Here is a 133621-nt window from a genome sequence, read left to right as displayed (position 1 = left end):
ACTATCCAGCACTGGCACTCAAGTAACTTGTGTCTGTAGTCTACCCTTTCTTTATGGCTCATACAGCCATCCCAACCTGCATAAACGAATTTCACGGAGGTGGTAGACTCATTCCAGGGAGGTTGCACTCCGCACCACCGCCGCTGCCCCCCTCACGCCGCCACCGCAACCCCCCCCCCCCCGCACACAGCCACGCCTTTCCCGTGCCGCTGCTCCCCCTCCTTCCACCCGTACTAATTTAACACAACTAGAAGATGATGAAATTAAATAGAATCAGTATACAGAGGTTTACTTCTTCTGAGAGGTATTAAAGGAACACTCTAACCACCATGACCACTTCAGTGATTTGAAGTGGTGATGGTGGTAGGAGTCAGAAACACTGCACATGGTGGGATATTTACAGTTATGTGCTGGGGGCTAGATGCACCCCTAGCACATATGACTTAGGCAGCCAGAAAATGTCATGTCTTTATTCATACATGTATGAACAAGGACATGACAGATTATGACAAAACACAACTAGTTATTAAAAAACATTGCAACAATTTACACAGGCTAATGCACATACCTTTTCTACTTATTTTGCAGACTGCTTGTGCGGTTACTCCTGGTGCAGTTACTGCTGGTGTGGTTACTGCTGGCAGTTACTCCTGGCTGGTACTGCTGGTGGGAAATGCTGGCGGTTACTGCTGGCAAGTAGTGTTGGTGGGTACTGCTGGCGGGTACTGCTGACTGGTAATGCTGACTGGTAATGCTGGCAGTTACTGCTGGCAAGTAGTGTTGGCGGGTACTGCTGACTGGTAATGCTGGCGGTTACTGCTTGCTGGTAATGCTGGCGGGTACTCTTACCATTTTCAATGTCATTATTTTCCTGCTCTCACAATATTTAATTTTTTTTTTTTTTTGCATTGGCAAGGATCCAAACACATCTAAGTTTTTTCTTGGGATGTAAAGAAATCCAGCGTTCGGTGCTAGAAAAGTCAGCGAGTTGTGTCTATTCTTTAGCTTGCAGATTCCTCTTGAAATGAAAATGTTACCACACATTGCTGAAGGAAGCAGCGGCTGCAGTAGAGAGCAGAGCTGCTGCTTCCTGTATGGCTCCTGTCACAGGCAGAGTGCATTTCATATAACTCCGCCTGTGACAGAGCCGGAACTATACAGGAAGCAGCGGCTCTGTCACTGACATCCTAAGTCTCTTACGGCAGCCGGGAGATCGCACAGCACTTGCGGGTGTCCGTGAGCCGCCGGCCAAAGGCGGGAGACTCCTGCAAGTCGCAGGAGACTTGGGATGTCTGCTCAAAGCCTAAGTTTATAAAGTAAACTCAGACATTATCATCATAGCTTAGAAGAATATGCAATTAAAATCAAGGAGTGAGCCCCAGAGCATTTTGGCATCATGAACACCCTTTAGAATGCATTAAGCTGGTGTGGACACCTGTTTTACATGTAGAAAGAATGATGGTCTAATTGCATAAATGTTTCTTTTTTTTTTCTTTTTTTTCTTTATAGAAGATTGTTAAGTGTGATAAACTGTCTATCCCTTTGCAAGGCAATCGTAGTTCTCAGACCATTATTCTTACAAAATAATTTGACTACACATACTTTCATGTATTTTCCTGTAGGCTATTGAGGTATTACTTTTCAACAAGACGCTAACGGCTCGTGAAGCTTGTAACCTTGGACTGGTCACTGAAGTTTTTCCTGACAGTACCTTTCAGCAGGAAGTTTGGGCAAGGCTGAAAGCTTATGCCACCTTTCCTAAAGATGTAAGTTTTTATATTAGTGGTTGTAAACCTCGGAAATGAAAAATTAACAGAGCAAATCCTTCTATAGTGTGTACTAGCCTCACTCCAAAGCACCTAATGTGATTTCTGTCTCCTCTGTCTTCACTCTATCTGCATTAGGCACTATCCTGACACTACAGAATCTTGGGAATGCTTTAAATAAATATATATATATATATATATATATATATATATGAAATATTTATTTTGATCAATTTACAAAAAGCAAAATGACTGATCAGAAGAAAAATCTAAATCAAGTCAATATTTGGTACCACTACCCTTTGGCTTTAAACCAACATCAATTTGTACATAAAGGCAGGAAATTTTAAGGATTAGAGTCAGGTGTATAATTAACCAACTATACCAAGTTGGTGCTTATGATCGTCAATTTCATATTTAGGTTGAAACAGAAACAGCTGTGTAGGAGGCTTAAAACCGGGTGAGGAACAGCTAAACTCTGCTACTAAGGTGAGGTTGTAGAAGACAGTTTCAAATCACAGGTCATACACCATGGCAAGACTGAGCACAGCAACAAGACACAAGGTAGTTACATTGCATCAGCAAAATCTATCCCAGGCAAAGATTTCAGCTGGGGTTTCAAGATGTGCTGTTCAAGCTCCTTTGAAAAAGCACAAAGAAATGCGCAATGTTGGGTACTGTAGACGCAGTGGTCAGCCAAGGAAACCTCATTCAGCAGATGAAAGACACGTCATGCTTACTTACCTTTGACATTCGAGGATGTTCAGCAGTACCATCAGCACAGAAATGGCAGAAATCAGTGGAACTCCCAACTACCGTTTTCCGAAGTCTGCCCAGAAGTGGTCTTCATGGAAGAATTGTGGCCAAAAAGACATACCTCTGATGTGCAAACAAGGCTAAGCAACTCAACTATGCACTAAAACATAGGAACTATGAGAAAAATGACAGCAGGGGCTTTGGACTGATGAGTCAAAACTTGAGTTTGATGAGTTTAAAATGTAAAAAGTATAGAAAGTAAATGCGCTTGTCCAAAAATTAATTTATTATCATTTAAAAAGTTTGTTTTTCACAAACAAAGTGAAACAAATAAACCAAAAGTGAGTCTATGGCTAAATAAATGGATGAAAAAAGTCCCATGCACAGATAGTGTGATCAGGTATAGATTCCCAACAACCATTCAGAGGTGATTCTTCCTGAATATATTTGTGAACCTATTTAAATACACCGTGCTCCACTGCACACAAAAGAGGATGTGCCTCTTACCAGATGTATCGCCCTTTGCAGGTCTAACACAGCCTTTTTGCAGCTTTTTTAATGTAAATAAAGATCGCCTCATCTATTGGATGACACTTTCTTAGCAAATCCAGGCTCTCAGTATGGATGGATAAACCACATCTCCATAACATCAAGCTGTGCTAGTAATCCACACTCCACTTCATTGTGTCAAACATGAAAAAGGAGTAACAAGTCATTGCACAGATATCCATAAAAAGCAATTTATTGGTATAGACATGTACTTACAAGAAAGAAGAATATTATAGGCAAATTGGTTACACACAGCATCTGGCGTCCTAACACACGATAAACGTCACTGCTACCACTACCGCCTGACGTACGTTTCATTCTAATGAACGTCTTCATTGGGGCAACATGAATTAGAAATATTTTGGCTGTAGCAGGAGGCAGTATGTTCACCGAAGGGCTGGAGAGCAGTACAATAATGGGCATCTGCAGGCAACAGTAAAGCATGGTGGTGTGTGATTGGCCTCAAATATATTCTGCAATAGGACAACGACCTCGGACATACAGCCAATGTCTTTAAGAACTATCTTCAGTGTAAAGAAGAACAAGAAGTCCTGGAAATTATGGTTTGGCCCCCACAGAGTCCTGATCTCCACGTTAAGTCTGTCTGGGATAACATGAAGAGACAATCTGCTTTCAGAGAAGATCTGTGATTAGTTCTCCAGGATGTTTGGAACAACCTACCTACCGAGTTCCATCAAGAACTGGGTACAAGTGTACCTAGAAGAATGATGCTGTTTTAAAGACAAAGGATGGTCTGATTTAAATTTCTCTTCAGTTCATTTACTTGCCATTTTCTTAATTAATAAAAATAAATGAATAAGACTCTTATTTCTGAAAGCATTCCTAATTTACAGCATTTTTTTTACACCTACCTAAAAATTTAGCACAGTAGTGTAGATGTGTACAGTTATCTGTAACAGGTTAAAAAAGTACAGGATATCCGTACTGCTTTACTATTTTTTACGCAGCTTTAAGACACCCCCAAAGCATGGCATTTAACTGTTTTGTGTATTTTTAATAAAACACCCTCTTTTTTGCATTGGTGCCCATGGAAATTCCCAGTTACCCATGCCCTTTAACAAAAGCTTGAAAATTAGCCTTGAAAAAGGCCACAGAAAAATACCAGGATTCAGCTCCTATAGACTTCAATAAGGTTTAACACTATGTGCGGTATTCTTGAACTTCTTGGTGGGTTCAATGAAGCAAATAAATTTTCATATTTTATGATAATTTGTAAGCATATCCTTCTTCATAAGCAACTGTTATGGGAAAATCAGTTAAAGGATAAGCTAAGAGAATATGTATAGAATCTCAGTCTATATATTTGTATTAAGATATAAGCATATAAGAAGCAAATTATAGTTCTCTGCTCTGCTAAAGCTGGCCATACACTGATCGAAGTTTGACTGGTTCAGCAGGGACCCGCCAAATTTTAATCAGTGTGTGGCTGCTCCCACTCAACAGAGGTTGATCGTTTAATTGACATGTTGGACAATTTTTATCGATCAGCAGCTGCAGCCGATCAGCTGCACTGACTGATGTCAGAATACAATGTCTTGGCATGGGGGAACCACCATCCACCTCATTTGTTATTAATTATTGATATCACAAATATTATACAGAAAAATGTGAACTAGAATAATATTGTGGATGGATGTAACAAATTAACTGCTGTTTTTTTTTTTTTTTTTTTTATTAGTGTCTGGCTCTTTCCAAACAGTTGGTTCGCAGTGTAGATAAAGAGAAACTTCACGCTGTATGTAAACAAGAGACGGAACTTCTCAATAAAAGAGCAAGCTCTGAGGATGTGCTTAATGCTATACAGCAATTCTTCTCAAGAAAATCAAAGATCTAATTTTTTTTTTTTCCAAATAAAATGTTAGTCCAGTAAAAATACACACAAAATAATAATGTAAAATATTAATTTCAGCTCTGAGTAAGTATAGTGTTACTAGTTCTCATTTCCAAATACCGTTTTATTTTTTTTTCACATTTTTTATTTTTGGCACATTACAGACATTAAATACAGTTGTCAGCAGATGAAAATATAAAATCATACATTCCAATACAGTTTTATTTTTGATCAGTCCTTTGGACTTTGAATGCTGCTGTTAGGGGTGAGAGTTTTTGCTTTACTAAAATTTCGATATTTTGAGTAAGTATAATGTTACTAGCTCTCACTTCCAAATACCGTTTTATTTTTTTTTCTTATTTTTTATTTTGTCACATTGCAGAAATAAAATACAGTTGTCAGCAATATGATAATACATAATCATACATTCTAACATAGTTTTATTTTTGATCAGACCTTTGGACTTAGAAGGCTGCTGTTAGGGTGAGAGTTTTTGCATCACCAAAGTTTCAATATAAATCAAGACATTTTGGTGAAATTTGTCCAATTTCTTTAAATTGCATTGAAATTAGAAGTAAAGAAAAAATGTAAAGAGCAACTCTACTTTATTGGGGGAAAAATAGCAAATAAAAAAATAAAGCATATACAATTCCTACACAAGCCATGTTATGAAAAAATGATTTTCCTTTTTAACCACTTCCATACCGGGCTTATTCTGGCACTCCTCTCCTACATGTAAAAATCATAATTTTTTTTGCTAGAAAATTACTCAGAACCCCCAAACATTATATATGTTTTTTTTAGCAGAGACCCTAGGTAATACAATGACGGTGGTTGCAACTTTTTATGTCACATGGTATTTGTGCAGCATTTTTTCAAATTTGTTTTTAAAAAAAAAAAAAGGTTTCATGAATTAAAAAAAAAAGCAAAACAATAAAGTTAGCCTAATTTTTTTGTAAAATGTGAATAATGTTACACCAAGTAAATAGATACCTAACTTGCGCACGCTCGTGGTATGGCGCCAAAATTCGGTACTTAAAAATGTCCATAGGCGACACTTTAAAAAATGTTTACAGGTTACCAGTTTAGAGTTACAGAGGTCTTGGGCTAAAATTGTTGCTCTTGCTCTAACATTTGCGGTAATACTTCACAACGTGTGGTTTGAACGCTGTTTACATGGGCACAATGTACGTATGCGTTCGTTTCTGTATGCCGTGACAGGGGCGCTTTGAAACATTTTTTTTTTCATTTTAATTGTTTCTTTTTTTTATATATATTTTTAGACTTTCGCTTTAATTTTTTTTTTTTTTTTTAATCACTTTTATTCCCATTACAAGGAATGTAAACATCCCTTGTAATAAGAATAGAGCATGACAGGTCCTCTTTATTGAGAGATATGGGGTCTATTTAAAGTGGTTTCATTTTAAATAAGCACAAACAGGATTGAATACAAAAGATAAGCCAACAATGGCACTCTAATATAGTCATTTAACTTATTTGTTTTACAATCAGTTGTACACGTAGGGATGATCGAACGGTTCGGGTCGACCATCGGTTCGACCCGAACATTGGCTGTTCGAGTTTCGGCCGAATTCCGAACTTTTTGCTGAAAAAGTTCTGAATTCGGCAACCAGAACCGACCAAAATGCAATGGGACAGGAAATGGGCTTTAAAAGCCCATGATTGGACCAGAACCATTAGTGAAAGCCAATTGAGGGGGCAGGAGAATGCTAGGAATGTGATTGGAGTGACTAGGGGATCCATAGGCCAATCATTAGTGAATACGCCCCCCAGTATATAAGATAGCCCCCGCCAAATTCCTAGCATTGTAATACAGGGACATGGAAGAGGGTGGAAGCAGTTCTGTAACTTTTGCTTCAAAAGTGTCATTTAGCATTTATTAGTGTGAGGAAAGGGATATCTAGTGTAGTTAGGGTGCTAGTTTCTACTTTAGTTAGATGCAAAAATTTAGTTTCTGTAGGGAAAGTGTTAAGTGCCAGGGCACTTTTTTGGGGTCTTTGGAGGCATGCAAAACATCTGAACTTCTGTATAGGGGTATATATACACACACACACTTATATGTATTTTACACTTACACATATATAGGTGTGATAGGAGCAGGGACATATTTACGTTTAGCGTAAATCATAGGAAAAGGATGCACGAGGGTAGCACAAGAACACTAAATTTCAGATGAGCAAACTTTTCTGAACTGCGCTCAATACTACAAGACTTAAATTGGGACCAAATCATAAACATTTTGAACACAGAAGAAAAATGGGAATGCTTTAAGAACTTATTAAACAAAGGTATCACACACAGTACATTGTGCGGTCGTGCGACGCTGTACCCAAACTAAATTGATGTCCTTTTTTTCCCACAAACAGAGCTTTATTTTGGTGGTATTTGATCACCTGTGCGATTTTTATTTTTTGCGCTATAAACAAAAAAAGAGGGACAATTTTGAAAAAATAACAATATTCTTCACATTTTTTTATATGAAATTCTCAAAAAAAATGCAAAAATCTAAATTTTTTAACATTCTATGCCAATTTGTTTTCTGCTACATATTTTTGGTAAAAAAAAAATTGCAATAGGCGTATTTTGATTGGTTTGCGCAAAAGTTATTGCGTTTACTAACTACGGCAAAGATTTATGTCATTTTTATTGTTTTTTTTTTTTTTTAATAGTAATCGCGGTGATCTGCTATGTGATCCTGCTATATAGGATCGCATGTCTCTGTGATGACTTCACAAACCACGCCCCCTGACAGTTAGAATCACGCCCCTAGGGACACATTTAACCCCCTTGATCACCAGTACAGTTAACCCCTTCCTTGCCAGTGTCATTTTTACAGTAAAAGTGCACATTTTTAGCACTGATTACTGTAGTAATGTCACTGGTACCCCCAAAACTGGTTACAGGGCCATGTCCAAAGGGTGGTGATAAATACGTGTACTCAGACTGGTCTGGAGTGGTAAATGGGGTACCCCAGGGCTCTGTCTTGGGATTAATTCTGTTTAATTCATTCATAAATGATATAGGGGATGGGATAAATAGCTCAATCTCTGTTTTTGCGGACAACACAAAGATAAGTAGGACAATTATTTTACATCAAGATACAGAAATGTTACAGAAGGACTTGTGCTAAATAACGGGGTGGGCAACTATATGGCAAAAGAGGTTTAATGTTAAGACATGTAAGGTCATGCACTTGGAGCTAAAAACATAAACGCAACTACTCACTAGGGGGAGAACATCTGGGGGACTCAGAGATGGAAACATTTCTGGGGGTCCTAGTAGATAACAGACTGAACAATAGCATGTAATGTTAAGCTGCAGCTACCAAAGCAGGCAGAAATTTGGCATGCATAAAAAAGGGATATACTCCAGAGATAAAACTACAATCCTGCCACTTTATAAAACTCTGGTTAGGCCACATCTGGAGTATTCTATCCAGTTCTGGCCAGCAGTCCTAAGATGGGATGTACTGGAGCTGGAGAGAGTCCAGGGAAAGGACAACAAAATTAAGGGGACTGGAGAACCCCAAATACAAGGAACGACTCCAGGCACTAAATTTGTTCCCGCTGGATAAACAACGCTTGAGAGGGGACATCATAGTGATTTACAAATACCTCAATGGTGATTTCAACGTAGGAAAAAATTATTCAGTCTCAGGTAAGTTAAGAGGACACGGGGCCACACAATGAGATTGGAGGGGAAGCAGTTTAACCTTAAATTGCACAGGGGTTTTTTCACTGTCAGGACGATAAGGATGTAGAACTCTCTTCCACAATTGGTGGTGGCAGCGTGGAGTATTAATATTTTTAAAAGACTATTGCACATGCATCTTAAAAAACGCAACATTCAGGGATATGGGAAATAATTACTGACACTAACATACGTACACCTACACAGGTTGAACTGGATGGACTATTGTCTTTATTCAACCTTACCTACTACGTAACTATATGTAACTCTTCTGGAAGGCTATCCACAAGATTTAGGAGTGAGTCTTTTGGGAATGTTTGACCTTTCTTCCAGAAAAGCATTTGTGGGGTCAGGCACTGACGTGGAAGAGAAGGCCTGGCTCGCAGTCTCCGCTCTAACTCATTCCAAAGATGTTCTATCGGATTGAGGTCAGGACTCTGTGCAGGCCAGTCAAGTTCTTCCAATCCAAACTCGCTCATCCATGTCTTTATGGACCTTGCTTTGTGCACTGGTCCAAATCATTTGGTGGAGGGGGATTATAGTGTCGGGTGGTTTTTCAGGGGTTGGGATTGGCCCCTTAGTTCCAGTGAAAGGAACTCTTAAGGCATCAGCATACCAAGACATTTTGAACAATTTTTATGCTCCCAACTTTGTGGGAACAGTTTGGGGATGACCCCTTCCTTTTCCAACATGACTGCACACCAGTGCACAAAGCAAGGTCCATAAAGACATGGATGAACAAGTTTGGGATGGAGGAACTTGACTGGCCTACACAGAGTCCTGACCTCAACCCGATAGAACACTTTTGGTATGAAATAGAGCGGATGGTATAAGCCAAGCCTTCCCGTCCAACATCAGTGTCTGACCTCGCAAATGCACTTCTGAAATAATGGTCAAACATTCCCATAGACACACTCCTGAACCTTGTGGACAACCTTCTTAGAAGAGTTCAAGATGTTATAGTTGCAAGGGTTGGGCCAACTCAATATTGACTCCTACGGACTAAGACTGGAATGCCATTACAGTTCCTGTGCGTGTAAAGGCAGATGTCCCAATACGTTTCACAATATAGTGTATATGACACGCAACTTGCAGAGAATGATGGATATTCTAATGAAGTCCAAAAGTGCTTGCATGCTTTTTGGCAACCTCTGCAAACGCACTTATTCACATGTTCCTATTTCCACTAGGAGAAAGGGGAAGTTGTGTCAGTGAGCTAAAATTTTAGCACAGCGGTTTTAAGAGAAAGCCTTCAAAAACCATGAAGTTGCACAGATTGCGCCTGCTGGTAGAAAGTTGTAAATATGAATAATTAATAAGCAATATTTCAAATTTACTGATGCCATACAGCATATATTTTCTAGTACTGCACATTATAAGGGATATTTTAAAAGCTATGAATAAACTTAGTGCTAAAAAACGCAAACACTCAGTAAATATCAATAAATAATTGTTTTGTAGCAGCATCGTAAATATTTAATAAGCTGTGGGATTTCCTGACTAGTAATGATAAATCAACACTTTTGCAGGAGAAACACAGGGAATAGTCAACAATTCCAAATTCACAATTTACACTATGAATTTCAACAATTCCCACAAATGTCCAAGGCTACCAATCATTCTGTCCTTTAACAAATTAAACTTTTGAAGTGCATATAAAAAAGTATATGTTTGAAAATGTGTTTTGGTATGAATATTTTCAAAATCACTACCTCTTCAACTGTTTATAGAATGGGTATTGATAAAAATGCACATTCACATAGGACCAAATTAAAGTTTTAACCCTTAGTACCCTGAAATGTTAAATGAGAGGACGTTGCATATATAATTTAAATCCGAACTGTAGCATCAAGAAATTAAATGCTCAACTCCTGTATTGCAAGGGCAACTGAGCAAAATTCAGTCAGACAATGCAATGGCCATGGCCTACAACAATCATCAAGGAGGCACCAGAATTCACTGCGCTCTAAGAAAAGGGGTCTTGATCCTGTTTCGAGCAGAACTTCACATTCTGGTTTTGTCCATCATTCACATTCCATGCCTGGAAAATTGACAGTCTGAATTTCTCTTTCATCAACACCTGGGTCCAGGGAATTTGACTATACAGTGAGGAAAATAATTATTTGCTCCCCTGCAGATTTTGTAAGTTTGGAGGAAGCACAAACACCATACTAATTGCAGCATATATGGAATTTATTAAAAATGACAAGAATGTTACTCACAAGGATAAAATCATCAAGGGCATGTAGCATATAGCACTGCAGATCATCCCTGTCAGTGGAGCAGTGGGTCAGATTGGCCTTCTGCAGCTGTGACACGGGGGGCGCTGCCAGTGGATGCCGACACTTCCTGGAGCCGTGGAACGCACGGGTGGCTAATCATGACGTCGCTTCCTGGAAATGATGGGATGTTGTAGGCGAAGCGTTTGCGAAGCATGCGCTCCTTCTTCAAGCCTATGCAGCGCCATCTTAAATAAGGGCTTATATTTGCAGAAAAGAGGCAGCTCCGGTGGCAGGTCCGGTGGCTGCTCCAGGTGATTCATAGTTCGTAATACAACCAAAGGTTCAATAGAAATAAATGTAATGAAATAAAATAAAATGAGATAGATAAAAATTAAGTAGATAATAAAGGAAGTGCATTATCGATTGGAATGGCAAATACTGTTACAAATAGTATTATTATTATTATTATAATACAGGATTTATATAGTGCCAACAGTTTGCGCAGCGCTTTACAGTGTGGGGGAAGACAATACAGTTACAGTACAATTCAAAACAGGAAGAATCGGAGGGCCCTGTTCGTTAGAGCTTACAATCTAGAAGGGAGGGTCAAGTGAAACAAAAGGCAGTAACCGAGGAGGAGGGACAGATGGATAAAATGGAGGTAGAGTTGTTAGGTGTGGGTAGGATAGGCTTCTCTGAACAGGAGGGTTTTCAGAGATCGCCTAAAAGCTAATAGAGTAGGAGATAATCGGACATATAAGGGTAAGGAGTTCCACAGGATTGGAGAGGCTCTGGTAAAGTCCTGGAGGTGAGCATGGGAGTGACAAGGTGACAAGGGAGCTAGAGAGCAGGAGGTTTTGAGAGGAACGAAGAGAGCGATTGGGTTGGTATTTTGAGACTAGGCTAGTGATGTAGTTGGGGGGCTAAGATGTGGATGGCTTTGTAAGATGTTGTTAGTATTTTGAATTTGATTCGTTGGGTGAGCGGAAGCCAGTGGGGGGTTTGACGGAAAGGAGTGGCGGACACTGAGTGATTGGTAAGATGGATACGAGTCTGGCGGCAGCATTCATGATGGACTGAAGGGGGGATAGCCTGTGTAGAGGTAAGCCAATAAGAAGGGAATTGCAGTAGTTGAGGCGCCAGATGACCAGGGAGTGAACTAGGAGCTTTGTTGTGTCTTTGGTTAGAAAGGGGCGTATTTTGGAGATGTTGCGAAGGTTAAGGCGGCAAGATTTGGACAGCGATTGGATGTGGGCCTTGAAGGAGAGTTCAGAGTCCAGGTCAACACCTAGGACCTTGGCATGCGGGGATGGGCTGATAGTAATTCCATCAATATTGACAGAGAGATCAGGGGAAGGGGCACGTGGTGGAGGAAAAATTATTAGCTCAGTTTTGGAGGGATTGAGTTTGAGGAAGTGGTGTGACATCCAGACCGATATATCAGATAGTAAATTAGTGATACATGCGGAGACTGAGGGAGAGAGCTGAGGAGTGGATAAATAGATTTGTGTATCGTCAGTGTAGAGATGGTATTGGAAGCCATGGGAGGCTATCAGCTGACCCAGAGAGGAGGTGTAGATTGAAAATAGGAGGGGTCCAAGAACAGAGCCTTGGGGGACCCCAACAGAGAAGGGAAGAGGAGAAGAGGAAGTGGAATTGTAAGTAATGCTAAAGGTGCGGTTGGATAAGTAGGAAGATAACCAGTGAAGAGTACAGCCACAGAGACCAAAGGCATGGAGTTTTTCGAGGAGGAGGGGATGGTCAACTGTATCAAAGGCAGCAGAAAGGTCCAGGAGGAGGAGTACAGAATAGTGTCCATTGGTTTTGGCTGTTAGTAGATCGCTTGTCACTTTTAGGAGAGCAGTTTGAGTGGAGTGTTGAGGCCGAAATCCAGACTGAAGGGGATCAAGGAGGCTATTCTCGGCAAGGTGGTCGCACAGTTGTTTGTAGACCAGACGTTCAAGGAGTTTGGATAAAAAGAAAGGGGAGCAAGGAAAAAGGACGTAGGTTGTTAAGATCGGTTGGGTCCAGTGAGGGCTTTTTAAGTATGGGGCTGACTAGTGCATGTTTTAGAGAGTTGGGGAAGATGCCAGAAGAGAGGGAGAGATTGAAGATGTGGGTTAGAGAGCGTAGAATAGGAACAGAGGGTGAACGTAGCATTTGCGAGAGAACAGAATCGAGAGGGCAGGTGGTTACGTGGACATTAGCAAGTAGTTTAGCAACCTCGTCTATAGTGGTGAGGTTGAATGAGGTAAGTAGGGATCACACCTGTGGGCATGAAGCGCAAAGCATGGAAGGTATCTGAACAGCAATGATCTCCTTACGGATTGTATCAATCTTTTGTTTGAAGTGGTTGGCAATCTCTTGGGCAGTGAGTGAATCAGTGGGTGGAGGCAATGGAGGACGAAGAGTTGCCGGGGGCGAGATGACAAGTTGTTAATGAGAGTGATAAAATAGGTCTGCTTGGCAGTGTGGAGACTGGAATTGTATTTTTGGAGGGCGGATTTATATTGGTTGAAATCTTTCTGAGACTTAGTCTTACACCATAGGACAGGGGTAATGAATTAAAATTCAAGGAGGTCCGGTCGCTAAAATTTTCTTTGGGCCGAGGTCCGGATCTGAAGTCTGTGCTATGACTCAGAAAGATGGGCAAAACAAAACGTGTTCATCAGCGTTGTTCTTAACATAAAATATGCCCATTTGAGTGCCCCTTAACATAAAATGTGTCCGAGAGCGTGACCCTTAGCATAAAATTTGCCCATCAGCGTGACCCTTAACATAAAATAAGGGGCACGCTGATGGGCACATTTTATGTTAGGGGGCACTCTGATGGGCACATTTTATGTTAGGGGGCACGCTGATGGGCACATTTTATGTTAGGGGGCACTCTGATGGGCACATTTTGTTAGGGGGCACGCTGATGGGCAAAACAAAACGTGTAAATCAGCGTTGCTCTTAACATAAAATATGCCTATTAGAGTGCCCCTTAACATAAAAAATGCCCATCAGTGTGCCCCATAGCATAAATATGTCCATCAGAGTGTACCACAGCATAAATATGCACATCAGCATGCCCCTTAACATAAAATATGCCCATCAGTGTGTACTACAGCATAAATATGCACATCAGCATGCCCCTTAACATAAAATATGCCCATCAGCATGACCCTTAACATAAAATAAGGGGCAAGCTGATGGGCACATTTTATGTTAGGGGCACTCTGATGGGCAGAACAAAATGTGCCCACCAGCGTGACCCTTAACATAAAATATGCCCATCAGCGTGCCCCTTAGCATAACATTTGCCCATCAGCGTGACCCTTAACATAAAATAAGGGGCACGCTGATGGGCATATTTTATGTTAAGGGTCACGCTGATGGGCACATTTTATGTTAGGGGCACTCTGATGGGCAGAACAAAATGTGCCCACCAGCGTGACCCTTAACATAAAATATGCCCATCAGCGTGCCCCTTAGCATAACATTTGCCCATCAGCGTGACCCTTAACATAAAATAAGGGGCACGCTGATGGGCATATTTTATGTTAAGGGTCATGCTGATGGGCACATTTTATGTTAGGGGGCACCCTGATGGGCATATTTTATGATGGTGGGATCGCTGATGGGCAAAAGAAAACGTGTAAATCAGCGTTGCTCTTAACATAAAATATGCCCATTAGAGTTCCCCATAGCATAAATATGTCCATCAGAGTGCCCCTTAACATAAAATATGCCCATCAGTGTGTACCACAGCATAAATATGCACATCAGAGTGCCCCTTAACATAAAATATTCCCATCAGCGTGACCATTAACATAAAATAAGGTACACTCTGATGGGCACATTTTATGTTAGGGGGCATTCTGATGGGCAAAACAAAACGTGTAAATCAGCGTTGCGCTCAACATAAAATATGCCCATTAGCGTGCCCCTTAACATAAAATATGCCCATTAACGTGCCCCTTAACATAAAATATGCCCATCAGCTTGTCCCTTAGCATAAAATATGGGGCACATTTTATGTCAAGGGAGTACTCTGATGGGCATATTTTGTTTCTTTTATGGGGCACTCTAATGAGCACAACAAAATATGCCACTTGTCTGCACACTTGTTAAAGCTTGAGAGGTTTTTTTTTTAAATGCAGATATTCCCCTCTAAAAATGTGCTCCACATACCTGGAGCCAGGAGCTGTCCAAAAGCCGCGAACAGGGGGGCGGGGCGTGCACATAGTGTCACACCCTAGCTCGCTGCCCTGCTTAGAGGAAGCCGCAGTCAGGAGCAGGGGGCGGGACGCGCGAGTGACGTCACGCCCCTACTCGCGGCCCGACAGGACACCGCAATGTCTATCAGTCAGGAGGAGGGGGCAGGGCGCGCGCGTGACGTCACGCCCCTACTCGCGGCTCGCGGCCTGACAGGACACCGGCTGCAAGTGAGCCGGGAGCCGCAGTGAGGAGGGGGCAGAATACAGGTGGCGGTCCGGGCGGAAGCATCGCGCGGGCCGCCAATGGACCGCGGGCCGCCATTTAGCGACCGCTGCCATAGGAGCTCAAGCGCGCGGCTATGCTTTTTCAGTATGTGAAGTATACGTTCAAAAAAAATGTATATAAACATGCAATGATGTATCATACAAAACAGTTGACAGTACTGATAAGGGATATCAATAAAAAATCAAATATAAGGATTTTTATCAAATAAAGACCCACACACACGAGTCTTTGCTAATATATATACTAGATTAGGCTCCTATATTTTGTGAAGAGGGGGGAACAGACAATCCTACCTACTAGTGATGCGAAAGCAGTAAGGAATGATATTGTTTAATGAAAGGTCCCAAGTCTAAAATACCTTTTGCTGGAGAAACAACTGCAATTCAAAGGGATAGGTATTGAGAGAAGGGGGGGGGGGGGAGAGAGATGAAATCCAAAAAAAATCAAAATTTATGTAGGTTAACCTAAACATGAATACCTGTAATATGAAGGACAATGGGGGAAAGGGAGGTTCAGATCAAGGTATTGACCTCTATCTCCTCTTTGAGGCCACTAGGCACAAGGGTATCTAAAGTGTAGATCTAAAAAGTTTCCCTCTGACAGAGACACTTAAAACGTTCTGCCATTGGGAAGGTGCCCGGAATAGATTCAATAGCCCACACTCTAAGCCCTGTGGAGGATTTTCCATGGTGTTCCAAGAAGTATCGGGGAACACTGTGCCTATCATCACCACCCTCTACAAGGTGACGGTGCTCCCCGAATTTCTTTCTCAAGATACGAATGGTTCTCCCTACATAATATAGACCACAGGTACAAGTGAGGCAATAAACCACAAATTCTGTGGAACAATTATAAAAATTCCTAATGGAATACGTTTTGCCTTTGACAGTGAACTCTTTTTGGCCGTGGGTGACATGTTTACACTTTAAACATAATGAACAAACAAATTCTCCAGTGCTCAAAAGAGATGTGGCGGCGGTGAGGCTCTATGGCACCGGGTATATGCACAAATTTTGCTGCCCTCCTGGGGTCAGGGGAAAACCAATGGAAACACTGTAAAAAGAACAACCACACCAACCTTGCGCATTACCCAAGTGGTGTTTTATTGATAAACAAAGAAAGGAAATACACTCACCAACATAAATATCTTAAAAGCGTATCAAGTCTACAATGGACACAAAGCACCCAGGACAATGTCTAGCATGCCAGAGGACCCTCAAATTTCTGATGCGTTTCAAGGAAAGATTCCTTCCTCCTCAGAGCCAGTCTATCATGTTGCATTGACACATTTAATATATAATATAGGTCTTGTCACATGGTCATGGGACCCCACCCAGAAGTGGGTGGAAATAGGAGTGGTATAAAAGTGGACCACGCTGTTGTTCATGAGACTAATCATGCTGACAATGTCAAACTCTAAATAAACTAACAACTACTGTAGATAGTCAGCACCTCTCAAATCTAAAAAAAAAAAAAAAAAAATGAAAGGAAGGGTGAAGGGGGGAAAAGAAGGCTTGCCAATTGCATCAAAATACAATAGCACATACAAAAGGGATGGCTTACCCATGGTTGCTGACTGTCACCAATCATACTGGCTGTGGAGGAGCCTACATCCGGGGCATGCCGGCCATAAACTCTAGAGAGCCAGGATATACAGCTCACGTGGAGCCAATGGATGGGGGTGGAACAGCCATGTGAGCGCACGCCGTCCGTGCGGGAAGAACAACTAACCCCAGTGGCCCCGGAAGTGCAATACCGCACATGCATAAAGGGAGACACAGCTACAAACGGGAAAAACATCTGGCTGCGCTACCTCACAGCATCTCACCAAGGACCCCCACAACATTAAAGGGCAGCCCCTAAAGGTGCTCCACAGAAGGGGAGAAAATGTAAAATATAAAAATGTGTATAGATAACGGAAAATTTATATCAATACTTACCGTAATTTTCCTTTCCTGATGGACTCCATGGCAGCACACGTATGGGTAGGCTCCGCCTCCTCTCCTACCCTATAGGACCCCCACTCCCATAAATCTTTGCTCCATACCAGGAGCCGTGTTCCATAACTAGAACTACTCCAGCAGATGGGAGGGGACTCCTGCTGCCATGGAGTCCATCAGGAAAGGAAAACTACGGTAAGTATTGATATAAATTTTCAGTTTTCCTGACAGACTCCATGGCAGCACACGTATGGGAAATAACTAGCCATACACACCCGGGCGGGTAACTGCTGGTTTAACAGAAAAAGGTTTAATTTGCACCGTCAACAGACAAGACTTTTAAACCAAAGTTGACCGAAGATAAAGAAGCCGGTTCAACACAGTAATGCGACATAAAGGTATGAATTGATGACCAAGAAGCCGCTCTGCAAATCACGTCAGGAGCTACATGAAGAGAAGCTGCCCACGACGTAGAGATCCCTCTAGTGGAATGAGCTGTCACCACCTCTGGAGGAGCCAGTCCCTTGGCTTTGTATGCCCACTGGATGGTCTGAACTATCCAACTCGCTATAGATCTTGAGGAAGCTTGTTTGCCCCTGTTTTTTCCACAGATGAGGACAAAAAGATGGTCTGACTGGCGAAAAGGAGCCGTGGTCTCCAAGTATAGCCGTAGAGTTTCCCCCACATCCAAAGGATGGATAGAATTTTCATCTTGAGATTTCAACGTGGGCAGGACAATTTCCTGGTTGACATGGAATACCGACATTACTTTCGGATTGGAGCCAAGCATCGGAACCAATACTACCCGATCAGGGAAAAACATAAGGAATGGTTCCTTGTAGCCCAAGGCACCGAGTTCAGAGACCCGTTTGGCCGAAGTAATAGCCACCAAAAAGGCTGGGTCATGGAGATATTTTTTTGGAAGAATGGATCCTTCTGATTCAAGGTGACTGAGGAAAGAAACTCCAGGACCGTAGGAAGGTCCCACTTAGGAAACCTGGGCTTTCTAGGAGGTCTTAACCTAGTAGCGCCTCTGAAGAACTGGCGAACCAGGGAGTGTTTTGCCCATGCAGTCCCAGTGAAGGCCGAAATTTGGACTCGAAGGGAGCTTACTGCCAATGGCAGGTCCAGTCCGGACTGGAGGAAGCCCAAAATATCCTGGATTCCTGGGTCAGAGACAGAGCCAGATCTGCTATCCACATAATCCTTGAACTTGGACCAGATTTTGTAGACCTTGTTCGTGCCGGGTCTTCTGGCACTCATCATTGTAGCGATTGCCTCATTTGGACACCCGAGCGCTTTCAATCTTTCCCTCTCAACAGCCATGCCATGAGATGAAGCTGTGCTGGGCAGGGATGAAGAATAGGCCCTTGGGACAGAAGGTCCGGCCTAACTGGCAGAGGTACCGGGTCCCGACAGCTCAGCTGGAGCAACAGAGGAAACCACGGTCTCTTTGGCCAGAAGGGAAGAACCGCTATGATCTGCACTCTCTCTGTCCTGAGTCTGTGAAGAAACTTGAATATGACTGGCACTGGAGGAAACACATAAGCTGTTTGAAAATTCCAATGATCCGTCAGGGCATCTACCCCGTAGGCCTGGGGATAACGCCACCTCGTGTAGAATCTCTCCAGTTTGGCATTGCTTGGAGATGAGAATAGATCTACCTCTGGACGGTAACCTAGAGACATGACCCATTTGAAGGTCTCTGGATGGAGTGACCACTTGTTGTCCAGAACAGACCTCAAAAGGAAGTCTGCCTGGACGTTCTGGGCACCTGGAAGGTAGGCGGCTGACAAGTTGGACAGATGTCTTTGAGCCCAATCCATAATTGGTTTCACTTCTTTCAGAAGAGAAGAACTGCGGGTGCCCCCTTGTCTCTTGATGTAGGCGACGGCTGTCGTATTGTCCAGTCTTAGGAGGACCGAGGCATCGGTCGCCAGATGCTGAAAGGCCTGGAGAGCACAGAACGCTGCCCGAAGCTCCAGCACATTCGAGACCACCCCGCATGTAGGGAAATCCCAACTGCCCTGGGCCACCTCCGACAGGCAGTGCGCTCCCCATCCTGTCCTGCTGGCGTCCGAGGTCACGACCAACCAGGACGCTGGAATGATTGAATGGCAGTTTAATAGATTTTTTCGCTGAAGCCACCAGGTTAAGCTTTCCCTCATGGACGTTGTTATCCGAATGAGGACTTCTGGATTCTCGAAACTCCGCTGTTGGAGGAATCCCATCTGAAAGGGCCTCATCCTCCACAGTGCCCACTTCACCATGGGAGCCGTGGAAACCATGGTCCCAATTATCTTCATTCACTGGGACGCCCGGAGATGAGAGGCTGATAATGCCGGATGAATCCTGTTGCGAATTGTCGGAATCTTCTCTAATGGAAGGGAGATAGTGCCTTTGGAAGTGTTGAAGAGGGCCCCTAGGAAGACCAACGACTTCGTGGGTTCCAGATGGCTTTTTTCCAAATTCAGGAGCCACCCGAACTCTTGAAGGGTGGAAATTACTTGAGATCTGTGGAGCAGAATTTGATCCTGGTGTTTTGACAGAAGGAGCAAGTCGTCCAAGTAATGGTAAAGACAAATCCCTTTCGCTCTGATCAAGGCTACTACAGCCAGTAAGATCTTGGAAAAGATTTGAGGTGATGTGGTAAGCCCGAAAGGGAGACAGGTAAATTGAAGATGCACCTGACCCACTGCGAATCGAAGAAATTTCTGCATTTCTGCTGCGACTGGGACGTGAAAGTAGGCATCTTTCAAGTCTATGGATATCATCCAATCCTCTGGCTGTACCACTTGTCGAATCGTAAAAAGGGTTTCCATCCTGAACCTCTCTTTCTTGATGAAGGTGTTTAGATGTGTTAGGTCTATAACCGGCCTCCAAGAGCCGCTTTTCTTCAAGACCATGAAGAGCGGAGAGTAGATGCCTTGGAACCTTTCCTCAGTTGGGACAGGCACTGCCGCACCCTGGGCAACCAGGGATTCTACAAATGAAAGAAGAATTGACTTCTTTTCTTCTGAATGGGGTAAGGCCGTAGGAATGAAGCGAAGAATGGGACTTCTGTCGAAAATCCACACATGCCCGTGTGATACAGTTCTGACAGCCCAATGATCTTCGACCGAGGCTGCCCAGACGTGCGCAAATTGAAGCAAGCGTGCGCCGTCTGGACAGGCTCGATATCAAAAAGACTTTGTCGCCTCTCGGCTTGCTGAAGATTTTCCTTTGGAGAACTTCTGCCCTGTAGACTGAGGGCGCTTCCAGTTCTTCCTGAACTCACGACCGGGCCTGTAAAACGGGCCTCTCTGGCACGATCAGGATTTTGCCTGTTTTGAGGTCTTCTCTGGTCTATCAACCGGCGATCCTGGGGAAGGAACCCTGATTTACCACCAGTGGCACGGGTAATAGCATTGTCCAGTTTATTACCAAAGAGGGAGGAACCCTCAAAGGGAATTTTGCACCAGGCCTGTTTAGAGGCAGGGTCGGCCAACCAGGGACGCAACCACAAGGCGCGTTTGGCCGTGACAGAGGACAGCATGACCTGCGCCGCCAAGCGGATGATATCAATGGATGCCTCACCCAAGAAAACCGTTGCCAGCCTCAACTCTTGAATGGCTGAACTCCTGGCCACCTCTTCGGAGACACTCTGAAGTGTAGCCTCCACGCTGTATACCCAGGCTTCCATTGCCTTGGATGTGGCTGCCAAAGCCAGAATCGCCTTACACGCCATACCTGTGGAGAGATAAATCTTCTTGAGAGCTGTGTCAATCCGCCTGTCAAGAGCGTCTTTGAATGAGACTGAGTCTTCCAAAGGCAAGGTCACGTGTTTTACCAACCTCATCAAGGCCGCATCCACCGTGGGAGCGGAATCTAGATGTTTTACCTTATCATCCTTAAAGGTATACATTCTGGAGACCTTAGATGACAGAGAGCTTCTCTTTTCAACTCCCTGCCACTCGTCTGTAATAATTTCTCCCAATTCCCCTAGGAGGGGAAAATGGGAACGCTCTTTTTTAAGATGTTTGAAGTATTTCTTCTGTTTGGCTGGGGACTCGGCTGGATCTTCCCATTTTAATGCCTCCTTAACCGCCTTAACTAGCGGTGGGACCATAGCAAGTTCAAAACCTACATTCTGGTCTGCCAAATCATCCTCGCTGTCTGTAGAATCTTCAGACAGACGACTTAGTTGTGAAGTACCTGGCTCCAAATCATCCCTTGGGAGAAGTCTAGGAGCCTCTGAAGAGTGACCCGACAGCCTGCTGGGATCCCAATCTCTGAGGGATTCCTGTACAATCCGCCTGACCAAAGACTCCACTGGTTGTACAGTGTCTTGCTTCTCCCTTAAAACCCTGGAATAACAGGTATCACATAGGGATCTATCCTCAGGGATACGGGCTCGACAGCCCCAGCATGACTTCCCTGAACTGCGGTCAGAATGGCGGGATTGTCGTGGTGCGACTGAACTGGAAGTGTGCTCATGTTGTTTAGATCTGGAGCTAGACCTATGACCAGACTTTGACGAAGAATGCCGATGGGCTGAAGGAGAACGATCCTTTGATCCAGAAATGGGGCGTTGGTCAGACCTAAAAGGGCTGAATAGGGAAAGAAAGACACACTTATGCCCCATACACACATGCAGATTGTCTGCAGACTTACCTTTTCTATGTAGTGCAAGGGCCTGCCGGATTGCATACAAATTGAAAGTGTTTAGGTTTGACCTCATATTATATGGTTTTGGTAAGTCTGCAGACAAAAGTCTGCAGATAATCTGCACGTGTGTATGGGGCATTAGGCTCCATTCCACCAGCCAACGCAAGCAGGTAAGGGTTAAGAAAACTAGCCTACCTGTTGCGCAGGGACTGGCCACCGGGGGGTGGTGAAGCATCCATTTGCAGATAGAAGCAAAAGCCTGCACAGGAAGAAAGTAAGCATACATGTACTAACTTTCGTCTCCACACCATCCCTTTTACCCCAAAAGGCACCTGGTTCAAAGTATGACTCACCACTGAAGAACAGAGAAACAGCACGGGGAAGCCACCACAATGCCTGCAGACATCCCATTGAAAACTGGATTGACAGCTGCTTAAATCTCCCGGGCGCCGCAAAGCCACGCCCCAAACGACGCAATAGCGTCATAGGAGATCGGGAGCGATGCGCGCGCATGCGCAGATGAAACCAGAGCCAAGCCTCATCCTGAACGACCAATCTAAGGTTTGGTGAAGCAGGGGGAGGAGCCTAAGCGACGATCTGGAACGCAGGAGCGCTCCACCGCACAAACAGGAAATGCAATGAAACCAAAGAAAGTTTTATACTTTACCACCATGATGATAACCGAACAGTCTCAGGCCTGGATGAATTCATGCGTGTGTGACAGGGCATCAGGGCCTATCCGCTCAATAGCAAGGACGTATTGGCCATCAATGCAGCCCACCTCTCATTCAGGATTTACGGCATCTTCAGCATTTAAAATAATATTGCCCGGGTCCACCCGATAAATATCGAGATTGCTGGACATAAAATAGGAGGCATCCGACATCAAGAGAGTCCACACGCCACCAGATCGCCTGAAACCGATAGACGTCCTATAAGGTAAGACTTCCTTCTTGCAGGAGGAGGACAAAAAGGAACACGGCTCCTGGTATGGAGCAAAGATTTATGGGAGTGGGGTCCTATAGGGTAGGAGAGGAGGCGGAGCCTACCCATACGTGTGCTGCCATGGAGTCTGTCAGGAAATATATATATATATATATATATATATATATATATACACAGCTGCAAGAAAAAGTATGTGAACCCTTTGGAAGGATATGGATTTCTGAACAAATTGGTCATAAAATGTGATCTGATCATCATCTAAGTCACAACAATAGACAATCACAGTCTGCTTAAACTAATAACCAGAGATGTATAGTAACTAAGTAGAACTACTTCACTACTGTACTTAAGTACCGAAAGGCGGTATCTGTACTTTCCTAGAGTAGAATTTTTTTCTCCTACTTCCACTTTTACTTCACTACATTTTTTCAATGATTTCAATACTTCTACTCCGATATTTTTTTTTGTGTTGCATAGTTACTCGTTACAATTATAAAAATTACCACTGCCAGAACAGTAGATGGCTGGTTTCATGAAGCTCAAAACATGTGTATTATCAGCGCATACGAAAATAAAAGCTACTGTATGTATAAATAAAATCTGCATTTGAAATAATAAAAAACAATATGATGTTTTTATGACTTTTGACTTCTTTCTTTAATAACTACATAACACAGTACTTGTACTTTTACTTTCAGTACTTGAGTAGCAATTTTTTTTTCAAAACTACTGGTACTTTTACTTTCAGTACTTGAGTAGCAAAATTTTTAAAAAAACTACTTGCAATACTTAAGTACAAAAAATGTTGAATACTTTAGTACTTCTACACAAGTCACTTTTTGATCGAGCACTTCCACTTCTACTCAAGTCACTTTTTGATCGAGCACTTGTACTTTTACTCAAGTATGGGTTTCGAGTACTTTATACCAGTGGTCCTCAACTCCGGTCCTCAGGGCCCACTAACAGGCCAGATTTTTAGTATTACCTTGGGGAGATGCAGACTAGAGTACTGCAATCACTGAGCAGCAAATTATATCACCTGGGATGTATTTCAGTTATCTTGCAAACCTGGCCTGTTAGTGGGCCCTGAGGACCAGGGTTGAGGACCACTGCTTTATACAACTCTGCTAATAACACACAAAGAATGAAATGTTGCCATGTTTTTATTGAACACACCATGTAAGCATTCACAGTGCAGGTGGAAAAAGTATGTGAACCCTTGGATTTAATAACTGGTTGAACCTCCTTTGGCAGCAATAACTTCAACCAAACGTTTCCTGTAGTTGCAGATCAGACGTGCACAACGGTCAGGAGACATTCTTGACCATTCCTCTTTACAGAACTGTTTCAGTTCAGCAATATTCTTGGGATGTCTGGTGTGAATCGCTTTCTTGAGGTCATGCCACAGCATCTCAATCGGGTTGAGGTCAGGACTCTGACTGGGCCACTTCAGAAGGCGTATTTTCTTCTGTTTAAACCATTCTGTTGTTGATTTACTTTTATGCTTTGGGTCATTGTCCTGTTGCAACACCCATCTTCTGTTGAGCTTCAGCTGGTAGACAGATGGCCTTAAGTTCTCCTGCAAAATGTCTTGATAAACTTGGGAATTCATTTTTCCTTTGATGATAGCAATCAGTCCAGGCCCTGAGGCAGCAAAGCAGCCCCAAACCATGATGCCCCCACCATCATACTTCACAGTTGGGATGAGGTTTTGATGTTGGTGTGTTGTGCCTCTTTTTCGCCACACATAGTGTTGTGTGTTTCTTCCAAACAACTCAACTTTGGTTTCATCTGTCCACAGAATATTTTGCCAGTACTGCTATGGAACATCCAGGTGCTCTTGTGCAAACTGTAAACGTGCAGCAATGTTTTGTTTGGACAGCAGTGGCTCCCTCTGTGGTATCCTCCCATGAAATCCATTCTTGTTTAGTGTTTTACCTATTGTAGATTCACTAACAGGGATGTTAGCATTTGCCACTGACTTTTGTAAGTCTTTAGCTGACACTCTAGGATTCTTCTTCACCTCATTGAGAAGTCTGTGGTGTGCTCTTTCAGTCATCTTTACAGGACGGCCACTCCTAGGGAGAGTAGCAGCAGTGCTGAACTTCCTCCATTTATAGACAATTTGTGTCTTACCGTGGACTGAACAGCAAGGCTTTTGGAGATACTTTTATAACCCTTTCCAACTTATATAACACTTTCCAGCTTTATGCAAGTCAACAATTCTTAATCGTAGGTCTTCTGAGAGCTCTTTTGTGCGAGGCATCCTTCGCATCAGGCAATGCTTCTTGTGAAAAGCAAACCCAGAACTGGTGTGTGTTTTATAGGCGGGGCAGCTGTCACCAACACCTCCAATCTCATCTCATTGATTGGACTCCAGTTGGCTGACATCTCACTCCAATTAGCTCTTGGAGATTTCATTAGTCTAGGGTTCACATACTTTTTCCACCTGCACTGTGAATGTTTACATGGTGTGTTCAATAAAAACATGGCAACATTTCATTCTTTGTGTGTTATTAGTTTAAGCAGTCAGTGATTGTCTATTGTTGTGACTTAGATGATGATGATCAGATCACATTTTATGACCAATTTGTGCAGAAATCCATATCATTCCAAAGGGTTCACTTTTTCTTGCAGCTGTATATATATATATATATATATATATATATATACACATATATACACACACACAGTATCTCACAAAAGTGAGTATACCCCTCACATTTTTGTAAATATTTTATTATATCTTTTCATGTGACAACACTGAAGAAATGACACTTTGCTACAATGTAAAGTAGTGAGTGTACAGCTTGTATAACAGTGTAAATTTGCTGTCCCCTCAAAATAACTCCACACGCAGCCATTAATGGCTAAACCACTGGCAACAAAAGTGAGTACACCCCTAAGTGGAAATGTCCAAATTGGGCCCAAAGTGTCAATAATTTGTGTGGCCACCATTATTTTCCAGCACTGCCTTAACCCTCTTGGGCATGGAGTTCACCAGGTTGCCACTGGAGTACTCTTCCACTCCTCCATGATGACATCACGGAGCTGGTGGATGTTAGAGATCTTGCACTCCTCCACCTTCCGTTTAAGGATGCCCCACAGATGCTCAATAGGGCTTAGGTCTGGAGACATGGTTGGCCAGTCCATCACCTTTACCCTCAGCTTCTTTGGCAAGGCAGTGGTCGTCTTGGAGGTGTGCTTGGGGACCTTATGTTGGAACACTGCCCTGTGGCCTAGTCTCTGAAGGGAAGGGATTATGCTCTGCTTCAGTATGTCAAAGTGCATGCTGGCATTCATGGTTCCCTCAATGAACTGTAGCTCCTCAGTGCCGGCAGCACTCATGCAGCCCCAGACCATGACACTCCCATCACCACGCTTGACTGTAGCAAGACACAATTGTCTTTGTACTCCTCACCTGGTTGCCACCACACACGCTTGACACCATCTGAACCAAATAAGTTTATCTTGGTCTAATCAGACCACAGGACAAGGCTCCAGTCATCCATGTCCTTAGTCTGATTGTCTTCAGCAAACTGTTTGTGGGCTTTCTTGTGCATCATCTTTAGAAGAGGCTTCCTTCTGGGACGACAGCCATGCAGACCAATTTGATGCAGTGTGCAGCATATGGTCTGAGTACTGACAGGCTGACCACCCCCCCCCCCCACCCCTTCAACCTCTGTAGCACTGCTGGCAGCACTCATACGTCTATTTTCCAAAGGCAACCTCTGGATATGATGCTGAGCAAGTGCAGTCAACTTCTTTGGACGACCATGGTGAGGCCTGTTCTGATTGGAACCTGTCCTGTTAAACTGCTGTATGGTCTTGGCCACCGTGCTGCAGATCAGTTTCAGGGTCTTGGAAATCTTCTTATAGCCTAGGCCAGGGATTCCCAAACTACGGTCCTGCAGCTGTTGCAGAACTACACATCCCATGAGGCTTTGTAAATCTCTGACATTCACACACATGACTAGGCATGATGGAAATTGTAGTTCCTGAACAACTGGAGGGCCGTAGTTTGGGAATCCCTGGCCTAGGCCATCATTATGCAGAGCAACAATTCTTTTTTTCAGATCCTTAGAGAGTTCTTTGCCATGAGGTGCCATGTTGAACTTCCAGTGACCAGTATGAGAGAGTGAGAGCGTTAACACCAAATTTAACACACCTGCTCCCCATTCACACATGAGACCTTGTAACACTAATGAGTCACATGACACGGGGAGAAAAAATGGCTAATTGGCCCCAATTTGGACATGTTCACTTAGGGGTGTACTCACTTTTGTTGCCAGCGGTTTAGATTAATAGCTGTGTGTTGAGTTATTTTAAAGGGACAGAAAATTTACACTGTTATACAAGCTGTACACTCACTACTTTACATTGTAGCCAAGTGTAATTTCTTCAGTGTTGTCACATAAATAGATATAATAAAATATTTACAAAAATGTGAGGGGTGTACTAACTTTTGTGAGATACTGTACATATATATACTGTATATGTGTATATATATATATATATATATATATACATACACATACATACATACAGTTGTGCTCATAAGTTTACATACCCTGGCAGAATTTATGATTTCTTGGCCATTTTTCCAAGAATATGAATGATAACACAAACTCATTTCTTTCACTGATGGTTAGTGTTTGCCTGAAGCCATTTATTATCAATCAACTGTGTTTTTTAAATTTTTGATTTGTATATTGCTGGAGAGTGAGTTTATCAAGAGCACCACATCCCTAAATTGTAGTCAAGAAAGAGCAAGGTTTGGTATTGGGACTTTTAAGGTGCTGATAATTATTAAATAATGGAGAAAAAAATCATTTTTTGTAAAAACAATTTGACACATTTTATTAGGAACAATTACACAAACATAAATTATTTTAAAACATATAAAAGAAAGGAGAAAGAACTTGATTATGTCTGCTCAACATGTTTCACCATCTTGTAATGGCTTCTTCAGGAGCCTGACGAACATCTTTCACAAGTAAACATTCTATATTTAATGAGAAATATTGTGAGAAATATAGAAAACGTACATATGTATTGAGCGACAACTGTCTGCAATTACAGTGGTCACAATATTCAAAATCCATAGAATTACTATAAGAGCTATGAAAAAACATACCTCAAATGACTGAACTTTGCCCATACATGGAGAAAATTGTAAATGGAAACTGTCCTTAGACAGGGAAGGATAGAACCATACATTTTTTAAATCATAATGACAACAGAAACTACCCAAATGACCCGGATCAAAAGTTTACATACCCTGGTGATTTTGGCCTGATAACATGCACACAAGTTGACACAAAGGGGTTTGAATGGCTATTAACCGGTTGCCGACTGCCGCACGACTATATACTGCGGTGGTCAGCCCCGGCCAGGCAGAGTGACGTATGGGTACGTCACTCGCCTGTCACTGACTTGCGAGCCAATTGCGGGCGGGCGGGCGCGCGCCCGCCGCGGCTCGTTCACAGACAAGTCAGTGCGTGTGACCGGCGGACTCGATGTCCGCCGGTCACACTACGATCGCTCCTGTGAAGGGAGAAAGGCGGAGCGGCTTATGTAAACAAGCCGCCCGTCATTCTCCCTGGTGTAAAAATGAAGATCAGACGGTTCTACTATGTAGGACCGTTGATCTTTGTTTTTACACCAATAGCAATGTCCCTGCACAGTTAGAAACACGCCCCTAGGACACACTTAACCCCTCCCTGTCCAATAAAGTTAACCCCTTCCCTGCCAGTGTCATTTTTACAGTAACAGTGCATATATATATAGCACTGATTACTGCAGTAATGTCACTGGTACCCCCAAAAGTGTCAAAAATGTCAGTCAAGGGTCCGATCTGTCCGCCGCAATGTCGCAGTACCGCAAAAAAAATCGCAGATCGCCGACATTACTCGTTAAAAAAAAAACACCAAAAATGACAAAAATCTTTCCCTTTGTTAGTAAACGCGATAACTTTTGCGGAAACCAATCAAAATACGCTTTTTGCGATTTTTTTTACCAAACATATGTAGCGTAAAACAATTTGGCCGAAAATGTTAAAAAATTTAGATTTTTACATTTATTTGGGGGGGAATTTCATATAAAAAAAAAGTGAAAAATATTATTTTTGCACAAATTACGCTCTTTTTTTGTTTATAGCGCATGATCAAAAAATTGCACAGGTGATCATATACCACCAAAAGAAAGCTCTGTTTGTGGGGACAAAAAGGACATGAAATTCGTTTAGGTACAGCATTGCACGACCGCGCAATTGTCCGTCAAAGTCACGCAGTAAAAAATCGCAAAAAAACCCCTGGTCTTTTAGCAGCCAAATCCTCCGGGGCTTAAGTGGTTAAAGGTAACCATCCTCACCTGTGATCTGTTTGCTTGTAATTATTGTGTGTGTATAAAAAGGTCAATGAGTTTCTGGACTCCTGACAGACCCTTGCATCTTTCATCCAGTGCTGCATTGACGTTTCTGGATTCTGAGGCATGGGGAAAGCAAAAGAATTGTCAAATTATCTGCGGGAAAAAGGTAGTTGAACTGTATAAAACAGGAAAGGGATATAAAAAGATATCCAAGGGATTGAGAATGCCAATCAGCAGTGTTCAAACTCTAATCAAGAAATAGAAAATGAGGGGTTCTGTTGAAACCAAACCATGGTCAGGTAGACCAACTAAAATTTCAGCCACAACTGCAAGGAAAATTGTTCGGGATGCAAAGAAAAAACCCACAAATAACTTCAGGTGAAATACAGGACTCTCTGAAAACATGTGGTGTGGTTGTTTCAAGAAAGATGCACAATAAGGAGGCACTTGAAAAAAGATGGGCTGCATGGACAAGTTGCCAGAAGAAAGCCATTACTACGAAAATACCACAAAGTATCCCACTTACAATTCGCCAAACAGCACAGAGATAAGCCTCAAACCTTTTGGCACAAAGTCATTTGGAGTGATGAGACCAAAGTTGAGCTTTTTGGCCACAACCATAAACGCTACATTTGGAGAGGAGTCAACAAGGCCTATGATGAAAGGTACACTATTCCTACTGTGAAACACGGAGGTGGATCACTGATGTTTTGGGGATGTGTGAGCTACAAAGGCACAGGAAATTTAGTCAGAATTAATGGCAAGATGAATGCAGTAAGTTATCAAAAAATACTGGAGGAAAATTTGCATTCATCAGCCCGGAAGCTGCGCAGGGGACGTACTTGGACATTCCAACATGACAATGATCCTAAATACAAGGCCAAGTCGACCTGTCATTGGCTACAGCATAATAAAGTGAAGGTTCTGGAGTGGTCATCTCAGTCTCCTGACCTCAAAAATCATTGAGCCACCCTGGGGAGATCTCAAATGTGCAGTTCATGCAAGACAGCCCAAGAATTTACAGGGACTGGAGGCTTTTTGCCAGGAAGAATGGTCATCTAAGAAGGTAAAGGGCCTCATCTACAAATACCACAAAAGACTTCAAGCTGTCATTGATGTTAAAGGGGGCAACACACGGCATTAAGAACTGGGATATGTAAACTTTTGATCAGGGACATTTGGGTAGTGTCTGTTGTCATTATGATTTAAAAAGAGTATACACAGTAGATTGAAAAAAAAAAATGGCTTTAAATAAATAAATAAATGGCTTCAGCCAAACACTAACCATGAGTGAAAGAAAAGTTTTTGTGTTATCTTTCACATTCTCTGAAAAATGGCCAAGAAATCATAAATTCTGCCAGGGTATGTAAACCTATGAGCACAACTGTGTGTATATATATATATTTTTTTTTTTTTTGTACCTGTGACAGATAAATGAATATAAAAGATCAATTCAAAATAGTAATCATATGCCGGTTTGTATGTGAGTGCTTTTTAGCTGTGGAAAGAAAAGCATGTAGTTGCGCATATACAGTATGTACAATAGTATGTAAATATAAGTAAAGCATGTGTGCATGACAAGCACGACTGCATAAAATGCACATGCGAATAAACAAGCGCATACACATGTGCACACTGACATTTCACATGAGCATGTGCACCGGGCATGAAAGGCCAATGGGCACACACATAAGAAAAAGTGGGGGGGGCAAAAAAAAAAAAAAGGTAATAATTGAAATAATTATAATGAAAAAGATGACATGAAATAAATACATTAATTGGACGTAGTAATAACAGATCAAAAAGTCAATGCAAGACAGAACTAAAAGACGGGAGATTAAAAATATTCAGTACAATACAATGCAATGAAATAAATACATCAAAATACAATAAAAAAAATATATAATTTAATAAATTAAAACTCATATATTGTACTGATAAGGGTGATCTTAAAATTAGAAAAAAATAAAATATAATTAATGTACAACACTGATGTACACGCAACGGAATGAACGAAACTGTGGTATATCTCTGCCAGGCGCCACAGTCAACTGAACTTGGCCCCTGGAGAGTTATCAACTTTTTGACATAAAATTAAAAATTATCTTGGAACACCTAAACTAACAATGGAAAACTGGGGGGAGGGAGGGTTGTTCTAAGGGAAGCCCAGAACAAAATGTAAACACTCCAATGAGGTTGGAGGCCGAAAGTTACACCAGGTTGTGGGTCTTGAGCTCCTCATTGAGGCCCTTAGGTGCCAAGCAACCCAGGGTAAAAATCCAATAACTTTCACGCCTGCACAACCTCTGATGTCGTCTGCCATTGTCCAAATCATTGGGCATGGCCTTCAATCCCAAAAACTTTTAATCCTAAATATCTGCTACCGTGTACCTCTTTGAAATGACGGGGCACAGAGTAGTTGTCTCTGTTATGGTGGATATTGCCCTTATGGTCTCCAATACGAACCCTCAAAGGTCTGGATGTGCAACCTACGTACAGTAAGCCGCAAGCACAGAGAAGACCGTAAACCACATAGGAGGTGCCACAGTTGATAAATTGCTTGATGGGATAGAATCTCCCACCCATGTGTGCAATGTGACATTTACGATGCAACATGAGACTACATGTACCACAATTGTGGATCCCACACTTATAGCTCCCTTTCTGATCAAATATGGAGGTCCACACTGTCTGACTACTATCCAAAGATCTTTCGCCTTCTGAACCCTGCTTGGGGCCACCAGACTTTTCAGATCCTGTGGTTTCCTAAAGATGACATAAGGTTTATCTGGTAAGATGTCTCTGAGAATGTTCCAGTTCTTCTTAAGAATATGTTGTATTTCCCACGCTTTGCTGTTGTATCAGGTACAGAATCATACAGCTGATTTGCTCTTATTCTTTCAAACAAAATCATCAGAAGATTTAGAAGGACCACTATTGTTAATATTCTCTGCATAGAGTACTAAATACTTATGGTAGGCCTCCTCAATGTGGCTGTGTGAGTACCCCTTCTCTTTAAATTTCTGTTTGAGAATCAATCCCTGCTCCACATAGTCCTGTTCTAATGTACATGTACAAGTCTACAAAACTGACCAAAAGGAACATTTCTAATCCACTGGGGGTGATGATTACTCTTTGCGTGTAAATACAAATTCCTAGCATTAGGTTTGAAATGTGTCCTGGACAAAATGGGGTGGATCTTAAATCCAAATCTAGGAAAACTAGAAATCTTTCATTGATGACATGCCTAAAGGAGATGTCAAATGGGTTCTTCATACAGTGTTCCAGAAATCCTTTAAGTTGGAAGTCAGTCCCATGGTCAAAAAGTCATCAATGTACCTGGCGTAAAGGACCAGGTTCGCCCCAAATGGGTTGAGGGTCCAGATAGAGAGATATTCCCAGTACCCCATAAAAAGTTTGCATAACTGGGGTGAACCTAGCCCCCATAACCGTGCCCTGAGTTCATCTGTAATGTTTGCCTAGAAATAAAAAGTTGTGTTTGAGGGCAAATTCTATGCAATCAAACAGGAATTGTGCTTGCTTATAATGGAATGCCTGATCCTTAGATAAAAAAAATGTTCAATGGCCCTTAGCCTGAATTCGTGCTTGATAGATGTATATAATGAAGCTACATCCAGAGAGAGCCACCTGTAGCCATGTTGCCATGAATAGTTGGACAAGATTTCCAGCATATGTCTGGAATCCTTCACATAGGAAGGGAGATGGATAACTATATCCTGTGAGAAAAAAAAATCAATATATTAACCTAGGTTACTGGTAAGACTCTCCATGCCTGCTATAATGGGGTGCCCCAGGGGGTTGACTGAGTCTTTGTGAATCTTAGGGATGTGATAAAAATAAGGGGTGGCTGGATGTTTCTTGTACAAATAATAATATTCATCCTAGGTTAAAATGCCATCAGCTAGTTCTGTATCTAGTAGACCCTTGATATCCTTCTTATATTGCAAAACTGGGTCACAGGGAAGCACTTCATAGGTGTCACGATCACCCATGAGTCTCAAAGCTTCACTTATACATCCCTGTCCTGTATGACCAGACTCCCGCCTTTGTCGGCTTATCTAATAATGACCCCTGCGTTCTGTATTGATGTTGTCAAGCGGGCCATGAAGAAGATCAGAGTCAGGAGGGATTCTGTTTTTCTTGGCGCACATGTTTTTGAATTGGCTAAATACCCCCTCGTAGAAGGCAGGGATGATTGCCTTTTACCTAATGGGGATAAAATGTGGAGACTGGTTTAAATTGAGTATGTCTTACATTTTCTTGCAACAATCCTGCAACCAGACTGTTGGCCATAGACTCTACATTAATTTCCTGGCCTACCTCACATCAACACACAATGGGTTAACACCTCCTCTGGAGCCCATAGGACCACCTTTTCCTAGCTAAATAAAAGACAGCCCCTCCCCAACTGAAGTGTTTTTCTTTTTTGGACATGCTCCAGGCAACCTGATGATTACAGTTGGTAAGTACTTTGATTGCTGCAAGTATATTCCCCCTGCCAAACCTACCCCTCCATGTTCAGCCTCTCATGGAGTTGGAAGACCCAGAATGCTGGAAGTAAAGGCCGTACACACGTACCGATCGTCGGCCGAAAAGCTTCGGCCGACGACCGATCTGCCGATTGTAGGCTTGTTAGTATGATGCCTCCGACAGCCGTCAGCGCACATTCTGCTGACAAGAATCTGTAATGCAAGCATTAAATTTTTTGTATGCCGACACCAGAGCGGCCGATTGTTCGCCAGTCAGTACAGAATTTGGCCGACAGACCGCAGACTTGCAAGACTGGGCATGCTCAGAAAAGAAAAAACACAGGGAAAGTTAACCATTACATGACATCACTTCTGCAGTCGGCGGACAAAATTCTTGTGCTGTCTTTGCACTTTTCAACAGACACCGACAGCCCGGGGACAAAAGACGGCCGATCGTTCGCCGACGATCGGTACGTGTGTACGGGGCTTTAAGCTTTCTAAAAACTGGGTGCCTTGTGTGCTGGGCTGCAGGCAAATTATGCTTAAACAGCATCGATTTTGTGCAGGTGTGGTATAATAAAAGATCTGCCTGCCTCTGTCATTGCCTCTCCCTTGAGTTTTTTCCTGTCTTGTATATGCAGTGCACTGCACTGCTCTCCTGGCTTATTTTCAGCCTGAGAGTGACTGTGGATGATGTCACAGGGAGCAGGGAGATGGGCAGCACGGGATGGATATCCGTCAGGTGCCAAGCAATGGTGTAAACAGTCCTGGAAGTCTGCAGAGGAAAGGACTTATCTCCCACTCTGCCATCCTGCCAGGTAAAGACTTTTTGCTGTTGCTCCCTGCTGTGCAGTGTGTTGTTCCTTGGGATTACACCGTCTGTTTTTGTTTTTTTTTCCTCAGATTCTGAATGTGTCTCCTGTCTGCCTCTGGCTGTGCTGTCCTGGTTCCCGTGCTATGCTCTATACTCCTGTGGGTTTGATGGTCTGACTAGTTTTGTCTCAGACTCCGACGATGCCTGCTGTCTGCCTCCAGAAGGGCTGCCTAGACTTACCTGCTGCTACTTCTGAACTAAGTGGATGAAGTCAGATGAGACAGTGTACATGTTTTTTGGTGAGAGGTAATATGATTTTCTCAGTGGTGGGATTCAGCCGGTTCTCACCGGTTCTACAGAACCGGTTACTAAACATGTGGCAGTTCGCAGAACCGGCTTACTGCTACTAACCATCTGTGATCTGTCCTCTGTGTCCTGGCTGCGGCACTGCTCTCTCTGCCTCTGTCTGAATCATGACTGTCCTGTCTGTGGCTGCGGCGGCGCTCTCTCTCTCTGCCGGGAGCACTGGTTGCTAGGCTAGAGGCCGCCTAGCATCTAGCAACCAGTGACGTCACCAGGCCTTCTGAATCTGAGCCTCTTCTCCTCCAGCCAGGCCGCCTCCCAGTCCCTGCCTCCACCAGTGGCGAATCCAGGGGGGGGGCATCGGGTCAATTGCACCCCCCGAAAAAAATATTACCCATGGCACTTACTGTGTAACTCTCCAGTCCATGGTCCTTTCTCCCCAGCAGGAACAGGCCAGCAGCGCGGCGGAGCTAAAAGCTTCTCTTATAGTCCCGCCGCCGCGCCGCTGGCCTGTACAGCAGCCGTGGCCCGCCCGCAGTGAGTGCACAGTGAGTGCACCGCCGATTGGCGTCTAGCAACCAGTGACGTCACCTCGTCGCCGGTCTAAGGAGTGGAGGAGAGCGATGCCCCAGCATCCACAGCGGAACCTCCGAGTCCTTCCTCGCGCGCTGCCTGGCTCCACCCACCTCCTCACTCCAGGCTCCAGCAGCTTCTCTCCAAGCAGCCAGCACCGAACAAGGTCCAAGGAGAAGAATCTGAGCAGTGAGCAGTCAGTGACTGTGATCTGTGACACAGAGTGACAGTGACTAGTAGTACAAAAGTAAGTACAATTTAATGGATGTATTAAAAAAAAAAAGCTCTAGAAAAATGATTGGGGGCAATGCTGTGGGCACTCTGCAATGATTGGGGGCAATGCTGTTGCACTCTGCAATGATTGAGGGCAATGCTGTGGGCGCTCTGCAATTATTGGGGGCAATGCTGTGGGCACTCTGCAATTATTGGGGGCAATGCTGTGGCGCTCTGCAATTATTGGGGGCAATGCTGTGGGTACTCTGCAATTATTGGGGGCAATGTTGTGGGCACTCTGCAATGATTGCGGGCAATACTGTGGCACTCTGCAATGATTGCGGGCACTCTGCAATGATTGAGGGCAATGCTGTGGCGCTCTGCAATTATTGGGGGCAATGCTGTGGGCACTCTGCAATGATTGCGGGCAATGCTGTGGGCACTCTGCAATGATTGCGGGCAATGTTGTGGCACTCTGCAATGATTGGGGGCAATGCTGTGGGCACTCTGCAATGATTGCAGGCATGCTGTGGGCACTCTGCAGTGATTGGGGGCAATGCTGTGGGCACTCTGCAATGATTGGGGGCAATGCTGTGTTCACTCTGCAGTGATTGGGGGCAATGCTGTGGGCACTCTGCAATGATTGCGGGCAATACTGTGGCACTCTGCAATGGTTGGGGGCAATGCTGTGGGCACTCTGCAATGATTGGGGGCAATGCTGTGGGCACTCTGCAATGATTGGGGGCAATGCTGTGTTCACTCTGCAGTGATTGGGGCAATGCTGTGGGCACTCTGCAATGATTGCGGGCAATACTGTGGCGCTCTGCAATGATTGTGGGCAATACCGTGGCACTCTGCAATGGTTGGGGGCAATGCTGTGGGCACTGTGCATTGAAAGGGGGCACGCTGGTCTCTCTGCATTGAAAGGGGGGCACGCTGCGCTGGTCACTGTGCATTGAAAGGGGGCACGCTGGTCACTGTGCATTGAAAGGGGGCACGCTGGTCATTCTGCTGGGAAAGTCGGCACTGGTTACTAAAATTTTTGAATCCCACCACTGGATTTTCTCCATATATTTTGTGCAAATATGAGCACCTGTTATTGGCACAGAAGACTAGCAAAGGTAGGAGGGGGCAACGTGGGAATGGTATTTAAAAGAGTGCTCAAGGACTGCAAAAAATTATGTTTTGCATTATTTAAGGAGCAGAAACCCTGAACGCAAATGCTCCAAGAAACATAAGACCCGCCAAAGATCATCTTCTCCTGCCCAGGACAATCCACATCCCATGGAGTCCTCCACAGGGCAGCTTTCATGCTCCCCAAGCACGCCATTAGGCACTGGCTCCCCGTGCGTTTTTGTCAGCATGATAGGAATTGCCTCGGCCAGCTCAGGGTGCATTTTGGGCCTGCATGCAGTCTGCAGTGACTGAGAAATGAAAATTGCACAGAATGCCTCAAGGATGTGCAAAATTCTAAGCCCTATTGGGGAGGCTATAGCAGAAAGTATACAATAGTGGTCAAAATATCCCACTAGCCACGCAAAAAAAAAAAAATACAGCTGCAAGAAAAAGTATGTGAACCCTTTGGAATGATATGGATTTCTGCACAAATTGGTCATAAAATGTGATCTGATCATCATCTAAGTCACAACAATAGACAATCACAGTCTGCTTAAACTAATAACACACAAAGAATGAAATGTTGCCATGTTTTTATTGAACACACCATGTAAACATTCACAGTGCAGGTGGAAAAAGTATGTGAACCCTAGACTAATGACATCTCCAAGAGCTAATTGGAGTGAGATGTCAGCCAACTGGAGTCCAATCAATGAGATGAGATTGGAGGTGTTGGTTACAGCTGCCCTATAAAAAAAAACACACCAGTTCTGGGTTTGCTTTTCACAAGAAGCATTGCCTGATGTAAATGATGCCTCGCACAAAAGAGCTCTCAGAAAACCTACGATTAAGAATTGTTGACTTGCATAAAGCTGGAAAGGGTTATAAAAGTATCTCCAAAAGCCTTGCTGTTCAGTCCACGGTAAGACAAATTGGCTATGAATGGAGAAAGTTCAGCACTGCTGCTACTCTCCCTAGGATTGGCCGTCCTGTAAAGATGACTGCAAGAGCACATCGCAGACTGCTCAATGAGGTGAATAAGAATCCTAGTGTCAGCTAAAGACTTACAAAAGTCACTGGCAAATGCTAACATCCCTGTTAGCGAATCTACAATACGTAAAACACTAGACAAGAATGGATTTCATGGGAGGATACCACAGAGGAAGCCACTGCTATCCAAACAAAACATTGCTGCACATTTACAGTTTGCACAAGAGCACCTGTATGTTCCACAGCAGTACTGGCAAAATATTCCGTGGACAGATGAAACCAAAGTTGAGTTGTTTGGAAGAAACACACAACACTATGTGTGGCGAAAAAGAGGCACAGCACACCAACATCAAAACCTCATCCCAACTGTGGTATGGTGGTGGGGCATCATGGTTTGGGGCTGCTTTTCTGCCTCAGGGCCTGGAAGGATTGCTATTATTGAAGGAAAAATGAATTCCCAAGTTTATCAAGACATTTTGCAGGAGAACTTAAGGCCATCTGTCTACCAGCTGAAGCTCAACAGAAGATGGGTGTTGCAACAGGACAATGACCCAAAGCATAGAAGTAAAACAACAGAATGGCTTAAACAGAAGAAAATACGCCTTCTGAAGTGACCCAGTCAGAGTCCTGACCTCAACCCGATTGAGATGCTGTGGCATGACCTCAAGAAAGTGATTCACACCAGACATCCCAAGAATATTGCTGAACTGAAACAGTTCTGTAAAGAGGAATGGTCAAGAATTACTCCTGACCGTTCTGCACGTCTGATCTACAACTACAGGAAATGTTTGGTTGAAGTTATTGCTGCCAAAGGAGGTTCAACCAGTTATTAAATCCAAGGGTTAACATACTTTTCCACCTGCACTGTGAATGTTTACATGGTGTGTTCAATAAAAACATGGCAACATTTCATTCTTTGTGCGTTATTAGTTTAGGCAGACTGTGATTGTCTAGTGTAGTGACTTAAGATGATGATCAGATCACATTTTATGACCAATTTGTGCAGAAATCCATATCCTTCCAAAAGGTTCACATACTTTTTCTTGCAGCTGTATATAAACATGTGTGTGCATTCAAACACTGAAATGAATCAAGAGTAAAATGACCAGCAAAAGTAACTTCCACTGTGAAAAATCATTAAACCATAATAAACAAGTGAAAAATAGTCCACTGTGTGTAACTCCAATGGGTGAAATATTATATATAATATAAACAGTTCTCATCCACTAGTGCAGTGTTCACAGATCATTAAACAATAGTGATAATCGGATGACCAGATGAAATCCTGTTGTGTGCTGATTAAAGAGACACCAGAGAGATCCACCACCTCCGTGCTGCACACCCATCAGCCCAGCAACTCACCCCAGCTATTTGCCTTCCATTCTCATGGAAAAGGCCATCTGCGCATACATATCCCACTGTGGCAATGAGGACAAGGGTAACACCGACACTCCTTTGATTAGGCAATCCTCTCTTGCACAAAATTAGATCCGATTGCTCCTAATAATCGCTGATGAAGCAATTCAGATCTAATTCTATCTTCATTCCTGTTGGCTCTAAGGTGTTAAGCAGGTAAACACAGAGGAATCCGTAGAAAACGATTTACTACTTTCAGCCTTCATATTCAACATACTGAATGTGAACCCAGAGAGAGATAATCTGTGAACACTGCACTAGTGGATAAGATCTGTTTATATTATAACGGAATTTTTGTAAAATCTTACCGTAAAATTCCTTTCTCTGAGTCCTCCAACAGTCGCCGCCACTTCATAATCTTCACTAATGGGTAATTGACCTTTGCTCCGCAGGAGTAGCTAGGCAACAAGATTTGTTAATATCAAAGCTTTTAGCATATTACACCCCTGGGGGGTGGTCCCCTCAGTCAATACCTCCCTGCTTCCTGCATTCTCAACTCAGTTTCAGTAGCATAGCAGTAGAGTACATAAACAAACCCCAAAAGAGGGGCGGGGGCGGCGACTGTCGGAGGACTCAGAGAAAGGAATTTTACGGTAAGATTTTACAAAAATTCAGTTTTCTCTTACGTCCTCCGACAGTCACCGCCACTTCATAATCTTCACTAATGGGGACGTCCCAGAGCAGTGTAGACATGAGGGGTGGGAAAAACGTAGCCGCGCCTAAAGCAACGCAGTACCCACATCAGAAAAAAGAACCTTACCAAAGTAAGAGAACCAACTGGGCAACAGGAAAAACAAGCTCAACAGGAGCAACAACCCAGGAAGAACAAGGAACCTAGGGGTAAAAACACCCCAACAGCCAAGGACCCAAACAAGGGACCCTAAGGCACTGCCGCACTAAGAACTTTACGGCCAAAGGAAGCATCTGCCGATGCCTGAACATCCACCTTGTAAAATTTTGAGAAGGTGTGAAGGGACGACCAAGTCGCCGCCTTACACACCTGGGCCACAGAAGCCTGATGACGATAGGCCCAAGACGTACTCAGAGACCTGGTAGAGTGCGCCTTCACAGGGAAAGGAGGAACCTTCCCCTTCAAAGCATAGGCTTGCACAATGGTCTGTCTGATCCATTTGGCGATGGTCGCAGCCGACGCTGCCATGCCCTTCCGAGGTCCCTCTGGAAGGACAAATAGAGAATCCGACTTGCGAAAGGATTTCGTCGACGACAGGTAAACTCTGATCGCCCGAACCACATCCAAGGAATGCAAAGCCACCTCCTTTGGATGCTTAGGCTTCGCGCAAAGCGAAGGTAAGACAATGTCCTCATTGAGGTGAAATTCCGAGATCCACTTCGGAAGAAAAGAAGGGTTAGGTCGTAAGACCACCTTATCCAAGTGAATCACCAAGTAGGGAGAGCTGCAGGACAAGGCCGCCAGCTCCGATACCCTGCGAGCCGAAGTGATCGCCACCAAAAAAGCAACCTTCTAAGGACAACAGAGACAACGAGATCTCCCTGATCTTCTCAAAGGGAGCATGCTGCAATACGGACAGAACAAGGTTCAAGTCCCATGGAGGTAAAGGGTCCCTCCGAGGAGGGGCCAAGTGTCGCACCCCTTGAACAAAGGTGCTAACCAAAGAATTAGATGCCACAGGGCGTTGAAAAAGAACGGCCAGCGCAGAAATCTGACCCTTAATCGTGGCCAACGCCAAACGCTGGTCCACGCCCGTTTGAAGGAAAGCCAACACTCTCGATACCGAGTATGAGCGAGGGGAAAACCCCCTGGACTCACACCAGGCAAAATACGCCTTCCAAGTACGATAGTAAATCTTCCCCGAAGAGGCTTTTCTAGCCTTGATCAAAGTGGGAATGACCTCAGGGGAGAGACCCCTATCCTTCAGGACCTGGCTTTCAACAGCCAGGCTGTTAAAGCCAGCGACTGTAAAGCAGGATGGAATATCAGTACTTGAGACAGGAGATCTTCTCGAAGAGGCAGACGCCACGGAGCGTCGACCACAAGATTCACGAGGTCTGCGTACCAAGACCGGCGAGGCCAGTCTGGCGCCACCAGAATCACTGTGTGCGGTTCCGAGGCCAACCTGCGAAGGAGCCTGGACAGCAGCTGAATCGGTGGAAAGGCATACATCAGACGATACTGATGCCAGGGCGCCACTAACGCGTCTGAGGCGTCTGCCCGAGGATCGCGCGTCCTTGCCACGAACCTTTCCACCTTGTTGTTTAGACGAGACGCGAACAGGTCCACATATGGGGAACCCCACTTCGCGCACAACATCTGAAAGACATCCGGGTGAAGGGACCATTCCCCCTGGTCCAGGGTCTGGCGGCTCAGATAATCCGCCTGCCAGTTCTCCACCCCCGGAATGTGAACTGCAGATATCGCCGGGACGTGCGTCTCGGCCCAAGACAGAATGTCGGCTACTTCCCGAGCCGCTCGGGCACTCCTGGTGCCCCCTTGGTGGTTGATGTAGGCCACCGTTGTGGCATTGTCCGTCTGCACCCGAACCGGACGGCCCTGAAGCCTGTCCGTCCAACGCAGAAGGCAGAGATTTTTCGCTCGCAATTCCAGAATGTTGATCAGAAGGGAGGATTCCTCCTCCGACCAAGTTCCCTGGGCGGACAGAACGCCCAGAACACCACCCCAGCCCGACAGGCTGTCATCCGTGGTGATTACCGTCCACGACAAAGGACGAAAAGACTTGCCCCCCGACACCGCCGGGGACTGGAGCCACCATAAAAGACCCCTTCGGGTGAGGCGGCTCAATGAAATCCGTAGATCCAGAGACTGCGGACGCCCGTCCCACTTGGCCAGGATCTCCGCCTGAAGATCCCGCGTGTGAAACTGGGCGAAGGGAATCGCCTCGAAAGCCGAGACCATCAATCCCAGACACCTCATACACGTCCGGAGGGATGAGCACCGATTGTCCCTGAGGGACCTGACTTCGTTCTGAAGTGTCCGAAGCTTGTCTTCCGGCAGGAAGACCTTCGCTTGAACAGAGTCCAGGATCATCCCCACGTAGGGGAGACGAGCCGACGGACACAGCGTTGACTTTGGAAAATTTATCGTCCAACCGAACTCCTGCAGAGTCTGCATCGTGATGGACAGGTCGTTCACCAGGCCCTGACTGGTCGCAAACCGAATCAAGATATCGTCCAGATACCCCAGGACAGAGATGCCCTGGGCTCTCAACAAAGCCAGGACCGGCGCAAGCACCTTGGTGAAAACCCGCGGAGCCGAAGCGAGACCAAAGGGTAACGCCACAAATTGGTAATGATCCTCCGCAATGGCGAATCGAAGGTACCTCTGGTGACCCTCGAAAATGGGGATGTGAAGGTACGCATCCTTCAAGTCGATGGAGGCCATGAATTCCCCCGGAACCAGGGCAGCCACCACTGAGCGCAGGGATTCCATGCGGAACTTGCGAACCCGCACAAAGCGGTTCAGAGCTTTTAAGTCCAAAATTGGACGTACCTTGCCCTCCTTTCTGGGCACAGTGAACAGATTGGAATAGAACCCCCGAAATCTGTCCCGATGAGGTACCGAAACCACCACTCCCTGGGCCCGCAGGTCCCGCACCGCCAGGTGCAGATCCTGCAAACGCTCCGGAGACCGCTGAAGATTTGAGGGAAAAAATCTGCTCGCCGGCCGAGAGAGAAACTCGATCTTGTATCCAGATCGAACGATTTCCTGAACCCACCTGTCCCGAATGCGGGCCAGCCAAGGTTGAAGAAAACCGAGCAAACGTCCCCCCACCCCGGAACCGGGTGAGGGCGCCCCTTCAGGCCGAATTGGCATGGGCAGCGGACCCGGACTGGCCAGATTTCTGCTTACCCGCCCACAGCTTTTTCTGGGAGCCTTGGCCCTTGAAGGGCTTGCCCTTATATTGCGACCGAAAGGCACGAAAAGACCCCCGAGAGGGCCTAAACGAAGTATTCTTCTTACCGCGAACAAACTTATTCTTGTGAGTTTGGGGTAAGACAGTGCTCTTACCCCCGGAAATTCCCTTTATCAGAGTATCCAAAGACTCGCCAAAAAGGCGAGATCCCATGTAGGGCAAATTAGCTAAAGTCTTGCGAGATGATTGGTCAACCGACCAACATTTTAGCCATATCAGGCGACGGTTCAATACCGCCACACTTGAGAGGCGTGCAGCCAAAAGGGACTAAATCCAAGTCCGCATCGCACAAATACATGACACCCTGATGAATTTGATCCACCAAAGCCAATGTTGTCGGTGGAGCAGAGTCAGCCACCAGGGTGCGCCTGAGCACCTGCGCCCAATCCGCAATAGCCTGGGCTGCCAAATGGAAGCAAAAATAGGCTTCAGCATAGAACCAGCAACCGTATAAGCATGACGGGCAAGAGACTCCAATCTCCTGTCCGTAGGGTCCCGGAACACCGGGGTATCCTCAGCAGGGATCGCAGTGGATTTATTCAAAACCGCCAACGCGTGATCCACCTGAGGCGGCACACACCAACGCTCATCAGTGGTGGGTGTAAAGGGATAACGCAGCTTGAACTTACTCGGCACAGTAAATGGCTTCTTTAAATTGCGCCATTGCTCATCAACAGCGCGCTGAAATTCCGCAGGGCAGGGAAAAACCTGCGCTGTTTTGCGTTTCCTTTGCGTCCCATAAGAGGACATCAAAGCAGGAGGACATGGTTCATCCTGCAAACGCAGTGTTTCCTTGATAGAAGCAACCAACTCATCCATGAGTGCAAGCTCTTCAGGCGAGCCAGGGGGAGAATTATCAACCCCTTCTACCTCAGCCTCCCCCTCAGACCCCCCAAGGTCCAGAGATGAGCGAGACCCTGAGAAGGGCACTCCAGCCATAGCAGCCCCATCGCCCTCTGAATCAGAGGAAATAGACAATCTGGGCCGTTTTGCGGATCGATCAGCCATTAGCATCTGCACCTGAGAAGCCAGGTTCGCCACAATAGCAGCCAGATCAGCCCCCTCGGGGGATGCAGCAGCCCCTTGGCCCCCCACCAAGGTGGGAGGAAACTTGCAATCCTGAGAATCCATGCCCCAGCAATAATTGAAAAAGGAGGACTGCCCCTTTAAGACTGCGGCGAGCGTAGCCCACCGCACACTACTGTATGTACCGACCCCCACAGGGATAAGGACACTGAGCAAGGAAATACAGGAAAAAGGAAAGGTAAAAACCTGGAGAGACCACACAGGCTGCTGCCACCGGTCGCTGTTCCAGAGCAAAAGGAAGTGATGCAATGACTGACCGCCCTATAAAGCCTATGCAGGCTACACAAACATGGCCGCTCGGCTGAGGCATTTTAGGCAATGAGAAAATGGCGCCGACATGTGGCTGTATGATCCATCGCCGCCAAAATGGCAGCGTTTGGCGCCAAACACCGCGCCGTACCACACAGGGCCGGTCACCATAATTTGCCGCAAAAAATGGCGGGACGCCGCCGCACAGCATGTCCAAACCCAGTCTGCCCCATACTCTCACATAGCAGAGCGGGAGAGCCCCCCCCCCCCCGCAGCCCACAGAAAGGCAGCTATTCCACACAGGAATCTGACAGGGAGCTCAGCAGATACACAGACATGCAGGGTCACACAGTCACAGACTGACACCCAAAACAGACAGGTCCCCACATAGAATTGCACTTACCAGTCCGGATGGCGTGGGGAGCCTTCTCCAGCGACCAAACCGCTGCACTGAGGACAGGGAGTGTCGCAGCCAGGACGCAGTGGAACTGCGGTGCGAAACCGCAAATGGCGTCCGGTGAGGTAGCCACCTCACAGACAGCATCCCTGCAGCGAACAGGGATGGGTCGTTCAATATGCCAGGGAAACCTGAGCTGAACGCTCGATGGCAGGCTGGGAAGCCCCTGGCCCTGAACCCTGGCATCCAGGGTGGCCAGTCCGAGACCCAGCTCCGCATGATCATCTTCATCCGAAGAAACTAAACTAATGCTGAGAAAAAGAACAGCTAAGTAAAAGAAAGAGAAAAATACTCAAAATAAAATCAAAAAGAGGATAGAAGGCTGAGACTGAAAGCCCCAGCACAGGATCAGCCAGCTACTCCTAAGCTAGGCATTAGAAACTGAGTTGAGAATGCAGGAAGCAGGGAGGTATTGACTGAGGGGACCACCCCCTAGGGGTGTGATATGCTAAAAGCTTTGATATTAACAAATCTTGTTGCCTAGCTACTCCTGCGGAGCAAAGGTCAATTACCCATTAGTGAAGCTTATGAAGTGGCGGCGACTGTCGGAGGACGTAAGAGAAATATAATTTTTCACAGTGGAAACTGACTATTTTCCACTTGTTTACTATGGTTTAATGATTTTTCACAGTGGAAGTTACTTTTGCTGGTCATTTTACTCTTGATTCATTTCACAGTGTTTGAATGCACACACGTTTATATATATTTTTTTGTGCAACTAGCGGAATATTTTGATCACTATTGTATATTGATTTATTTTTAAAGCTGCGGCACCATTTGTTGATTGCTTCACTTTTGTACACAGTAGTTGGAAGCAGGACCTGATTTATTAGCGCGAGAGCCTGCCTGATTTTAGTTCTTAACAAGATTTATTGCAGAAAGTATGCTGCAAATATCCATGCCACACAATAAAAAAAAAGAGCCTAAGAGTTGAAAGATGGATGAAGAAAGGTCAGGTGCACATACTTAAGATTTCAATCTCATTGGCTCCTTTAGTATGAGGGGCTAGATGCCCTACCACCACAAAGCATGCAGATATTTCCAAGGGCCTTCTTTTCCCATAATGACAGAGCGTAAAGAGCTTGTTGATGAAGGATGGCAGAGACATCATCAGAAGACCAATTTAAAGTAACAGGTTCTCTAAGCCTTATCCAAATAAGATCGATTTTTATGCATTACACTTCCAGAGGTGGATGCTGCCCTCTAGGTCTGGTGCATCAAATGTCTTTGCCTTTTAAAAAAACTCAGTTGCCTTTACAGAATACTTAAATAATCCCAAAGAGAAATTGGGAAATTGTTGAAGATCCTATGGATGGTTAAATGGACTTGGTTACACCAGATGCATGCAGTCAAGAATGCATGGACAGTGTTTAATTTGGATTCATTGACCTAGTTCACACCAGTGCAGTCTAGTGAAGTCAAAGTAAAATGTTACATTGTTTCTGTATAGAACACATCTGGAAAGTATCAGAATGCATCAAAAACACTCAGAACCACATCTGGAACTCAGAAATTGTGGTGATCTGGCCATTAGGCTTGTAGAGAATCTATACAGTGACAGGTTTTGCCTGTCAACCAACAGCGTTAACTTTGATATATAAACTGTTTAGAAATGGCATTAAATTCAAGACTGGAAACTGCAAGATTTGGCACAGTTTCTGGAGGAGTTGAACCTGGCAGCTGACTTTTGTTGGAGGCTTTGATAAACCTAGTACAAGCACTGGCACACTCAGTCACAGCCATGAGAGCATTGTGGTTACTCCACTGGAGGGCAGATGGAACTTCCAGACATACCTTCAACATTTCCTATAATGGGAGGTTATTGTTTGGTCAAACGCTGAACAAAGTAGGCTGGAAAGTCTTTTGAAGGTGCGTCCCAATAGTGTCTTCTAGTTTCGGCCAGGAGGCCTGAGTGAAGATGATGATGATTGTAGCCTCGTTCTGCAGGGTTTTGACGACAATCAAAGAAGACAGAAGGAAGTACAATGGAGAATTCTAGAGCTGACCACTGAATCCATTTCATTCATGACCAACAGATCTCAGAAAAGAAAATGTTTGCAAGATTACATTTAAGGATTTATACTGCTACAAGGCCATCATGCCAGCGATGCCAGAAACATAGAATCATCTTTTTCTAGTTCCTAAGGCAGAAGCCTTCTGGCCTGTTTCAGTTTGAAGGTATCAAATGTGTACATACACACCAAGAGGTTCAAGATAGAGTCCATACAGGACAGTCACAGGTATAGTTCAGCTGGAGGCTCAATTAGTGTCAATCAACCTGCCGACTCGTACCTCTATGTACTAATCAGTTCTGAGCACCAGAAGAAGCATGTGGGATTTGTGGTGGCCAGATGTCCATTCCAGTTTAGGTGTCTGCCTTTTACAGATTTGGCACAGCTCCAGGAATCTTTTAAAGATCTTGTTGGCAGTGGTGCTAACTTAGGCCAGGTGGCACATGAGGGCATGTCAATTTGCCTTCTTTAGTCTGAGCTGGGCTGTCTATTAATCAGAAAATCTTGTGCCTATACAAATTCAACAAGAACTGAAAATTTTGGACATCGCCAATGTGCTTCTTTTAACTTCCCAATCATCTTGAATGGAAGGGAGCCTTTTCTAGCATTGCAAGCCTTTCAGGATCTTTTTCAAGATGGCCTGAGTGAAGTTGATTGACAACAAGACAGCAGTAGCCTACATTGCTTGCCAAGGGGACACAAGAAGTATTTTCCTGATTTAGGCACCAATGTAATACTCACTGTATACAGTTCCTCCAAATCTCTCTTCTGTCTGATGTTCCTTAAAAGTCTAACCTACCTCCTGTGTTAGCTCCTGAGACTTCCAACCCCTCCCATTTGTTTGGTACATACCCCACTCTTTGTTTTACCTAGTCCACACCACTCCATGTTGTACTCTGTGCTGTACATTACATACTGTGATCAATAATTCTCACTGCTCTACGTATTAGTTACATACTCAACTCCATGTTTTCATATACAGTATGGAACTGATTTCCCACCACTCTATTCTGTGCATTTTACACTACACATCACTTTAGTGACTGCTATAATATTCTACTTTCCATACACCATATCGTGCATTAAATACACTGCCTATTGTCTACCTTCTTACAGCCCAAGCACCAGATCATTTTTTTTAGCTATTATCCCTCCAGTAGCCTTACAATTTGCTAGTGTTTCTAATGCCAGTATAGGTGTTCTAAATGACCATTTTACAAACCAGTATCACTGCCAATTTAAAAACAGGACAAGTAGTAGGCAAAAAAAATATTTATTGGAGAGTACTTTTTATTCTGAGACAGGATTCAAAAGCTTTTATTATCCAGCAATCGCCAAAGTATCCAATCTGTTATTAATCTGGAACTTACCCTATAGGAAAAACAAAACAGCAGTATAAGTTTTTTCTTTTTATTAAAACTAACTGTACTAAGAAAAATACAAACACACAACATAAGTTAATGCTAACACAGATTTCACTAATTATTGATTTAATTAGGTCTCCAAATTGCTTAGGGCATGGTAATCCATGGCAGTGTTAACCTTTTTTTCCGGTCAAGGCACCCTTTAAAACTATGGATGATCGAAAGCACCCCATTCTAAAATGTAAAAAACGAAACTAATAGTTTCACAAAATGCTATCCACACATGCAAGACACCAAACATTAGTGGTCATTTACTCTTTCAAAGCAAAAACACTTTTGCACACCGGTACGGAATAGTATTCCAGCATTTCTTCTTCCTCATTTTCTCTCCGCCACACAGCTAACGTGACCCGAATGCTGACAGAGACTGGGGGGGCGAGGAGTGCAGATGCCGATGTTCTCCTCCTCAACCAACGATGTCAGTGATTGTTAGGGCTCTGGCAGCTGCCCTGAACCATGCCCAAGGTTGTAACATTGCACAATAAAAACCTGTGGCTTTGTGTAACAAAAAAGCAGGCTTGATCCACCCGCTGGCTTGTACACATATTTTGGTCAATTTGGAACAATGTTTAGGCATTTTGCCAAGGCATCCCTTAGGAACCCAGAAAGCACTCTGGTTGAAAAAGTCTGATCTGTGGAAATAACTTATTACAAACAATTCACAATTACCCCCTTTAACCACACTAAAAAAGGCATTATGCACCCTAATTGCGTGGAAGAGTTTATTTAACTACTTCAATACTGGGCACTTTCAATCCCTTCCTGCCCAGGCCAATTTTCAGCGCTCTCACACTTTGAATGACAAAAGTGCTGTCATGCAACGCTGTGCCCAAACTAAATTTTATCATTTTGTTCACACAACTAGAGCTTTCTTTTGGTGGCATTTAATCACCACTTTTTTTTTTTTTTTTTTTGCCAATCGATAAAAGCCTGAAAATTTTGGGAAAAAAAATTAAATTTTCTTAGTTGGCTATAAAATTTTACAAACAAATAATTATTTTACATAAATTTAGGTTTAAAGTATATTCTGCTACACTTCTTTGGTGAAAATAAAAATTTAGTGTATATTAATTTAGTCTGTAGGAAAGTTCTAGAGCCCACAAACTATGGTATATATCTGAAAATTATCTAATTTTTTGGAGGTACAAAAATGCCAGGACAGTACAAATACAGCCCCCCAAATGTCCCCCTTTTAGGAAAAAACAATCCAATTTTTTGCAAAATTAATAAAAAAAAAAAAAAAAAAAAAGTTTTCCACATTCCGTCACCAGTGCAGTACAGTGTTATCATATAACTGGTGTGGCAGTGATCAGGGACACTGAATAGTGACAGCACAAAAGAAAAATGTTTTAATTATTTTCAATTATTTTAGTACATTTTAACAATTTCTTTTTAACACACTGTGACCAGAGCAAAATAATGTTACCATAGTAACATTGTACTACTCTGGGGAAGTGATAAGGATTTTTTTTTTTTTAACACATTATGAATGCTTACAGCAGTGCATTACATTACAATAAGCAAGCATTTTACTCAATGAAACTGATTCATTCAATTTGTTTGTTTTTGATTAGCGGCGATTGGCCAAAGCGAATAATATGGTACAGATGGGCTGTGATTAGCCCTGTCTGTACCATGTGCTCACTCTGACCAATCACAGCTAATAACTCAATTGTACACAATGGATGGCATGAAAGGTAGCCATCCATTGTTTACAACTGTCATGTGCCCTGTTGCGATTGCTCACTACGGTCATATATGGTACCAGCAGAGAGCCGGTACACTGATCAGTCATCGGCTGTGTGACAGATAGTGCGGCTGTGTGCGAGGCGCGATCGGGGAGGACGTCATAGGACATCCACCCGGATCGATGAGAGGCCCGCCAGGAACTGATTAAAGGCAAAAGAGGAAAAAAAATCAGTAGGTGATAATTTTTCGGTAGCAAGTCTCTTATTTCTAATACATTCTGAGCAAGTCCAAAAATAAAAAAAAAAATCCCCTTACAACTACATTTAACTGTCAGTTACACGACAATCAAAAACATTTGGTAATTCCAGTTTGAACTATTATCAGTGAAGTCCATTTGTTTAAATGAATGAACATTAAAGTGGTAGTAAAGTCGTGTTTTCAAAAAAAAAAAAAGAAAAAAGCTGGTACCCATGCAGGTTTAAGTCATAGGCCCCTTTCACATGGGCAGTGCGCCCAACGGACTCTGTTTTGCTCAGGGGGATCGATCTGCCGATCCCTGCTGAGCAGGTTGATGACAGTTCCGTCTCCTCTTACTTTGCAGAGACGGAGCTATCAGATTCCACTCTCCTCTGTGGGAGATCAGATGAAAATGGACCACCTGCCCGTGTTCATCCGATCTTCCAGACGGATGGAAAATAGGGTTTCCATCCTTCCGGATTTCACGGACAGGATTGGATAGCAGCGGGTATGTCTCCGCTGACATCCGCTGCTCCATAGGGCATCTGATCAGGACCAGAAAGGAAAGCCCATGGGCCTGCCTTAATGTACTAGTATGCATCGCATACTAGCACATTATGACAGACTTTCTGAAAACAAAGCCCTCCAGTGCTGGTCATTGGTGCCCTCGGCGGGGGTGGGGGGTGGGGGGTGGGCACATTTATGACAGAAGAGACCACGACCACTAGGGTCTCCTCTGTTATAAAAACCCCATCTGTCCGCAGATTTTAAATATCAAGATTTTACTGACACTTTAAAGTGCAATTAAGGCTTAATTTTTGTATGGAAGGAACTGTTTTACCTCAACCTGCCATTACAGAACTTTCGTTTTAAAAATGTATTTGCTTGCCTAATATGCTGGTCCAAAATTTGCAATGGCAACCAACATATTTTATCACAGGTTTTCTTTAAACTACAGCTCTACCAAAAAGGTTAACTTCACTTTTGTGGGAAAAAATATAGCAAATAAAAAAATAACATAACAAATACAATTGCTACAGAATAGATTGAAATTTAATGTTAAAAATTTAATCTGCAGCACTGTAATATTCTGTAAAACTGAATGCAATATGGCAACCTGGAGGCCTTCTGTATACAGGTGTTGTACAGAACGACTCGAGAACTTTCATTTCCTGCTTTGATGAAGAACTCTGGGGGCAGGTTTTAGACTTCCTCTGCAACATAACTCATTTCTAAAGGTATACAGACACCGCAGCTTTTTTCAACAGAATCCTGAAAGTGCATCAGCTGCTTGTAATGAATTAGTCACTCCCATTCAGGAACAGTCCTGCACAACACATGATTTACAAAGAGCTATTCCTTCAGAGCAGAAACAGGTAGGAATCTGAAACAAAGTTTAAAATCCATGCAACGTACATTGATCACCCGGAGGAGAATGTTTCCTTTCATCAACAAAAGTGAAGTTACTCTTTAACCAGTTGCCGACAGCTTTAATGCTACAGTGCGGGCCGGTTGCGCAGAATCACCTTTAAATGCACGTAATTCTGCTGTTATGGGTAGGGGGCGTGCCGCTTGTGCTGTGATTAGTCTCATCCCAAACCAAACAGTGGGTGCCAGCCAATGGAGGACCACCGGAACACGCTGATCGGCGAGGAGAAAGACAGGACGCAGCTCTGCCTATGTAAACAAGGCAGAGCTCTGTCCCATTAGCAGGGATGTGCTGGATTTTGTTTCCACGCAAACCAGGAATAAAAATCAGCATATCCTTTAGTGAAAGCACCTTACAGTACACACAAACACTGGAAGGCCAGTGTTTCTCAACCTTTTTTCAGGGAAGGCACCTTTTAAAATTATGGACAGTCTTGAAGACCCCCATTCTAAAATGTAAAAACTAAACAGTTTTACATGGATGCAGCAACATCAATACATGTAGGACATTCAACGTAAGAGGTGATATAGTCTTACAAATCCAATACACTTTTGCAAACTGGTACTGACTAGTATTTAAATGTTTCTCTTCTCCCTCAGTTTTTTCTCCATCACTTAGCTAATGAGACCCCAAAGCTGATGGGGAGAGGCAAAGGAGGGTCAAACAAAGATGATATGCAAGCAACGGATATCCTCCTTATCAACTGATGATGTCATCCTGAACAGACTGAGGTGCAACCTGGCAGCGTTGAATGGACTGAAACAATGTCCCAAAGATGCTCTATATGATTTAGGTCAGGCGAGCATGGGGGCCATTTATTGGTATTAACTCCTTAATACTCCAGGAACTGGCTGCATACTCTCACCACATGAAGCCGTGCATCAGAAGGAACCCAGGACCCACTGCACCAGAGTAGGGTTTGACAGTGGGTCCAAGGATTTCATCCCGATACCGTAAGGCAGTCAGGGTGCCATTGTCTAGCCTGTAGAGGTCTGTGCATCTCTCCATGGTCATGCCTCCCCAGACCACCACTGACCCACCACCAATCCAATCATGCTGAGCGATGTTACAGGCAGCATAACAATTCTCGATGGCTTCTCCAGACCCTTTCACGTCTGTCACATGTGCTCAAGGTGAACCTGCTCTCTTCTGTGAAAAGCACAGGGTGTCAGTGGCGGACCTGCCAATTCTAGTGTTCAATGGCAAATGACAATTGAGCTCTACAGTGCTGGGCAGTGAGCACAGGGCCCACTATAGGATGTCGGACCCTAAGGTCACCCTCATTAGGGCTGCTTCTGATTGTTTGGTCAGAGGCATTCACACCAGTGGCCTGCTGGAGGTCATTTTGTAGGGCTCTGGCAGTGCTCATCCTGTTCCTCCTTGAACAAAGGAGCAGCTACTGGTCCTGCTGATGGGTTAAGGACCTTCTACAGCCCTGTCCAGCTCTCAGAGTAACTGCCTGTCTCCTGGAATATCCTCTATAGGGTCCAGGTATTGCCTCATGCTACCAGTAGTGACACTGATCCTAGCCAAATGCAAAAAATAGTGAAAAACAGAAAAGATTAGTAGGTAAAAAAAAATGGCAGTTGCCTTCACCTGTAAAACCATTCCTGCTTTGAAGGTCGTGTCCATCTAGTGCACCTGTTAATTTAACATCAAAGCAGCTGAAACTGATTAACAACCCCCTCTGCTACTTAACTGACCAGATCAAGATCCCAGGAATTTATTGACTTGATGCATCACTCTGATTAAAAAGGGTTCCTTTATTTTTTTGAGCAGTGTATACCACATGTGAGAGGATGGAGGTAAGAGGAGCTTGTTAAATAATTCACACTAGCAGTTGGGGGGGGGGGGGGTTCAATAGGTTAAAGCAGGTTTGCCATTTCGGGCATTAAAACAGGCCCTGAAGAGGCCTACTATGAGTGGCATTTCATTAGTATTTAGATAAATCCCAACAAAATTTAGACTATACTGCATTTATGAGTAGAATAGGTGGTCACCAAGGATGTAGCTTTAAAAGCTTGGGTGGTTCACCCTGTTGGGGCTTGCTCACTTTGGCCTCTGAAGAACAATTTGCATTCAGATCGCTCTTTGGAGAACATTTGAAAGGCAGCAAGGAGGCATTGTATCGCCTCCTCACTGCCTGCTTTAACCCCTTCAAACCCACACTAACATCACAACCACATGCATTGCATGCGGTTGAATGGCAATTGCAGAGCAACCCAAATCATTGGAATATGGCAACAGGGCATAATTCCAGACATGGCCACAAGGTATTTTGGCCATGGCATGTGTACAAACCCAGCCTCAGCAGCTAATGGGGATAGCAGTTGAGGGACAAAGAACGCTTGGCTTAACCATGGGGTTTTACCGTCCCCCAACCACTAGTGTAAACGAGCCCTTAAACCTAGGTTCACAAAGGCTTCAGCTTGTATCTGGGCAGTGTGAAACCAAGCTTTTGTGAAGCATTCAGCAAGCTTTTTCAAAGCTACATGTTTGGATTGCTCTTCAGAGAGCGTTTGACAGGTTCTGTAGAAGCACTGTATTGCCTCTTCACCACCTGCTTTAACCCCTTTATCCCATCACAACCAGGTGCATTGCCGGGCAGGTAGTTGCAGAGCAGTCCCATTCACTTGAAACAACAGGAGGTATTATTCCTGTCACAGCATATGTATATCCCTACCTGGTGCCTCTGCAGCTGAAGAGGGCAGTAGTTTAGACGATGGGGGAGTGGTTTTGGGACAGGGTAAAGCTCCACTCAAACACAGATTTACTGCCCCCCAACAGCTTGTGTCAACACGCCCAAGATTCTTTTTTTATTTGCTCAGGAGTTCTTCCCTAAAGTACAACTATAGGCAAAACTTTTTTATTTTTCATTTTGGATAGAGTAAAGGAGGTTATAACCCCTGTTTTAATTTTTTTTTCTTCTTTTACCATCATTGTCCCATTGCAGAGATTTCCCTTCACTTCCTGTCCCAACACCAAACAGGAAGAGAGCGGAAAGCCCTGTGGCCCCCCAGGTCATCAGAACTAGTGTTCTCATTGGAAGATTTCCCCTCTATTACTTTTCTGGGGACAGCCCAAAATTTGGGATTTTCTTTTACTTTCAATGATAATGGTAAACATGACACAAGGAGAAGCTCCTTAACAGGGGCACAGACAGCAAAAAAACTGACAAGCATTCTAATCCTGCTGCACTCTATTCAAAAGTTTTTTAAAAAAAGTTGCCTTTAGTTATACTATATTCGGTTCCAATGAAAGCTGGATTACCAGCCAACTACCATAAATGAGTGCACTTTTTTTAGTTTTGGATATACTGGAGGGGGATTAGACATCTGTCAGTTTTTATTGCTGTCTATATCTCAATTAAGGATATTCATCCTATTTGTTCTGTTTACCATTATTGAAAGTAAAAGAAGATCCCAAATTTTGGGTCATTCCCATAAAAGAGGGGAAATCTTCCAATGGGGATACTAGTTCTGATGACCTGGGGGTTCCGAAGGAATTCACTTAATTTGCAGGGATTTCCTCTAACGAAGTGAAGGGAAATCTTCACAATGGGACACAGATGGCGGAAAAAAAAATCTGTCAGGGGTTATAACCCTCCCTTACTCTATCCAAACTTAAAATTTTTACTTTAGTTCTACTTTAACTCCAGGCAATAGCAGTTTCTTTCTCAAGCCTTCTATTTCAAACCTTTGCACTGAATCTAACCTACTTTTCTGCTTACTTTGCTCCTTTGTATAGATATTCTAATATGTGATGTCATCATAAAGTCTTGATCAGGATTCTAGAAGGGGGGGCTCTACATACACTGAACAAAATTATAAACGCAACACTTGTTTTTTTCCCCCATTTTTCATGAGCTGAACAAAGATCTAAGACTTTTTCTATGTACACAAAAGGCCTATTTCTCTCAAATGTTCACAAATCTGGCAAAATGTGTGGTAGTGAGCACTTCTCTTTTGCCGAGATAATCCATCCACCTCACAGGTGTGTCATATCAAGATGCTGATTACACAGCATGATTCTTGCACAGGTGTGCCTTAGGCTGGCCACAATAAAAGGCCACTCTAAAATGTGCAGTTTTATCACACAGCACAATGCCACAAGTTTTGAGGGAGCGTGCAATTGGCATGCTGACTGCAGGAATGTCCACCAGAGCTGTTGCCTATGAATTTAATGTTCATTTCTCGATCATAAGCAGTCTCCAAAAGCATTTCAGAGAATTTTGGCAGTACATCCAACTGGCCTCACAACCAAAGACCACGTGTAACCACACCAGCCCAGAACCTCCACAACCAGCATCTTCACCTCCAAGATTGTCTGAGACCAGCCACCCAGATATCTGCTGCAACAATCGGTTTGCATAACTAAAGAATTTCTGCATAAACTGTCAGAAACCGTCTCAGGGAAGATCATCTGCATGCTCGTCGTCCTCATTGGGGTCTCGACCTTCATCATCGTAAGCAAATGCTCACATTCAACGGAATCTGCCCCTTTGGAGAGATGTTCTCTTCACGGTGAATCCCGGTTCTCTTAGATCTTTGAGTTCAGCTCATGAAAAATGGAGGCAAAAACAAGTGTTGCATTTAAAACTTTGTTCCTTTATAGCTTCCTGTAAACATAGGCACTTTGCCCTACTCAACAGGGCATCTCTCCACCCCCTCAATTTGCCCTTCTCTAGTTTGTAGAGGTCAGTTGCCTGGCAACTCAAGATGCAAATAGATCTAAGCAAATCAAATCAAAAACCTTACCTACCTTTCTCTTCTGTCATCTCAAACTTCCTGTTCTGTCACTTGCTGACTGATTATTTTGAGTGACTAATTTACAGCGCTGACAATTGGGTTGATTTACTAAAACAGGAGAGTGCAAAATCTGGTGCTGCTGTGCATGCACACAGTCTAAGAGCCCCTAGCTACAGTCCAGATGTTCCCTATTCTCCCTCTTCATAAATACCCTAACTTGCTTCCTCGGTTTCCCACCTGCTGTACTCTTTTGCTTTAAGTTTATTGTGAATGAGTAGTGGTTTCAGCATAACAGTAAGAAAACGTTTAGTGCTCTAAAGCAATGACAGGATCTCTACCTCAACAACTTTCTACACACGGCTTCCTTAAACTAAACCTCAGAAATAAAATATGAACAAAGCATGTCTGCTGTTTTGTTCCTCTATCAGCAGGAGTCACTTCTGAAAAGTTTTCCTGACACCAAGAGAAAAATGGTGACGGGAGGGATCTCCAGCTAATCGACAGCCTCAGCTCTGTTCTTCTTTAATATGTGGAGGGGAGAGATGGGGGTGTCCCTTCCCTCCAAGCAGCTGTCAGAGCTCTCCTCACTGAACTCTGCAGAGCGTAGCTTATGCTCTCCACCCCCTTATTTCTGAACTTTCAGATGAAAAATTCAGCACTTTAATCGAATAGAGAAGGGCTGCAGATAGACAGCTACAACTTATGTAGTTTCATCCCTGTGTATCGCCTGAGGCCAGTCACTTCACTGGGTAAATGTAAGGGTTTACAATCACTTTAACAAAGTTGTGTGGGTGGGTGGGTGGATGGCTGCATGGGCAAGGACAGGGGCCTAAATAAAACAAAGTTCTCTTCAGTGGCGGCCCATGCATAGGGGGCACCAGGGCGCCGCCCCCCCCTACCCCTAAAGAAAAAAAAATTACAAAACGAACAAATAAAGTTTTGTGTTCGCCGCTACCCCGGCCTATGTGGTGGGTATGGGGGGGGGGGGGGTTTTACGACCCAGAAGGGCGCCGATTGGCTGCCTTCTGGGGGCGTAACCTGAGCGCAAGTCATTGCGCTTGGGCACCCCCACTTTCCTGATATCCTGGCTGTGATTGGTCCAGTCTACAGCCTGGACCAATCATCCAGGACATCCCATGGCCCCATGCTGACCCCGCTGACGTCGCGTGGACCGGCATTGCAGAGAGCGGAGAGGAGACCGGAGAAGAGGAGAGGGAGAAGCCGAGCCTCCAGGTAAGTGCACTGCTCCGTCGGGCACGCACGCATAGCTCTGCATTGTGGGATGTATACTTGTGGTCACTGCATTGGAGGCACGCACGCATAGCTCTGCATTGGGGGACATATACTTGTGGTCACTGCATTGGAGGCACGCACGCATAGCTCTGCATTGGGGGACATATACTTGTGGTCACTGCACTGGAGGCACGCACGCACGCACGCATAGCTCTGCATTGGGGGACATGTATACTGGTGGTCACTGCATTGGAGGCACGCACGCATAGCTCTGCATTGGGGGACGTATACTTGTGGTCACTGCATTGGAGGCACGCACGCATAGCTCTGCATTGGGGGACATGTATACTTGTGGTCACTGCACTGGAGGCACGCACGCATAGCTCTGCATTGGGGGACGTATATTTGTGGTCACTGCATTGGAGGCACGCACGCATAGCTCTGCATTGGGGGACATGTATACTGGTGGTCACTGCATTGGAGGCACGCACGCATAGCTCTGCATTGGGGGACATGTATACTGGTGGTCACTGCACTGGAGGCACGCACGCATAGCTCTGCATTGGGGGACATGTATACTGGTGGTCACTGCATTGGAGGCACGCACGCATAGCTCTGCATTGGGGGACATATACTTGTGGTCACTGCATTGGAGGAACGCACGCATAGCTCTGCATTGGGGGACGTATACTTGTGGTCACTGCATTGGAGGCACGCACGCATAGCTCTGCATTGGGGGACATGTATACTGGTGGTCACTGCATTGGAGGCATGCACGCATAGCTCTGCATTGGGGGACGTATACTGGTGGTCACTGGAGGCACGCACGCATAGCTCTGCATTGTGGGACGTATATTGGTAGTCACTGGAGGCACGCACGCATTGCTCTGCATTGGGGGATGTATACTGGTGGTCACTGGCTGCACTGGAGGCACGCACGCATAGCTCTGCATTGGTGGACATGTATACTGGTGGTCACTGGCTGCATTGGAGGCACGCACGCATAGCTCTGCATTGGGGGACGTATACTGGTGGTCACAGGCTGCACTGGAGGCACGCACGCATAGCTCTGCATTGGGGGGACGTATACTGGTGGTCCCTGGCTGCACTGGAGGCACGCACGCATAGCTCTGCATTGGGGGACGTATACTGGTGGTCACTGGCTGCACTGGAGCTACACACGCATAGCTCTGCATTGGGGACATGTATACTGGTCACTGCATTGGGGACATGTATGCTGGTCACTACATTGAAAGGGGGCATTTATACTGGTCACTATATTGAAGGGGGCATGTACTGTGGGGTTTGTGCTAGGGGCCTGTACTGTGGGGTTTGTGCTTGAGTTGTTTGTGCGGGGTTTGTGCCTGAGGGGTTTGTGCTGGGGGGGGTCTGTACTGTGAGGTTTGTGCTGGGGGGGTCTGTACTGTGAGGTTTGTGCTGGGGGGGTCTGTACTGTGGGGTTTGTGCCACTCTCAGTCCATGTATCCCATAATAGGATGTCTCTCACAGTATATCCCATAATAGGGCCCCTGTTCCCTATTATGGGATATACTGGTACTGATGGACCCGTTAATATGTGATATATTGGGAGAATTGGTTCACACAAGCAAAATACAGGGGACAAAATGGGTGGAGTCTATAAGGGATGGGGCTTCTGAGAAATGGGAGGGGTCAAAATGGAAGGGCGGGGTCTTGCGCCCCCCCATCTTAAAACTTCACCAGCCGCCACTGGTTCTCTTACAACAAACGCACTGCCAAATAGACTGCCTTTCATTTACAATAAACTTAGAGCAAGTGAACACAGGAGTAGAGAAAGCTGTCATAGAGAGGGTGCAGCTGTGATCAGTGGGTGGCGACAGGCGGGGAGAGGTAGTGTAAGCCAAACCACCACCAGATGCTCAGCTTTCTGGGCTGCATGCAGTGATGAAATTAGCACTGCTTGCTAAGGGGGCAGCGACAAGACTGATCACCTAGGAGATGAGAGCAGGCTGTGATGACTGATCTTGCAGACAAGAAACAGGTGTCTTAGAAATGTCTTAACCTATCTATAACATAACTGGGGAAATCACTGAAAGGCAAGTAGAGATCTAATTGTCTGCCAGAGATCTGTTTTGCTCTGGGTTTAGCTTTAAAGACAAATGTTGTTTTACCATCATACATGCAACCATAATAAAAAACTGTAGTTGACTATTTTAATCCAAAGGAATTATTTCTGTTTCATAAATCAGAAACCTTGGGTGAGGTCATCTTTCCTTCTTCCTCTTTGACACAGCATCTAGAACAAAAGAAACAGGTTAACCAGCAACTTTATTCTCTTTCTCAGACAAGAAAAACGGCAGATAAATCTGCGTGTGATTAGATGGGTGATTGCTTCCTGCATTAAAAAAAAACTATACTTTTAACACAGTTTAGGTAAAAGAGAATACCTTTTGTGTATGAAAGACATCAGCTCACATTTTTCACTTGGCCAGAAGGCCCATTTGACTACCTCTAAGGTGCTCATTAAATAAGTGCAAATTGAAGTACCCAATAGAACAAGCAAAACAAGTCATCCTTCACCAATTAGGTTTCAGAAAATTGAAATCTGATTGGTTACTATGCTTTACTGCACTTGGCACACTTCATTGCACTTTGCACAACATTAGCTTACTCAGTAAGTCCAATCATCTAAAAGCACATATTTTATCAAAATGGCACATGTGGCACTTGAACTGCACAAAGCAGAGGACAAGTGATAAAAAGACAACCCAAAAAAAAAAAAAAACCCACAGCACTTGAACTGTTAACGTTTATGCCTATTTATATGGCTATTGTGGTTTAAAAAAATTAGTATTTTCTAAATATTAAGAAATGAATTGATTTGAAAAACCCTATTTTTGCAATGTTTCTATATGCTTTTCTTAATAGTAAGAAATTGTTCATTTGGATACACCTATTGTTTTCGCAACGTTTCTATATGCTTATCTACACATGCTGTCAAGAATGACCTTGTGAGGGAGGTGAAGATGGTGTCTCAGCAAAGCAGCCGTTGGGAAGCCTTGTCTTGCTTTCCATTTTCCTTTCAGCACCATCAAGAGGAAAAGTGAGAAAACAGCACAAACATTAGTTAATACCACAAGCATTAAAAAAAACAAAAAAACACTAACACAGATTGAGAGTATGAGATTTAAAAATTTATTTGGTATCATAAAGTTGAGAATCATTGGAAACTATTCAAAGGTGACCTATGTCTCCAAAGACAGCAAACATTCTACTTACTGAAATAAATGGACTTTTCAATCATTAGTGGCATTTCCCATTTTATCGGTTATGAATCAAAATAGACATCTTACAAATGGCTACAGATACCTTTTTCACAAAAGACTTTATTATCTAATGATGCATACTGAAAACATACAGATATCTGCATGGGTCACTGTACATGCAGCAAAACCACCTTCACTTTACAATAAGTGAGTCAAATGTTTATGCAAAAAGAACATTTGAAGGTTTAACAAAACGTTTCATTTACAAGAGAAAAAAGGTAAAGAAGCAATTACCGCTTTTAAAAAGCAGCTGATTTTTGTTCAAGAGTGGAGAGTTTATTCCTGTATTGAAAGACAATATGATCACAAACAGTGAAAACAAAGAACAAAGAAAACACTTCAGATAGACATTTTGCAGGGAATCCTTTTGCCAGACAAATTGGCTGTCCCTCTGCTTACTGTTCAGTTACAAAAAAGTACATTTTTCAATACACAGAACCTTTAGAATGCTTCTTTGTACAAGTATTTAAACATGACAGGATGCATTATGTTACCTAGCCTCTAAACTGTCAGTCAACCCATAACTGATATCCGTCCTATCTTGATGTTAAAAAAAACTATATCTTACAACAGTTTCTTATATCTTTTGGGGTCTCCAGCATTGATATTTTTTTTACAACTGTAGTCTCCGCACTGATAGTTGTCTCCCTTCCCCCAGATGTGTCCTATTTATCAAAAGCAAATATAGCAGAATAGTGCAAGGCCAGAAGGCCTGGCAATAACGGCCATGGGAGCTTTAAGAAGTCTTTGGGTAATTTAGCCCACCACTGTTTTATTATAGAACTAAATCATCAGTTGTGGGTAGACTGACCCATAAACCTTTGCAGATTGTTTCACATTTTGTATAGAACTTTAAGAATCTACTAGACTAAAATAAAGACAAAAAAGGAACACATTTATGATCCAGTACACTGAAGGCACCCCCTTTCCATCAATTGCGCACATTCCAGTAGAAAGGAATGGAGAGAAAATGTGGATTGAAATTGCCACAAGTACTGTCCAAATTAAAACATTACAAACTAACAAAACTGTAGGTCACTTGTGAAACATGCAGAGGCAGAAAGCTGCCACAGTTAGTTACCAGGGTCTCAATATATATTTACACAACAACATTTTAAAATACCAACAATGTTGATGGGTTTAGCTTACCTTCAGTGTACTGTAAGTTGTACACAACCTGCTTTAAAAGAGGAGACCATCCCTGCAGGCAGGCTCTAGAAGGAACAGGCCTCCCTTCGGCACTGAATAGACCAAGAGCATGCTGCTGAGGCCTGCGCACACAACCTAGGAAAACGTGAATATAAACAGCATTTATGCTCGTCATGTTTTCTCAAAACAAAAGTAAAAAAGAAAAAAAAAAAAAAAAGAAAGAAAATGAGCCGCGACCGCTAAAAATAAAATATTAACATCCAACAATCAAATTGCAACTTTCTTTCCCCAAATATAATGTTCAAAGGAAATTGCATTTGTACTCTTGAGTACAATTCAGCCAATTTACAAGCACTCCTACTGTGAAAAAAGTACATATATCACAATTGATAAAAAGTAAAATATACTCTTGAACAATTCATGCTTCCTCAACTTTGCAATGGAAATATTTATATGTTTATATACATTAACAGGCTGCTGTAGGTGGTCTTCAATCCCGGTGTGTGATCTAGTGAAATCATTTCCCACATTTAGATCTTTTCCTGGATGAAAGGGTGCTGAAGTGCTTGATTGATGCTTATTCGTTTCGCTGGATCTAGCATTAGGATCTGATCCAACAAGTCTTTTAATTGGTGCACTTTTTTACGTTGGTCTTCTGGAAGTCTCTGCAATCCAACTAAATCAGCCAACAAGTCCTTTGTTGGGTTAATAGTGCTCATGACTGTAACTTTTTCCTGGAAAGCAGTAATACGTTTGTTTAAAAAAAAAAAAAAAAAACCCACACACAATTAGTGCAGAGAAATAGCATTGCTACTTAAAGTAGATATCTAGGCAAAATGTTTTTTTCCCTTTGAATATAGAGCAAGGAAGGGTTATAACCCCGGTCAAATTTTTTTTCGCCATCTGTCCCATTGCAGAGATTTCTGTTCATTTCTTGTCCCGTAGCCAAACAGGAAGTGGGAGGAAATCCCTGCAAATTAAGGGAATTCCTTGGGGACCCCCAGATCATTCCCATTGAAAGTTCTACACTATTATTTTTCTGGGGACAACCCAAAAATTAGGTTTTCTTTAATTTTCACTTTCAATTTTAACGGTAAACAGGGCAAAACGAGAGGGTGAATCTCCCTAATGGGGGGCATAGACTGCAATAAAAATCGACAAGTGTTCTAATCTCTCTGCACTCTATCCAACACTAAAAAAAGTTTAGCCTTAGTTAAACTTTAAAGTATCCCTAATAAAGTTTTTTTTTTCTTAAGAGTGGGGAAGGGTTAGAATTATTTGTTTTATTTAGTTTTTTTTTTTTGCTCTCGTCCCTGGGGTACTCCTAGTCACCATAATCACCACAGAGGAAAACCCAAAATGTTACTTAGCTAAAATCCCCCCGCCCCTACATCGCAAAAACATTTCACAGGATTTTGAAAACACCATACTCTATTCATAAACTATATATATATATATATATATATATATATATATATATATATATATATAAAAAGTGTGGGGAGTTTTAAATATGCTGTATACTTTAATATAATAAAATTTCACAGCACTGTTCCCTTCAGGTTGGGTAAAAGGCACATGCATGTGCAATAAAGAAAACTGACAATACTTACACCTGGTTCACACCTATGTAGTTTACTTTTGATCTGTTTCTGCAGTGCTTTTTGCACATGCATTTTTCACACGTTTTCTAAATCGTTTTCCATTTTTTTTTTTGTGGCCAATTCGTTGTGCAGAGTAACCACTTCAATACAGGGCACTGTTACCCCCTTCCTGCCCAGGCCAATTTTCAGCTTTCAGCGCTGTCGCACTTTGAATGACAATTGCACGGTTATGCAACACTGTACCCAAACTAAATTTTTATAATTTTGTTCAAACTAGAGTTTTCTTTTGGTGGTATTTAATCACCACTGGATTGTTTATTTTTTGCTAAATAAACGAAAAAAGACTTAAAATTTTGAAAGAAAACTTTCCTCATTTGCTATAAAATTTTGCACAAATAATTATTGTTCATAAACTTAGGCCAACATGTATTCTGCTACATTTCTTTGATGAAAATAACTCAAATCAGTGTATATTAATTTCACATTTGAAAAGTCCCTCACCCTTTTCAAAAATGCAGTGGTTGAAAAAAGCATAGATGTGAATGTGTCCCCATAGGAAACCATGTTAGATGGACTGTAGTGCGTTTCTGCAAAAAGCACTAAAAACACATAGGTGTGAACCAGGCATTAGTGCAATAACCTTTACAAAGTTTCCCTCTATGAAGTATGAGAATTAGTGGTGCACCGAAATGAAAATTCTGTACCGAAATTAAAAATTCAAGATGCACTTGGCCGAAAACCGAAACGGACAGCTTTAAAGAAATATATATGGATTTCTTATAAATAATTGTATTATATTCGACTTTTTAAATATAAATTTAAATGAATATAAATTTATTTTCAGTGGCCATTTTTTTCTAACCCTATGTTTGACCGATAATTTTTAGCAGCCAATATATTGGTGCATCCCTAGTGAGAATGGGGAAATTCATACTACTATGGATGTTTTCACAGTATCATATGTGGAGCTTAGATTGCATTTTTATTAACAGGAATCCACTGGGCAATACAGGACTCAAACTCTCTTTAGAAAAAACTGCATTCAGGTAGAATTCAATAAAAAAGTAAAATTAATACGTACTCTTTCTGTAACTTTGTCAACTTCAATATACATGAAGTTAAGATTTGAGTCAAAGTGCTGGTCCTTAAATACACCTTTCCGAATCATCTGCAAATGATACATAAAAAAGGTCGCTAAAAACTCCCTAAAAAACTTAGTAATGAAAAACATTCAAATTTGAGCAACATCAATAATATATAGGTTGTTCCACTTGCAATCAACAACCCATTCTTTAAAAAATCTGCACACATCTGCATAGAAAAAGAATGTCTAATACATTACATTTCTGTATAAAACCCTTGTGCCTGCCTCACTGTCAATTTTCAAATAAAAACTGAACTTTAGAAAAATAGCCAGTGCAGAGCAAACAACATTTTTATGTGGGCTCTGACATCAGAAGACCAGCCAGTCCTTTTAGCAGAACCCAAGACTGAACTGATTAATAAGTGGTCCTGCTGGGTTAAAGTGGCTGTAAGGGTAGAAGGTCTGTTACCATAATGCATTCTCTGCATTAAAGGTAAAAAACCTTCTGTGTGCAGCTGTGCCTCCTCACCCCCATATACTTACCTGAACCCTCTCTATCGATCCAGCACTGTGCCCGGGAGTAGCATCTCCCTCTCTTCCTGCACTGGAGATCAAGACAGCAGTGGGAGCTATTGGCTCATGCTGCTGTCAATTACAGCCAGTGAGTAGATAGCGAGGGTGGGTCGCGCCATGCTGTTTCAATAGACACAAACAGCATGGCTCATGAGCAAGCTCAAACAGGTGGGGGGGGGGGGGGGGCAAGGATTTCAGCCAGAGTAGAAATGGCTAAAAATGCAACTGCTCCAGCAGACCCTCCTCCCAGCCTTATAAACTCGATTGTCTCTGGATTCACACACCTACCTAGATTACCTATGCAATTGTCAAGCCTTCCTGGCAAGGTTCGCACATGTGCTCTACCCACAGATAGATAGGATAGAATAGATAGATATTTCTATGGACGTCATTGTACAGGTTTGCCCATAGGGGTTCCAAGTGGGCCTGACAGACTTATGATAAACAGCCAGGTAATCTAGGCAGTAGTATCTTGCTGGATAGGGGGACAAATAAATATGAGACTATATAAGAGAGGGTACTGAGTGCAATATATAAAACTCATATAAAACTGTAAATCTTTTATATTTTTATTTCTCTGTTGCCACTGACAGTGACTCAAAACAGGAAGTGAGGGTCCCCCAAAAATATATAAGTGTTGGCGGGAGTAAGGCTTTAATTTATTTGTTACTCACTTATGTAAAGTCCATTTAAATCTACTAGTTCATCTAAGCCTCCCCCTCTCCAAACAGTGCTGCTGTGCAAGGGTGACTCAGTTGATCCTCCATAGATATATAGCAGCCACCCTAAGACAGGACGTGTATTACTGACCAGATCACCAGGTGAAAATAAAGCAATAAATCCTAAAAAACAAAAGAAAACTAATGCAGCCAGTTTTGGGTTTAATACTGCCTAAAGTTTCAAAGTCAAATATGCTGTTTTAGATAATATTGTTTTGAAAAAGCTACACTAGTGAATCTGGTACTTGTAGTTCATTCATTCACAAGTCTGTGAATGAATGACACAGCCATGTGATGTAGGCAGAGCCCCACATGGTCACGCTGTTTTCAAATTGTGACAGCAGGTGTGGGGAGAAGATCCCTTGCCTGCTGTCACACGGAAGGGAGGATTGGGGGAGGAGAGGAGGCAGGAGCTGGAACAGGTTACGTGTAAAATAAGGGTGGAACATGCAACATGTTCAAAAGGTTAACCTATCCTTTATAATCTACACTATATAGTTCTACCTACATTTTCAAAACATGAAACAGTACAAAATCTATGCTGGAATAAAGATTACATGATTTCTAAAAGCAGCAGCAGTTAAAACCAAATTACCTTGTTTGGCATTTTTCCTTTTAGGTCCATGGCTAATTTTATCATATGGTTATTGGTTTTTCCAGGGAATAATATTTTTCCAGTGTAGAGCTCCGACAATGTGCAGCCAACTGACCACATGTCTATTCCATAATCATATATCTTGCCAATTACTGCAGAAAAAGCAGCAGAATTATTATCCAGAAGCATTTACATCTATACGTTAATATATTGTATACTGAAAAATACTACAAGGTGATTGTTAAAATTGACCTAGAAAACAGAAAATAATTCCATATGCCCCACCTCATTTACAGAATAGTGCTCAAGATTTACTTTTTAAATGTTTACCAAGGGAACATCAGTACTTACTGATTTCAGGAGCTCTGTAAAATCTACTGACAAGATATGGTGTAATGTCATTATCTGCCACATGAGATGCTGATCCAAAGTCACAAAGCTTCAGGATGGTTTTGGATTCATTTACCTTAATAGCAATAAGAAAATAACAGAAAGGTGTTGAGGTCTTCTATTTAAAATATGTACATTTCTATTTTTTTTTTTTTTTTTTAAAATACAGAAATTCCTTTAAAGGCCCTTTCACACTTGTGTGACTTTTCCTGGGACTTGGGACTGCAAAGTCGCATGACAAGTCATACTCCATGATTTCTAATTAGTACCATTCATATCAGTGCGACTTCAAGTTGCAATGACTTCAAAGTATTACCTGCACTACTTTAAGTCTGATTTTGATGCGTTTTGAGGTCCATAGACATAGGCATTGCTTCAAGTACAGTCAAAATCGTGTAAAATCGCGAGGGGAAAAATACGCAAAACGGTGGGACTTTTAGGTCACACAAGTGTGAAGGGGGCCTAAAGCAGATGTGTTCTTTGCCCATGTAGGGCAAAGCAACAGGTATGCTTTGATTTCACCCTCCTAGCAGCATATAATAATCTCTTTCTTTTTCACTACATTCAGCAGCTGGAAGCAAAACAATACCGGGTACTTATGGGTGTGAAGAAGCATAGGACAGTGCAGAGGCTTAAAGATTAGCCCATCGTTGTCATATTGGAAGAGAAAAGTCCTCAGCCCTGTGTAAGCTCCAAGTGGCTCCAGTCAGAGTTATCTCTTTGCTCCTGGCAGCTGAACAAAGATGAAGTAGAAAATGAAAGGTGATATAGCTGGACAGGCAGAAATTAAAGCGAACATGTTGCTTTTTCCTATATGGACAAATAACTCAATAATAATTAGCATTGCACAGTTACCGATATCAGTATTGGTGCAGATACCAAGCACGGGTTCTTGCAAATGCTCCGATACCGAAAAACAGATACCTTTTTCATGTAGTTCAATTTGAGTACATACAAAATGAAAGGGGTCAAACCGCACTGCAAAGAATCACATGTGATTTGAACAGGAATGCGATGCAATTCCTGTCCGAATTACATGTGGTTTCCTGCACCGCTCCTGTGTGAACCCAGGCTTGTCATAGTGACTTCAGCCTGGGTTCACACTTCCCATTCTGATAAGGTCCAGACACAAACTGAGCAGGTTATAAGCAGTGAAACCTGGCCAGTAACCGATCCCACTGTCCTAATCAATGGTACAGAATAGGCACGCAAAGGCTATATACAAAGCCTCTTTTTATTCACTATGTCTCCCTCCATGGTTTCAGCTCTACTACCTATTTGACTGGGAAGTTCAGTATTGAGCTGGACAACGTGCCTATCATGTAACTAATGCTCAACTGCGATATGGACTTTGTATCTTGAAAGAGACAGTCATCCTTTGAAGAACATGATCCGGGCTGTCACAATGGCTGGGGAGAAGAAAAATGATCTGCTTCATTGGCTTAAGTCACTATGACAAGCCTGAGTTCACACAGGAGAGGTGCAAGAAACTGCATGTGATTCGGACAGGAATCGCACACTATTCCTATTCAAAATCACATGCGGTTCTTTGCAGTGCAATTTCAGCCCATTCATTTTGTATGGGCTCAAATCGCACTGTAGAAAAAAATAGGTGTCTGTAATTGGTATCGGCAAATAGTTGAGGAAAAGTGTCGATAACTCGTACTTCCTCTGAAAAAAAACTGGTATGGATGCATCCCTAATAATATAGATTTAAAAAAACAGAAAGAAATTGGATATTGAATAGAGATTTTGTAAACATGCAGTAATTGAGGGTCTGTTAAAAGGAAACTTCAGGCAGACAGTGGCCTATTTATAAAACCGATTTTGTCCTTAGCACCCAGGGTTCGACTGGCAGTGGGCTGGAGAGTCTTGGAGCAGAGAATTTCTATGTTTAAGCATCCATACGTGAGTCACACGATTTAAAAATCAGGTACAAACCATTGCCAAAAAAAAAAACACACACACTGGCACATTTATAAAACAGTGCTGCTTTACACATGCCCTCAAGCTTCACTTGCTTCAGTACTTTGAAGAATATCATAGTGTTTGCAATGAGAGAAGGTAAAACCTTGGTTTTGTTCTGTGAATGCCAGCCAAAACATTTTTAAGTTACATATAGCTATGAAAGTGGAGAAGGCTTAGAAGCCCTGATGGGTTTTTATCGCTGTGCTCAAGTTGGGGAGATTTTCCCTAACTTTCAGCATAGGACAGCAAAGTCAGGCAGTTTCTAACCTTTTTGTCATTCTATCTAGAAAAAAAAAAAAAAAAAAAAAAACACGTTCTGGCTCTTCTAGCTTTTACCACAACAAAAAACAAACAATGTCCCAATTTTTAAGTTCTAAAAAGTTCTTACCAGAATGTTATCAGGTTTTATGTCAGCATGTAGAATATTGCATCTTTTTAGAAGCTTTAGAGCTAAAAATAGTTGCTGACTGTATGACCTCACTGCTTTGATGTGCAGGCCAACGTCTTTGCCATACTTCTTTAAAACTTCACGCAGGTTCATACTGAAAAAAGAAGAGAAAGTAGTTGCTTGCATTGTGAAAAATACATTAATACATGGTCAGAAATATGAAGACAAACAGTTACCTAAGTGGTTCAAATACAAGACACAAGTGCTGTTTATGGTAAAAGTGTCGGAACAACCGCAAACAATGAAACTTGTCATCTGGATCTGCATCGTTCAATTTCTTCAAAAATTCCAACTCTTTCAAGCCAGTTTTTTGCCTGTGGATGGATAACAGATTAATAAATTGGTAAAAGAAAGCAGCATGTAATATGCTTGGCAATATATTTTGAAAACAAAAAAACAATAACCATGTATTTGCAAATCATCTGGGTGTTTAACCACTGGATATAAATCATTTGACTTTTACTTCTTTACTGAGATGAGGAAAAAAAAAAATAGGATAAACTGGCTGACATTCATCATTAGAAAATGTAAAAAGTAAAAGAATTAGCATACCTAAACATTATCGCATGGGGAGAGGGCAGGTACCAAGCCTTTGCAAATTTAGATTTTACAAAGAGAGTATTTGCACGATTGTGCAGCAGTGGGGCATAGCAGGATTCTGAAGATGAGGAGAGTTTACTTTAAGTATGAGTACAGATTTTAAAGTCATTTTCTTTAAGTATGTAAACCTGCAACATCAATTAAAACAAGCACAGGATGCAAAAGCGACATAAAACCAAAAAGTCAAATAAATATAGAGTGCAATAACGACAGATCCCTACCTAGGAGTCTTTTGATTAGTATCTAAATAAAGCAATTTGGTTTATCACCACCCAAATGAAGGAAACTCACATTAAGTCATTGTTTCTGATGATTTTGACAGCGACTTCCTGATTAGCTCTGGCCGTATCTCGAGCACGTACAACATTACTGAAAACTCCTTGACCCGTATATCCATAGACATTATATCGCTTCTCCAGTATTTCACCTATGTTTACACCTATATATGGGGAATAGTTAACAATGTTTAGGCATATTAGACAGAAAAATCTAAACAAGCTTTTGTCAAAAGTTAGTCTGGCTTGTTAATGTTTTATTCGGGTATAAGCCAAAACATTTATACGCTGATTAGTAAAAGATTTACCATTATACTCTTAGGGTAGATTTTGACGTGCAGATCGAGCTTCAAAGGCAACAAACAGGAGGTGAGGAAACCATAACATGTCTCCTCCTCGCCTGTTTAAATCCCATTTTGGCAACAAATGCACTACAACCATGTGCATAGCACTTTGATGGGGGGGGAGGCATTTCCTTATTTGCTTGAATGTGTAGCGTTCATCTGGCTTCCCATTGACCAATTGCTACATGTTGGATAAACTTTGTCATATTCGAGAAGCATCGAAACAGCAGCATGGAAGCACTCCTGCCTGCTGCCCAATGCAGCTTGAGGGGGCGGTTGGCAGACGGCAAAATTTCAGTTTAAATGTGCATTTTTGCTGCCCCCAACAGCACATCTAAATGAAGCCTTAGAGCAACATATCTATTAGGAACAATGTAATAAGACTTTTGATACAAAAGCCATATTTTCTCTCAATTTAACATACTACCATTGAAAACTGTAAAATGCTATCTTAGAACCAAGCTTCTTTCATTGATAAATGGGCAAGATCAACTGTGCATATTGCATACCCAGCAGTCCAAAATATAATCCGGAAAATATTTCATCCTATTTTCATGGTGTCACTCAGCTGGGCACAAAAGCATATAATGTTAGGGAGGTATATATGAAAGAAACAAATAGGAGGCTTAAGCAAATGTGAATGGTTTCCTAAATATCACAAAATACTGGTGGTCCACTTTTTTTCGATTAAGGTTTAACACACTTATGGCAACAGATGAACTAAACATATTTATAGGAGTCTACTATACATATATACAAATTATATGCCTAGACATATAACACAACTTATGTGAATAGCAATTGTGAGGCAATGCTAAAAATGTACTTACGGTAATAGCCTTCTGCATCTGTCCAATTATCTCTCAAATTGGGATTTTCCTTAAAATCTTTTCCGATACCAGCAGCTCTAAAACGAGCGCTCTGAAAACAAAGCATTAATATACAAGATGTCAAGACAGCAAGAACAGGTTGCAGAGGACAACTCTGCCAGGAAATATCGTAAAAGGGAACAGGATTGTAAATACAGCTCTTCCATCTATCCCAACAAGTAACAACACAAAAATAGTAGACAACTAAAATTCTCTTAAGACAGCGTATACTCAAACTATCTGACGGACAGTATGTAGGGGCTTTAAACTTGCATTAATTATGGGACACAGTATAAAAAGAGAACAATTGCACGTTGATTGTAGACCTTTTAGTTAAAGTAATATCTAATATATGCAATTCATTTAGGTCACAAAAGGAATCCTACATAAACACTTACATCAAAGTATGCGGCAAACATGTCATCAGATTCTGTAAACATGTCAGGAGCAGTTATTTTCTTTTGTTGGCTTCCTGTGAAGCAAAAAAATACATTAATACAATTCTAATGAAAAATGAAGGCAACTAATGACAGAAATGTGTACATGTCACAGCAATTCTCTCTTACCATTATTCTGTTCTGTCATTAAGTGTTTTGCCTTGACAGAAGCTTCAAAGTTATCAACATTCTCTCTCTCATATTCCTTGACATCAGCAGCAACACGCTCAAGAATGTCATCTGGTGAAGCAGAGCGACTGCTAGAACTACTCTGGGGACTGCTTGGCTCAGAGTTTACAGATATATTGCTGTCTTCATTTAGATATCTGTATTTCTGGAAAAATCCCACATTACAAATATTAGGAAAAAAAGGCATTCAAATTCACAACACTGGCATGCATTCGATTACAGTGTGCTTAAATGATTAGTTCACCTTTGCTATTTTGAAAAAAATAAATAAAAAAAGAAACATACATTAGGTAAGTAAAACTGCTTTTCCCATGCCCTAGGGTGTTTCACACTGACCTCTACAATTGCTAGCCTTTGCTGTCGCCTTTGTTCAATAAGGGCTTCTTCATCTTCTTCTTCAACATCAAAATCCTCTAGACTGAAAAAAAAAAAAAAAAAAAGTACTAATTTAGAATCAAGGGCACTTTGACCAAATAAAGTCAAGCAGTGTCCTGAACAGTACAGGCAAAGCATTCAATAACCAAATTTTTGTCCTCACTTGGCAAATATATAAGAGTGTATAGCGTAAACTCTTCCTTCTTTTTAATGGAAAAAGGAATTTTGACTTGGCAATAAATTCTACATCTTGGAGTACAGTTCAGGACACAAGCAACAAATTTAAACACTATGAGTTATAGGTGAATACCATCAGGTGATTGGACACGCTTTTTTTGAAGGGTAGACAACTGGGCAAACAGAACTGCGCCAACAGGACCAAATTACAATGGGGACTATGAACCCAAGTTCATAGTGCCGCTGTGGGCACCAGATGGCGGACTTACACAGTTGGGCTACAGACTTGGTGCTGAAATTCCAAGGAAACTCCCAACAATCTGGTGGAAAGGGCACAAAACAGTGCAGAAGGTTTTCGTTTAGGAGCGTAAACTGTTGTATTCAAATTCCTTATCCACCATGCAACAGTGGATTTTGAAGCAGAGTGACCCTTGCAAAGTCCCAAGGAGAAAACAAGCAAGGAATCTGTTTGTCTGGAGGAGGCTGACTAAATCCAGGAAATGTAGATTCCTTTAGATACTGTGAGCAGGGCACAAAGATGGCAGTACAATGTCCTCATACAGGTGGCACTCTGAAACCTGGAGTAAAGTGGGGTACACACTAAGAAAATTGGGCGAACAATTGTCTGATTTTCCTCGTTATTCACAGCAAATCCAAACCAATGAACGAAAATTCTCATACGACAAAGGTTTTGTTGTTTGTTTCTGATCATGCGCAGTCTTTTTTCAGACTTTTCTGTTCAAAAACGGTACACAATAAACGAAAATCATTCATTCTGTTATACGAAAAAAATTTAGAAGTTTGTCCCTTCGGGAATTTTTGCACGAAAAGTCTGAATCAGCTATCAAAAGTTGTGTACACACTATACGAAAACTGTACGAAAGTTCTTTGGACGAAAATTCTCGCCCGATTTTCTTATAGTGCGTGCGAGCCTGAACGCTAAAAGAAAGTGATCTTTGGCTTAAGACAACCTTGTTATTGTGAAGTATGAGGAAAGGCTCTTCACAGGAAAGGGCAGCTATTTCAGAAACACATCTGACAATTGTGATAGATACCAAAAAGTCAAATTTGCTTGCAAGAGCCTCTAGGGGAATATCCCTGATGGGTTCAAGGGTTGGTTTCTGCATGGCAGAGAGAAATTAATGAAGGTCCCGGGGGAAGCACATGGTGCTGCAAAGGTGTCCTGATAGAATAATCCTCTTGAATAAGAGGATTGACAACAAAACATTTTGCTGGAGAGCTCAGGAATGGAATTGGGCGAAAGGCACGGCCTCGAAGGAGACTAGAATTAGGTCTAGAACTGTCATGGAAAATCTCAGTGTGCTCTCTGTTCTTGAGCATGAAATCTTAGAGAAAATTATCTTTTCTGGAAGAAAAATTTGCACTTGGAATGTGTCCAGGACCAGACCCAAGTATTTCAGATGAAAAGAAGGTAATCAGCCAGCTAAAATGCTGTAGCAGTTGAATTGTCCTGACAACTGACCAGGAGAGGAGTCCTGCAGAAGGTGGTCATCTAGATAGCCTGTTAACTGAATACCCCGAGTCCTGAGCAGAGCCAGAAGAGGTGCTAAGACCTTTGTGAACACTCTGGGAACAGAGGACAGGCCCCCGAAGGGTATTGGGACAAACTAGAAGTGATTTTCTGCCAAATGCCATGTGAAGTGCAGGAAACATGCAGATAGGCATCTTGAATATCAACTGATGCCAGGTAGTACCCTCATCTCAGAGAGGCAAATACTGACCTTGCAAATTCTATGCGGTATTTTGGAAACTGAAAGAAACTGTTGAGGGATTGTAGGTACAAAATAAGGTGAATATCCATGCTAGGCTTGGGTACTAGAAACAGGTTTAAGTAGAAACCATCAAACGGGTTTGTGAAGGTACTAGCATGATGACTCCCTGGGACAAGAGGTGGTTCAGAGGTGTTTGCGAATCTTACTGTCCTTCAGCAGTCCTTAGTTGATTTGAAAGAAGAAAGCGGTGAGGGGCAGAGATTTGAACTCTATTTTGCGGTCTTAAAACTGTCAACTCAACCCACTGGTCTGGGACCCACAGGGAGGCAAAGTATAACAGACATCCCTCTCTCTTAGAAGTGAGGGCGCCCCTTCACTGTGAAGAGGGTTTTGGAGAATACGTTGTGGCTTTTGCGGGCCAAGCCTTGTGCCAAAAGGACGAAATGGACTTAAGCTTTGAAGTTAAACCCGGGTAGCGTGGACATGTGCTCTGCGTTTTGAGGAGCTAGGGGCTCCTGAGGAAGAACATTTTCGAATATTCTTTTGTGGAAGTAAAACCTTTCCTCGGGTGACCACTGTGATAAACTGGTCTCCAAACAGGTGTCCTTTCTTGGAAAAGCATATGGGGGGATGCTCCTTTTGTACTGAAAGAGCTGGTTGCAGCGCTGAAAATGCAAGATTAAAGACAGCCTTTAGGAGTTTCACAAACTTTCTAACTGAAGAATCTTTGAAAGAAAGAACATTTTCAATAAGTACAGTGAGATGTTTGTTTAGAACTGAGATGGCAGGATAAACAACAGGAATAACCCAGTTCTTTGCAAACTTTTTTTCCACTGGATAAATTAAGCAAATATATTGGCAGGAGTGAAAATACTTTCAGGAGAAACCCAATCATCATATACTGCACATTCTATCTGTTCGTGAACTGGTCAGGCATACCAGGTGTCAAAGTGAGTGTCCATGCAGGATCCACTGAAACAAACATTACAGGCAATCCATACAGCGTGAGGTCCGGGCATGGCTCCCAAGGTTTTACCAATCTAAGTACACTCCTTGTGTAGGCATTACAAAAGAGTGAGGTGTTGATTGAAGAATTCAATAATAATCTAGTGAAGCAGATTTTTCCACAAAGGAGTTAAGGTCCATCACCTTCAGACACTAGAATAAAGTGGAGGATCAGAGTGGTGTAAGGTTATAAAGGGAGGTGTCCCAATGGGGTGTTCCTCAAAAGCTTGCCAGGGTGGCTGTATAGCCGCTTGAATCACTTTTACATAAAACACAATCGCCAGCTGAAAAGATTAACAGGTTCATGATTGTAGGTGCAACCATGATCCAGGTATTACCACCTCAATACGAGGCCGTATATATATATATATATATATATATATATATATATATATATATATATATATATACACACACACACACACACATATGGTGATATTTAGGTGGTTATTGGGTAAGGGTTCACTGTCATTTTCACAAAATTTATTGTGTGAACATTCTCAAATCATTTAGTAAATCAGTGTCTCTGCCTGTATTACTTTCTGGATAAAGATAGCACTCACATGACATCCCCTTCAGCCATGGCCAACATACTAAACAAAGTGCTGGCGAGGCACTAAGACCCTTTTATTGCAAGTTAATTTAATTGATTAACTAAACAGACTGCTTAGGTAGCTCAGTAAATACAGTGAAGTTGTGTTGACTCTAAATACCTAATTATGTGCAAAGAAAAAAAAAAACAGTAGGTTTTCAGGCACACGAATGGCCGACTAAAAAGTGGAAATAGCTTAACTTCTTTACCAAGCTCAGGAAACTTTCACTTTGCTAAATAACCAGTCTCTTCTTCTTTATAATATCAAACATAACAGTCTCATCTAGGAAAAAACCAACATAAAACTAAGCTTAGTTAGCAAATGGCTTATTTATAAAACAGTTCATACTTTTCATCAGATGACTCTTGTTCTATCTTCATTCCCTCAGAAAGGCTTCCTTTAAACTTATCTTCTTTGTCTTTACTTCTGCTTCTCCTTCTGCGATTTCGGCCACCACGGGAGCGCGACCTCCTTCGGAGACGTGATCTACTTCTTCTGCCTCTCTCTCTGTTGGGCATGACAGAATTGGAAGCAAATATTTTCTTATTTGCAATTTTGCACAGCAATATTTAAGCTGTGGACCTTAAATGCAGCCAACAACTGAATAAAATACAATTATTATTGCAACAGGGACACAAGTCATTTTATAATTACACTTTTTACACAGCAGTATGGAATCATCCAAGCAAATGTAATTCTTAAATATAATGCACAGTAATCACACTGCTTATTGTTTGGCCCAATCATGGAAACCTTTGCATTCAGTGAAAAAAAAACAAGGCAGCACAGTGGCTGGCACTTCTACCTGGCAGTATTAGGGTTGTCTATCTGATTCACAACCACGGCACTACCTGCACAAAGTTTGCATGTTCTCCCTGTGACTGTGCGGGTTTCCTTTGGGTACTCTCATTTTCCTCCCACACTCCAAAGACATATTGGTTCATGGGCTCCTGTCTCAATTGGCCCTAGCATGTAAATGTACGCGAGTGCGGGACCTTAGATTGTAAGCTCCTTGAGGGCAGGGACTGATGTGAATGTACAATATATATGTAATGTACTGCATAGCTTGGCGGCGCTATACAAGTACCTGTAATAAAAAATTAATAAATAGGTGCCCTCTGTATTGCGCTTGTGCTGAGAACGCAACTGCATATGGTAACTATGCAGTAGGGTAGCCACTTAGCACAGGTCCTGGAGGACAGGAAGGATCACTGTATTAGTGGAGTCTACGACAGTGACTTTCTGGTTCCACAGGGGTCAGCCAGGTATGGAAAATATATGCCAATATTGGTCCAAGCTGGCTCAATGTAACTACGCAAAAAACGACACCTGTAATTTAGCTTTAACATATTACTTATGGAAATTAACATACAAATGGAACTTTAGTCAGAAAATTAAGTCCTGCTAGATCTCTTCAGGCTGGCCCATTTAGCAGGTAAAATATTGGAAAACATTAAAAATAAGTGTCTATGCTGTTTAACCCTTTCACTGCCAGGCCCTGTGCTCCACTTTTAAACTTAGCTGGCCAGGCCATTTTTTTAATTTTTCTATTGCTTTTTTATTATTTCCTTACAGCTTTCAAAGTTTGTAAAATAACCCCCAAACCATATATTTTCTGAGAGGACCTGACCAGCAAATAAAAAGAAGGTTCTACTGAATGTTTAAGGCAACATAATATTTGCGCAAATGTTTATCAAATCGCTATTTTCTCAAAAAAAAAACAAACACATTAAAACCCTTATTTGCACACATAAACACGGCATTATTTACAAAACTCTTGCTATATTCCTACCAAAGCCTCATTCACATGGGGTGTTCTAAAGCATACGCCCATAAGGGGCTGTGTTTACCTGCACAGGTGTTCTGTGCATTCCTGTGCAGGCAGTCCTATTCATGACAGTTTGGATGGCAGCGCCTGCAAGGACAGGCTAGACACCCGTGCATGTGTAGGTGCATGGCCCCAAACGCAGACGTCGTGAGTACTGGGATATGCACCCACATGGATGTCAAGTTGGGAACAGTGGCTGTGTCTATGCAGCTGCTGTATCCCAATTGATATGGATGGGACTGCCTGCATAGTAATGCACTGAACACCTGCGCATTTCTGTGCAGCTGCTGCTGGGATGGCCTGCATGGGGATCCACGGAACTCCTTTGCATCTAAACACTGCCTAGCTGTAGCATGCCCTGCATGAATGTGGCCTTAGGCCTTGTTTACACTTGCAGTTGGGGGGCAGAAAAATGTGCGAATGAGCCGTTTCTGCCGCCCATTTGCCCCCCCTTAAGCTGCAATAGGCAGCAGAAGAGGGGGGGTTAACATGCTGTGGGTGCAATGCTTCGTGTCTGCGGCAAAGTTGACCTGACTTGTAGTGATGCCTCCTTCCAGTTGCTACACATTCAGGTGAATAGGGAAGTGCTGCAAACGCCCCACAACTGCGTTGAATGCATACGGTTGCAGTGCATTTGTCGTCAAAAAGGTGGGTAAAAGAGGTGGTGAAGAGGCATTGCATCACTTTCTCACTACCTGTCGGTAGCCTTTGGAGCGTGATCCGAACACAGATCGGGCTTCAGAGGCAAGGGAGATTTAGGCGCATGTCTAAATCTACCCTTAGGCCCCTTTCACACGGGCACCTCCGTGGAATAAAATCCACTTGCTCAGTAGGGGATCGCTCCACTGATCCCCGCTGAGCAGGTGGATGACAGGTCAGTCTCAGCTCACTGTGCAGAGAAGAGAGTGAGCCAGTCCAGCTTTCCCCTTTGGGGAAATCAGGCAAAAACTGACCGCCTGTTTTCACAAGATCCAATCCGCCAGATGGATGGAAAATAGGACCACCATCCGTCTGGATCTTGCGGACAGGATCGGATACCAGCGGATGTCAGTGAACATGTCACCGCTGACATTTGCTGCTTTATAGGGGAGACTGAAGTGTTTGATCAGATCGGCCTAAAAAAATTGACAGGTGGACCTGATCGGACAGCCCATGTGAAAAGGCACTTCCTAAAGTTTTTTTTTTGAGACAGAGAAGGGGACTAAAGACAGTCCCTTTCTCTGCATTCTGGACTGCATTCTAATGAATGACATGGGAGTCTGACTCTGTATAGAGACTACCATTCATTCACACGGGCCAAATGCTGGCCGACATCGATCGGTTCAATAAAAACTGGCCGATATTTGGCCTGTGTGAATGCCAGCCGGTTTGGCCGGCTCCTGCTGAACGTGCATGCTGGAAAGCCAGCAGCCAACCAGTTCCCGATCAGTGCTGCTCTCACATCGCAGTGTTCAGGTGGGGGGGGGCGGCAGTCAGGCAGGACAAATCTCGGTTGTTCCCTGTTGAACCGGCCGAGATTCGATCCTCTTATGGCCAACTTGAGTCTAAAGCTGGATACACGCTATACAATTTTCTTTACATTTTTTTCCTTTAGATTTCCCAAAACCATATAATGAGGTCAAACCTGTGAACGCTTACAATTCGTATGCAATTAGGTAGGCCCATTCACTACATAGTTGAAGGTAAATCCAAAGGAAATCTACCAACAAAAGTTGTATAGTGTGTATCCAGCTTAAGAAAGATCACTCCAATAGTAACAAGGAATCTTGTGTGTTTATTGACACTGGCAGTATAACAATGCAGCTCTCCTTTTTTGTACAGCAGGATGCTGCAGGAGTAGGGAGTTTAATGTTTAATATCACCTTAACTGAAATCAGAACCAATTGCTGCCTTTTCAATTGCACAATTAACTTACCTCCTGTGAGGAGATCTGCTCCTTCGACGGGGTGATCTACTACGCCTAATAGGTGACCGTGATCTTCTTCTTAGAGGTGACCTACTTGAACGTCTTCTAGGAGACCACCGAGGAGGGCTTGTTTCTTTTGTTCTATCATGTCTTGTAAGCCCCTCATCTCTGGCTCGCGATCTAAATAAACATAACTAATACTTTATGAACAATAAATACATAAAAGATACCATAAAACTTCAACAATGGACCACATAGTTATTTTTTTAAGAGCAAAGCCGATTTATGCTTTGCGCATAAATAATTTAGGAATGGTAAAATAGAACCTTTTATGAGAAAATGATGCAAGCTGTCATTGCGGATGTCCTCTTGAGAACGTAAATTGCCACAAAACAAGCATGTAGCAAGTGATGTCAAACCCTATTATCTGCATATTCGGATGCAATGTCAGCCCACATCTTGTATTTCTTGTACCAGGTTTTCTTAAAATCGGTTAAAAAAGGTTAATTTTATTTTCTGCAATATGGTTAAAGCAGAACTATAGGCAACACTTTTTTTTTTTTTAATTTTGGATAGAGTAAGGTAGGGTTATAATCCCTGTAAGGTTTATTTTTTGCCATTGTTGTCCCATTGGGGAGAATTAGTTAAAAACATGGAGAGAAGTCTCTGCAAATTAGGTAATTTCTTGGGGACCCCCAGAGGTCCCTATTGGAATATTTCCTCTCCATTACTTTTCTGGGGACAATCCAAATTTTGAGAGTTTCTTTTACGTTCAATGATAATGGTAAACAGGACAAATAGAGAGGATGATGGCTGTCACTTATCATCGTACATCACAAACATAGTTACAGAGTCAAGCCAAGCAGCTCTGTACCTTATAAACACAGGATGACCAATCACAAATGTTAACAGTGTACAGTACTGATTACATCTGAGAGCCTGTCCTTTCTTCATTGTGAAGGAAGTGTTTTATGGAAAAAAAAAAAATGAAGGGATCAGGAAAAGAAGGTTATCAGTTTGAGATTTAAAATGAACTTGGGACTGTTTTTTTTAACACTTGTGCAACCTCCCCCTCATTTCTAGTCTGTGACTATGTGATCTGTACATTAACTCTTTCACCTCTCCCTGTGTGTGACCTGGACATTTAATGATGCCCAGTATCTAGTGCACTATTACTAGGCCCACCCCTATATACTAGCATATTTCTTAATTTCCAAATAAATAGTGGCAAAAAAGTGAAGATAACTCTAGCGTTACTACTTTTCCAAGGGGTCATTTTGGGGGGTTTTGGAATGCCTTGGCATTTGTATAGGGTATGTTTAACAGAAAAGTAAGGCATTTTCTTTACTATATACAACTTTAACTAGTAAAAGAAAAAGACCAAAATCATCACCACAAATCTCTATTTGCCTAAAAATTATATAAAATTTGAGTGAAGTGTTTGCCCTTTTAGACTCACCTACACGATCTTACCCTCCCCAGATTCTTACTTAATGAGAGTCAACAGCAGCAGCCTCAAGTGTTTGTTTACATCCTATGATAAAAGTCTGCCTCTCCTGGATGTGCCTGTGTAATACAACCCTACAGACTTCTATATGGCTTTTATATGGATTAAGTGATGCTCTTTTGAAGCAAAGGGTGGTCACACCAAATTACTGATTTGGATTTCTCTTCTAATTACTTTTTTTTTTTTAACTTATTTTGTTAATTGATAAAATAAACTATTAACACTTCCATTTCTTAAAGCCATCTTTATTAACAGCATTGTTTCACACCTCCCCAAACTTTTTGCACAGTACTGTAAGTGCACTTACCCTTTAATTTTTTTTTTAAAAAGGGGTAAAATCAGCTGCAGAAAGACCACGGGCAATACAGATGACCATTTGCCTTCTGCCAGCTTTATTTTGGGTACAGCTTCCAGAGTTCACAGTTCCTATTTAACCACCTATTGTCCAGCGTGCAATATTCAGCCGGCAATTGGCTTTACTGTAAAAGTGATCTGAGCGGCTCTACAACCACCCGATCACTTTTACAAGACTCGGAAGGCCTGTAACATCCATTGCTCCCCCTGCTCTGTGACAAATGACACTGGAAATTAGTATTTCGTCACTTACTGTTTTGTTTCGCCATTACTAGCCAGGAAGGGTAGCTTATAAAACCGATCTGTGTTTCATCAGCTGCCTTGGAGGGCAGAGGAGGGATCATGGGTCCCCCAGATCCCTGCATCAAGAGAATGTTGCTGCCCAAGCTATCACAAGGGATTATTGTTCATCCTTTGTGAGCAATAATGTTGAATTAAAAAAAAAAAAAAAGTGTAAAAACATTTTAATAAAAAATAAAAAAAAATTAAAGCTCCCCTGCCACTACCCTAAGTAGAGACAATATACATCTGGGCACTCTTAACAGTTCTGAACCCAAAAGTGCTCAGAGCGGAGCACTTACAGACTCATTCTCAGTTCAGCGTTGTTCCACGATCTCCTTCACCTACTCGGCTATCCTAAAGAGCCCCAGTGTCTTCCAACGATGCTGGTCCCAAAGAGGAAATAGGTGAGCCCAGGGACCAGGAGACGGCCACTGCACTACCACCGCAGATTTCCCAGTAAATCAAACTGACTGGACGTCTTTACACCTGTCCAGATTTGTTTCTAAATAGAGGACAATCTGTTAATTTATTATTTTTACTGCTCAACTGTAAAAGTGTGGCAGTGATGGGGTTAAGTCAACCATTTGGTAACCACCTACAGCTATCACCAACCAAATGCTTTCCCTCCCTCTCCAAAGTAGTCTGCAGCTCCCTTCTGAAAATCAGACCTCCAGAAGATGCTGCAGCTTCAAACACAGGACTTTAACATCCTCCCAATATAGGTGGGTGTGGGAAAGGGATAAAGCTCTAAACAAATAGGCACGGTTTAACTACTTCAATACTGGGCACTCTAATCCCCTTCTTGCCCAGGCCAGTTTTCAGCTTTTAGCGCTCTCCTACTTTGAACTGATCAATCATGATGTACTGACAGCCTATCTCATTTCTTGAGGCCCAAAAATGCCAGGACAGCATAAATTGAGGCAGTCCAAGGTATTTAGTAAGAAGCATGGAGAGTTTCTTCAAAGTTTAATTTTGTTACAATGTCATTTTCACAAAAACTGAAACAAAATATAAAAAAAAATGTCACAATTAGTTTTTTTTTTTTTTTTTTTTACATATTTTTACATACTGTCACCAGGGCAGTAAAGTGTAATCATAACTATTCTGGTGGTAATCAGGGACACTGATTGGTGACACAGTATGAAAAAATAAATAAATAGTAATTTTTACATTTTGTTTTTCTTTTTTTAATGATTTTTATTTAATTTTTTTTGCATACTGTGACTATAGTAACACCGTACTACTATATGGAGGTGATCAGTATTTTTTTTTATGATTGCTTAAAACAGTGAATATCACTGTTATAAACAACCATTTTTACTGAATGAAATCCATTTATTCAGCATTTACTATTGTGATAAGCCACAGCTAATCACATGGTACAGATGGGCTATGATTGGCCCTGTCTATACCATGTAATCACTGTGACTAATCACAGAAAACAACACAATAGTACACAATGAATGGAAGCCATCCATTGTTTACAATGGTCATGTGATCTGCTGTGATTGGTCACAGTGATCACATGGTACCGGCAACAGACTGATACACTGATCTGTTATCCACTGGACACAGCGGGTAACAGATAGCTCCGCGGTGCGGCCTGTACGGCACACATGTTCTGGGGAGGAAGTCAAACGATGTAAAATCGATAAGCTTAGCTGTTAAATTTATGTAGATGGGAGCAGTCACATTTGCTCATTGGACTGCCGCCATATAGGATGTGTTTTATGTTGCCAAATTCTCGATTAAAGAAGATTTGTGAAGTTCTTTAATTCCACCCAAAATTTTCAGTTGGGTGTTGTTTGAAGTATTAGAAAAAAAAAAACTTCCTCACGTCCTTTAGTGGGTCTACATGGAGGATCAACAGCCACTGAAGGGCCAAAGATATCCAATTAACAGGTACAACTCATATGGACTGAACTGCATCTGCTGGTTGGGTGACATCACTCCATTGGTGTCTCTTCAGGGACTGTCAGTAAAGTGTCCAGTGACATGTTAAATTATCATTCAACAATTACATAAATGTAACCAAAGCATAAATGTGTTTACCTAGGTGAAGACAAGCGCCTTCTCTCTGGTTCCCATCTTTTCCTTTCTATAGATTTGCTCTTTGCTCTCCTTGGGGGGGACTGTGTTCGAGGCGGAGACTGTTTAGTCTTCCTATCATGAGCAAGTGGGGATCTACTATGCCTCAAAGTCCTATCACGCTGTTTGGGAGATAGACTCCTTGCTTTTGGGCTGCGGGCTGGTCGGCGTCCTGGTGAGCGGTTTTCTTTGCCAGAAGAGGCATCTTTTGAAGGTGACTTGGGAAGGAGCTTCTTTTCCTTCTCCGATTCAGACCTTCTGGGTTTGTGCTCTTTAGACTTTGACCTCCTTTCTTTGGATTTGCTTCGCCTTGGCAAAGGAGATTTAGACTTCCTACTACGATCTTTTACTTTGTTTTCAGTAGCTACAGGTGATTTCTTCTTGTCTCTTGTTTTGACTCTATCCTCAGGGGGGGACTTAGACCTTATATTTTTTTCAGGAGATTGCCTTCGCAATGCTGGTGACTTTTTAGGCTGCTCCTGAGATCGATTCTTTTTAGAGGGACTTTTAGATTTTCGCCGTTCCTTGGACCTACTCCTAGGTGGTTTTTCTTTAACAGCTTCGGAATTGGCTTTAGGTTTTTTCTTTTCAGTCTTGTGCTTTGTCTTCTCTTTGGACTTGCTCCTAGACCTTTTTTTAGAAGTATTTTTTGAGTAAAGATCCTGTTTTGCTTTTAGGTTTGACTTGGACACTCTCTTGCCATTGCGAATTCTTTCATTAATCTCCCCTTCTTCTTCAGACCCTGAATTGTACCCCTGCAATATCAAGCCCATGCCAGACTGCACTTTACCTTCCATTAACTCGTTATCAAGCTCTGCTTTAATCAAAGCTCTTTGCTTTTCAAGGTCCTCCAGCAATGCAAAGTCATCAAGCTTTGCTCTTTTTAAGGGTGAAATGCCATCTTTGTCAGCAACAACTTTCCGTTTATGTTTCTTATGCTTATGTTTATGTTTGTGTTTTTTATCTTTGTCCTCTTCAGAAGAGTGTTTGTGTTTTTTATGCTTGCTCCGATGCTTGTGTTTCTTTTTCTTGTGTTTATTGTGCTTAATAATCTGAGGCTGTTCTTCCTCTGACACTTCACCATTTTCATCAATGCTTCTCTCAGATATATCACCATCTTCCATTCTGTAAACAAGATCAACACATCTCAGTCACATTACCGTTAAGCAAGTTTAAAGCTTAGAAAAAATAATTCGATTTTTACTTACTTAAAACTGCTAACAATCAATCTGCTCTTAAGAAAAATAGCAACATGATTATAAAGCCTATATATATATATATATATATATATATATATATATATATATATATATATATATATATATATATATATATATATTTTTTTTTTTTTTAAATAGCAAACATGTTTTACTCACCTGCCCTTTGCATCCCCCCCTTTCCCTGAGTGCTCCCATAGCAAACCGCTTGCTGTGGACGCACTAATGCATACCTAAACCCTGCTTTGAGTGTTCATAAGGCCCCTATCTCTCCAGCAGACGAAACGGGCCCACCTGTCCATTTTTCCAGTGGACCCGATCGGGCCACCCATTGTCCTTAATGAGGCGGTGGATGTCAGCAAACACTGTCGGGCATCCAATCTGACAAAATCTGCTGAAAATATACTAATGGCGATATGTTCGCCACCCGGCCAGCGGGTAGGATCGGATGATGATCAGATGGAAACAGACATGCAGTCCGTTTCCATAGAATGCAGTAAGGTAAAAAGAAAAAACCTTCTGCCTTTACAACAACCAGGCAATTCAATGTGATGGTCATGTAAACAAACATCATGTAAGTTAAAATGAGAAGGGAACAAAACAATCAAAAAGGCCCTACTCTAATCAGCACAGGGTATTCACATGTCTCATTCCATTACACATGCCAAAAATAAGAAGATTATTCCTCCTTTCGCCCTGTTGGTCCGGTGTATATCAAAATCTGCTGGTGTGTAGCACAAATATAACCTAATAAAGATCCATTTATTCCAACCTTCATACAGCTGTTTCAGGCTTTTTGGCCATAAGTGCAGTTAATGGAACCTATGCCTTCTAAAGGAAGGGCACAAGACATTATAACTCTACAGATTACGGTGGGAAGGATAGTCCTACAAATAAATCAGTGTGCAGCACAGTAAAACTCTCATTCCATCACATATGCCAAAAGGAAGATGTATTCTTGCATCTTATTTTTCCAAACTGCTGTATGCAGCTTAGAATATATGGCTGTGTAATATTTGACTATATTTGCACTATACCTCTGAATATGCATCTGGTTTTGATGCGATGCAATGCAATGATTTGCATGGCCCTGCCTGCTGCCCTAAAATGCAAATTAATCCTCATATTTTTTGGATACATGATGGAATGAGACATGTGAATGCCTTCTTCATGTTTAACCACTTGCCGATCAGCCGCCGTACTTATATGGCATCAGGTCAGCTCTCTTCCACGAAAAAAAATAAAAATGACATATCTTTCCCCTAGTTTGTAGACGCGATAACTTTTGCGCAAACCAATCAATATACAGTGTGACAGGTCTGGGGTGTGGAGGGGCAGTGCGACAGGTGGGGGGGGGGGGCGCGTGCAGTGTGACAGGTGGGGGGGCACGCAGTGTGACAGGTAGGGGGGCATATTAAGGGGGTAAAACCTTCCGGTCCAGAAGTGGTTAAAGCACAGGCGTAACTAGAACGTTCAAGGCCCCGGTGCAAGAAACTATGAAGGGCCCCTGCCTCCTCCAAGTCCAGGGCCCTCAATCTCCATCTCTGCAGCCTCAGCTGCACAGAATGAATGGACAGAAATAGCTCACTGTGTCCGTTCATGGAAAAAAAAAAGGGGGCTGGAGAGGGGGCACTGTGAAAGCAGGGGGTTAGTGTAACAAGGAGGTAGTATGACAGAAGGGGGGCAGTGTGATGGATAAGAAGTATGATGGGGGGGGGGGGGGTATTGCGACAGGAGGGGGGCAGTATGATGGGGGAATTGTGACAGGGATTGTAAAAAAAAAAAAAAAAAACACCAAACATTTTGATGTATAAATTGAACATTTCTTTTAAATATTTTTTTTGGGTCACCCTCCTGGCATGTCTAGAATTCTCACCTAGGTGAGATCGAGGTCTTACAGCTACCTGCAGCCTCCAGGAATACTTCATCATGCACACCAGGAGGCCTAGTAGCCAGGGCTTGACACATTTTCTTTGAATCAAGGAGCCAGTTAAAGTTTGGAGCCAGTTTTTCAAATCAGCTGCCACGCACACAGAAAAAAAAAAAGCAGGGAGGAGAAGAGGAGCGAGAAGGTAGGAGAAGAGGAGAGCGAGAAGGGGAAAGGGGGGAGCGAGAGAGAGAAGGGAAGGGAGGTGGAGAAGGGGAGAGGGGGAAACAGAGGGAGGGAGGGGGAGAAAGGGGGAGTTAATCTCTCAGGCAGATGTGTATATGTTCATTGATCGCATGCTCGGCTCCCCCACACACATCTATTTGAAGGTGGTGCCCTTCCCTCAGCCAGGGCAGGATGGGCTTGGTCTGTATTCCCATCTCCCCCAGGAGGAGGAAGCAGTGACACCCAGGCAAGCAAGCTGGAGCAGTGGGGCAGGGTGCGGCTGACATTAAATTCTGTAAAGAGCCTAGGCCAAGTACACCATTCCCCCGCCTGACGCACCACTCAGCCATGGACCTGGCAGTCTTACCCGATGTCAGATAGCTGTGTGCTGGGTGACCGCAATGAGGAGGGCTGACCGTGGCAGAGGTCGAGCAGTGCATCCTCCTATGGATGTGCTGAAATTGGAGAAGAGGAGGCCAGTTCTGATTGGTCAGCTCCTTCCATGTGACGGTGCTGACCAATTAGAATGCCTCTTGTCTGTACACTGGGAAGTATAGATAGGAGCCGCAGGGATTTCATATCTCTGGATCAGCGAAGCGGCATCCCGATGCCCGATAGCAGATGGCTCACAAAATCCTAGGTGCCCAGGACTCAATTTCTAGTCGACAATGCGACCTGGCGCCTGGGATTTGTCGAGCCCTGCTAGTAGCAATATACAGCGTATACAATATGTCATCAAGAGGGCAAGAACCAAGAAGAGACATTCAGCTCCCGATAATGTCAGAGAGGAAGATGGCAGTGCGGAACCTGGTGCACAGTAGCAAAAGCACTACAGAACACTGCTGAATTTGCTGGACATGTGTAAAGAAAACAAAAAGGTATACATCAACGCATGTTCAGAAAAATGCATTAAAACCTGAGTTTTAACCACTTAAGCCCCGGAAGATTTTACCCCCTCCCTGACCAGGGGGTATTTTGCGATTCGGCACTGCGTGACTTTAACGGACAATTGCGCGGTCGTGCGACGCTGTACCTAAACAAATTTGACATCCTTTTTTTCCCCACAAATAGAGCTTTCTTTTGGTGGTATTTGATCACCTGTGCGATTTTTGATCATGCGCTCTAATCAAAAAAAGGGCGACAATTTAGCAAAAATAACAATATTTTTCACATTTTTTTTTATATGAAATTCCCCCCCCCCCCCCCAAAAATGTAAAAAATCAAAAAAATTTTTAATTCTTGGCCAATTTGTTTTCTGCTACCTATGTTTGGTAAAAAAAAAAAAAATCACAATAAGCGTATTTTGATTGGTTTGCGTAAAAGTTATTGCGTTTACTAAGGGAAAGATTTTTGTCATTTTTGTTGTTTTTTTTTTTAACGAGTAATGGCGGCGATCTGCGATTTTTTTTGCGGGACTGCGACATTGCGGAGGACAGATCGGACCCTTGACTGACATTTTTGACACTTTTGGGGGTACCAGTGACATTACTACAGTAATCAGTGCTATACATATGGACTGTTACTGTAAAAATGACACTAGCAGGGAAGGGGTTAACTTTATTGGAGAGGGAGGGTTAAGTGTGTCCCTAGGGGCGTGCTTCTAACTGTGCAGGGATGTTGCTGTGTGTGCAACAGCACAGATCAACGGTCCTACATAGCAGGACCGTTAGATCAGTGCTTTTACACAGGGAAGAATGACAGGCGGCTTTGTTTACATTAGCCGCCTGCCTTTCTCCCTTCACAGCGGACGATCGCGAGTGACCGGCGGACATCGGGTCCGCCGGTCACACGCACGGAGGTGCCCGTGAACGAGCCGAGGCGGGAGCGCGCCTCCGGCGGCGCGAGCTCGCCCGCTATTGGCTCCCAGGCTAGTGACGTACCGGTACGTCACTTTGCCTGGCCGGGGCTGACCGCCGCAGTATATGTACTTGCGGCAGTCGGCAACCGGTTAAAGCAAGTAACCACAACATCCATTAAGGCCTGGTTCACACCTATGCAGGTTGCATATTCCAGGTGCATTTGTTTTTTCAATACACGTTTTTGATCCATTCAAGTCTATGGAATCAAAAAAGAGGAAAAAAAAAAAAAGAAGCCCCTGGCCCTTTCCATAAAATGCACAGATGTGAACGAGACCCATAGGAAACCATGTTAAATGGAATGTAGTGTTTCTGCAAAACTGAAAAGGCACTAAAAATGCATAGGTGTGAACCAGGCCTTAGGCCCCTTTCACACTTGTGAGCTTTGGGCCTGCAAAGTCGTATGACAAGTCATACTCCATTATTTCCAATGAGAACCGCTCTTATCTGTGTGACTTCAAGTCACAACAACTTCAAAGTGGTCCCTGCTCTACTCTGGTCTGACTTTGATGCGTTTTGAGGTCCAGAGACCTCAAGATTACACAGGCATTGCCACAAGTTCAGTCAAAATTGCGAACAAAATTGTGGCTAGGTCACACAAGTGTTAAAGGGGCCTTACACCTACCTAACAGGAATGCATTGACCTTGCAATCAGGTCCACCTGATAAAGAACTGACAAGCGGACCTGATCGGATCACCTATGAAAGAGCCCTAGATAGAATCCTGTTAGTACTTGTTCAGATATTGCAACTCGATACAATGTTTTAGGAATGTAAAGAAAGGCTACTTTAAGGTTATTCTGGCTGTGTGTTTAGAATGGGCAAGCACTTACAGCACTGTCAGCAATATATTTTTGGTTACCGATTGGAGGAATCCAGTATTTCAGAGGAGCTGCTGCCATAAATCTGCATTTAAAGAGAATCTTTTCTCCTGTAAGACTTTTTGTCATTTATATTTTACCAATAAATTGGGTGATACAGTGCCTTGAAAAAGTATCTATACCCCTTGAAATTTTCCACGATTTGTCATGTTACACACTAAAAAAATAAATGTATTTTATTTGGGATTTTATGCGATAGATCAACACAAAGTGGCACATAATCGTGAAGTGAAAGGAAAATTAAAAATGGTTTTCAAAATCTTTTACAAATAAAGATCTGAAAAGAGTGGCCTTTGGTGAATTTGTATTCAGCCCCCTTTCCTCGGATACCCCTAACTAAAATCAAATTGCCTTCAGCAGTCACCTAATTAGTAAATAGAGTCCTCCTGCCTGTAATTTAATCTCAGTATAAATACAGCTGTTCTGTGAAGCCCTCAGAGGTTCGTTAGAGAACCTTAATGAACAAACTGCATCATGAAGGCCAAGAAACACACCAGACAGGTCAGGGATAAAGTTCTGTTCCCAAGCTTTGAACCTCTTACGGAGCACTGTTCAATCCATTATCCGAAAATGGAAAGAACAACTGCAAACCTACCGAGACATGGCCGTCCACACAAACTGACAGGCCAGGCAATAACATTAATCAGAGAAACAGCCAAGATGCCCATGCTAACAGAGATCCACAGCTCAGGTGGCAGAATCTGTCCACAGGACAACTATTATTTGAGCTCTCCACAAATCTGCCCTTTATGGAAGAGTGGCAAGAAAGCCGCTGTTGAAAGAAAGCCATTAGTAAACCCGTTTGCAGTGTACGAGAAGTCATGTGGAAAGCAAAACATGTGGAAGAAGGAGCTCTAGTCAGATGAGACCAAAATGTAACTTTTTGGCAAAAAAGCAAAACGCTATGTGTGGCGGAAAACTAACCCTGAACACACCATCCCCACCGTGAAACATGGTGGCGGCATCATGTTGTGGGAATGCTTTTCTTCAGCAGGGACAGGGAAGCTGGTCAGAGTTGATGGGAAGATGGATGGAGCCAAATACAGGACAATCTTAGAAGAAAACCTGTTAGAGTCTGCAAAAGACTTAAGACTGGGGAGGAGGGTCAACTTCCAGCAGGACAATGACCCTAAACACACAGCCCAGAGTCACAATGGAATGATTTAGATCAAAGCATGTTAATGTGTTAGAATGCCCCAGACCTAAATCCAATTCAGAATCTGTCGCAAGACTTCAAAATTGGTGTTCAGACGCTCTCCATCAAATCTGACAGAGCTTAGGCCATTTTGCAAAGAAGAATGGGCAAAAATATCACCCTCTAGATGTGCAAAGCTGGTAGAGACATACCCAAAACGACTTGCAGCTGTAATTGCAGCAAAAGGTGGTTCTACAAAGTATTGACTCGGGGGGGGGGGGGGGGGCTGAATACAAATGCATGCCACACTTTTCAGATATTTGTAAAAAAAATTGAAAACCATTTATCATTTTCCTTTTACTTCACAATTATGTGCCACTTTGTGCTGGTCTATAACATAAAATCCCAATAAAATACATTTACGTTTTTGAAAACCAAGCGACTGGGATAGCACAAAGGTACTGAATATTATCTCAATCACCTCACGCTTTAGGAGAAACAAAAGGCAAATAATAGAATAATGAATATGAACACATGTATAGCTGCTGCTCAATAAATAATAAATGAAACAATGTATCAATCCCTTCAGAAGTCCATAAGTGCCGGTTAACACTGATCCGACTTGGACTGCGACTTGTCAGCCTGACAAGTTGCGGTCCGTTGCGCTCCCATTGTTCAGTACAGGAACCGTTCTAATAGGAGTGACACAAGTTGCTCCGACTTAAGCCCCGTACACACGCACAGATCGTCGTCATACAAATGTTCGTCTTTTCTCCCCGGGATGTCGGTGTCTGTTGAAAAGTGCAAAGACAGCACAAGGACAGCACAAGAACAGCACAAGAATTTTGTCCGCAGACTTCAGCTGACTGCAGAAGTGATGTCATGTAATGGTTAACTTTCCCTGTGTTTTTTATTTTCTGAGCATGCCCAGTCTTGCAAATCTGCGGTCTGTCGGCTGATTTCTGTACTGACAGGCGAACAATCGTCCATTCTGGTGTCCGCAGACAAAAATTTTCATGTTTGCAAGAAAGACTCTTGTCCGCGGATTGTGTGCAGACAGCTGTCGGAGGCACCATACTAACACGCGTACAATCGGCAGATCTTTCGTCCGCCGACGTTTGTATGACGACGATCTGTGCGTGTGTACGGGGCTTTACAAAAAGGGTCCTGTACTACTTCGGGGCGACCTGGAGCGACTTGCATAGACAAGTGCAAGTCGCGCTGCACGCAATTTCACAGGTCGCCCCGAAGTCGGATCCGACATAGTGTGAACGGGGTCTAATGGCGCTTTTCCACTGCATGGAACCGAACCGTTCGGCTCACTTTTGTGCTTTTCCACTGCTGGTACCGCATGGTACGGTGTAGGAACGGTTCGGTACGGTGCCGCTTTTCCACTGCATGGAACCGAACGGTTCGGCTCTCAAAAACAGTACCACCTCGATTGTGGTTCCAAGAGGTACCATACCGGTACCATATCCCACAATCCTTTGCATGCAGTCACTACTAGCCACTGATTGGTCAGAGAATCGTTGTTATCCCACCCACTTAACTTTAGTACTACTTTAGTGGAAAAGCAAACCATACCGTACCGAACCTTTCCAACACCATACCATGCGGTACCAGCAGTGGAAAAACAAACCGGGCCGAGTAGAGCTGAGCCAGTACTTGCAGTAGAAAAGTGCCACAAGAGTTAAAAGTCCCAACACATAAGCAGCGCTTGTAAAGAGTGTGACCCCTTAGTGAACCAACAACGGTGAATCAGTGAGCACTTCAATGGTGAGAGAATCAATGGAGTGTAGATAAGATCAAGGGCTTCCACCACACCACGTGACCCCCTCATGTAATGCTCACTCACCAGACTTATAAAATCAAAGAGCCTTTAATCTCCTCAATCTCATCAGATCGGACCAAGTACGGGCAACTCCAGACTACTTGGACCCCAATATCTCCCCAATCGGAATCAAAAGAAATGTACAGAATCTATGTACCAGATCATCCAACAAGTGTGTGCAGAGTGATATAAAAAACATAACGGGCTAATAGGGTAGTAGTCTAACACTATTTTATTATTAAAATATGCCCCACGCACAAAAAACAAATGAATAAAAGGTACTCAAACACAAGATGTCATTGACAGCCGTAGCGCTGCCCGGAAGCTCACCGCCCCTCTCCTGCTCGTCAGCATCGGGAGGATGTGTAGGCAAGTCCGCAGCTGCCGCTCACAATACTGATGTCAGGGTAGCTGCGTGCTCACGCCCTCTCTGATTTTATAAGTCTGGTGAGTAAGCATTACATGAGGGGGTCACGTGGTGTGGTGGAAGCCCTTGATCTTACCTACGCTCCATTGATTCTCTCACTATTGAAGTGCTCGCTGATTCACCGTTGTTGATTCACTAAGGGGTCACACTCTTTACAAGCGCTGCTTATGTGTTGGACTTTTCACTCTTATGGACTTCTGAAGGGATTGACACATTGTTTCATTTACGTTTTTGGTTGTAACATGACAAAATGCGGAAAATGGGGTATGAATACTTTTTCAAGGCACTGTATATTGGGACTGATTTACTAAAACTGGAGCAGCTCTGCATAGAACCAATCTGCTTCCAGTTTTTTTTTTTTTTTTTTGTCAAGGCTTTATAGTACATGTTGAAGTTAGAAGCTGATTGGCTACCATGCACAGTTGCTCCTGATTTTGCACTCTCCAGTTTTAGTAAATTGACCCATTGAGTTCCCTATGGGGGCACCCAAGCCTGTGTCCATTCAGACATGGTGTCCTGACCCAGCCCTTCCCCCTCTCACCCCTGATTGGCTAGCTGACTTTGATGGCAGCTATTGGCACCGCTGCTCTATCTCAGGAGGGAGAATCTCGGATGGCTGAGACACTCGTGGACATCGCTGGACAGAGAGGGACCTCAGGTAAGTATTGCAGAGAAAGGCTTTTTATATCTTTATGAATAGAATGCATTAAAGAGGTTGTAAACCCACTTCACAACTTTTACCTATAGGTGCTATAAATATCTCCTAAACATGCACCGTTTAGGATATATTTAGAGTGCATACTGCCGATGACGTCATTGGCGCATGCGCTCTGAAGGAACGGCCACCCGCGCCGTTCCTTCAGAGTCCTATGCCGTGAATGGCGGTTCCCGCGCACACGCGCGGGAGTGATGTAATCGCGCCTCCGGCCAGTCAGATGGCCGGAGGACGCGAAGCAGGACGGCCGGACATGTCGGCCGTCCTGTCGCTGAGGGAGCGGCGCGGCAGGGGCTTCGTTTTAAGGTAAGTACTTCATAATGAGCTAGTATGCGATGCATACTAGCTCATTATGCCCTTCTTTTTACAGGGCTTTTTTTTCTCGTTTTTTAAGTGACTTTACTTCCTCTTTAAGATAAAAAAAACCTTCTGCCTTTCTCCTTCAAAATATATTGCAGCTTACCAATTCTTAGAGGTGGTAGCGGAGTTACTTTTTTAGGCTTTCTTTCCATTTATTTTTGTCTGGTTATCTGGCAAGTAAGTCTGTTTTTCAAAAGAACAAGCTCTTCTACAGATGTATCATTTTCTAGGGGAGAGACAAACCCCTTTAACAAATCATTTACAATGATCAGCTTTTATGTAAAACCTTTATCGAAAAACTGCTTGAGTAACTGCAGAGTCAGCTGGAGTTTGGGTTCAATTTGTTAGTGTATCTAAATTTTGCTAGTCCATCCATTATCACTGCTGCTGTCTCCCTGTGCTCCATCCAGAGTGTAATACAGGAGGTAAGTTACTGCCCAGATCACCAGGTGAAAACAGAAAAAAAGACTAAAAAAGAAAAAAAGGAATGCAGCCATTACATCTAATAATTAAGTAGCTGCAATATATATTTATAGTTTTGGATTTCATACCGCTTTAAATGTTGGATTCTTCCAGTTACAATGGTCAATGGGAATTTTTTCTTTGGGGGGGGGGGGGTCGACAATTATTTTTCAGGGCCGATACGGATTTTTCAGCCGCCTTTCAGGCCGATAGCTGATATCAGGTGCCAATATTCTGTACATTTAAAATTTTTAAAAATCAACACACTTTTACACAAATCTGGTATAAACTGAACAATCTTTATTAAAATGGGTGGGTGGATGGCTGGCACCCAGCTTCCTTGGACTGAGCCCTTACACGCTTTGTAAGGACTAGGCACTGTATGATTTCTTTTGTTCTGAATATGAAAGAAATGTTTATAGGTGCATGCAGCTTGCCACATGACATCCATGACATGCATATGGGCACTTTTTCCCATTAGGTGTATCATTTTTAGAACTGGGATTTATTTAGAACAGTGTACAGCAGCCACATTTTTCAGCCTGTTGTAATTTTGACATGGCATTTGGCAGTGAGCGGCACACTGCACCTAAGGGCTCCTGATCACTGGAATATGCCTGTTTTTTATACTATATGGCCAAAAGCATCCTTGTGCATGAGCCATTAAAGCTGAACTAAACTTTCAGTATAAAAAAAAAAAAAAAAAACGAAAAAAAAAAATTGTGAGCAAGCAGCTTTTTGTTGCCAAAGAAACATGCTATGTCCATTCTGCAACCAAGAAAACATACCTGCCTGTTCCTCTTCTACTGAATGTACACATTACCAGTATGAATGACTCCCATCCTCATCCCTGTCAGCCAATCAAGAGGGTGAAACCCTGACACATGGAAAAAGTCAGGTGAATATATGTCAGCATGGGATGCAATTAATAACTTTAGTTCTGCTTTAAATACAAGCAAGACCCTTGGACTCCGTTCACATCTTGACATTCTGGGAACACGAATAATGACCCGCGTTTCTGCACACGTTCATTAAAAATGCACATGGTACTTGTGGTGCCACTTATTCTTACTGGCACCCTAAACACTGAAAGCAGTTGAGCAAAAAACGCATGAGACTCACTGCAAAAAAAAAAATGCAGGAGCTATTTTGGAGCGTTTGTTGCACATAGGGCAAATGTATGCTGTAGCGCGACACTTACACAGGTGTGAATGTGGCCTTAAAATACAGGTGAATCTCTGATAAAACACAGTGGACCAACACCAGCAGATGACACGGCTCCCCAAAACATCACTGACTGTGGAAACTTCACACTGGACCTCATGCAATTTAGATTCTGTGCCTCCACACTCTTCTTCCAGACTCTGGGACCTTGATTTCCAAATGAAACACAAAATTTTCCAGTCAGTGATGACTTGGGGAGCCATTACGTGGACAAAAACTAACATTATATTCCATAAGTATCCGACAAACCCTTGCTCTTGGTAGATCTAAGAAAATTGTGTAATGTATGGTCCACCTTATACTACTGATGCCAACCTCCTGAGATTCCCTTATGAAAAAGAAATACATTAAAGTGGTTGTAAACCCTTTGCATATACCCTGTGAAGTGACTATCCTCAGAAGATACACTGAGATTAAACAAATCCTCCTACATAAGTTGTACATGTTTATCTGCAGTATGCTCCTCTCTATAGCCGTTCAAAGTAGGGATGTACCGATACCAGATTTTTTTTTTTTTTTTTTTAAGACCGAGTAACGATACTTTTTATCAAGTATTCGCCGATACTAGTTATCAACATCGATGTTTAGTGCCATGTGATGGGTTTTTTTTTTTTACACAAGCAGTGCGATTTGAAAGTTCAATTTGCATGACAAGTGACACCCCATTGCCGGCAATGGAACCATTAAAATTGTTACCATTCAAGTCACGGCGACATTGTAATTTCATTGCGACTTGCATTGACTTCCGTTAAATGAAGTGGTGACCTGCAATGAAATTGGAGGTCTAAATTGCACTGATCTGCAGCTTTGAAACTGCACTGAAGTAGCGTGATTTCAAAGCCGCAGTTCAGTGCAACTTGGACCTCCGATTTAATTGGAGTTTGCAACTTCATTTAACAGAAGTCAATGCAGGTCGCAATGAAAATGCAGACTTGAAGGTATCGGTTTTAGAATCTGAGCATTTGCAGGAGTACAAGTACTCCTGCAAATGCTTAGTATTGGCATGGATAGCGGCCTCGGTATCCATACAACACTAATTCAAAGTGCAGAAATGATGCAGCTTGTCTGAGCTTTCAGAAAGTGAGGGCAAGAAGCTGAATTTACACTCATTGAGGAGAGCTCTGAGATCTGATTGGAGGGAAGCAACACATAGAACACAGGAACAACGGAGGCTGCCCTCCTGAGTCACCATTTTTCTCTTGGTGTCAGGATATCCTGTCAGAACGGATTCATGCGGATAGCAGAGGAACCAAGCAGTAGACAGATATTACACTTATGCCCAATTGACACCAGGAATCGCAAAGCAACGTGCTGGGTGTTTCAGTACAATTCGCATACAGTTCTGTGTGGTGCAATTTTAGCCCATGTATGCGCAACTTTTGAAAACTCACTGCAACTGGATTGTGCAATACTTCGGATCGCATGATACAGGTGCAGGCAAAATGCACTGCTTTTGCGGCCTGCGTTTGGGATGTCATTACCTTAATGACACCCGCTGCAGATCACAGCTGCAGTGCATTTTAGTGTGAACTGGCCTTAGTTGCTCTAGATTGAGACAAGTACACACTATAGAGCAGTGTTTCTCAACATTTTTTCAGTCCTTTAAAATTCTGCACAATCTTAAATCACCCCATTCTATAAATGTAAAAAACTAGAAGAACATTTTTTCATAATGCAACAATCACACACATAGGACACCCAACGTTAGAGGTGACCATTTCTTCCTATGCATTGCAAATACACTTTTCCACACTGGTACTGGCTAGTATTCCAGCATTTTTCTTCTCCCTCAACTAATATGACCCCAGTGCTAATGGAAAGGGGAAAGCAAGGTGCCCGACGTCCTCCTTAACTGATGATGTCATTGGTTGTTAGGACTCCGGCGGCTAGAAGGTGGTTAATGCTGCACAATAAAAACCTGTGGTTTATGTAAATAGAAATCAGGCTTGATCCACCCTAAGACTTGTATACAATGTTTGAGCATTTTTAGGTGTTTTGCCAAGGCAGCCCTGAAGAAACCTGAAGGCACCCTGATTGAAAAAGGCTGCTATAGAGGGCTAGGCTTTATTCATATTTCATGTCAGAGGTTTACAACCACTTTAGCCCTGGTTCACATACATGCAGTTTAGGAAACGCAGCGAATCATGAGTATTTCCTGCAATGAAATCACACCCCGTTCGTGCAATCTGCCACTGGTGTCAATGTTAAATTAATGACACCCCAAAACAGGTAGCCAAATGTAGTGCAAGTACTGGAACATGTGGGGGGGGGGGGGGGGGAAACACCCATGCGATCTGATTTCAGTGCAGCAAAAAAAAAAAAAAAAGGATGCCTACATCTTTTTCATGCAGTGCAAATTGAGCCATCCAAAATAAATGGGCTCAAATCACACTGCAAAGAATAGCATATGGTGTCCCGCACAAGTGTGAACCCAGGCTGAAGCAACTGCACATCAAGTCCCCCACTACTAGGCATGAAGCTGATGAATCAGTAAGGCCCCTTTCACACAGGGAGACCGTTCAGATCCGCCTGTTCGTTTTTTTGGCGGATCTGAACAGTCCCCCCATGCATTCCTATTGGGCATCGGATGGCAGCGGAGACATGTCCGCTGACATCCGACAAATCTGGACGGATGGGAACCCTATTTTCCATCCGTCCAGCGGATCGGATGAGAACGGACCGACGGTCCCATCCGATTTCCCCATAGAGATGCATGGGGAACAGTGACAACTGTGTCTCTGCACACAGCGTGGAGAACAGCTGTCATCCTCCTGCTCAGCGGGGGATCGATCCCCCGCTGAGAAAAGCGGAGTCCGTTTGACGGACTACAAGTGTGAAAGAGCCCTAAGGCTATAAGGCCCTTTTCACACAATCAGGCCCGTATGTGCGTTTTTCAGGCGGACCCGATTGGGTCACCCATTGTCCTCTACAGGGAGGTGGACGTCAGTGGACATGTGACACCCGCCTGGCATTCAATCTCACAAAATCTGCTCAAAACAGACGTATGGCGACACTTTTGCCATCCCTCCAGCGGTTTGGATCAGATGGAAATTGACAGGTTATCCCTTTTCATCGGCTCTCCCCATACAGGAGAGCAGGACACTGACAGGTCTGTCTCTGCACAGTGAGTGGAGACGGACCTGTCATCCGCCTGCTGAGCCGGGATCAAACTTAGCGATCCCTGCTGAGCAAGCAGAGTCCACCAAAGTGGATCCGCCTGCGTGAAAGGGGCCTAAGAAGTGATAAAGAATGAAATATGATACATAGTAATGCTTCAACTGAAGAAATCCACTACAACTAATCAGGAAACACTTTTGTGACAGCGGGAAGATGAAATCAGGTGGCTGGAGGTGATCACTGGCCTATGAAATACACTTGTACATGAGTTCTTCCACCTCTAGACACACACATGTGGTGTACATCCTATGTTATGGGTATGCTGTATGATATAATGTATGTGAGTGGGATCTCTCCATGAATCATGTCACCTCTGGGTATATTTTATATAATGTGTCCCTCAGGGATCAGCCTTGTGTAGTTGCAATGATCACACATGGAGACAGAGCTCCTGCCTTCCATGTACATACATGTGTGTGTGTGTGCTCCCCTAGGACCACGTGATTCAGGTACCACCTGGTCCAGCCCCCCGGGTAGCAATGACAGCTGTGGGCACTCTCTAAGCTCCACCCTGCTCTATCCGGGGCCAGGCTATGTACGGAGGATCGCCTTTATACCGTGTGCGCCCCCCTCCTCCTCCGGTCTACTGGAGAGCTGGGAAGGTGAACTGTACAGCCCCCTGTACCTTTCTCCCTACACACATACTGCCACACACAATATGGACGACGCCGAACACGGCCCGCACTAACCAAACCAACCCCCCACACCGTTCCCGCTCCCCCGGCTCTTACTCTGGCTCGCGCAGCTCTGAATCCACAGCGGCCATTTTCCTCTCCGAGTTCCCAGCTTCGGAGGAGGCGAGGTTACGGGAGCGGAAGCGGCGCCCTGCGTCACTTCCGCTCTCCCCAGACAACTTCCTCCTGTGGTTGGCACTGGCTGGCATTTTTCTTTCATTTAGTTATTTGCGTGACACATTTTTGTGCATTTTTTAAAACGGAGTTCCAGCCTGTAAAAAAAAAAAAGAAAAGTCAGCAGTTACAAATATAAATTACAAAAGGAAAATTACCTGTCGAGGAATTCAGCATTGTCGGTACCCCTAGCCTAAGGCAGGCGTCCCAACCTGCAAAAACAAATTTCAGGGTGGTGGTACTGCGCGGCTCCCGCCGCACGCACGCCGCTGTGCCCCCACCCCGCACTAATTTAACACAACCAGGGGACGATCAAATGAAATGGAATCAGTATACTTTATAAGAGGTTTACTTCTTCTGAGAGATATTAAAGGAACACTCTAACCACCGTGATCACTTCAGTGATTTGAAATGGTGATGGTGGTAGGAGTCAGAAACACTGCACATGCTGGGATAGTAATGCCCCATACACACGTGCAGATTATCTGCAGACTTACCAAAACCATATAATATGAGGTCAAACCTAAACACTTTCAATTTGTATGCAATCCGGCAGGCCCTTGCACTACATAGAAAAGGTAAGTGTCTGCAGATAATCTGCACGTGTGTACGGGGCATTACAGTTATGTGCTGGGGGATAGTTGCACCCCTAGCACGTATGACTTAGGTAGCCAGAAAATGGCATGTCCTTATTCATACATGTATAAACAAGGACATGACATATGACAAAACACAACTAGTTATTAAAAAACATATTGCAACAATATACACGCTAATGCACATACATTTTCTACTTATTTTGCAGACTGCGGGCGGTTACTGCTGGCCGGTACTGCTGGTGCGGTTACTGCGGGCGGTTACTGCTGGCCGGTACTGCTGGTGCAGTTACTGCTGGCGGTTACTGCTGGCTTATAATGCTGGCGGTTACTGCTGGTGGGTAATGCTGTCGGTTACTGCTGGTGGGTAGTTGCTCGTAGTCTCTCTAATCATCACAAAGGTGTTCTATCAGGTTGAGGTCAGGACTCTGTGCAGGCCAGTCAAGTTCCTTAACCCCAAACTCGCTCATTCATGTAGTGCTGGTGGGTAATGCTGACGGTTACTGCTGGCGATTACTGCTGGTGGGTACTGCTGGCGAGTAGTGTTGGTGGGTAATGCTGGTGGGTAGTGCTGGCAGTTTATGCTGGCAGGTAGTGTTGGTGGGTAATGCTGGCGGTTACTGCTGGCTGGTAATGCTGGTGGTTACTGCTGGAGGGTAATGCTGGTGGGTACTGCTGGTGGGTAATGCTGGTCATGCGGGTACTGCTGGAGGAAGCACAGTGACATGGGACTAACAGTTCAGGTTACACAGTGATAGGAACTGACAGCAGACTACACAGTGACATTAAAATGACAGGTCAGACTACTCAGTGACAGGGGACTGACAGACCAGAATGCACAGTGACAGGGGGAAGAAAGCAGAATTCACAGTGATGTTGAACTGATTGATTAATACGCACAATGACATGGGAGTAGCAGTTTAGGTTGCGCAGTGACAGGGGACTAAGAGCAGACAACGCACTGACCTAGAAATGACAGATCAGACTACTCAGTGACTGGGGGGCTGACACATCAGAATGCACAGTGACAGGGGGCAGAGAGCAGAATACACAGTGACACAGGACTGGCAGATCAGAATGCATAGTGACATGGGACTAGCAGTTCAGGTTCCACAGTGACAGGGGGCTGACAGATCAGAATGCCCAGTGACAGAGGGCAGAGAGCAGGACTGGCAGATCAGAATGCACAGTGACATGGGACTAGCAGTGACAGGGGGCTGACAAATCAGAATGCACAGTGACAGGGGGCAGAGAGCAGGACTGGCAGATCAGAATGCACAGTGACATGGGACTAGCAGTTACAGGGGGCTGACAGATCAGAATGCCCAGTGACAGGGAGGGCAGAATACACTGTGACATGAAAATAAAGGTCAGAATGCACAGTTCCAGCAGTGGCGACTGATCCATGGGCGCCGCCCCCCCCCCCCCCCAAGGCAGAAAGGAAAAAAAAGTGTTCCTTTAATTGCAGCGGGGCGCCGGCCAATGCTGCTGCTATGGAGGGGGTGGGGTTTTTGTCCTCATGTGCTTTTTTTTCTCATGCTTATTGGCGGCCTTTAGAATGTGCTCAGGGCGCAGAGCGATGCGTCCCGAGCACTCCCACCTCGTCCTGTGATTGGTGCGGTGGTGCTGGGCGGTGCTTGGGGCGTCACCGTCTCCTTCTCCTTCCCGCCTGAGCCGGCCCAGACGACGAGAGAGGATCCAGAGCCAAAACGTTCCCGTCCCGACTCCCGACCCCTGCTGCCTGCTGTGAGCCTCAGCCTGACTGTCTTCAGTACTGTAAGTGACTACTTCATTCGTGTTTCAGCCAGAGGCCAGGGGCACGCTGTATTAACTCTGCATTGAATGGGGGCACGCTGTATTAACTCTGCATTGAATGGGGGCACACTGTATTAACTCTGCATTGAATGGGGGCACGCTGTATTAACTCTGCATTGAATGGGGGCACGCTGTAGTAACTCTGTCGCCTGTTTGGGGCTACCCATGATGACCTTATCAAAGGTCTTACAGAGGATAAGAGTACATTTCTCCTACAGGCTAACAAGGGTAAGGACCCTCGTCGTAGGCGGGGTCCCTCCTTTTCAGCACACAAGAAGTTTTTTCGTCCCTCAGGAGTGATTGATAAAGGATCAAAGTCCTTCAAGGCCTCCCCGGGAGGCTCCAAGTGACCCTGGTCTGGAAAACGGAAGTCGGGTTTCTCCAGACCTGCGGATAAGGCCCCTTCGGCCTGAAGGTGCACCCTCACCCGTATCTGGGGTGGGGGGACGTCTTTGCCGATTTCCGGACCTGTGGCTATCCTGGTTACAAGACAAGTGGGTCCACGAGGTCATACGGTCCGGCTACAAGATCGAGTTCCGATCTGTCCCTCTGGTAAGATTTTTCCCTTCCAATATGAGACAGTCCCCGGATCGCTTACAAGCTCTCTTTGGGGAGGTGCAGGACCTGTTACAACAAGGAGTAATAGTTCCGGTTCCAAATTCAGTAACGCTTTCAGGGCTTTTCCTCAAACCTGTTTACGGTCCCCAGTAAGGAGAGCAAGGTGTGTCCAATTCTGGACCTAAAAAGCACTGAATTGCTTCGTGCGAGTTCAAAAATTCAAGATGGAATCCGTTCGCACGGTGGTGGCTTCCCTACACCAGGGAGATTTCATGGCTTCCATAGACATCAAAAGATGCCTACCTTCACATTCCAATATGTGTAGGACATCAACATTTTCTGCATTTTGCCATGGGAGAGGATCACTATCAGTTTGTGGCATTACCCTTTGGTCTCCCCTCTGCTCCTCGGGTCTTCACAAAGGAGCTGGCTCCGGTCCAGGCTTTATTACGCCAGCGGGGGATATTGGTCCTGGGTTACCTGGACAATCTGCTTCTCTGTGCGGAGTCTCCCACGGTGCTGTTGACAAACTTGGAGATCACCATGAGAACTCTGGAGGGGTTCGGTGGAATTTAAACCTTCAGAAGTCATCCCTAGTTCCTTCCATGAGACTGGACTATCTGGGCCTGACTTTGGATTCGTCCTCAGCCAGGGTGTTTCTTCCTCCGAAACAACTTCAGAAGCTCCAGACTGCGATTCAGCTACTGCTGTCCAGCAAATGGTCATCCCTCCGGACTTCTATGAGAGTTCTGGGACTGATGGTGTCGTCCTTCGAGGTGGTACCTTTCGCTCAATTCCACACAAGAATACTCCAAAAGGAAATCCTTCTCAAATGGAACAAAAATCAAAATTCCCTGAACAATCAGATCCAGCTGAGCCAGATGACCAGAGGGTTCCTGATATGGTGGCTTCAGTCCCCGACGCTCAAACAAGGAAAATCCTTCCTCTCAATATATTGGACAGTGATCACCACGGATACCAGTCTGTCTGGGTGGGTTGGTGTTCTTGGCAAGCTTTGTGTTCAAGGGGTCTGGTCTCTGGAGGAATCCAGGTTACCGATCAATGTTCTGGAGCTGAGAGCGATCAGGCTTTGCCTAGTTCACTGGACAGAGTACCTTCAGGGCTGTCCAGTGCCCATTCATTCGGACAATGCCACGGCTGTGGCTTATGTCAATCACCAAGGGGGCACCAGGAGTGTCCTGGCGGCCTTAGAGGTGGGGAGCATCCTTCGTTGGGCGGAACGTTTTGTTCTAGCTCTTTCCACCGTTCACATTCCAGGAGTGGAAAATTGGCCTCAGTCGGCAGGCCTTGGCTCCAGGGGAATGGTCTCTCCATGCGGATGTATTCCAGCTGCTGTGCCTTCATTGGGGCACTCCAAACGTAGGTCTATTGGCGTCCCGGATCAACAGGAAAGTGCAGATATTGTGGCCCGATCTTGGACCCTTCTGGCAGGCGCCACAGACGGGCTGGTGGCTCCGTGGGGTCAGTATCAGCTGATGTATGTCTTTCCCCCTCTCATGTTGCTGCCAAGACTTCTTTGCAGGATCGTGGCAGAAGGGATTATGGTCATCCTTGTGGTTCCGGACTGGCCTCGCCAAGCTTGGTACACTGACCTGGTGAGGCTAGTCGCAGACGTTCCTTGGAGACTTCCTCTCAGGGGGGATCTACCGTCTCAAGGGCCGATCTTCCATCCTGCTTTACAGTCGCTGGCTTTGACAGCTTGGCTGTTGAAAGCCAGGTGCTGAAGGACAGGGGATTGTCTGCTTCAGTGATTCCCACTCTGCTTAAAGCGAGAAAAGCGACTTCTAGAAGGATCTATCATCGTACGTAGAAGTCGTATATTGCGTGGTGTGAGTCTATTGTGGTTCCTCCTCGCTCTTACTCGGTGGCTCGGATCTTGGCCTTCCTTCAATGGGGAGTTGACCACAAATTGGCCTTGAGTACTATCAAGGGTCAGATTTCGGCCTTGGCAATTTTCTTCCAGAGGCCATTAGCCACCCATTCCCTGGTACGTAACTTTGTCCAGGGGGTGCAACACTTGGCTCCTCCAGTGCGACCTCCGTTGCCACCTTGGGATCTTAATTTGGTGCTGTCAGTTCTCCAGAAGCCTCCATTTGAAAATATTTGCGAGATTCCCCTGCTTACCTTATCCCAGAAGGTGGCTATTACTTCTGCGCGGAGGGTGTCGGAACTGGCAGCATTGTTCTGTCGCTCTCCCTATCTAGTGGTTCACAGGGATAAAGTGGTGCTTTGTCCAGATCCGTCTTTCCTTCCTTCCGAAGGTGGTTTCCAGTTTCCACTTAAATGAGGATATTGTGCTACCCTCCTTGTGTCCTAAGCTTAAGCATCCTAAGGAATTTGCACTGCATATTTTGGATGTGGTTTGGGCAATAAGGGTGTACTTGGCGACTATTGAGTCTTTTCGAAAGTCAGATTTGCTCTTTGTACTCACGGATGGACCAAAGAAAGGGTCGCCTGCGTCTGCTGCGACTATTTCCAGATGGATCAGACAGACGGTGGTGCAGGCTTATTCAATTAAGGGTCAAGTTCCACCTTTCCTTGTTAAGGTGCACTCTACTCGGGCGCTTAGTGCTTCCTGGGCTTTTCGCCATCAGGCATCTGTGGTTCAGGTTTGCAAGGCGGTTTAGGGGTGCGTGATGTGCAGAGTTCAGGGGTGCACAACGTTACAGAGTGCAGAGTTCAAGGGTGCGCTATGTACAGAGTTCAGAAGTGCACTACATACACAGTGCAGAGCTCAATAGTGCGTTATGTATACAGTGCAGAGATCAGGAGTGCGCTATGTGCACAGAGCAGAGATCAGGAGTGTGCTACATACACAGTGCAGAGATCAGGAATGCTCTACGTACACAGTGCAGAGATCAGGAGTACGCTACTTACACAGTACAGAGATCAGGAGTGCGCTACATACACAGTGCAGAGATCAGGAGTGCGCTATGTTCATAGTGCAGAGATCAGGAGTGCGCTAAGTACACAGTGCAGAGATCAGGAGTGCGCTACGTACACAGTGCAGAGATCAGGAGTGCACTGCACACACAGTCCAGAGTTCAGGAATGCACTATGTGCAGAGTTCAGGGGTGCGCAATGTGCTGAGTTCAGGGGTGCACAACATTACAGAGTGCAGAGTTCAAGGGTGCACTATATACAGAGTTCAGGAGTGTGCTGCATACAGAGTGCAGAGTTCAATACTGGGATACGTATACAGTGCAGAGATCAGGAATGCTGTACGTACACAGTGCAGAGATCAGGAGTGCGCTACTTACACAGTACAGAGATCAGGAGTGCGCTACGTACACAGTGCAGAGATCAGGAGTGTGCTACGTTCCTAGTGCAGAGATCAGGAGTGCACTACGTACACAGTGCAGAGATCAGGAGTGCGCTATGTGCACAGTGCAGAGATCAGGAGTGCGCTACGTACACAGTGCAGAGATCAGGAGTGCACTGCACACACAGTGCAGAGTTCAGGAATGCACTATGTGCAGAGTTCAGGGGTGCGCAATGTGCTGAGTTCAGGGGTGCACAACGTTACAGTGCAGAGTACAGAGTTCAAGGGTGCACTATATACAGAGTTGAGGAGTGTGCTACATACAGAGTGCAGAGTTCAATACTGGGATACGTATACAGTGCAGAGATCAGGAATGCTGTACGTACACATTACAGAGATCAGGCATGCGCTACTTACACAGTGCAGAGATCAGGAGTGCGCTATGTACTCAGTGCAGAGATCAGGAATGCACTACATACACAGTGCTGAGATCAGGAGTGTGCAACATACAGAGTTCAGGAGCACGCTACATACACAGTGCAGAGATCAGGAATGCGCTACATACACAGTGCAGGGATCAGGAGTGCACTACACGTACAGGGCAGAGATCAGGAGTGCCCTATGTACTCAGTGCAGAGATCAGGAGTGCGCTACGTACACAGTGCAGAGATTAGAAGTGTGCAATGTACACAGTGCAAAGATCAGGAGTGTGCTACGTACACAGTGCAGAGATCAGGAGTGTGGTACATACAGAGTTCAGGAGCACGCTACGTACACAGTGCAGAGATCAGGAATGCGCTACATACACAGTGCAGGGATCAGGAGTGCCCTACACACACAGGGCAGAGCTCAGGAATGCGCTACGTACACAGTGCAGAGATCAGGAGTGTGCTACATACAGAGTTCAAGAGCATGCTACATACACAGTGCAGAGATCAGGAGTGCGCTATGTACACAGTGCAGAGATCATGAATGCGCTACGTACACAGTGCAGAGATCAGCAGCAGTGCACTACACACACACATTACAGCGATCAGGAGTGCACTACGTACACAGTGCAGAGATCAGGAGTGCACTACGTACACAGTGCAGAGATCAGGAGTGCGCTACGAACACAGTGCAGAGATCAGGAGCGCGCTATGTACACAGTGCAGAGATCAGGAGTGTGCTATATACAGAGTTCAGGAGCGCACTATGTACACAGTGCAGGGTTCAGGAGTGTGCTATGTACAGAGTGTAGCATTCAGGCATGCACTACAAGATTGCATTTAGTGATGGTACTGACTACCAAACTCCATATGGGATATAATTTATACTTACATGAGAAGAGAGAGATAGTACAGAGAGAAAGTTCACATTACTTTTAACGAGATTCAGGACTCTTGCACACAGGTGGCTGAGTCCATTCAGTGTAATTGCAGCCCAGGTGCAAGGTACAGCTCGTCACTGCCATGAATAGTTGTACGCTGCTGTACTCATGTTTATGATCACTGTATAGAGTAATACAGACAGCAGCACACAACTATTCAAGTCAGTGACAGGCTGTACACTGCACTTAGGCTGCAATTACACTGAATGGGCTCAGCCATGAAATACAGGATTTCACTGCGACCGACTAAAGCCTCGTACACACGCAACGATTATCGGCCGACCGATCGGCCATCTTTTGTCCAGTGTTGTTGTGTTGGTTGAAATGTGCTCTAGACTGCACACAAATTTTCTCGGCCAACAAAAACCAACTTCAGAAGTGATGTCATGTGCTGGTTAACTTTCCGTGTGTTTTTTCTTCTCTGAGCATGCCCAGTCTTGCTCATCTGAATTTTGTCTGCCGAAATCTGTACTGACTGACGGAAAATCGGCCGTTCTGTTGACGGCCAACAAAATTTTATAGCATGCACACCAGATTTTGTTCGGCCGAAAAGTCAGAGTCGGTTGTCGGAAGCATCATACTAACAAGCCGAAAATCGGCCGATCGGATGTTGGCCGAAAATTCACGGCCAACAATCGTTGCGTGTGTACGAGGCATAAGGGTCTCCAAAAATGTCAGTCGGCGGCTTCTGACTATAAGTTTGGCGCCGAGCAGTGTAGGGTGTACCAAGATGGCAGTCACCACCTTCTGACTGCAGGCTTGCTGCTGCTTTAAAAATTCCATTTCAAAACAGTTCTCCAGGCTTCAAAATACTCTATTTCAGTATATCAGCTCAGTTTACTGCTAAAATAAGTGTGAAATTCAAGACTTTGCTGGGTGTAACAAGATGTCCAGCTGCCTTCGTGTTCTGTTCGATTAAGAAACCTATTAGTGGTAAAACGCATGAGCAGTAAGTATTTATGGTCTGTCAGCTGTCGGAACTTCATTTCCATTTCCTAATATGACAGAACACAGGCTCTGGCATCGTCACTAATGCCCTGTACACACTATCAGATTATCTGAAGACTTTTGTCTTCAGATTTACCTTTTCTATGTAGTGCAAGGGCCTGCCGGATTGCATACAAATTGAAGGTGTTTAGGTTTGACCTCATATTATATGGTTTTGGTAAGTCTGCAGACAAAAGTCTTCAGATAATCTGATAGTGTGTACAGGGCATAAGGGAAACAAGAAATAAAGCCTTGCGGCTTAAACAGCCTGCTTCCTACTGTGCGTGCATGAGTCACGCAGCATTTTATGAATGGTCCCGCTGTCTTCTGGGACCTGTGTGTCTCCCAGAAAGCAGCGGAGTAGGAGGGGCTGGAAACCTCATTACTCGCAGTAATCGCCGTTTAGTGATTTTACCCGGAGTGGGAGCGGGTGCCTGATTTTGACAGGTATCTGCTCCCCCCCCCCCCCCCATAAAAAAGTGCCGAATGTGACAGTGGAGGGTGCGAATAAGCAGAGCTTCCCCTTTTTGGGTGGAGCTCCGCTTTAAAGCCTGGCTGCCGGTTTACATATTAACCCGCACCCAGGTACCTTCCCACTGTACACAGGCCAGGCCATAGAAGTACCTGAAGTTTATTATTTTCCATTTTTTTTGTATGCTGTGGGAATTGGTCAAAGGCCGATTCACACAAGCAGTGTGTGACCACGTAGCTCCCAACTGTCCCTGATTTCGAGGGACTGTCCCTGAGTTGGAGCAAAGTCCCTCTGTCCCTCTTTGCTCCTCATTTGTCCCTCATTTTGGTCTGATCTAAAAAACTAAATAAAATGCCCTATTTATCTTTCAAAAAGTGTTAAATTTTCATCCAATTTCTAAATTGCTGCATTTGTAAATTTCAAATGCCAATATGAAGGAATGGTAGTGGTAGGAAAAAGCACTTGTGGGTTTACCTAATTTTTTTGTATAATTCTCATTTTAGAGGGCATGGCACGGGGTGTGTCCTATGCCTACATACTTTTGCTAATAGGTGTTCCTCATTCCAATCTTAAAAAGTTGGGCTCAGGCATGTTCAAATCCTAGTCCCAACCCACCTAAGCATTCAGGCCAGGAAGCTGTCACTGAACATCGCCAATCATAGGCAGCCTAGTCAGGCTGTGCGTATGGGCATCTGCGGGCCGGGAAATGTTTCACTGCCTATGATTGGCGGTGTGCAGTGACGGATTCCTAAATTATTGCTCAAGTGGGTTGGGACTACGATCTGAACACGCCTGAGCCCATCCCTAGTTGGGAGGTATGTGACCATACTACTATACAGTACATGTGGTCACGGGAAGGTGTGCTGTTAGGCATCTTGCACACTGCTGCCAAAATACTGAGCGTTTTCAGACACGCAGAATACTGAGCGTTTTCAGACACGCAGAATACTGAGCAGTTTCAGACACGCAGAATACTGAGTATTCTCAGACACGCAGAATACTGAGCAGTTTCAGACACGCAGAATACTGAGTATTCTCAGACATGCAGAATACTGAGCATTCTCAGACATGCAGAATACTGAGCATTTTTAGACACACGGAATACTGAGCGTTTTCAGACACGCAGAATACTGAGTGTTTTTAGACATGCAGAATACTGAACGTTTTCAGACACGCGGAATACTGAACGTTTTCCGACATGTGGAACACTGAGCATTTTCAGACATGCAGAATACTGAGCGTTTTCAGACATGAAGAATACTGGACGTTTTCAAACATGCAGAATACTGAGCAGTTTCAGACACGCGGAATACTGTGCGTTTTCAGACATGGGGAACACTGATCGTTTTCAGACATGCAGAATACTAAGCATTTTCAGACATGCAGAATAAGCGATTATAGACATGCGGAATACTGAGCGTTTTCAGACACGAGGAATACTGAGTGTTTTCAGACATGAGGAATACTGAGCGTTTTCAGACACGCAGAATACTGAGCGTTTTTAGACATGCAGAATACTGGACGTTTTCGGACACGCAGAATACTGAGTGGTTTTAGACACACGGAATACTCAGCGTTTTCAGACACATGGAATACTGAGCGTTTTCAGACATCTGGAACACTGAGCGTTTTCAGACATGCAGAATACTGAGTGTTTTAAGACACATGGAACACTGAGCATTTTCAGGCACGTGGAATACTGAGCTTTTTAGACACGGAGAATACTGAGCGGTTTTAGACACGTGGAATAGTGAGCGTTTTCGGACAGAATACTGAACGTTTTCAGACATGCAGAAAACTGAATGTTTTAAGACACGCAGAATACTGGGTATTTCAGGACATGCAGAATACTGAGCGTTTTCAGACACGCAGAATACTGAGCGGTTTTAGACACGCGGAACACTGAGCTTTTCCAGACACACAGAATAATGAGAGTTTTCAGACACGCGGAACACTGAGCATTTTCAGACACACAGAATACTGAGCGTTTTCAGACACGCAGAATACTGAGCGGTTTCAGACATGCAGACGTTTTTGTTTTTTACTGGTCTAAATGCAGCCCAATGTACAGTATCCAATGTATTTGTAGACACAGGCGCTGTGACATGTTGGGGTTTCTTAGCTTAGTGGTAGTGCCAAAACAGTGAGTTTACTCCACTCCAGATATAGTTTCCAGGGCTTTCCTGCCCACTTTTATTTAACTGTTTCCAGCTCGCCGTATTGTGAAATGATAGACAGGCAGGAGCACTCTCGTTCTGCAAGGACGTCCCCCATCCCATGCATACTGGGGGGGGGGCGCGCAGCGCAGCCATTGGTGGTGCTCCGCGCTCCGCTTACCGATCACAGTGAACAGCGTATGACATAGGCTCTACGTCATAGGCTATGGTTGGCAGCATTCCTCTTCTCTCACTGACAGCGGGTGAGGAGAGGAGAGCCGGTAAGCGGGGATTTCTCATCAGTGTCCTGATTATCAGGGCAGCCCCAACTGTGCCCACCAGTGCTGCCAATCTGTGCCCATCAGTGATGCCTGTCAGTGCCATATATCAGTGCTGCCTATTGGTGCCGTCTATCAGTGTTCATATGTGCTGCCCATTAGTGCAGCCTATCAGTGCCCGTCAGTGCAGCCTCATTAGCGCACATCAGTAAAGGAGAAAAATTATTAAAAAAATGATAAAAATTTCATTTGATTACAGGGTTGCATGACCGCACAATTGTCATTCAAACTGCGACAGCACTGAAAGCTGAAAATTGGCCTGGGCAGGAAGTGGAATTCCCCCCCGTGGATGAAAAATATTGAAGATATCTAATATTTTAGTATCTTTAGGCGTTTCTGGATGATTAGTATAGATAGCCAGGCTGACCTAAAAACAAAGTGTGAATTTATTGTCACACAGTTGGCATCATAAATACAATGTAAAAAGTATAACAGTTCAGTTCAATGTAGGTAAAAATATCAGAAATAAAAGCTACTTATGAAAGATGTGTCAAGCTTGAAATCAAGGTGCCATTAGGAATCAAACATGCGATTCGGACCTCTGCTGGAAGAAAATTTTAGTGACTGGACCTCCGTGAATTTTATTTCAATACCTCTGACATAGATCCTGACTATTCTTAACTTCCCATGACATTCTTTACCAGATATCTTATATGTCATCATCCAACTAGCTACATACACCAGAAAAATTTGACATTTTACTGCCTCAGCTAAAGAACTTTATCACTATATACCTGATCAAGGTCTTTCACACATGATTAATTAATCATAAAACCACAAATATTTTGCAAGCTTGCCAGGAATATAATATAACTCCTATAAGTGTCGAATTAGGAATTTGGAATAATTATCTAACAATTCCCCCTGAATTATAATTATTCATATTCAATGAATTATTAAATCCACACATCATTCATATCTCATATACACAACCTTGTATCAAATGATTAATGACAAGTGCAAATCAAAAAACTCAGTCCAGTGAAACACCAGTGGGTATCAAACAATAATGTCCAAAAATGCTGATAAATAGTCCAAAAGGTGATTCCAAAATTCCGTGCTACACACACAAAAAAATCTGGAGGGTGCAAGCCTTGTGATAGGATAGTTCAGCGTCCCACCACCAGCTTAGCCTCTTACCAAAGAATAGAAGTTTTAAGGGCATGTAAAGATATCACTGCTCCGGAGATTAAGCAGCTGCAGAGAGATTCCAAGAAACTCAGGTGACACTCTTACACACAGGTAGTACCTGGACTCTTACCAGACAAAGCAAAGATATAAGCCTGGAACTGTCACGTGTAGTGGTCCTGCAAGGAATCGCTGAGCGCTTGATGGCTGATGTGACCTCGGGTGTCTAATTTACCTCAAAGGTAGGGGACATAACAAAGGGGACCGCCATGGTGCATTATCAACAATAAATTTATTGAGGTAAAGATAAATTGCACTTACAATATTGTAGACAATAAGTACGGGTTCCCCCAAAGTGAAGCAGAGTAGCGGTGGCCGCCTGCAGTGCGGAGCGCTGTCTCGGTCTACTAGTGATGACGCGGCGCCTCCTCTCTGACGCATTTCCCCCGATTGGGCATCCACTGAGATAGGAGGTTGGTTTCACAGGTATGCTTTCTCTGGTTAGGCTAATTTCAGCTCTCAATCAATGACATAAAGATTTATTTTTTTTACCATTCAGCAAACCTTGTATATATTGTCTACCATTCTCATCCAATATAATTGGAGCAACATAATGTAATGGTATAGGGACCGAATCTCAATGTGATTCTAATTTTGGCAATGGCAATAAACCATCTCTGTCAGTGACAGCTCCTTTCGCTACGCTGTCTGAACTGTTGTTAACAGTCAAATTACTGATCTGTTTGACTGTGGTGGCATAGGGCAATTTAGTCAAACTTTTATCTTGACATAATAAAGCAGGTTGTACAAAAGCTGCTTTCATTCTCCATATCTTTAGCTTTTATTTGCGAGTCTCTCCTAAATTTACAACAATGTTTTTTCATATGGCCAAATCTATGGCAGTAAAAACGTGTAATCGTCTCTCCTGGTCTCACTTGCCTTCACTGTCATTGTCATTCTTACTGGGATCTGTAATTTCTGACATGTCTGTTGCCTGACTATTTTTGTCACATTGAATCATAGCTACCTCATATGTGAGATTGCTCTGTTTCAATTGTCTCCTTTTTTTATCAATGAAGTTTACTATATCGTTCAAATTTTGTCGTTCCTGTGCTATGGCTAATGAAGTTGGCTCAAGGTAATTACATTTTTTTACAAAAGATATTATAATACCTTGGTCTCTTTCATTGTCTACTCTAAATATAATTTTATATGCTTTGCAAAATTAAATCCTAAACTGAAAAGGGTGTTCTTCTGCAGTAGTCTGTAATCATTCTAACATTTCAGTGGATGGTACTTCTTCGCCAGTCGTACATAGAAGCAATTGTCGCAGTCTGTCTGTCGCGTCACTATGTTCTGACCTTCGTTATCAATAATAGAGATGTCCCGAACTGTTCGCCAGCGGACAGTTCCCGGCGAACATCGCTTGTTCGCGTCCGCCGCTGCGGGCGAACATATGCGATGTTCGGTCCGCCCCCTATACTTCATCATTGAGGCAAACTTTGACCCTGTACCTCACAGTCAGCAGACACATTCCAGCCAATCAGCATACCCTCCCTCCCACACCCTCCCACCTCCTATAAAAAAGCAAGGGCAGCATCCATCTTAGATCATCCTGAAGCAGTGTGTTAGTGAGAGCAGGGAGAGTGCTGCTGCTGTTAATAGCTAGGGACAGTTGTTAGTCAGTGTTCTCGGTCTTGTTAGTCAATGTTCTCGGTCCACTCCTGCTGTAAGGCCAGCATCCTGACAGCACCCCAAAAAGCCCTTTTTAGGGCTGGTATTTGAGTAATTTTTTTCCACATATATATATATATATATATATATATTGTCCCCAAAAAGCCCTTTTTAGGGCTGGTATTTGAGTAATTTTTATATATATATATATATATTGTGCAGTTGCCTGCCCGCCGTGTGTGAGAGGCCACAGACCCACCACAGACTGTACTGTGTGCACACCACACTCATTTCGGGTGGCACAGGCACAGAACCTTGCAGTTTAAAAAATATTTTTTTTTTCCTCTGTCATAATTGCAGTGAGTGTCAGGTCCACAGAGTGTACTGTGTCCACTGCAGTGCCCACCACTGATATATATATACGGTGGCACAGCAGCTTGCAAATTAAAAATATATATATTTTTTTATAATTGCAGTTGCCTGGCCTGCCAGTGACTGTCAGGTCCACAGAGTGTACTGTGCCCACTGCAGTGCCCACCACTGATATATACGGTGGCACAGCAGCTTGCAAATTAAATATATATATATTTTTTATAATTGCAGTTGCCTGGCCTGCCAATGACTGTCAGGTCCACAGAGTGTACTGTGCCCACTGCAGTGCCCACCACTGATATACGGTGGCACAGCAGCTTGCACGCATAGTGCCACAAATCTAAAAAAAAAATGACAGGCAGAGGCAGGACACCCCGCAGGGGCCGTCGTGGTCGTGGTGCTGTGATTTCCTTTGGCCCTAGAATAATGCCCAGTGTTCAGAAGCCACGTACCCTTAACTCAAAAAATTCAGAGGACATAGTTGACTGGCTTACACAGGACACCCAATCTTCTACAGCTTCCGCTCGGAACCTTAATGCACCATCCTTCTCCAGCTCAGCTTCGGGCACCTCTCAATTTACCACTCGCCCGCCGGCACCACCACCAACACTAGCACCACAGCCGCTTCACTTGATCTGTCAGAGGAGTTATTTACACATCAGTTGGAAGAAATAAGTGATGCGCAACCATTAGTGCCAGAGGATGGAGATAACGGGGATATGTCTCAGTCAGGCAGCATTATACACATGGACGTACATTGTGATGATGATGATGATGATGTTGTGCCTGCTGCTGCTGCCTTTGCTGAGTTGTCAAGTGAAGCGGCTGATGATGACGATGTGTCCGTGGATGTCACCTGGGTGCCTGCTCGAAGAGCAGAAGAAGAGGGGGAAAGTTCAGATGGGGAGACAGAGAGGAGGAGAAGACGAGTTGGAAGCAGGGGGAGGTCATCGCAAGGAGCTAGTGGCACAGTCAGACAGCATGTATCGGCACCCGGGGTCAGCCAGACAGCATGCCAATCAACGCAAGCTGTTGCCACCACCAGAATGCCGTCATTGCAAAGCTCAGCAGTGTGGCATTTTTTTTGTGTGTCTGCCTCTGATAGCAGCGATGCCATTTGCAACCTGTGCCAAAAGAAACTGAGTCGTGGGAAGTCCAACACCCACCTAGGTACAACTGCTTTGCGAAGGCACATGATCTCACATCACAAACGCCTATGGAATCACAACACATGAGTAAAAGCAGCACACAAACTCAAAGCCACCATCCTCCTCCTGGTCCAGCATCTTCAGCCACGTCAACCACTGCTGTCCTCCTTGCCCCCTATCAACGACCCGCCAGTGCCGCCACTCCGCCTCTCACCTTCAGCAGTTCCTGCTCATCTGCCCACAGTCAGGTATCTGTCAAGGAAATGTTTGAGCGTAAGAAGCCAATCTCACAGAGTCACCCCCTTGCCCGGCATCTGACAGCTGGCTTGTCGGAACTCTAAGCCCGCCAGCTTTTACCATACAAGCTGGTGGAGTCTGAGGCCTTCAAAAAATTTGTCGCTATTGGGACACCGCAGTGGAAGGTACCCGGCCGAAAATTTTTTTCACAAAAGGCAATCCCCAACCTGTACTCTATTGTGGAAAAGGAAGTCATGTCATGTCTGGCACACAGTGTTGGGGCAAGGGTCCATCTGACCACTGATAGCTGGTCTGCAAAGCACGGTCAGGGCAGGTATATCACTTACACTGCGCATTGGGTAAACCTGCTGGCGGCTGCCAAGCATGGAATGCGTAGCTCTGCAGAGGAGTTGGTGACACCGCCACGACTTGCAGGCAGGCCTGCTGCCACCTCCTCTACTCCTCCTACTCAATCCTCTTTGCTAACCTCCTCGGCTGAGTCGTTTTCTGCTGTTGCGTCTTGCTCTACACCAACTGCACCCCCCCAGCTCCCCAGGGGCTATTCCACATGCCGGATACGACAGTATCACGCTGTCTTGGGGTTGACTTGCCTGAAAGCAGAGAGTCACATCGGACCAGCACTACTGTCCGCCCTGAACGCACAGGTGGATCAGTGGCTGACCCCGCACCAACTGGAGATCGGCAAAGTGGTGTGTGACAACGGAAGCAATTTGTTGGCGGCATTGAATTTGGGCAAGTTGACACATGTGTCGTGCATGGCACATGTGTTGAATCTGATTGTACAACGCTTTGTGCATAAGTACCCAGGCTTACAGGACGTCCTCAAGCAGGCCAGGAAGGTGTGTGGCCATTTCAGGCGTTCCTACACGGCCATGGCGCACTTTTCAGATATTCAGCGGCGAAACAACATGCCAGTGAGGCGCTTGATTTGCGACAGCCCGACACGTTGGAATTCAACACTCCTGATGTTCGACCGCCTGCTCCAACAAGAAAAAGCGGTCAATGAGTATTTGTATGACCGGGGTGCTAGGACAGCCTCTGCGGAGCTGGGTATTTTTTTGCAACGTTACTGGACGCTTATGCGCAATGCCTGTAGGCGTCCTTTTGAGGAGGTGACAAACCTAGTCAGTCGCAACGAAGGCACCATCAGCGACATGATCCCATATGTTTTCTTCCTGGAGCGTGCCCTGCGAAGAGTGCTGGATCAGGCCGTAGATGAGCGTGAAGAGGAAGAGTTGTGGTCACCATCACCACCAGAAACAGCCTTACCATCACTTGCTGGACCTGTGGCAACGCTGGAAGAGGAGTCTGAGGAAGAGGAGTCAGAGGAGGAATGTGGCTTTGAGGAGGAGGAAGACCAACCACAGCAGGCATCCCAGGGTGCTCGTTGTCACCTATCTGGTACCCGTGGTGTTGTACGTGGCTGGGGGGAAGAACACACCTTCAATGACATCAGTGAGGACGAGGAATTGGACATGAGTAGCTCGGCATCCAACCTTGTGCAAATGGGGTCTTTCATGCTGTCATGCTTGTTGAGGGACCCTCGTATAAAAAGGCTGAAGGAGAACGACCTGTACTGGGTGGCCACGCTACTAGACCCCCGGTATAAGCAGAAAGTGTCTGATATGTTACAGAATTACCGGCAGTCGCAAAGGATGCAGCAGCTACAAAATAAGTTAAAAAGTATGCTTTACACAGTGTATAAGGGTGATGTCACAGCACAACGGGAATCGAACAGGGGAAGAGGTGAAAGTAATCCTCCTCCTACCACAACCACGCCGGCAAGGACAGGACGCTTTAGAGACGTCTTGTTGATGGAGGACATGCAGAGCTTTTTAAGTCCTACGCATCGCCACAGCCCTTCGGGGTCCACCCTCAGAGAACGACTCGACCGACAGGTAGCAGACTACCTTGCCTTAACTGCAGATATCGACACTCTGAGGAGCGATGAACCCCTTGACTACTGGGTGTGCAGGCTTGACCTGTGGCCTGAGCTATCCCAATTTGCCATAGAACTTCTGGCCTGCCCCGCTTCAAGTGTCCTGTCAGAAAGGACCTTCAGCGCAGCAGGAGGTATTGTCACTGAGAAGAGAAGTCGCCTAGGTCAAAAAAGTCTAGATTACCTCACCTTTATTAAGATGAATGAGGCGTGGATCCCGAAGGGACTGGCAGTGGGGGATGCATTTGACTAAAAAAGGCCTGATGAGATGCCTTGGGCTAAAAATGGTCCACACGCTGCTGTATTTATTCTCTGCATGCCGGATGACTTACATGACTTCTCCGCTACCAACTACGGTTCAAGCCGCAATGTTTTAGTGAACTTTCTGCCTGGAAAACCTCAATTTTTCTGGCCGCTGCTACAGATACCTACTTTTTCAGGCATGTGTACATGCCTAATTTTTCTGGCCTCTGGTGCTACACTGTGGCTGCAAAAAACAAAACACAAAAAAAAGGCACATACATGTGTCAATTCCCCTTCGTGATTGTTACCTTGTTGTGGTGAAGGGGCTTGCGTATCACAATGAAGCGATCACCTCTAGGAGTGTGTTGGCAATGTTGGCACACCCCAGATGATAAGGTCGTTGCTTCATTGTGAGCAGACCAAAAGCGATCCGCTGGATAATTTTTCATACAAAAAACATTAATTTTCTTTATGATCATCTTGGGTGATCATTAAAGCCTAATAGACCAACAATGGGCCCACACTGCAGAATCATTGTTTTCTGGGTCACTTAATTGTCACTGAACTACCTCAGCACGACCATAGGCTTTGAAAAACCGCCATCGCCTGCAATCTCCCAAACGTGCGCATGAGCACAGTCATCACTACAGCAAGATTGACGCATAGAGGAATAAAATTTATGTCATGAGTGTGTCAATTATTGACAACTCTTTGCTGTTGTCTAAAATCTATTCGATAGATGTCCCCTGATAGGGGACGTAACAGGGATTAAACTGATAAGAATAGTACCACTTAACACACCACTCATATAGGATGGCACAGTACATTGCACAGGGCACGCGCAGTGCCCAAAATTGGAAGTAAGAGGACAGACCAACCATCTTTTTCCATCTCCCGGTTCCTAAAATCTATTCCGTACACCGTCCCCTGATAGGGGACGTAACGTAACAGGGATTAAACTGATAAGAACAGATTTTTTTAATTAAAAAAAAAGAGGACAGCCTCTGCGGAGCTGGGTATTTTTTGGCCGTGTTACTGAATGCTCATGCACAATGGCTGTAGGCTCATGCGTCCTTTTGCGGAGGTGACAAACCTGGTCAGTCAAACCCAAGGCAACATCATTGACCTCATCCCATATGCTTTTTTTCTGGAGCGTGCCCTGCGAAGAGTGCTGGATCAGGCCGTAGATGAGCATGAAGAGGAAGAGTTGTGGTCCCCATCACCACCAGAAGCAGCCTTGTCGTTGTCGATTGCTGCACCTGTGGCAACGCAGAGAGAGGAGTCTGAAAAAGAGAAGTCAGAGGAGGAAGGTGGCTTTGAGGAGGTGGAAGACCAACCACAGCAGGCGTCCCAGGGGGCTTGTTGTCACCTTTCGGGGACCCTTGGTGTTGTACGTGGCTGGGTGGAGGAAGAGACCTTCAATGACGTCAGTGAGGACAAGGAACGGGACATGGCTAGCTTGGTATCCAACCTTGTGCAAATGGGGAGTTTGCGGTTGTGCAAATGGACTGACTGACTGTTAAACGGGGAGTTTGGTCTGTCACAGTTTGGTCTGTCACTGTGAAGCGGGCGTAACCCTTACACTACCTGATCAAGTCAATGCCTCAACCTTCTTATATTCCTGAAAGTTTGGAAATGGAGAATGTTGATGCTGATGACGAAACAGAGATTAAACATAAAGACCTATTAAGAACTGCAAAACTAAATTTGTAAATACATGGCCAATTACTGAATGTTTTAAAAGACTTTCCTGTTAATGACTTGGAGGCAAATGCATTTTCTAATGCATACCTGATCGTATACACACACTGGATGTTTTAAAGCACGTTATTCCAAACAATTTAGGAATGTTAGGTGATTTATGCCCTTTATGGATTAAAACCCGACTTTGCGTCAACTACGTAATTTCCCATGGGAGTTTTGCCATGGATCCCCCTCCGGCATGCCACAGTCCAGGTGTTAGTCCCCTTGAAACAACTTTTCCATCACTATTGTGACCAGAAAGAGTCCCTGAGGGTTTTAAAATTCGCCTGCCTATTGAAGTCTATGGCGGTTCGCCCCGGTTTGCGAACATTCGCAGAGGTTCGCGTTCGCCGTTCGCGAACGGCAAATTTTAGGTTCGCGACATCACTAATCAATAACAGGTGACTTAATTAATTTAGCAAAATTAACAGGAACCTACAGCTGAAAAATGTAATTGCATTGATCATTTGACAGATTGAAATGGTCTTCATATGACTCAAATAAATCCCCATTAGAAAATGCATTTGCCTCCAAGTCATTAACAGGAAAGTCTTTTAAAACATTCAGTAATTGGTCATGTATTTACAAATTTAGTTTTGCAGTTCTTAATAGGTCTTTATGTTTAATCTCTGTTTCGTCATCAACATCAACATTCTCCATTTCCAAACTTTCAGGAATATAAGAAGGTTGAGGCATTGACTTGAATTCAGTATTTTTGTCATCTGTTGTTATTACAGCAATCTGTCTAATGTCATTTTTTAACTCTAATAAAAGATTTGTTTTAGAGCCCATTCACACTAGCGCGACTTGTGAGGCAACTTGTGTTGCCCCAGGTAGCTTGACATAACAAAAGCAATGTTAATCAATCAGTGCCGTCTTAATTGGCACTACTGAAGTTGCTCCGACTTCAGAAAAGGGTCCTGTACTACTTTGAGGCAACCTGTGATCCGACCTGTCCCATATACTTCAATGGGAGTCGCCTCCTTATCTTAATTGACACGACTTGTTATCAGACTTTCCAGGAAGAAGAAAGAGATTAGCCAGGCATTCCCCACATTGCAGCCATGCCTATAATGGAATATATATACCATTACATAATATATATATATATATATATATATATATATATATATATATATATATATATATATTCCATTATCTCTGCTTGGTCTGTGTGAGTGGCACTGGTGGACGTGTGATTCATGGCACTGATACGTGGCACTGATACGTGGCACTGGTGGACACTGATTCGTGGCACTGATACGTGGCACTGGTGGACACTGATTTGTGGCACTGGTGGACACTGATTCGTGGCACTGATACGTGGCACTGGTGGACACTGATTAGTGGCACTGATACGTGGCACTGATACGTGGCACTGGTGGACACTGATTCGTGGCACTGATACGTGGCACTGGTGGACACTGATTCGTGGCACTGATATGTGGCACTGGTGGACACTGATTCGTGGCACTGATATATGGCACTGATACGTGGCACTGGTGGACAATGATACGTGGCACTGATACGTGTCACTGGTGGACACTGATATTTGGCACTGATACGTGTCACTGGTGGACACTGATACGTGGCACTGATACGTGGCGCTGGTTGACACTGATTCGTGGCACTGATACGTGGCACTGGTGGACACTGATTCGTGGCACTGATACGTGGCACTGATATGTGGCACTGGTGGACACTGATTCGTGGCACTGATACGTGGCACTGATACATGGCACTGGTGGACACTGATTCGTGGCACTGATATGATATCAATCAGTGCCGTCTTAATTGGCACTACTGAAGTTGCTCCGACTTCAGAAAAGGGTCCTGTACTACTTTGAGGCAACCTGTGATCCGACCTGTCCCATATACTTCAATGGGAGTCGCCTCCTTATCTTAATTGACACGACTTGTTATCAGACTTTCCAGGAAGAAGAAAGAGATTAGCCAGGCATTCCCCACATTGCAGCCATGCCTATAATGGAATATATATACCATTACATAATATATATATATATATATATATATATATATATATATATATATTCCATTATCTCTGCTTGGTCTGTGTGAGTGGCACTGGTGGACGTGTGATTCATGGCACTGATACGTGGCACTGATACGTGGCACTGGTGGACACTGATTCGTGGCACTGATACGTGGCACTGGTGGACACTGATTTGTGGCACTGGTGGACACTGATTCGTGGCACTGATACGTGGCACTGGTGGACACTGATTAGTGGCACTGATACGTGGCACTGATACGTGGCACTGGTGGACACTGATTCGTGGCACTGATACGTGGCACTGGTGGACACTGATTCGTGGCACTGATATGTGGCACTGGTGGACACTGATTCGTGGCACTGATATGTGGCACTGATACGTGGCACTGGTGGACACTGATACGTGGCACTGATACGTGTCACTGGTGGACACTGATATTTGGCACTGATACGTGTCACTGGTGGACACTGATACGTGGCACTGATACGTGGCGCTGGTTGACACTGATTCGTGGCACTGATACGTGGCACTGGTGGACACTGATTCGTGGCACTGATACGTGGCACTGATATGTGGCACTGGTGGACACTGATTCGTGGCACTGATATGTGGCACTGATACATGGCACTGGTGGACACTGATTCGTGGCACTGATATGTGGCACTGGTGGACACTGATTCGTGGCACTGATATGTGGCACTGATACGTGGCACTGGTGGACACTGATACGTGGCACTGATACGTGGCACTGGTTGACACTGATTCGTGGCACTGGTGGACACTGATTCGTGGCACTGATATGTGGCACTGGTGGACACTGATTCGTGGCACTGGTGGGCAGTGGCACTGGTGGACACATACGTGGCACTGGTGAGCAGTGGCACTGGTGGACACTGATGCGTGGCACTGATACATGGCACTGACACTGATTCGTGGAACTGATACGTGGCACTGGTGGACACTGATTTGTGGCACTGATACATGGCACTGATACGTAGCACTGGTGGACACTGATTCGTGGCACTGATATGTGGCACTGATACGTGGCACTGGTGGACATTGATTCGTGGCACTGATATGTGGCACTGGTGGACACTGATATGTGGCACTGATATGTGGCACTGATATGTGGCACTGATACGTGTCACTGATACGTGGCACTGATATGTGGCACTGATACGTGGCACTGGTTGACACTGATTCGTGGCACTGATACGTGGCACTGGTGGACACTGATTTGTGGCACTGATTTGTGGCACTGATACGTGGCACTGGTGGACACTGATACGTGGCACTGATATGAGGCACTGGTGGACACTGATTCGTGGCACTGGTGGGCAGTGGCACTGGTGGACACATACGTGGCACTGGTGGGCAGTGGCACTGGTGGACACTGATACGTGGCACTGGTGGGCAATGAGGAAATGAGTAAAAAAAACAGAAAAGGGGAATTAGGTCACAACACATCATATTCTGATTGGCCAAACACAAAGTCGTCTGTCATACAAGTCCTGCAAAATAATTCACAAGTCGCGGTAAAGTCGCGGTAAAATCGCGGTAAAATCGCAGTAAAATCGTTGTAAAAAGTCGCTCCGACATGGGGCGACTTTATGGTCGTGGCAGTGTGAACCGGCTCTTAGATTCTATTTGTTTTTCAACATTCTCTAGTAATTACAAAAACCTTACAGTTTGGACAGTTAGGCCTCTTTCACACGTAGCGGACCGTATCGCGATCCCCTCCGGCATTTCCGATTTTGCGTCCTTTCCATTTTTTAAATGGAAGAAAAATAGGGTTCTGTTCCTTTCCAAAAAACGGAACAGAACTGAAAGGACGCAAATCCCATTGACATGCATTATCGGCAAACGGATGGGGTGATATACGGACATACGGAACGCCCGTGTGAAAGGGGCCTTAAGAGAATCTGGAGACACATTTTCATTAATTCCTGTGTTCTGTACATTGTTAGTCTCTGTCTGATTTATTGTACAAACATTTTTGGCAGGTATATTAATATTAATAATCATCCTATTAAATATTCTTACTAACTTTAACACATTATTTATCTTTTTTCGTAATTTGTGCGCAGTAAACCTGGATTTGTCAATCTGTGCATTGGCCTGTAAACATTCATTGTACATATATTTCCAAAAGTGACTGTTGTTTGGATGAAAGACACATATTGAAACTCTAGCTTGCTTTCTCTAGCTAAGTCATCAGTAAATTCCATATTTTTTACTCACCGTAATTAGAAGAATTGCTTCAGCCAGTCCAGTCACTGGACCTCTTATCCACGTTGGACGAAACACAAACACCTATTGGTTGATAGGTTCAAGACCATCTTTTTTTTCGAGACTTGAATATTCACAAAATTGCGCTAATCTCTCCCCTCTCATCAAGGATCGAGATTTTCCTAAAAATGGAGAAATGACTGCAGTGCCTGGCTCGCCAAAATTAAAAATATTGAAGATTTCTATTATTTTAGTATCTTTAGGCGTTTCCGGATGATTAGTATAGATAGCCAGACTGACTTAAAAACAAAGTGTGAATTTATTGCCACACAGTTGGCATCATAAATACAATGTAAAAAGTATAACATTTCATTCAATGTAGGTAACAATATAAGAAATAAAAGCTATTATGAAAAATGTGTCAAGCTTGAAATCATGGCTGTAAAGGCATGTGTGTCCTTCCATGTCCTTCTACTCTAAGTAGCATGTTAAAGAAAGAAGCAGAAATTACATCTTTAGGTTTCTGAAAGCAAGCACTTGTTTAAGGTTGTCAAAGAGTATATGTCAAATCTTTGTGTTTATATGTGTCTGTGATGTGTGTGTGTGATCTCTCCTAGTGTGTGTTCGCCGGAATATGGATCTCTTGGCTATATATCTTACATGTAGACGTCATAACTTCACAACGCTCAAAAACTTGTATGGCATACATCATTTCTGCTAACTTCAGCTATTTGTATACAAGAGGAGATACTAAATTCATAAAGTCATGTATGGACTTTGATTGTCATGTAACACTCTATTCTTGTTTTTGTACCATGTCTAATGTCATGTTATGTAGTATAACCAAAGATCTACTTAAGAAACATATATCACCATGTTATACAACATTAAGTAATTACATACAAACATTGTTAATTATGACTGAGATTAGACTTATTCCAACTAACATTATTTAAACAAATATATGTATATTCCTCATATTACATAGATCCTGTCTATTTGACTTCCCATCACATTCTATAACTTAAATGTCTATTCCTTGTATGTCATCCTCCAACTAGCTACATACACCAGAAATATTTGACATTTTACTGCCTCAGCTGAAGAACTATATCACTAATCACCTGATCAAGGTCATTCACACATATTATTATTATTATAATATATACAGCCCTTTACAACTTGAAGGTAGACAGTACAAATACAATACACTTTAATACAGTAGGAATCAAAGGGCCCTGCTTGTTAGAGCTTACAATCTAAGACATATTAATATTATGATTATTCATAAAACCACATATATTTTGCAAGCTTGAATGAATGAATGAATATAATATAACTCCTATAAGTGCCGAATTATGAATTTGAAATCATTATCTAACAGTGGGCAAGAGGTTAAAAGAAAGTAAAAAATCATACAGGTATGTGTTCCCATGCAGGGGGTTCTCACCATCAGTGCAACAAACAACATTCAGCCTCCTGGCTCTCTTGTGACAGCTTTACTGTTCTGATTAGTACCGTAGTGGTCCTCCTGACCATCAAACACATCCCAGTGTTCATGCACAGATGCTGTACCTCACTGCGTCTTTTTTCTTTGCAGCTCCCTAGCTGCTCTTTCCCTCCTGGACTTTCTCACAGGCTTGGGCCTAGGTCTGTTCTGATCTGGACAGTGTGGTGCATACCAGCACCTCTCATGGCTCCCTTCACACACTGACCTCCTTGAGTGGGCGGGGCTCTGAGCTCTATCTCTGGCTCTCATATGAAGCCAGCACGTGGTCAATCTGCTACAGCACGTAAACATGAGCTACCTATAGATCAGTTAAAAGAAAAATGCAGGAATCGGAGTTGCCAGTCAATATTTTACATGCATACATACGTGCATAAAACATTCATTTGAAATAAATTATTTTAGACGGGTTACACAAATACATGCAAAAAAGCAGAAAATAAACATGTGAAATTTTGGCCAGGAATACTGTTGTTCAAACATCAGTACCGTGTATATGTAACCTAAGGCCCCTTTCACACTTGTGCGACTTGTCCTGCGATTTGGGACTGCAAAATCACATGACAAGTCCTTCTCCATTATTTCCGATGAGTACTGTTCATATCTGTGCGACTTGAAGTCGCACTGACTTCAAAGTAGTCCCTGCACTACTTTGGCCCGATTTGAATGCGTTTTGAGGTCCAAAGACATAGGCACTGCTTCAAGCCCAGTCAAAACTGCATCAGAATCGTGGTAAAATCGCGTGACTTTTAAGTTGCACAAGTGTGAAAGGGGCCTAAAGGGTACAGTATTGTTTAACCACTTGCCGAACATGTAAATGATTGAAAGGTGAGCTACAGCTACTTCAGCACCGACCACCGCACTTATACTGCGCTGGATCATGTACATGTATGTGATTTTGGATTTCCGAGTAGAAGGCAGGTGAGCGAGTGCCAGCTTCAGCCCAAGAAGAAGAAGTTGAGTGCAAGTGCTCAGCATCATATCCAGAGGTTGTCTTTGGGAAAAAGACGAATAAGTGCTGCAAGCATTGCTGCAGAGGTTGAAGAGGTTGGGGGTCAGCCTGTCAGTGCTCAGACCATACGCCGCACACTGCATCAAATTGGTCTGCATGGCTGTCGTCCCAGAAGAAAGCCTCTTCTTAAGATGATGCACAAGAAAGCCCGCAATCAGTTTGCTGAAGACAAGCAGAGTAAGGACATGGATTATTGGAACCATGTCCTGTAGTCTGATGAGACCAAGAAAAAAATATTTGGTTCAGATGGTGTCAAGTGTGTGTGGCGGCAACCAGATGAGGAGTACAAAGACAAGTGTGTCTTACAGTCAAGCATGGTGGTGGGAGTGTCATGGTCTGGGGCTGCATGAGTGCTGCCAGCACTGGGGAGCTACAGTTTATTGAGGGAACCATGAATACCAACATGCAGTGGTGTAGCGTGGGTTGTCAGCACCCGGGGCAAGGCAAGTAATTTGCGCCCCCTAACCCACGGGATTTTAGCACTCGTGTCTCTTCCACTAGATTAAAGAAACCCTTACCCCCTAAGCACATGTATTGTTTGTTATGAAAATACTGATGTAATTAAAGTAAAATGCATCTAAATACAAGTTTGAATGACCAGCGTGCCCCCTTTCAATGCAGAGAGATCAGCGTGCCCCCTTTCAATGCAGAATGACCAGCGTGACCCCTTTCAATGCAGAGAGACCAGCGTGCCCCCATTCAATGCAGAGAGACCAGCATGCCCCCATTCAATGCAGAGAGAACAGCGTGGCCTCTTTCAATGCAGAGTGACCAGCGTGCCCCCTTTCAATGCAGAATGACCAGCGTGCCCCCTTTCAATGCAGAATGACCAGCGTGCCCCTTTCAATGCAGAATGACCAGCGTGCCCCCTTTCAATGCAGAGAGACCAGCGTGCCCCCTTCCAATGCAGAGAGACCAGCGTGCCCCATTTCAATGCAGAATGACCAGCGTGTCCCCATTCAATGCAGAGCGACCAGCATGTCCCCATTCAATGCAGAGAGATCAGCGTGCCCCCATTCAATGCAGAATGACCAGCGTGCCCCCTTTCAATGCAGAATGACCAGCGTGCCCCCTTTCAATGCAGAATGGCCAGCGTGCCCCCTTTCAATGCAGAATGACCAGCGTGCCCCCTTTCAATGCAGAGAGACCAGCATGCCCCCTTTCAATGCAGAGAGACCAGCGTGCGCCAGACTGCTGACTCACTCGCTGCTAAACTGACTGAGCAGTGAAGAGAGGCGGCATAGGCGGGGCTTGGCTTGCAACGCCACCCCACCCTACACCAATGGACAGGCGAGAGACAGTCCAGCCCCGCCCCGACCCGCCATTTTCAGCCATAGGGCGGCCGCGCTGGACATCTCCCAGCCTAAATATGGAGGCAGCCGCAGACAGTGTGTGAACTGTGTATGTCAGAGTCAGACAGATAGAGTGACACTGCAGGTGCGCCCCCCCCAGATGTGCGGCCGGCCCCCCCTGCACCCCCCACGCTACGCCACTGCCAACATGTACTGTGACATACTGAAGCAGAGCATGATCCCCCTCCCTTTGGAGACTGGGATACAGGGCAGTATTCCAACATGATAACGACCCCAAACACAATTCCAAGACGACCACTGCCTTGTTAAAGAAGCTGAGGGTAAAGGTGATGGACTGGCTAAGCATGTCTCCAGACCTAAACCCTATTGAGCATCTGTGGGGCATCCTCAAATGGAAGGTGGAGGAGCGCAAGGTCTCTAACATCCACCAGCTCCCTGATGTCATCATGGAGGAGTGGAAGAGGACTCCAGTAGCAATCTGTGAAGCTCTGGTAAACTCCATGCCCAAGAGAGTTAAGGCAGTGCTGGAAAATAATGGTGACCACATAAAATATTGACACTTTGGACCCAATTTGGACATTTCCACTTAAGGGTGTACTCACTTTTGTTGCCAGCGGTTTAGACATTAATGTTGAGTTATTTTGAGGGTACAGCAAATTTACTCTGTTATTCAAGCTGTACACTCACTACTTTACATTGTAACAAAGTGTAATTTATTTAGTGTTGTCACTATAAAAAGATTTAATAAAATATTTACAAAAATGTAAGAGGTGTACTCACTTTTGTGAGATACTGTATAAGCTTTAAAACCTTCAGGTCTGAGTTCTTCTCTCCTCTTTTAAATGGTCACATGCAAACAATCTTACAGACTATATCTTGGTCTATTACTAAATTATTGACAATTCATTTACAATATTAAAAGTATTGTGTTCTAAATGTATTTTGCATTTACAAGATGGGGAAATTTTTTTTTTTTTTGAAAATCTTTTTATTGGTATAAAACAGAGAAAACCAACAACACAATACAATAAAACAAAATCAACATAGGTGCATTCAGTCAATTACATGGCACAGAAAAGGTAAACACAACACTGCCATTCACAATACTATTGCGTAGGTATACAGCGTTCACAACCAGCATATCCAAAGAAAAAGAGGGAAAAAAACACACCCCCATGCGGAGGCAGCAAACCATTGAAGAGCGGGGTGGCAGGCCCGAGAGTTCAAGCTCACTCCGGGCATGCCAGCAGGGCGGCCGAGGAGCCCTCCAGCCACCGCAGCCAGACGCGGTCATGTTTTTTGGGGCAGCCCCTATGAGCATAGGTGTCCCGGTACAGAGGGATAACCCCATCTACAAGATCTCTCCAGTGGTGGAGCGTGGGGGGAGTCTGCCTACGCCAATGCAAAGCAATGTTTTTCCGGGCATAGAAAAGTAGGAGGCCCAAGAGGGTGCGGTCCGCTACCCTGGGCACCAGGTCATCCAACAGCCCCAGGAGGCCAAGCCGGGGGGAGGGCTCCAGGTCCATCTGCAGAAGTGCAGAAGACACGGAAAAAATACGAGACCAATAGGCTGAAAGTCTCGGACAGGTCCAAAAAACGTGAAAAAAATCTCCCGGAACACCCCCACAGCGCCAACACTCCGGGGACTGTGTAGGATAGATTCGGTGCATGCGATGCGGGGTGAGGTAGGCCCTGTGCACAATTTTAAACTGGACTAGACGGTCACGCATGGAGACCAGAATCCTGAACGGGGAATCCCAAATATGCAACCAGTCCTCCGAGTCCAAGTCCGGGACATCCCGGGCCCAGCGAGAGTGGAGGCCCAAGAGTTCCGGAGAGGAGACCCGGAGGAGATGGCGATGTAGCACCGAGACCGCTCGAGAGGAGCAGTCGTAACGTAGGACCCGCTCTAGATCCGGCTGCACCAGCTGGGAACTCCCAGGGGGAAACTGGGCCCTGAAGGCGTGGGACAACTGCAGATAGTGGAAGAAGTGCGAGGGGGGGATATTGCGGTCTGTAACAAGACATGTGAAGGACGGAAGAGTCCGGTCAGGCGTGAGGTCCGAGACCCTCTTTATGTTATACTTAGTCCATCGCACCGGGTCAGGGAGATTGTACAAGTGGGGCAGGGAGGGGTTCCTCCACAGAGGGGCGCTCGGGGAGGACGCGGTGCTCGGGTAAGACTCCAACAGGAGCCCCTGGCGCCACGCCCGAAGCGTCGTGCGCATGGAGGTAGTCAACCCGTAGGGGGCCTGAGGCCCACGAAACAAGAGAAGGGACAACGCCTCCGTGGAACCCAGCACCGCGGCCTCCACCACCACTGCGGAATTAGAAGCCTCCGGAGCCAGCCACCAGACAGCCGTGACCAGCTGAGAGGCCAAGAAATATTTGTGACAATCGGGGAAAGCCAGTCCCCCCTGGGAGAGAGGGCGCATAAGGGTGGCTAATTTATATCTGGGGGGGCGGGGGCCCCACAAGAAACTGGAGAACATCTTGTTCAAGGCAGTGAAAAAGGACTTCGGGATCCACTGCGGAGAGTGGCGAAACAAATATGTCAGTTTAGGTAGGATTTTCATTTTTATCAAATTGATCTTGCCTAACAGGGAAAGAGGGAGGTTCTCCCACGCCTTCAGCTTGGCCCTAATTGCAGCTACAGCCGGATCCAGGTTCAGGGTGATAAAATCAGTAGGGTCCCGTGAGACCCGCACCCCAAGATAAGTGAAGCCGTCAACCCACTGGAGAGAGACATCTGACACACACCCACTCCTGGCCCCGGGATCGATTGCCAGCAGTAGGGATTTGGACCAGTTAACCTTGAGTCCCGTCACCTCGGAGAAGGCATTCAGGATCCTGAGGGCACCCCCGAGAGACGGTCCAGCATCGTTAAGAAATAAGAGTAGGTCGTCAGCGTACAGAGCTACCCTCTCCTCCAACCACGCCACCTTCAGGCCCTTAACATGTGGGGAGATCCGAAGGGCCTCCGCCACGGGCTCCATGGCTATGGCAAAAAGGGCCGGGGAGAGAGGGCAGCCCTGCCGCGTGCCCCGGGACAACTGAAACACTGAGGACAGCCTTCCCCCGAGACGAATGGCGGCTCCGGGGGAGGCATAGATGGTTTGTAGCCAGCGTATAAATAAAAGCGGGAAACCCATTCTCCGAAGTACTTCCCATAGGAAGAGCCACTCCACTGAGTCGAACGCCTTCTCAATGTCGAGAGAGGCGACGACTCTGGAGCCAGAGTTGGTGTGATTGGCCTGTAAATTTGTAAAGAGCCTGCGGAGGTTAATGTCCGTGGACCTGTGAGCCATGAAGCCCGTCTGGTCCTGGTCGACAACGGAGGGGAGCAGGGGTTGTAGCCTAGCCGCCAGTATCTTCGTGAGAATTTTTAGGTCGTTGTTAAGTAGAGCAATCGGCCGATAGGAGGCGCACAATTTTGGATCTTTAGGAAATTTGTGAATTAGAATTATATGGGCCTGCGCCATGGAGGGGGGGAGAGCCCCCTCCGCCAGACAGTCATTAAACAGGGCGGCCAGCAGTGGGGCCAGCAGGTCCAGATGAGCCCGATAAAATTCGATCGGAAGCCCATCCGGGCCCGGAGCCTTCCCCCTGGGAATAGAGCGGATCACCACTCTCACCTCCTCCTCCGTGATCGGCCGGACCAGACCGGATCGTTCATGATTAGACAACCAACCCAAAGCAATCGGATCTAGAAGGGGGTACAGGTCCTCCGGGAGGAGGCCCGGCGGGAGGGTGGTAGTGTACAAATGGGAATAAAAATCCCTGAATTCCGACAGAATCGCCTCGGGAGAGGTGAGGACCTCCCCTGTCGAGGAGATGAGCTCGGGCACCAGTGTCAGTGGATTGTCTTGCTGAGAGAGTTGAGCTAACATGCGACCATTCCGGTCCCCCTGTTCAAAACAACATTGCCGTGAGCGGTACAGGGATAGCCTGGTGAGCTCCGAGAGGTGAAGCTGGAGGTCCCGACGGGACGCCTGAAGCCCCTCAAAGTTCACTGCCGAGGGGTCCTGCCCATAGCGGACAGAAGCTTCCTCCGCCGCCGTCTCCAGCACCACCGTGTCAGCGGCCAACTGTGTGCGTACCGCCTTGATTGAAGAAATATAATGACCCCTAGTAAATGCCTTGAACGCATCCCACACCACAGCAGGGGAGGTCGTGCCAGCATTAATGTCCCAATACTCCCGCAGCACCGGAGGGGCCTGTCGCGAGACATCCGGCTGGTCTATCCAGTGTGCGCCTAAGCGCCACATAGATCCATCGCGGGTCAACCCAGAGCGCAGCGTGACCAGCAAGGGACTATGATCGGACAGACCACTCGGGAGATATGCCACCCCCTCCACATCCAACAGGACAGACGGGCCAGCAAAGGCAAGGTCGATCCTGGAGGAGGTCTTGTGCGTAGCGGAGAAACAGGAGTATTCCCTCCGCTCAGGATGTTTCCATCGCCAGGTCTCCCGGACCCCCGCCGCCTCCGCCCAATCAAGGAGGTCGCTGGAGAACACCTTGGGCGGAACCGGCCTGTCCAGATCGGGGGAGAGGATGGCATTGAAATCTCCAACAATTAACAGTTTGGCTGGGGCGTAAAGAGACACCTTTTCAAGCACAGTGTAAAGGACTTCGGTCTTAAAAGGTGGGGGCACATAGACCCCCACCACAACGTAGCGCTGCCTCCATAGGATGAGTACCAGCACGACAAACCTGCCCAAAGGGTCCGTATGGACGGCCTCAACCTCGTGGGGCAGGGTCTTACGCACCAGCACCGACACTCCCCTGGCATAAGAGGAATAAGATGCATGGAAGGCCCGCTGGACCCAGGGTTTCTTGAGGGCCTGCAATCTGCCACCCACCAGATGTGTCTCTTGTAGCACCAGGATAGAGGGATTGTGGGACTTAACATATTGAAATAACTGCGCCCGCTTAAATTTGTTATTCAGGCCGCGGACGTTCCATGAGAGGATTGAGAAGGTAGAGGGCTTAAGTGACGCCATAATTAGGTACAATAGGCATGAGAGGGCCAGCCAGCCCGCAGGCTAGCAGACACAGCTGGTGAGTAGCAGCGTAGCAGAGAGTAATGCACCAAACAACAAAACACACATGTAACAAAAAGAAAAAAAAGAAAAAACAGAAATACACAGTGAAGCATACAGCCTGTTTTCCAGAGCCGGAACGGCTCACCCTATCGTACCCCGGAC

At 44.2% G+C, this 133621-nt stretch overlaps 3 protein-coding genes across 3 annotated transcripts in view; 1 reads left to right on the top strand and 2 right to left on the bottom strand.

Moving 5' to 3' along the window:
* ECI2 (enoyl-CoA delta isomerase 2) overlaps positions 1 to 4991 on the top strand; it is a 111581-nt gene extending 106590 nt beyond the window's left edge. Inside the window, exons 17-18 of the mRNA XM_082258953.1 lie at positions 1623 to 1766; positions 4771 to 4991. Of these exons, the coding sequence (XP_082115079.1) occupies positions 1623 to 1766; positions 4771 to 4926 (300 nt within the window). The 3' untranslated portion in view covers positions 4927 to 4991. The remainder of the gene's footprint in view (positions 1 to 1622; positions 1767 to 4770) is intronic.
* A 43146-nt stretch (positions 4992 to 48137) lies between these two features.
* On the bottom strand, positions 48138 to 62264 carry LOC309556757 (uncharacterized protein; the record flags this gene model as incomplete). The annotated part of the gene is made up of 5 exons (XM_082259254.1): positions 48138 to 48246; positions 59868 to 59910; positions 60623 to 60693; positions 61175 to 61222; positions 62090 to 62264. 5 exons carry the CDS (start codon positions 62262 to 62264, stop codon positions 48242 to 48244), a joined length of 342 nt encoding a protein of 113 aa, XP_082115380.1. The 3' UTR covers positions 48138 to 48241.
* Positions 62265 to 62283: 19 nt separating this feature from the next.
* Positions 62284 to 100225, bottom strand: PRP4K (pre-mRNA processing factor kinase PRP4K). The gene is made up of 15 exons (XM_082259255.1): positions 100140 to 100225; positions 83997 to 85157; positions 79811 to 79981; positions 76416 to 76574; positions 72521 to 72602; positions 72125 to 72329; positions 71957 to 72030; positions 71520 to 71610; positions 70362 to 70509; positions 69647 to 69784; positions 69411 to 69564; positions 67016 to 67130; positions 66665 to 66816; positions 64775 to 64861; positions 62284 to 62823 (listed from the first exon to the last, which is right to left on the bottom strand). The coding sequence occupies exons 1-15, from the start codon at positions 100172 to 100174 to the stop codon at positions 62620 to 62622; spliced, it is 2976 nt and encodes a 991-aa protein (XP_082115381.1). The 5' UTR covers positions 100175 to 100225; the 3' UTR covers positions 62284 to 62619.
* Between the last annotated feature and the right edge of the window lie 33396 nt (positions 100226 to 133621).

Source organism: Pelophylax lessonae (genome assembly GCF_965119305.1).
Source record: "Pelophylax lessonae genome assembly, chromosome: 5".
Classification (NCBI taxonomy): domain Eukaryota; kingdom Metazoa; phylum Chordata; class Amphibia; order Anura; family Ranidae; genus Pelophylax; species Pelophylax lessonae.
This window is presented reverse-complemented; position numbering and strand designations above follow the sequence as displayed.

Coding starts and splice junctions, on each gene's coding strand:
- PRP4K (XM_082259255.1), bottom strand. CDS start 100,174: ATGGCCGCTGTGGATTCAGAGCTGCGCGAGCCAGA. Junction 69,565..69,646: donor CTTGTATTTGAACCACTTAG/GTAACTGTTTGT, acceptor TTCTTTTTTCAG/TATGAACCTGCGTGAAGTTT. Junction 66,817..67,015: donor TTACAGAGCTCCTGAAATCA/GTAAGTACTGAT, acceptor CTTTTTCTGCAG/TAATTGGCAAGATATATGAT.